Raw genomic sequence first — 142,900 nt, 5'->3', positions numbered from 1 at the left:
ATTTATTTCCTTTTTATATAAACCACACTGACCTGTACTCTCCTTCAATCTGACACCTACCTAACATGAACAAGCTCGTGCAGATCAGAGTAGAAACAACACAATGTTAATTACAGAGTCCTTCTGCCTTAGGTCTACAGTCGTAGCAAACTGAGTTAAGAATTTATTGCAAAATGACCATAAAAATACATATTGTATGTGAAGTTTTTTATTTGACCCTCTGGATTATTTAAGCAGCAGAATAATCAAGTTATGTAAAGACATGACAAATACTTAAGCCTGGTTCAATGAACAGTGGCACTGAGCCCCCTCCATTTTTTTTCCCCTCTCAATTCAAGTCTTAGAATTTGCCTTTATGGAAGCACTAATAATTTACAGCAAGCAGATCTGTTATGAAGCTATGACAGCCCCACAGGACTTCAAGTTTCTTACTTGATCCTAGCCAAACTGTGAATGGGAAAGGCAAGACTTGTAAGGGACAATGACGAGTTGTACCAGAGAAGAAGCACAGAAAGACAGTGACAAATTCTGTATGTTTTTACGCTGACTGATTGAAGCCAAAGTGCATAGCATACACTGAAAGCACCAGCTATTGAGTATGAAACATTTCACACTTGAGACATTTAGAAACCAAACATCAATTACTGAAGTAGAACCTTAAAAATGTTTTCTGACAGGTAAATGCTAGTCCCCAGGAAAAAAAATAAATATTTGATTACTCGAACTATCAATATCAATACGATGCCCTCAGGCATCATACTCGTTGCCTTTGTGAATCATACATACCTAAAGACGGTGCTGCACAATAGGCAGTTGTAAGATGCAGGCAGCCAAAAGCAGCAGCAAGCAGCGTATTGCCCGACCGTGCCACCTGGCACGGGTTAATGTCTCTATCAGGGACCCTTTTCACACTTCTGACAAGCTGTTACTTGGCCACACAACCAGATTGGTCAGTTGTCACCTGCTCTGATTTGTGATTTGTCTACCCAAGGGCTACCTGGCTTCCCTGGAGTTACATTATGACTCAAAGGAATGGTTATTTCAAAAAGCAATTTTAAATGTTTTAGACTTTAGACATTAAACAATGCAGCACTAAGATCCGACACAAAAGCATGTTTGAAATAGCAGATCATTACAGCAGTTGCTTATTAGAGACCTCAAACATAAAACTTTACTCTGAAATTCATATGACTCATTTCATGGACACCAGCAAGGACTTAGAAGCAAATCTCCTACAGACGTGTTAGGCAAACCCTGTATGTGCCAGTTCTTACCAGGTGCAGGAATCCTCTAACAGTAACTCTGTCACAAGACAACCTCTCCTCTCATACTCCCCATGCAAAGGTGGGGAAATGCTGATTTCAGTTTGACAACTACACACATTACAGCTTAACCATATCTATATTTCCATATATAACCATATTTTCATTCTCCATAGAAACTAGGCAAATGATTATATTTGAGGCTTACATCCATTGATGCAGATTTAATGTTCTGCTTTCCAATACAGATCAATAAAACTCCCACTGATGTAAGCAGCAGTCTGGCAAGCTGATGACTCACTGCACAGATGGATTAAAAGAATTAACAAATTGCTATTTGTGAACATTCACAGGAATCAGAAAGTAACTGCGAGATACAAAGACAGTAAAGGATATTCTGATCAATTTGCAGACAGTATGTCAACAAAGCAGGACAAAATAGTAATTTTTCTTCTTCACAAATTCTCTTATCTCTTCTTTATGGATTTTAATCCTTATCAATGAACCAATTAAACATGTTTATCAATGATCAAATGCCAGCCCTAAAAATCAAACAAGATCAGCATCCAACATCTCTTCACCTCTCTAAAAGGCTCAAGAGGTCTTCTGATAGCTACTTTCTTTGCAGCTTTTCACAAATTATACTGAACAACTAATGTTTGGGAAATTATAGAAACAAATAAAATGAAAGCTTTTAAAGAGTAGTTCATAGATCAAAATTCACTGAAGAAGGAATGGCTGCTGCCACACCTTTATTCTTCTACAACTAAGTAGTAGTTTACCAGGCCCAAATCTTCAGTAATTACTTCCACAACAGCAAGCAGTATTGACTTTTTCTAAAGCACACAGGAGACCAGGAATACTTTAGCATAATTTAAGAGAAAAGCAATGGCTGCTGAAGACCAATATTTACTTCATTTGCAACAAGAAGAATTGCCAGAACTATGAAGTTTGCAACTAAGTTTGCCTCTAGCTTTGGCACTCATTTTATCAAAGGGAATGAAAATCATTAATGATCTCTATTTCTTTGTTGTTATTAGTAATAAATACATCCTCACAATCCATTGAAGCAGATGAATCTCTTTTGGGTTCTTTAGGCATGCCAATAATACAAATAAATAACGGTTGTTTTAATGCAGTCCCATGAAGGCAGACTTTGACCTTTCCTTTTGATATTTGTTTACTTTCAATGATACAAAGCAGAAAAAAAAAAAGCACAAAAAAAGGAAAGAAAATTATTTCCTCATGTACAAAGTACAATTCTCTCCAAGTAGCACAGCAATAATTTTCAAGGCTTAATTAAGAATGCTACCACATCACTAGAGAAATGGTACTGCTCATTAACCATTGATTAACCTATATCCCAAACCAAAATTTGCTCATAAGAAAAGTTTATTGTCTGAATATACTAAACTTGGTGAGCTATAACCTTCTCCTCTTTGCAGAGAGGATAAGCATCCTCTTAACCATCAAGAAGGTAAATACTATTGACCAGACTGTAACACAGAGTCGGCTGCTTTGTTGTGCAAAGAATTTAATGAAAAACTTTTTGAAGATAGACAGATACACCACCAACTTGAAGACTCCCCTTAAATATATCAGTGTATGAAAGCTAAATGCAAACAATTTGGTTAATTATAAATTGAATCTTTAGCACAGTAACAGAAATTGCATATGTTTCATCCATTTTATCTATCTCATCGAAAAGCATTTTTGGTAGCAAAACAGGAAGAGGACAAAGTTGCTCCTATAAGGGAACTCAGGAACAAATTCAGTATTGACTGTTAGTAGGATTCAAACTTTAACTTACCCTTGTCAAGCATATTAACTAACTTAAATAATAGTCATGTATTCCTTCCCACTGATAACAGACTAGAGCAAAAAATAAAAATGAAATAACATTTTTTTTTCTTAAAAATACTGGGGGGAACCACCCAAAGGAAGAAAAGAGTGCTTTTTGATTACTGTACAAATTCATAATGCACCATCATGTCCTTTCTGAAATACACTAAAGCTCATATGTGGTCTGGTCATGTTCTCATTTAATTTCCTTAGGTAGCTAATAATTTGAAAGTGATGTTCAATAGTTCTTCCAGAAACCTCTTAACTCCTTTCCTGATTACAAGTTAATTATATGCTAACATATAGGCTTGAAAATTCAATAGTAAGACACTACTACAAGTCATTTTGTCTCCTTTTTCAGAATTAGACATAAGGTTCTTCCATTTCTTTAGGTTATGTTCAATATACCACAAGCTAACACTTTTTTTTTTTTTAAAGACTTGTAGTTCCTTTTTAAGACTTGCATCCCCTCCTGTTCTTGATAATCAGTAAGAACACTATCAACACCTGGTGCTTTATTGTATCTGGGTGTTCTGATAGCCTCCTTGTTCTTCTACAAACAGCTCAGCTGCCTGGAAAACTGCTGTTTATTTACCTTTATCCATTTCACCACTAAAGAACTCATGAAAATATTCCCTCCAAAGAGCCCATTAAAATACTCTCACCATCTTTCTGTAATTACATTCTTTGTAACTAAGACTTCCATTTTTGGCCATTATCTGGCTCACACAGTCCATATCCTTGTCTCAAATGCTGACACCTTAGCAAAATGTTCTGTAGTTATCTTATTACACTGCCACTTCAGTTGCATGGGGTCATTTCTATGCCATATTATTTGATATGTTCCTGCTCTATCTTTTGGCTGAATCATTTTCATTAACGCTGGCCTTACAGAAGTCACTAAATCCTTGCTACATATCAATGTTCAATTGCTCCCTGTCAAGAACTGATTCTTTTTTCTCTTGTAGTACTTCCCATTGTTTTTTCCTGCTCCTTTCTTTACTCTGAATGCTTCCCAGGTGGTATCAACCTGTTCCACGGTCTTCAAGCCTGTTTTTAATTGCCCCTTGGCACACCTGTACACAATCTGTGTTTTCTAAGGTTACCGCTGCACTTACAGCTTTGCTCCTCTTTGAAGCAGCTCAGTCAATATTTTCAAGTCAGGAACACCCAGCAGTCAGAAGCAACTGCTCTTAGCACATTTGTTCGCTGGAGGCTATGACACAATCAGATTACCAAAAATTTCCACACATTCATGAAGTTTCTTAGATATTTATTTGTTAAGTTCAGGGCATTTGTTTTTTCTACATCTTCTCTGGTAAGATTGTTCTCCTTCAAAGAACCTTTCAGGTAGCCCCTCACCCGTCTGCTCTAGAGGCTCAGTCTAGCCATGCAGTTTAGCAAAACCTTCCCAGCCATTCACTTTCTGAAAAAGCCTTCCCCTACTCCTCAATCTTTTTCTCCCACAACTTTGGTTCTCAGACCCACTTTCCCCCTTCTCTCACAGAGCCTTAAGCAGACACCACCTCTGGCCGCCTGCATCACTTTTCTGCAGTTAAGCCCCTCTGCTCCCTTGGAGCGCCACCAGCTCCACCATCTCCTCTGCCCAGCTCCGCACGGGTCAGTTCCTCCATTTCAGACCAGCTCTACCAGCGCCCCTTCCCCAGAGCCTGTGGGGCCACCCTCAAACGCGGGGACGGACAGGCTGGGAGTTCCCATGGCCTCATTGTTACTTCGCCACTGGCCCCAGAGGGCCCCGGGCGCTACCCCGCGCCTGAGCGAACATTTAACCGAGGGCAACGGCCGTGACGAGGCGCCATCGGCCCGGCCGCCCTCCCCCTCGCCATTAGCCTCCGTACACCCTAGCCTGCAGTTCAGCTCCCGCACTTTCCTCACTGCCGGCGCGACCCGTTCCCCTGCCTGCCTGCCAGATGGTCACTCACCACTCGCCCTTCTCTCCCGGCCCAGCAGCTGGACGTAGTAAAGGGTCCCTTTTCTCCGCCTTTTCATTTTATTTTAATGTTGTTTTCCTGAAGCGTTAGGCGAATCTGTTAATCGCCTGAAACTAAAGCACCATTTACTCTCTTAGCGGAAGCGGATATGTTGCCATTTTGTTTCGGGTGATGGCGACTGTGGTGCTCTGGTGCTGGGGCGCTCCGGGCAGGCCCGGCCTTTAGGGGGACTCGCTTTTCGGACACTCGTTGTTAACCGCGAGTTTCCTCCTCCTCGTGGCACCCTCTGGTGATGTACGGAGGGGCCGGGGGCTCTCGACGGACCGCAGAAGACTCAGGCCCGCCGCCCCTAATGTTGTTGTCAGGCGGGGGAGCGGTCCCGGGGCCCCCCGGAGCAGGTGCAGGAGGAGGAGGTGGAGGTGGGAGTAGCCGTGTGGAGCTGCTGGTGTTCGGCTATGCCTGCAAGCTGTTTCGAGATGATGAGAAGGCTCAGTACCAGGAGCAGGGGCGACACCTTATTCCTTGGATGGGAGACCCCAAGATCATGATCGATAGGTCGGTGCAACCCAACCCCCAGCCTCTGCTGCGAGATCTCCTGTTATAGCCTCTTTCTGTTCCCCCCCTTATGCTGTGGGCAGGTGAGGGGGGGTGTGAGCGGCGGAGGACTCGCTCCGGCAGGCGCGTGGGGAAGTTCCTCGCTGGCAGCGCTGGAGGGCTGCTCCTTCGGGTAGAATTTTTCAGATGTTGCTTTGGTAACGCTGCAGAGCTTTTCCCCATGGCAAGGGGAACTTGGGGGTTCCCCTGTCTGGCAGCTTCGGGAGTTTGGCCCGAATCTTTCTGATATTTGGTGTCTTTTGAGGTTTTCTGCTCCACGTGGATAGGGTAGGGTTCACTGGGCGGAGGGCGGGAAGGAGTTGCAGTTTTCAATGCAAACCCCAACATCATCTCTTCCCACTTGGAAATTAGGGAAGTCTTATTGCAAGGAAATGCTGTTAAACATCTAATGTTTGTGTCCCCAAAATGAATAGAGTGCACCGTGGGGAGTGGAAAGATGTTTATCCACCAAAGGGAAAATTGGGCCTTATGTAATCTGACTGCAAGCTATTGATGTGATCCCTCGTGAGCAATTCTGGGCCAGATAGCTTTCTGCCTGTGCTGCGAGTGACTGTATGAGGTAGAATGGCTCTGTATTTTGGAGTTGCTTTCTCTTCCAATTTTATCAGGCACAACTTTTTTTTTTTTTTTTTTTTTTCCTTTTTCTCTTGGATGGGTGTTGTTTTGTAGTAGGTGCTGGTTTATGGCATGAAAGATGGTTTTTTAGGGGTTGTTTCTGGTCTCTACAATAGCATCAGCAGTGCAGAGTTAGAATTTAGGAATAAATTTATTTAGAATAAAATTTTTGCATGTTTTTGTGGGCAGAGAAGATGAGCGGTCAGGTTGGGTGTCACTAGGAGGAGCACTGAGAGCTCAATTCAAGAGGAGTTGTGGCTGTCACTGAAAACCTCAGTGGGAAGGATGGAAGGATTTTGGTTTTGAAAGAATCACATGACATACAATAGAAATTTGTTCCCTCAATTTCAGTATTCAGTATTTTTGGTGCTAAACATAATTTTCCATGTTTCGGTGTTAACAGGGATATCTGGCTTGAAAAAAAATTAATAATAAGGGTTAGTCTTTTCATTGTCTTCCAGAAATCCAGAAAACTGGAGAAAATACCCTTGTATTATATTGGATTTTTCCCCATTAATGATTTTTATGATTGAAGTTTATTGACACATTGAAATAAATGCAAAAAGAGAAGAAAAAATAACGATGAACGTAGGTTAGATATGTTTTATGTCTTATATGAAATAGAAGTGTTACAGTGCTTGTCTTCTAATGGCAATTCGCTTCTATGACAGATTTCTTTAGTAAGTAGAGGCATTTTTATGATTCTGCATAGCTGTGACCCAAATTAGAGTAGCTACAGAAATTGCTGGGAACAAAAGCTAAGTATGAGCATGTATGCACATATAATACCAAAAAAAAAAAATGGAAATAACCTACATTTGTAAGCTAGGGAAGTTTGCATTCACTAATCTTATAAACTGCTTTGGAAGCTTAGATTTTTTTCTATCTCCAGCAGCAGGAAGTCTTCGTTTTCTTGTTTAGAAAAACACATTGCTATGAGAAGATATGGGTTGAAGTTTGCCTGTGGATAGAGCTTGATTAACCAGACCTCCGTGTTTCATTAACTTTTTGCTATTAGAATATTTACTTTCTTTGTTTTTGGTCTAGCAAGTTGGCACAAGTCAAGAGTTGTGTGTGGGAAGACACCTCAGCGGAGTCGAGCTTACTGTCACTTTACTTTCCAATCAGTTTCTTTTACTGATGCATAAACATTATCCCAATGCAATGCTTTTCCTGCAAATAAAATTATTTCTGCTAGTAGAAAGGAACTGTACGTCATTGATCTTTGCCGTTTTTACGGTGAACCTCCTTAAATTGCATGTATATGTTACTGTTCCTATGTATGTGTGTCTCTCTATCACATAACCCAGAACTTATTTCCTCAGCCAAATGGCTAGGGGCCGAGCCTAGCCATGATTTTACCTCCAATGGACGCAAGTTTCTATGGTGAAGATATCTCCTGAGAGTTCGGGACTAGCAGAAAGAAGCGAGGAAATTTCGACCGTTTGGTTCTTACGGATAGGTATTTATGTATTCGGGTTTGTGTGAATGTAAGCTATTTGACTTTCCAGAAAAACGTATTTTGCAAGTGACATTGATTGGTTGGTTGAACTACATACGGTAAGAGCTGTTAAGGAAATGGATCCCACTTAAACTATTAAAGGATACTTTTGCCTTTAATTGTAGTAATTTATTATTTTCTTTGAGAGGAATTTAGACAATTAAATTTTCGATAGTTGGTGACAAATGATTAGCAAAATTAAACGTAACTTCTAAAAGGAAATATGTTTTAACACATAAGTTTTTTTTTTCATTTTTAATGGGTAAGTATTTAAGTAGTCACATAAACCCAAGTCCTAAGTTTCTTGCATTGACCAGCTCTTTCATCTTGCAGGTATGATGGACGTGGTCACCTGCATGACCTTTCTGAATATGATGCTGAATACTCTACGTGGAACAGAGATTATCAATTGTCTGAAGAGGAAGCTAGAATAGATGCCCTCTGTGATGAAGAGAGGTATTTAGCCTTGCATACGGACTTGCTTGAGGAGGAGGCGAGGCAAGGTATTGCTCAAGGAAACTTCCTGAGTTAGCACATGTTTAAATAAATAATTACGAAATTATATTTACTCCAGTTTATTTTATACTCACTTTTTCTGATGTTATCTTGACAGTACCCAGTGGATTCGAAAAACAGGAGTCTTTGCGTATGTGAGAGGACCTCAGGATAGTTTAAATGTAGATCCACACAGAAATTGCCCAGATTCTGAGGGCAGACTGGGATTTCAGACCAAAAAAAGCCCCAAAATAAACACAGTCTTCTTCTTTTTCAGTCTTTTTTTTTTCCTTTTGTTTCTTTGTTTTTAACTGAAAGTGAGTGTTCTTGTATACATAATTTCAATAGAATATTTTGACTCTCAGCCTTTATTTCTTCAGGAAGAAAGAGTCAGCAAATACAAATGCTGCCTCTTTCTGTTCAATTTTTAATTAAAGTTAAGATGAACAGGTGAAAATTTCTTTATTTCTAAAAACTTAAGTTTTTTTTTTTTTTTTTTTTGAGAAGTTACCTTTTAATTATATTTTATTAATTGGTAATTGCATTTTTGTTCAAGAGGAGGAATATAAAAGATTGAGTGAAGCTTTGGCAGAGGACGGCACATACAATGCAGTGGGATTCCGTTATGGCAGTGATTATTATGATCCTTCAGAACCCACTGAGGAGGAGGAGAATCAGCCTGCAAAACAAAGAGGTGAGAACTAAATGTAGCAAGGATTCGCTTAGATGAACAACACACGCCTTTGTCCTGTAAATTTCTAGTTGGAAAATCTAGTGTTTCGTTAAGACACATATTCAAAAATCTTTAAGGATTTCGGCTAAATCTTTCTGAAAGTGTTTTACTAAATTCCAACAAACTTTGTTCCTGAAGTGTTCAAATATTTTTCTGATATGCCACAGTCAGTGCTGCAGTAGTTAGGAAATTTAGTTCAGCTGTCTTGCAGGTTGCCATTCATAGATAAAAATTCATCACGGTGCTCTGCACAACCAATATATTTCTTGTTTAAGAAGGAAAAGGTCATAACAAACATGAGGCAACATAATAATTAATTAGAATACCAATTTTGCTTTGTTTAAAAAAGCTTTATTTTGTCATCTTAGTTTTTAAAATCAATATCCCTTTGACGTAGGTTGTCTCTTTCCAGGATCTTATAAAATGCAGAGCTACAGTTCACGGTTCCGTGTGTTTAGTTGCAATAAAAGTGCATTTTTAACCTGAGATCTTAAGGAAGCTTTCACAATGCTATTGAACTATGTTTTAGTAAACTTAAGATCATTTAATAAACAATTGGGTTGTCTAGCTATATATTGGTGGGTTGCAATGGTATAAAATGTGTTTACTGAGTTGTGTGATATAAAAGGAAAATGTGGCATCTTTTTAGATTTTAAAGGTTGTTCAGTTTTTGTTTTTTTGCAGTTTGTGTGGGAAGTCATGTCAGGGCACTGTCACTACCACTTGTATTCTGCCAAAAGTTTCCCCTGTATTCTTTACTACTCATACTGAATTGGACCTTCTTTTCTGGCTTATCTTTTGATTTGTTTTATTCCCATTTGTTCAGTAGAATGCATAACCAAACAGTTTTAAAGTCTCTTTGCCTGCAGTCTTTGAATATTGCTTGTGAAAGGGATGTTCTGCATATTATGTAGAGCAGTAAATAGCTAGGGATAAGCCTATTGGAAAATTGAGGATAATGGAGAGGATGTTTGTCATTCAGCTCCTGCATCTCTCTCCTGCATAGAGATTAAAAAAATGAATGTTCCCTCCTTTTTAGTCCCTAAACAAGAAGCTATTGAAACTTACAGCGTGCCAGTGTGGTAGAAGATGTTTGCAAAACTTTGTATGAAAACATGCCATAATATTAGGGAATCTACCTATGATCATTTGGGGAATAAACAGAAATTGCACTTTGTAAGAGTGCCATTGTGAGTCCAAATTGTTTGTCTGGGTTGCTTCATGTTACTTTTCTCTGCTAAACTGATGATATATCTAGAATAATTCCAGTCCTTTTTTTTTCTAGTGTGTTTCACCCTAACTACTTAAGGGATATAGATTTTCTGTGAGGATGCTTATAGACACCTAATAAAATAAATCATAACATTTGATCGATAGGTCAAATTGATTTTAGCTTTTCTAATGCATTACTATACAACTTTCATTAGAGTTTGTAAGATGATGGAAGGGGTTGGCTTGTTTGCCTTGGAAGAAATGGTAGATTAATGAGCAATGACTTTTTATTGTGATTGTTTGTGTAGTTTACTGGGTTTCATCTTAACAGTGTTTTATTCTGTCATTTCTTGTAGAAACAGCTCAGACAGAAAATGCGGAAGAAAATGAGGAACCTTTTGTTGCACCTCCAGGACTGAATGTACCTTCTGATGTGGAATTGGTAAGTGTGTGTATTTAATTTAGCCTATTTTTATGTCAATTTCAAAAAAATTATGGTGCTTTACTTGCATTTTTCTACTAGCTTTATCTTGGTAGATTTTTAAACCATTCCAAAATAGCAGCTTCCATTAATAGCTCATACCAATTTAGACAACTGTATTGAATCTTACGCTTTACATAGAAAACTCACATAAAAATATTAAAATTTTTAGGCTAGGTGCTTTTAGCATCAATTGTGGTATTATTTTAGGTAATTAGGAAAAATGCCGTTGTTCTTCTTGCACGTTGTTAAGTAACCACTATGCATCATCCAGCACACAAGGTGAAATATGTATGAAATGACAGATTTCATTTTAAGAAAATCTTAAAGAAACTCCAGGGTTGGCCTTCCAAATGTAAGGGACCGTTAAACCAAAAGATTCTTTCTGTGTGTTTTTTTTTTGTTTGTTTCAGTTTCATTGTGAAGGGGAGAGAAAGTGACTACATTTAAAGCTGTGTTTAAGACAAGCCAATTTGAGGAGAAAAGTAATAGTTTATTTCTAGACTATTATAAAAAACAACGTAGAAGTTCTTTTTGCTTCATGTGATGTTTCAGAATTCAATACACCATAAGCTGTAAACTTTATGGTTTGCACATTTTCCCTGAAGGAACACTTCTGTCTAACTCTTTCTAACTATCTCCTGCCAAGGTACTTCAGCAAAGTGAAGCAATCCTAGGATCAGGGTACAGTTGTAAATAGGAAGAATTTCAATATGTTTCAAGTTTTATAAGAGATACTGATATGTCAAATAATAATCTATCTTGTATGATGTTGCTGTCAAAGTGTTGATTTACTTTGAGGCTGCCTTCTCAAGTTGTCTAAGTTTTGTCTGTGTTTTGCTTGGGGTTTTTCTTCATTCTCAGAAGGTTGTGCATAATCCAAGTAACCTGGAAAACCAGGAAAGCATCTAATCTTTAAAATTATGAGGAAAGATCGAAAATTGCTTTGTTTTTTTGTTTGTTTGTTTTTTCTAGATGAGAATTCTGAGAGGCAAAATATGAGTTAAATTATTTTTCAGACTTGATGGATGGAGGATATCTGCTTAACTTGTAGTAGCTCACCTAGGAAATATTTCTAACTGCAAAAAATAATTAAATATTGGTACAGAATGTCTGACTAGTTTATAGCATTGATGGAACTGGAGTATTTCTCAGAAGCATTTCTTCCCTATTGTGACAGCTACTGCTGTGTGCAGAATTTTTAACAAAAAGGACTTATCAGTTAAAATGCTTCAATTTTTTATTAAATATAATAGTTAACTGAAATATGCCTGCCACAGCTGCTTCTCTTATTTGACAGTCATTTAATTTTTTCACTCGGTGAACTTTAGAAGGTTTTGTCGGTGGTGTTGCTGATGATCTTGGCTACATATTAATATTCATAGCATATGTTTTCCAGGCTGAGGAAGTAGCACCAGGTGCTATGACACCAGACGGTAATTTCAGATACAGATACAGTCATTTTTGATCTTCTTTGCTTGAGGGTTTGTTACTTTTCATCTAGTTCATTCATGAATCTCTATGCCTTAAAGGGTTTTTTGTTGTTTTATTTATTTATTTATTTATTTTCTATATTCCTGTGTAAGAACTGCAGGAATAGGAAAATTCAACATACAATGAAGTTGTGAAACTGGCTATGCACAAAGTGCTGTCAGATTGAGAACTACATTGCCTCTAATTAAAAGAATCTTTCATACTGTTCTAGAGAGACAAATAAATTTTGAAACTATGAACTATTTCCCAGATTGAGTGTGTTTTTCTAACAAAGAATCTAAAAAGCTGAAATAATTTCTAAAAAAAAAAGTCTTCTTTGATCACATTCATGCTTTTTTCTTAAATAAAGCATCAATGTCTGGTATGCTTCTGATCTCTTAAAAAAGATTTTCTGAGCTCTGCAACGTACTTCTGCATCTAGAATAAAAGAAAAGTGAAAGCCAAGTCATTAATGTAACACTTCATTGTCCATAGGTGTACTGTATGCATTTCTGCAGGTTACTGAGCACAGGATAAAACAGACCTACCCAAGTATGAAATTAAAGACAATGAATGGTGAAGTTTATCCATTCTTCCTCTTTTCACTTCTTGGTATTGAGGTTGCAGTGCTCCTTACGTGGAATTTCAGAAGTGCAAATGGATTGGTGCTATTTAATTTATTCAAATTCTCTTCTTTTTTTTGCAATTCTTACACTGGTCTTCAGAATCAACATGTCTCTTTAAGAAAATGCACAGATACAAGCTTTTCTACCTAGGGAACATTATTCACATGTTTAGTGATAATAGCATAGAGAATAGCTGTTGGGAAGAAACAATTACATGATGAGTCTTCAGAGCACCTTGAGTTATTCTAAAATAGAGCCACTTAAAATTGGGACTGCTGTGTGAAGAAACACATCTGTCTCCTGTCTGATGAATGCAGAAGTGTTTTTGTTGCTATGGAATAGACCTGGTTTAAAACTTTCTTTTTTTTATTGCCCTGAACGTTTGCCATTTGAGTTTGGTGTGCAATGGCAAAAATACTTGTGCTGATAAAAAAGAGAGGATGCTGCAAAGAGGGGACGAATGACCAGCTGGGGAAGGATGAACTGTTTTTTTTCAGTAATGATTGGCTTCCACCAACTGAAAGTGATTATGAAACTATAGAGCTAAAGAAAGCTAGAAATGGGGCAGGGCACTGATGCTGTTTCTAATTCTCTCTAAATTCTGGCAAACTTTATAGGCTGCTTATGAAAATATGTTATTTTTCTCCCACAGCCACCAACAGCAAAAATGCATGCAATTATAGAACGAACTGCAAACTTTGTTTGTAAGCAGGGAGCACAGTTTGAGATTATGCTAAAAGCCAAGCAAGCACGCAACTCCCAGTTTGACTTCTTGCGATTTGATCACTACCTCAATCCTTACTACAAATTCATTCAGAAAGCTATGAAAGAGGGACGATATGCTGCTCCTTCTGAAAATAAAACAGAAGATAAAAAAAGTAAGTAATTGCTTGTCAAATAGCTGGTTTTAAGATGTGAGCCACTGAAATGCCTGCTGATGTATTTGGTAGAAAAGTCCTATCTTTTTCACATGTTGGAATGATGGTACTGCCATCCTGCAACTGAGATGGATGTGGTGATTTAAAGTAAGAGGATAATCTGCTTAAACAGAAAAAGATTTGTATTGGAAAAAGATCTTTTCGGGAGAATTTCAGATTCTTTTAAAGCTTCTGTGATCTTGGAGCTTTTAGAAACACCTTAGTTCAATGGAAATTTGGTCTGTGTACTTTGGTTTTATTGATGGTTAGTAATCTCTTGTACCTGTCACTTTTCGTGAATAAATAAATTTATGAAAATCACGTTTCCTTAAAGAAAGGAATGCATATGACCTGTGCATTTTTTCCTTCTCTATACAAATCCTTATAAAACTCAGCTAAAACTTCTGACATTGTTTTCATTTAGATTCAAAAGCCAAATCTGAGGAAGATGATGACGACGACGATGATGATGATGGAAACTATCTACATCCAAGTCTGTTTGCATCTAAAAAATGCAGTAGGCTTGAAGAGCTTATGAAGGTACTTAAATAAAATGACTTTCTACCTTATAATTTGTACCCTGTAATGAGACATTTTGCAATATGCAAGATGTTTTGTTAACAAATTTTTTTTTTCAGACTGTTACTTGGAAATGTAAATATATTTTAGTGAACTTCCAAGCTACCTTTTACCCAGTACATCAGTTTGTTATTTTTCTCTTCTTAAGCCATAATGTTCCTGTTTTTGATGCCCCCTGGTATGAGGGCAGCATATCAATCAAGAATTTACCCCACAAGCTGTACTAAAGCTAAAGATTTTAAGCAGTTTTTAGATATTTAAGATATGTAAATATCTTAAGATATTTAATGTTTTTCATATAATAACTGAGAAAGACTATTAGAAATCTGGAAAGATTTAGAATTAGAAATCTTAGAATGTTTTCTTTCTAGAATTCCAATTCTAAGTGACTAATTTCAGCAGAATTAGTAACACTCATTAGGTCTGAGTTTTAATGGATGTGTTAAAGACGTTTTTGTTTTCCGAGTTTGCTCAATAATGGAATAATAAGAATAACAGATGGTTGTACCATTTGAGGTACATCTGAAAGCCATTTGAGGCTTTCAGAGAAATGGCACTGATGCTTTTAATATTTAGACAAATCAAGTCCTTTATTTGATCATTACTTTGGTAAACTAATGAGAGTAATATACACTTCTCCATGTCATGGATTTACGTTCCCATCAAATGAGCTTTTTTCAGCAAATTTGCAATTTTTTTTAACAAAAATCAAGTTGATACTGACGTGAGGTAGAGAGTTACAGAGGCAAGAATTTTGGTAAATAGATGATATTATCAATGTTTATTAATTTAGATCTGCTTGCCTTCCAAAATTAGATTTATAGTGCTCTGTTTTCAGTATACACTTCAAATTCTCATCTCTTCTGTTTTCTTGATTTTTGCAGCCTCTGAAGGTAGTGGACCCTGATCATCCGCTTGCTGCGCTGGTCCGCAAAGCACAATCGGATAACAACTCATCTGCACCACAGTCAACAGATGGAGCAGCTGTACAGACATCACAAGTAGAATATTCTTCTGATTGTAAGTGCATTGTGATTAGGCAGCTGTTGGTTCATCTTATTGAATTGCATGTGGATGCTAATGGGAAGAAAATGTATTAACTACATATTTGCTCATTCATAACTGATATTTATTTTCTTTTAACTTCCTAATGTGTTAAAGTGTTTTAAGCCACTAAATATCTGTCACATTGTTGATTGTTTAGAAAAAATAAAAACTGGTGGTGGCACCCAAATCTTCAGTGTGTGAGTATGGTTAGAACAGGACCCTTAGTGGTTTTGATCAGCTTCAATCAGTTGCGGTAAATGAAGCCTAGTAGAGCAAAACTGTGTGAGAAAGGTGATGATCCTTCCAAATCAAGGGTCTGTTCCAATCCTCCCAACTGAAATTTACAGCTTTATCCTGAGAAGCCAGAAGCCCAGATTCAAAAGTCTATAGTAATTTTTTGAAGTTCATTGCCCTTTTCATAATCCTTTTATGAAGGAGGAAAAAAGTCATGACTTTTTTTTTTTTTTTTTTTTTTTTTAATCTGGGCTAGTATCTTATAAATCAAATGGCATTTTAAAACTGTACATTAAACTAAATACTATACAATAGTTTTCATTATCTGTTAGTAAGATGATTATGAAAGAGTACTATTTGCTTTGAAAATGTTTCCTTTTGCATTTATGTCCTGTAACTGATCTGATACGACTACTGTTTGTGTTCAGGTCATTACAATTGTAAAATCTTTTAAGGGGAAAAGTTGCAGAGCAAAATCTATGAGTTTAAAAGCTCACCTTTTGGTACAACTCAAAATAATATTTTGTGATCACATGAAATCGTGTGATTTCATGATCTAATACTATAATCTGTGATTCATACTAAAAGATCCTTTTCATCTCAAAGTGTAAGCACAGGCTTAGCCGTTTAAGAGAGCCATTTTCTTCATAATAGTAAAATCGTTGCTTTAGTGAGGTCTCATTACTGCTGTTTTCTGCAAGTAGTAATAAACAAGTGGGATAAACTAATTCAGTCATGCCATCGGAAGCAGTGTTCGAGATTGTAAAATATCTTCAGTGTTGAATATAAAACTGTCCCATAAGGTAATTGACGAGAGTCCCATCAAAAAAGCTTGCTGTATTAAGCAAAAAAGTATATAATAAATCTACTTTGAACAGTTTTGTGGACTGTGTGACGCTAGAAAAACTCTGCAGAGCTCTAATTATGTATATTGAAAGATCCCGATTAGGTGATAAATCCAGGTTTTAATATGATATTCTGTTCTAATGTTGGCAGTAGTTCTAAAGTGGAAAAATATTTTAAGTCATTTGCTCAATTCATGTAATTTCTCATCATTTCACCTTGCTTCTATTCTCTGCATTGGTACAGTGCTATTAATGGAAATCTGTCAGTAATGAACACACTTACTCCGAAGTACTTGATACACTACATTTTGAATAGTTTCAGTAGTGTTGTTGCAAGCACTATTACTTTGGAGATCCAAGTTGATTACGATGCATTATAAGTTTCCTTTCTCACCCCAAATGACGGGTTTTTCAGATGTTTTTCAAATATATTTCTTAATGCAAGTAAATGATTTCTATTTTAGACTGAACTTCAAGAGAATCTTATTAGAATTGAAATAAGAGTTCTATGTTGATATGGAAAACTACTAGATATTTTGAGAAAAGCTAAAACTAGAATTAGTATCTCTATAGAGTAATCAGAAAACTGAAACATATTACTCTCATGTCAGCCTTGGATCTGAATGCATCTTATGCATTGCTATAAATGTCCTCAAAGTTTGCAAATTAAGTTTGCATCTCCTCTTCTTGCCTTTATAAGTCAATAGATTTTTATTCTACTCCCTTTACAGTCATTTATTCTTTAAATAAAGTCAATACTGCCGTACAGAATTGCTTATGAAACTCATTTTAAGAAGATAACTCATTATAACATGATGCACTGGTTAAGCAGTGTTGATTCTGTTAAAAGGATTCGGTTTGAGACATGCAAACTGCTATTATTTCTCTGTCCTAAAATCATCTTGGAAATAATTAGTGATTTCCTTCCATTTTAACGTATTTTAAGGTATTTGGCTGAAAAATGCTGCTTATGAATGTATGCAAAGAAAGTTAATGTTCAGCCTCAAGCTTTTATGGAAGGAGAAACTCCTAGCCGTGTTTAAAAAGAAAAATTTCTTGTAGTATTTCTGTGATGTAATCTCAGGTAATAAAGCTGGTATAGTTAAATATAACTTGCACTTGGCATGCGTGTTTTGTAACACCTAACAATTTATCTAAACTAATGAAGCTTAAATAGAAGATTTTTTTTGTCCGTTTTTAAGGTGGACAGAAAATTAGCGGGTTTTAGTGGCAAATTTTTCTGGCACTATGTTGCTTTTCTTTTGACATAGCTTTTCTGTTACTACAGAATGGATTATCCATCATAGCATCGGGAAGTGATTAGGTTGTCTCTACTGGAAAGCCTTGGTAGAGTGAGATGTAAGAAGCAGTATTGGAGAGGGTAAAACCAATGACTAATCAGGAAGTGCATCGGTGAGGGGCAGCAGATAAAATTAAAAAGCATCAAAGTTTAATACAGTGCTTTGAAATACAAAGTTATGGTACTAACTGCAAGAGCACGTTACTGAAGCAATCAGTTTAATCTTAAAGCAAGTTTATATATAGGAAGCAGGTACATTATTGCACTAACTGGAATTGCAAAGAGTGTTAATCTCCATCTTTCTTTGCCTGAAAACTGCTCATTGTCCTGTCTTTGTCCTGACACTGTTGTCAGCCTCAGGTGATGAGATTTTACCAAATAACCTGGGTCCCTCATTTATTAGATGTGTTTAACTTTCCTGGGTTGTTTTCTTAAGGTGTGTTACCTGGTATCAGTCAGACATACCCTGAGGCTTTTTCCCTCCTTTGATAATAATTATCTGTAGAACATGATGCTGGATTTAATATTTTGGGGATGTTTGAGTGTATTAAAATAGGTGATGGGGGGAGCAATATACAGACTGAGAATTTTCTTTCATTATTTGTATATTAGTGTGGAGCCTGCTTTAGACAACAGTCCACAGATTTTTCTCAATTTCCCTATAATGTGTTTTTCCTCAGGTTATAGGCATATGTTTAATGTTTAAATTATTAAGCTGGGTTAATAGATGGAAACTAGAAACAACCAGTAATGGTGGATTGTTTTCTGGTTCCTTAGCTCAAACCTAAATCAAAGTATTCAGCTTTTGAGCATCTATTGATATGCGTATGATATGAATGATGATTTAATATCATTTGGTGCATTGAAGATGAGAAATAGTGCATCTAATATATGAAACACATTCTTTTTCTTCCTGTTCAGAAGCTGAATGAGTTAATACAAGGAAATACGTTAAATATATTTTAGTTATTTTGAGCTGGAAGTAGTTCTCTTGGTCAGGGATTGCGTAGTAAAAATTATCTGCCTGAGATAAATAGAGTTTATTTTTCTTGTTATTTTTAATGAGTTCTGAGTGGTCACTGTCGTTCACTCACTGAGTCACCCTTGACTCTGGGTCATTCGTTGGGAAAAAATGTGCCTTCTGACATGTGCTTGGACAAAACTTTAAAGTGAACTTAAATGACCCCAGAGCCAAAATTTGAAGTTCGAACTATCGAGTGCAGAGGATGAATTCACTGCCAATGAGGTAGATTTAAGACTACCTGATAAGATTATTTTGAAAGTAAATCTATTCTGCTCACAACAAATACTAGTGATATATTCAGCTATTTATTTATTGAAAAATTTGTACATAGTTCATGAGTGGAATGAAGTATTGGGCACTCTGTTGGTTTTTTGTTGTTGTTTGTTTTTTTTTTTTTTAAAGTATATGTTTGTGAAATATTCATAATTTTGTTGTGACCGTAGCGCATATAAATTACCTGTTTCCTAACTCAGGTCAGACAACTACTGCAGAGGTATTATAATCTAGAAGTTGAAACATAACAAAAGGGAATCATATCTAAGCTTTAAGTTTCTACGTTTGTGAATGTGAATGACTACACAGCTTCATAGTTAATAGACAATGTAGTCTAATTTCTGTTTATCAGGGTATGTTGTTTGTGTAGCTGGATATACAGTCAACACAACTCTGATCCCAAAGCTCGTAATGCAAATGTGTTTACCAGTTAAGACAAGAATTGCTTGAATGCTCAAAGCAGATTTTTACTAGCTTTATATAAAGCTGTTACTTTTATTTTGATGAGAGGTAGTAGTAAAGGCTATTAATAAAGCAGAACTTAAAACTAAGTATGTATTTATTCTAATTTTCTCATTTGAAAAGCAATTTTGTCCTAATTGTGATACAATTGCTTTAATTAAAGCATGAGTCATACTATTAACTACTAGTTTGATTTGTCAAAGTTAGTTTTGAATGTGTGTGCATTTCTTAATGCATACACAATTTTAATGGAGCTGAAATGCCTGAGGTGAATTGGTCTGCGAAGAAGGGTTTCATAAGAGATGATCGGTTTTTGTAGGCCCTCTTTGGTTCATTTTTTTTTTTTTTTTATTCATACCTATGTTGTTTCCAGCTGACCCTCAGTAAGTAGTGATTATGTCCTTTGATATATATTTTTCTTACTCATTCTTGGTGCATTAATTAGAATATTTTTCTTTTTAACACAGGAAAATATGGGTAGTCAATTTTAGTGTGTTATGTGAATCCGGATTCTAGATGTTTTGTACTGATGCAATTATGTCTTTGGGGAAGAGGGGGTTTCTAATCCAAATTTTGAAATTTTGACTTTTTTTTTTTAATAGCAACTGTGGCAGCCATGTATTACAGTTACTACATGCTACCTGACGGAACCTACTGCCTCGCACCTCCGCCTCCAGGAATAGATGTTACCACCTACTATAACGCATTGCCTGCAGGGGTGACTGTATCGGGCACTACGGGGGTAGCAACAGTGCCACCACCCCCGGGTACTACACCTCCACCTCCCCCAGAAACAACCGAGAGCAGCAGCGCGGTGACTTCCACCACCACTTCTACAAGGTACCACATGAAATATTTGTCAACAATTTTACTACTTCCTTAGTAATGTTCTTCAGTGTTTATGTTGCTTCAATCATCGGATTCCACTTTGGTCTTTTTGGTCTTAACTATTATAACGTTTTTGCTTGATGAAATATTAGGAGTTGCTTTAACTGCATAATGACCCAAAGAGCAAACTTCTATTTAGTGTTTACTTGTTAAAACAGGAGCTTGAAAGATATTTATGAGTTTTTGGTTTCTTTTTGTTGTGTTGTTTGTTTGCTGGTTTTCCTTGTAAAAACGATGTACTTCTGATGTTTTCAGCACAATTGCTCCAGTGGTTGCCATTATACCTCCACCACCAGACATCCAGCCTGTTATCGACAAGCTAGCTGAATATGTTGCTAGGAATGGAGTTAAATTTGAAACTAGTGTTCGTGCAAAGAATGATCTTAGGTAAGAGAAGACTTTTAACTTTCATCTTAATAGTTGGTAATAGATAATGGTTTCATTTTAAAATATATTACCAGGACATGCATATCTCCAGAAGAGTTGTATTACCTAACTATCTTCTCTGTATGTGTGTGAAATTCAGGGACCTACAATGTTAAGACATTGTTGCCCAAAACAGTCGATGAAACAATGTTTCTAGAACTGTGCTGTGAATGTATGATAGGCATAAGCTACATTACGTGCAGACATTAAATAGCATTCCCTCTGCAGGAGATGCTTAGATAGTAAATGATTGTACGTGTTATGTTCACGTGCATTTTCACAAACTCGATTTTCTTTCAACAGATTTGAATTTCTGCAGCCATGGCACCAGTATAATGCTTATTATGAATTTAAAAAACAGTTCTTCCTTCAAAAGGAGAGCAGTGACAACTCTCAGGTAGGTGAATATTTGCATATAGGTATACTAAAAATCTGTTTTGAATGGGGAAAAGGAATTGTTGTTTTCTGGCATGTTAATGTGAGACTTTTTTAGTATGGACATTTAAAAAAAAATGGAATTGCTACTTTAAATTTTTTTTTTTTGCATTTGTTTGGAGTATTTTAACTGTGTGGTTACAAATGGCAACCAGAGTCTCTTCTGACATTCTATGCAAGGGGAGGAAATCTAGAGCTTTCTAGATGTAGAGCTTTCTAGGATTAGGGTTCTGTTCTTGGAAATGCCACGTACAGCTTCTTGGCAGTCCCATCTTCTCATATGTTTTTTATAAAACAGTAGCTAAACTACTTTTCTGATATACTTCTGAGGGAGTTTTTGTTATGGAAGAGGCCATGGCTGACTAAAGCAATAGTGAAGCTTCAGAATATCTCTTCAGTTTCATGCTACCTTCACTCTTTAGTCCAAGATATTGGAAGATGGTATGATTTAACATGCAAAATTGTCCTTTTCTATTGTATTAGAATTTCTTATTTGTAAATCAGGGAGTTAGACTTCATAATAGTTACATAATTATTAAGGATTTGTTAGCATTTATTTTCTGAAGAAAAAAAGTACATAAATGAAAGTGTAATAATAAAGGATTTCTTTTGTGTGCTGAAATGAGTATAGCCAAAAAGCAAGCAGAAACTGAGTTAAGTCCCTACAGGTCTTGTGTAGCCATGCGTACTTTCCTACTGCATGTTTTTTTTGTAGATAATACTTATTTTAATAATGATTTCAATATTATTTTTTTTTACTTTAATAATGTAAGTATAATCAACTACTGCAATTGATTGCTCTCCATTTGGCCGTTAAAATTAATAGGAGATTGGACTTTTGGCTTCAGTAAATTTAGCCGAAGCCCTAGATTCCTTTGTGGTCTGTGTGTGTTTTCAGGCTTTCGGAAATTATTGCTGTTGATCAGGGAAAAGCTACAGGGAGTAGTGAAAGGATCTCTTCAACACCAACATTCAGTACTTAACAGAAGCTGGTTGGAAGCAACTAATTTATTGAGAAAGTCTCATTTAAATGTTACATTATTTCATATGATACTCTGATTCACGTTTTAAATATTCTTAATGTTCTACAATATATATCTCAATTTTTGTAGTACAAGTTTAGACCTCACGTAGAATGGTACAGTTATGTAATAGTAGAAGCAATAATTCTTTATGCTTCCAGTAAGCTGTTTGAAACTCTGAAAACATCTGTATTCTGTCAATTAATGCCACAAAAGCCATCAGTGGACCCAGTGTTTCTCCAGCAGAAGATAACAAATCAAACATTTCAACTTATGGTCATTCCAGTAATAACTTGAATTTGTAAAGAAAGCATAATGCAATTGTGGATTAGCAAAAATGTCATGAGCTTTCATTTTGGCACTGTGAATTATTTTTATTGGATCTTACTCTGAACCCAGAAGATCAAGACCTAGAAGAATAGACCTTAATTTTAAAAATATATCCAAGGCCAAAAGTATCATTTTTTAAATCAGCTGTTGGCAAAAGCAGAACAGCTGAAGAATTTATTTTCTTTAGAATCACAGCACATTCTTCTTGCAACATCGGGTTTACATAAAATAGTTCAGTACTTAAAAGAAGCAAACTTTAGCTTGTGACTGCATGGAATAAGATTGCTGATATACAATTAGCTGTTGGTAATGTGCTTTTTGTAAAGGCTAGAAGAATTGCAGCTCTACAAATACTGCAGCAATGCTGACCTGAATTCCTCAGTTGGTAACCTTGCACTTTTCTATTTGAGAAGGGACTATCTTCATCTGAAGATGTTCCAGCAGATACTGCCTGTGATACACCGAGTGAAACTCAGTTTGCAGAGGAACATACACCCGAGGATGCGTCTGAATCGAGTGCTAAGGGAGTTCCGGGGACTAAAAAGGATGTTCCTCCTTCTAAAGCTATTAGTGATGGTAAATTGGTGAAAGGTACGTTGGGATTTATTGGACTCCAAGATATTTGTTGGAATAAACTTTAAAAAAAGGTAGGAAAAGGCATTTGCAGTGTGTAGAAGAAATATTTTAAATAGAAGCATCAAAAGGGGACTGAAATAATTTGATTGCTTTCATGTTTCTTATTTTTGTATCACGTCCTATCAAGTGTTCACTGTCTGACAGATTAATTGCTTTATTTCAGTTTTGCACAAAGCTAAAGGCTGTCAACATTGATCTTAATAGAGTTTTATTTTTGTCATTAAGCCATTTAAAACCTGACTATTACAAATTGCCTATGCGAAAGAAAATTTTTTTTTCTGAATAAAAACTGTAATCTTACTGAGACTACCCATGAGGAGGAAGTAGGCTAGGCATATTTCTTATTTTCTCCATCTTCATGTGTTGGAAGATAGCCTAGAGAAAAAATCAGTCTTTAAGTAAAATGTTTTTCTTCTAATAGCCTTAGCAGCAACCCAGGATGCACTTTTATTTATTATTATTTAATTAAAAAATGCAACTCACATCGTATAGATTATGTAATGTAACCAAAGACTTGTTTCATGTCAGCCCTGTTCCTTTAAACTTATTTCAATTTCCTCTATACTGTGGTACAAATTGTTGTTTATTGCAGACAAAATACAGGAGTTGGCTATAAACCAGATGTACCAGATCTTTTTTTTTTTTTTTAAACTTCCTCCAAAGACTTAAAAATCTCATTTATGATTTGTTTGGCTATATGAGAAAGTTGGGAAACCACTGTTGTTATTTGTTATCTTGTAATCCTTGGGCTCTTCCTTATCTTCCTTATTTTTAAGCTGGTTTTCTAACCCCAGAATTACAGGATGCAAAGCTTATTTGTCATAAACCTTGGCATGTAAATCAATTTAACTTAAATTTCCTTAATTGAAAGCTTAGAGGATGCATATGCAAAAGGCATTCTGAGAAAGAAAAAAAATATTGCAGCAAACCATATGGCAGTAGATTACAAGATGTACAAGAAGTTCAATCCTTTGTTTTTTAAAGTTGCATTTGGATAAACAGCTAACAGATTAATTCTGTGTTTTCCCAAAACTACTTTTCAAAACTATTCCATGGGAATTTCTTTGAGGGGAGAAAGGATTAGTTCAGACTTACATGTGGTAATACATTAGCTATGCTTATTATTTTTGGAAGATCCACTAGTAAAACCTAGCTCGAAATGATCCACTAGCTTGAAATTTCCTTTCTACTGCAGCATTCTGTTCTCTATATGCAGGCAGTTTTCTTCCTTTGAATGTGATGGGGTTTTTTGTTCGGGAGGGAGCAGCAGCTGCTTGAAAGAAATAGTTGACCACCAATCTTGCCACAGCGAGATTAGCTAAGAAATACTTGTATTTAGTGAAAACTGCTTAGCTTTTGCATTTACTGCTCCTATAATGAAATGCAGTTAATTCCCAAAGTAATTAATTTTCATATAGATGGAAATAAGTCTTTAAGCACTGCTGTGTAAGCCTGACAAATGCTATCATTTTACAAGCTATCAGATTTAGTGTAAAGGAAACATAGGCCAGCATGTGCAATATAGATTCTCAGAAAGCAGCCTTGGCTGAATGCTTGGTGAGGAGAAACCAGGGAAATAGCTGGTGGAGAATATTAAATTGTTTATAGTTAACTTGAGGAAAATGTAATTCCTGAGATGGTTTAGAGTACCTTTTTTCCTCCTTCTACTGAAGTATTAAAAGAGGTTGTAAAGAGCATTTGCTGTCAAGAAAAATAAGGAGAAAAAAAAAACTCTTTTAGTCCTGTCCTTTTCCATTGAGTAATTTGCATTATGTTAAGATGACTCAAGTTTTCTTTTTTTCCCCACATCTTATCCTTTCATAGTGTAGCCTTCATTGAGTAATGGATAAAGTTTTTTTTTTAAAAAAAAAAAAAAGTCAACCTGCTTTCTGCTGTTGTCTAATGATGTGTAAAATATTATCCATTCATTCACAGCATCATTTGCTCCAATAAGCTTTGCAATCAAGGCCAAGGAAAATGACCTTCTTCCCTTGGAGAAAAACCGTGTTAAATTAGATGATGACAGTGATGAGGAGGAAGAAGAGGGCAAGGAAGGCCAAGAGAATGCTATTACTACTACAAACCATACGCCAGCTGTTACCACTCCTTGTACTGTTAGTGAAGAGAAAAAACCTCAACTTACACAGGAGGAGTTGGAAGCTAAACAAGGTATCCAGTGTTACATTGAAAGCAAATGAAAGATTGACTCCTTCAGGCAAAGAGCAGAATTGTTGCATGAAAAAGTACCAATTCTTGACCTTCTTCTAACAGGAATCCCCTGCAGGCTGCTCCCCACCAGCAACCTTTCCTCCTTATTTTTAACAATGCTGGTTTCATTGCTTGCTCAGCTAAAGTCAAGCTGGATTTGAGTGCTTTCCCATAACGTGTGGTCTCTCTTTGTTTTCTTGTTTTGATTACAGCCTCTGAGTAGACACTCGACTTCTAGTTTCCAGATTGCATCAACACAGTCCAGAAAAAGCATGTCCATTTCTTGTTTTCCTTCACAGAACAATGAAATGCTTCAAGCTATTTTTCAGCCATATAGCCTGCCTGTATGCACTAATATCAACCTTTTTTATGTTTTGTTCCTGTTATAATGCAGTGCTTTTAAGTCTTCGTATGTTTTTTTCAGTTACTGTGTTTATGCATGCAAGGGCAGAAGGGTATGTTGAATGAAGTTTTCTTTCAAAATGATGATGTTTCTCTCCCTTTGCCCCAAGACAGCTTCCTTTTTAAAATAGTGTAGTCTGTACTAATGCTTCAAGTTGGCTTCTGGAGCTGTGTGTAAATTACTATAGGATGAGATTGACAGCTGCGAGGATAAAAGATTTTATGTGGTGCCTGAAACAGTGGGAAGCTTTCTGATTCTCTCGGTACAATTCAGTGATGTTTGGCTAATAAAACATTACAACACAAATGCAGTAGCTAAGGCTTTCATGTCGGTTCCTTTAAACTTAAAAAATTCTGTTTAGTCTTTAACACTTATCATCAAACAAATGCCATGTCTATAAATTAAGATGCTTGAAATTTTGTAACTTCAAGCTACTCTGTCCTTGTTATGTCTTTGGATGTAATAGAAGAACTTGTGGGAATTTGGGGACAAGGGTGTTTTTAAAGAAACTTATGTTGCTCAGCTGGACCTCATTGTGAACTTTGTATTTGTATCTCAGCAAAACAGAAGCTAGAGGATAGACTAGCTGCTGCAGCGAGAGAGAAGCTTGCACAAGCCTCCAAAGAATCAAAAGAAAAGCAATTGCAAGCTGAACGCAAAAGGAAAGCTGCACTGTTCTTGCAGACCCTGAAAAATCCTCTTGCAGAAGCAGAAGTTGAGAAGATTGAGGAGAATTCCTTCAGTATTGAGGTAAGCAAGAAATAGGTTTCTCTTTACCATAAAGCTAGCAGTAAACTTATCTATAGAATGTGAATCTGAGAGTATTTTATGAAGTTCTCTGAAGAGAGAGAAGATTTTGCAAATGGAGAGAAATCTGAAGTTAGAAATCTGTTCATCTTTTTCAGTTATCTTGGGTAGTTCTCAAATCTATCAGTTATGGAATTGGTAGAGAAATAAGGTGCATGATACAGTGGTCAGTTACGGAACACAAAACAAGTAAATCAATTTTATGTTTAGTTCAAGATGGATAGTGGAACTGCTAATAATGTTTGACTGCTTGGACTTGTTTCCAAAGGAAATTAAGAGTTATGTTTTTACCATTGTATATTGGATTATTAGCACATATCACCAAGAAGAAAAAGTGGATTTATTATGCTAAAGTAACTTGTAATCAGTTAGCTGGATTGATCAATAGACTGACTGGTAATAGATCTGTAGTTATAAATACAATATCTCTTTGGCTAGAGCCTTTGGAAATCTGCATTAGAAGACTAAAAAATTTTGAGTAGGTAACCTAAAAGAAGGATCTTGGGTTAGGGTTAGTCCTGGTAAAAGTTTATTAAGAGTTCAGCTGGGATAGAAATAGTGAGCATTCACAAAAGCCAGGAGGTGGCAATGTGCGAGTTAAGCACCAAGTCAGAATATCTGTATTCATGCTATAATAAGGTGATGAATGATATCTATACAGAAAAATTCAGACTGCAAGTTTGTGTTCTACAGCAATGTAGACACAGCTACAGTCAAGTTCTCAGCTGCTTCTGTCATAAAGAATGAAGCGTTCAACTATGCCCTTAATCACTGTTAGAACAGACTCCAGAAGTAGTGAAATGCTTCTGCTGTCCTCTCGCTCCAGTGAATGGTTTATTTCGACAGTATGTTTGTGATTTTTATTGATGTTTTCAAGACCACTATAAACAGATGGAGAGATGATGTTTCTGGAAGTAATCACTTCCAGCTTGTTGAAAGCTGGAAGAGGTAGAAATCATACAAATAGTGAATTCTGTCCCCCATTTTTAATTGGTGAAGACATGTATTTCCTAGGAATTCCTAGGAATGCTCTTTTGCAATTTGTTGAAGTACAAACCTGAAAAACTTTTATTGATCAAAGCCATAGGTTTACTCTTTTGGTACACAGAGATAACTGTTTGAGATAGCTAGGAAATAATGTATTTCACACACGCAAATTTTGTTTTCAACAGAATAACTACAATCCTAAAAGCTTAAATGAAGGATTTGCATTTATTATGTATGCATGTAAAATCCTTCTAGTATTGATCCATTTATACATCATAGCTCAGTACTGGAGCTTTTCAGAAGATTTTGGCAGCAGAGCTACATTATCTGTCCAAGAGTCTCTTTCAATTTTATGTTGTATTATTTTCCATTAAGTTTCTAGTTACTTGACTTCTTCCCAGTCCATGGAGGAAAATAACTTAGTTTAATGGAGTTTGTTTGTTTGTTTTGTATTTTGTTGTTGTTTTTTGATTTTTGTTTTTCTTACCTCCCTTTCTCTTCTAGGTAGTCTCTCCCTTTCTGCCAGGATAGTGGATGCCCTAGGTTATGAAGGGATAGTTTAGCTTAAGAGTGTCACTTTTCTCTATTCTTAGCATCATTTTACCATAAATATATGCCCATCCAGAGTGATTTCATGTATTCTTGCGAAGAGGTTAGTGGTGGGAGTTTTCTGTATTTTCAGTACCTGTAGCAGCACCTCCAACAAGTCTAGACAGTCTCTATTCTTAGTGGAAGAAAAACTCTGTCAAAATCAATTTTCAACAAAGTCACCTTATACTTGCGTCTTCACTGCAATAGCTGTAAACAGCGCGTGGGCAAAGTAGGAATGGGATTTGGTGTGGATTGTGTACGGTTTTCTGAAACCTCGGCGTATTCTCAGGGCCTGAAATTCATAAACCACTGGGTTTTGTTGCTGGATCCTACACAAGCCATTAAATTTCCCGTGTGTGTTTTATACGTGCTGCAGTCAGGTCCACCTGTGCCTGCTGCAAACCCAAGCATCTTTGGGAAGTAGAATCAGTTTACTAGTTCTAGGAATACAGCACTCCCAGAGAAGCCAGCAGGTTGTTTCTTTTTCCACTGATCAAACTAACTTTCCTCTTTAGCCTCTGGCTGAAGATCAGAAATACTGGTGCTTGAAATAACTTTTCACTAACAGTTATCACTTTTTCAATGAGTTTAATGAGAATTTTGAAGCAACCACGTTTTACCACTAGAAATGCTGTGGAAATGCTGTCTTGATAAATGGTTTTATTTATAATTTCAAATATATATTCAAATGTCACTGATGTGACCTTTCTTTTTGAAATAAAACTGACATTTATATTGTGAATATGGGAATACTAGTACCGTGTGAATGCGCAGTGTGAAAGGCCATAGTATCTTGGGAAACAAAATATTTCTCCTACCGTTCTCTCTCATTTATGCTATCACTTTTGCTCTCTATATATACACATATATATTTGTTTTGTTTTTAGTTTAGTTTGAAATATGGGTGTATTTTAAGCTGATGTCTTTGTTTAGTGAGTCACCAGTATTGGTTTGCATTATTTTAAAGTTCTGCTATCTACATATGTTTTAATATGTGGCCTGTCTGCTGTAAAGCCCTTGTTCTGCTTACGTGGTCTTCATAAAGAAGAATTTTTTCATGGAAAAGATAAATGAAAGAATACTGTGGTTTTGTTACCCTCTGTCAAGTGCACAGTCAGATTCTTTGTCACGATACCTAACTCCAATTGTACATAAATGCAGAGCGTGGGTTTGGATTTTTGGTTGGTTGGTTTTTGTTGCTCTTGCTTGTGTTTTTATAACAGTGCTTGAGAACTTTCTTGTAGCAGGTCTGTTTATTCTGAAATTAGGTGGCTCAGTAGATCTGACATTTTGAAAAGTATTTATCTATTTTTATTACTCAGACTATAGGTCTCTGTGCAATCAGTTTGACAACAAGCTGGTAAATCATCAGAATGCTGGAATCAAGAACTACAGCCACTGATAGATGAAAAACTATTTAGGCAGTTTTGCCAGTGGAATTAATTAGGGATATTCCACAAAATGAGGAAAATATAAAAATAATTGTTTCTAAAGGTCCACCAAAAATGTCATCTAGGATATTTGGTTCCTGTTTTGGGGGAAGGGAGCAAGAGGACAAAGAGTCCAGGAAACTAAGATCAATATGTAATGCTCATAAAGGACCTGTAGTGGAATGATTTTTGTCATTTAAAATCTTAGAAATTGGAGTGGTAACTGAGATGTATAATAAAGCATGAAAAGGAGTTGAGCATTTCAATGAGATGTATAATTCCCCTGAGATTACTTTTGCCTAACTAGTAATGCTATTTATATGTGTATACACAGCCTGCATTTTGCTGAAGGCTTCCTTATCACACTCTGTAGAAATGCATTAGACGAGCAAGGCTTTTCTGACCTCTGTCAGATTTTCATGATACCAAATGTTTCTTAAAAGAAATGCTGTTACTGGCTGTACGTTTTACCTTTGAACAAAATTGATTCTATTAACTGCGTGTGGAGGACTGTTGATACCATAGGTTATATTGCTTTTATTCTTTTTGTCTTTGTCTGGATCATAAAAATATGCAAATCTGCTTTCTCTATAGCAGATTTTTTTTTAATATGGTTTCCTGTTTCTTGTTTGTTTGTTTTAAAGTAACATCAAGCAAGAGGAACAGTAGGCTGAAAGATCAGCTTGCGCAATGAAGCAACACAGCTTTTCAGAAAAGGCTTTTCATAGTACTGGCATGCGTTATAACAGTGCAGTTATCCATCAGACCAGTACTTGAAAAATGTTTGAGTTTGGTTGTAGTGACCAAGGACTCAGACCCCAAAAGGGAAATCAGCTTCTAGGAAGGTTGTAATCAGCTTTTGGTAACGTTGTGTCTAGTCAAGTCTCTCCCTTTTTGAAGTCTTGAAGAAAAGTGTAGCATTATCCGTTTGGTGTTTTCATATATAATTCACATAGGCACTTTTATAGCAAGCCAACCAACACATCTTTTAGTTGCAGTGGGTCAATCACCATCAAACAGTTGCGTCATTGACTTATGATAGGGAACAGCTTCTAGTTTTAAGGACTGCAAGGGTTAGGTATTCAGAACTGGAGTTCTGATTTGGAGTACTGGATTGAAGAATTTTTTTTAAACAAGCAAATTTCTTCTAAATTATTTCATAATCCGAAATTCAGAATTGATTCCAAAAGATTTGGAACCAAAATTTTAAGTAGGGGAGATCTCATGTTAAGATGGGACTGGGGGGCAGGGTTTGGTTGATTGTTTTTGTTTCTCATACAGTTTTTTTTTTCAGTTTAATAAATAATGCTGGCTCTTTGCATCCTGAGTACAGGCTTTACACTCGTTAGGGATACATACAGGCCATACTGACCACTTTTGTGGTTTTAAAATTATGTTTGACTAGTCAAATGCCAGCTAAAAGCAGTGAGGCTTCTCTGCTCGGTCAATGTGAACAAAATTGTTCTTAAATGCATCTGGGAGAAGGAACAGGACCTGGGGCCAGTGCTTCTCCAGCCCCTTGCAGCCAAGCCTCGTGGGAGGAGAATTGGCAAGGCTAGGTGTCTTGCTTGTGATCAACTGCGTAGTGTTCTTATTAACAGTGTTTGATAACTGTAGCACATTGTAGATATCTTCTGGGATGGAAAACCTAACCTGCTAAATCATTACTTAATACAAAAAGGTTTAGTAAATACATGTAGTTCCTTTTATCCCTGCCAAAGGAAGGCCTATGGAGGCCTATTCAAAGAAACTGGTATTAAGTGACCATTAAACTTAAGTGATGTAGTGTCTCTCAGAATTGACTGGGCAGGAAATACCTGGCAAAAATAGGAGAAGGGGCCAACAGTAGTGGTTGGCAAGACAAGGCTTCACATATTCCCTGGAGTACAGTTTGTTTGACTTCAAAGTAGTTGATGTAGTGACAACTGGATTGCGTTTGTAGTACAGTATATTTTTGTATGAGTCATGATTTACCTAATAATACCTTATCTGCGTTTGTAATACAGGCTGTTCTGCTAATCTCATATTGTATGCTGTGTCAGTGATGAGTACTTTGATCTGTATGTAAAAGATAGTTAGTTATACCCAAACTCATAACTATGTAACTCTTACCTTCCAAATGAAATAAGGAGAAAATCTGCAATAGTAATGCTTTAAAAATAGACAAGTGTTTAATTTGAAAGTAATTTTGTTTTGATGACATATCTCAAATGTCATCTATAATATAAAGATTCTATAGCACGAGGCAATACTTCTTTTGCCTCTTTCATCTTTTCGCTTCTGAAGATCTGTTTTTGTTCTTTTTGTCAGATGATTCATCCTTATATTTGTCCTGTGTATAACTATTCGTTTTTTCTGCAGAGGATAGAATGTTTACAAGTGAGATAGTTTTAAACCTGCACTATTAAATTTCTAAGATGCTATTCAAGTTTTGCCAACCATAAGAGGGTTATCAACTAGTGCAGATCACGTATATCTTTGATACTCAGTGCTGTAGTTAACCCTAATTTTTTTTAGCAATGGAACATTGTGCATCTACAGAAAATGATAAATGCGTGCAGGTTGCATAAAATATATAAAAGACCAATAGATGCCTTTTTTTCCTCTCTTCTCCTACATTCTCACCTTTGTTTCTGGTTCCCTCTATCGTACTTTGCCCAGTTCAGCTTTCCCTAGTGAAAGCACAAGCCGATAACAACTTCTTTCTGTTGTCAAACACTAAGACAGCAGATTCTTTTAAAGACTTTTGTTCAGCAGTGTTAATTACACACGCAGAAACTTTTCTGTGTGGCCTTGCAACGTGGTGGCATTAAGTTCTCCCACATAGTTCTGCAGCCTGCCCAGGCTGGGTTTAGCCCCTTTTGCTAGTGATGTTTCTGTCCGTGACAGCAAGTGGAGTAGGTGCAGAGGGATTCGCCGCTTTTCCTCACAGCGGATCCTGCGCTGTGGCCTGACAGCTGGAGTCTCGGCTCCCCGTCTCGGCTCCCCGTCTCGGCGGCGCGTCGTGCACATTCGGTTCAGGAGGCGATTGCTTTATCTGTGCTCGCTGTCATCTCACGCTCCAGGACCTACGTGTTCAGCGAGGGGGAGAGTCCCCTCTGCACGGCTCCGCTGCAGCTCTCGCAGCGTGACTCGGTAGTACCCTGCAGCAGCTGGGCTGAGCAGGAGAGAGCCCGTGGCTGCACTTGAGGGAGATGAGCAGAGCAGCTCTGTTCTTCGTCATGCAGAGCCCAGCACTTCCACCAAGCACCTTCCCTGTGCACAGGGATGCGGAACGTTTGGGGCTGTCCGCTGCTTGCTGGAAGCATCCCAGTATTTGTGCTGAAAGTAACATCATCTTCAGTTTATTAACTTCCTTTTTGGCACTGGTATCATAGGTTGTATTTCATGCAGCTAAATGAACTTGCGCGCTGAGAACTGTTGTTTCTTACTTGTGCCTCTTGTTTTCCCTCTTAACTCTACTTCGCCTACAGCTGTTTCCTTTCAAGCTAGGAGAGCTTGCTACTTCAAGGCAAGCCAATGTGTTACATATTCAGTAATGTTCAAAGGGAAGACTAAGGTACTGTATAAAGAGATGAATAACACTGTCAAGGAACAAAAGTAGGCTGCAGTAGTCTCTTAGGATACCTTGGAGTTGGGAGATGAAGTGTCTGGAATGATATATGGATTGTGAAGTTGGTGGAAGTGGAAATGGGCCTCTAGTAAAGCAGTTATCTTGAAATAGGAGCAGCCTTTACATTTAGCTCTGGTGATTGTGTCTATGAAATGTTTAAAATCCTTGAAGCAAACGAGTTTAGCATAGCTTTGTTGGTTGTTCTATAAATACTGTAATAGCCATTATCAGTTAAGGCTCAGAAAGAATCATGGCTCTCCAATACTGGAAGGAAAGCCCATTTCCAATTATTCAAATGTGGCCAACTCTATTGCCTTGACATATTCACAGTAGGGGATGAAAATGAGAGAAAGATCACCAATTTCTAATTTGGTTATTTCACATTTTAATGGATTAGTTTCTATTCTGATCACTGTAAGCATCCTTGTATCAAATGGTGAAGTGTCAGACCAGGCAGAGGGGAAATTATGACATAAAGAAACTGATCTCTCCAGTTGCCTTGAAATGACAGCTTGGAGAGTGACAGAATTTGAAATACGGAGCGTACCTATAGCGCCTGAGCTGAGTTGTTCTAAACAAGGCATTCAGCAAAATTCTCTCAAGTGCAAACTGATAATATGAGAATTTATTGGAGTATCGCTTTGCTTAATTATCTGTAGTCAGTTATTTACTGGATGAATTGAGCAATGACCTAATTTGTCTTTAATAATACTTAGTGATCTTTCCACCTCTTTACATACAAAATATTTATTTTACAGAGCTCAGAAGTACTTTGTATCAACATTGTTATATTTTACTGGATTTTTTTTTGTGTTATTATAATTGAAGTAGCACAATCAGGGAGTAAAGAGGCTTTAGAACTTTAGAATGTCAGTAGTTTCCGATTTTATTTTTAGCTTTATCCCGTTTTAAATATAAATGATACATAGATGAGCGGTTGTCTCGTAGTGCCCACTTTTTAGAATGGATTTCTTTACCGAAAGGAAAAAAAAAAAAAAAGAAAGAAAGCTTCAGAATTGTGTTCTAGCTAAGCTAACAGTTTTACCATGTGTATCTTGCATATGTACCACTGAGGGACCGTATAGGCCTCTTAAATGCATCCCAGGGACATGCTTTAAGATGTCAGCCTTATATACCAAATAATATTAAGGCAGCACTGTGAGGATTTAAGGATTTGTGGAAGGTTATTATTGATTTATCAAATGTTTTCTTAAGATAGACATATTTCTCTTGAGCTTTAGTGAGTCAAAAAAATGTAGGATGAGTATTTATATATTATTTTCCTTACTGTTTCACTTGTTATGCAGCATTTCTACCAAAGCAATACGTAGTACAGCTGGAAAGACTACTGAGCAAGGTATCTTAAGTTTTTTTGCCAGAAGCAGCATGCACTTATGTAGCATGCCTAGAAGTTTAGCCCTCCATTTAGTGTAAAGAACTAGAGATCTTCTTGTTGTTTGTACATATAAGACTTTCTCAGATTAAAAATTTGTATGTGTCTTTGAATATAGTTTTGTTTTTTATTTACCTTTAATTGCAGAGCGTCAGTAGTTTACCATGTCCTGTCACTGCGGTAAGAACGTTATCAACTTCGGAAGTTAAACAAGCAGAAAGACCTTCCAGCAGAAGCAAAGATCCTCCTAGAGATGAAGAAAAAGAAAAGAAAAGAAAGAAACACAAGAAAAGATCTCGGACAAGATCTCGATCACCTTCTAAATATCATTCATCATCTAAGTCCAGATCTAGATCACATTCAAAAGCAAAGCATTCACTTCCCACTGCCTATAGAACTGTCAGACATTCAAGGTGGGTTTGGAAATCAAATGTATTCTTTGGAGTTCTGTATGGGCTACTGCTTAGCATATTTCTGCACTTCTTTCATTATGTAAGCTTCCTCATAACCATTACAAAGGGTATTGTCACCTTTAGAATGGTGAATAAATAATGATCAGATGTAAAAGATCTTTTAAAATATCTTTAACAAAGCTATCATTGATTTCTAGTTAACAATGCAAAATTTGCACCAGAAAATGTTCTTTCAGCCTGGTCAGTCAAGTACCTCATGGTATAAATGTGGGAGTGTGATTATAATAGGAAGAGAACTTGCTAAGAAGTCTGTGGCTGTTGCTGCAATAAAGTAATCTGACAATATCAAGATGAGAGATGAGGAGCCAGGTGACTGAGCAGCAAAATTCAGAAAGGAGCAAAGAAGTTGGGTAGCATGTGAAAAGTTCAATGGTGGGAGAGAGATGACAGGAAAACAAGAAGGGTGAAAAATAAAGTGGAAGAGGAAGAGAGACCAAATAAGAATGTAGCCCAGTGCAGTTAAATATAGAGTTAATCATTAAGGAGATTAAATTCATTATATTAATTCTCTTGATTATAAGATTGTATAACCCATATTCTGTTGTTAATACTGTTAATAACATCTGAGATTTGTGTTTCAGTACCTTTAACATTTATTGTCAGTAAAACTTTCAATATCTTGAAGCCCAACCACAGTTGGCAGTGACTGTGGTCACTAGGGAGGACATTGGAGTAGCATTGCCTGAATCAGGCCACAGGATACCTGCACAGTGTTCAAGTACCTTGTGATTCAAATGCTTTGTGCATACACATGCTGCTACATTTATCTGATGCATTCAAAATTGGATATTCCTTTCCTTTAATGTTTGTGGAACAATCTATGACTTTAAATGCTTTTTCCTGAGAAAAACAGGCTCTCAGGTATGTTTCAGATTTTTGTACCTGTTTCAGCAATGTGCCAAAACTTCTGATCTCTCACCATGTTCATTTTTTTGTATATTTAGCAAACTATCTAAAACTGATACTAGTAAGTGTTAATGATTTAGAACTTGTTCTTTTAAACCGCATTTTTAAGTCAACTAAGTAAGATCTTTGCTGGAGATATTTCTGCTATTCAGAGCTGCAAGAAATTAAGCAAAATCTTGGTGCAGAGGGCTATCGATCATCCTGACACGTTGCTTGTTTGACAGTGTTTGACCTTGATGATGCTGATAATCCATATGTTTTAGGACACATTACAAAATACCACGTGTCATTCCTTCTCTGTGCATAGCAGTGTGTAAAGGGAATGATGCTGCATGAAGTTTTCTATGCTTAACAAATGAATACAAGTCTTTTTAGGACTAAGGAGATCTTGGAAAGGTCTCCTTGGGTGAATTGCTCATCAGTTCGCTGTCTCACCATATCTTCACTGAGAGCTGCCACATCAATCCATCTAAGCTGTGTTATGTATTTGTCCACTATTTTACTGATTTATGGTAAAATCAAGGAGGAACATCGTAGTAATGATGGCAGAATGAAATTGTAGTCCTTGGTACCTTCAAACGGGTAAAGAATCACTTGAGAAGATCCTTTCCAGTACTTGAGTATGCAGCAAAATGTGATAACAACAGTGCTGCATCTGCTGTGAGCTTGTGCATGGGGAGAACTTGCAAGACCTGTTTGGGGTGTACTAGGAAGTGCCTTCATTGACTTCAGGATGATCAGGAGATACCTGGGCCTTTATAGAAGTTTGAATTCCTGCAGCTGGTCTACATTCGGTTTTGCTGGTACCATGTTGAATGTGTCTACAGGCACAAACCAAGTAACAGATGTGTGCTAACCCTAGCATAATGAATCAACACCTGATTAAATCTGGTTGGGTATTTTCTTGATATCAGCTGTAGAATCCTACACCCTGATTGAGCTGTCAGAAGGCTTGATGCTGGCTAGGTGAAATTTACAGTTGTATGACAACTTCAGGATGTTTTGCATCAGGTCTTAAAACTTAACCAAACTTAGAGCTGAATGGAAGCTTTTCTACCAGTCTGAGCTATGGTTTCTTGAGGGTCTCTCTCCAGTTCAGAAACCTGTTCATTGTGGGACCTTGCAGCAGTGTCATTAATGCTCCTTGGCTGCCAATTCCCTTTGAACCTTTTTGCAGACCATCTAAAGCACTTGCAGTAGCCACTGCAACAGGTAGGAGACCTGTTAGAAATCCGAATTACTTTCCATCTACAGCATTTCAAAAGATCACGGCTACACCTAAACCTTCTGCACAATGTCCTTTTGCAGTTCAACATTAATAAATGCTCTTTCCCTGAATCTTTTACTTAATATAATGACAGTATTGGTTTACCTTAATAGAACTGTGTTACTCTTAACATGTTTTTTTGTTATTTGCAAGTATTCTGTTATGTACAAAAGGTGTGTTCCAACCTCCAAATTTCAGTATAGATCAATTATTGATGTTTTAACTTATCCTCTGAAATGGACTGAAAAACAAAAGTTATAATTTTCCCTTTCTTTAGTAATTACTGCTACAGAACGTTTTAATGAAGTAACTTAGAATAACAAGATCTTTTTTTTTTAATAAACAGATTTTCATAACTTTTCCATTAGGTTTGAAATACCTGCACAATGAAAACACTGTACTTCGGATTTTAAACTATTTCAACTATTATACTTAACAGGGACTAGCAGAAGAGGAGCTATATGTGTTTCAGAATTTCTCATTAGAATAGCTGCAGTTGTAAATTAATGGATAATAAAGTGTGTTGATGACTAGGTATCACATAGCCTGTATTCAGGCAATATTCTTAAAACATTAGATATTGTGGTGTCTCCATATGCGCATGTGTTGGACTTCTATTTAAAACACTTGGTAGTCAGTAGTTAATTGTGAAAGTCATTAAAGTAGTACTAGATTAAAAATAAATAGTAACCATATAACTTATTGTAACAAGTGTATAGGGATAGATGTGAGAAGCAAAGTTAAATGTAGAACTTTCCTGTAAGTTTCTGTGCTGTATTTGTACAAGTGACATTTATGGGTGTTTTTTTTTTTTTTAACAATCTCTTTGGCTTATGTATTTATTTTCAAAATAGATTTTGTGTTTAGAAATCCTACAAGTGGATGTTGCAATATACCTTTGTATGTTGTTTACATGAGTAGTTTATCATTTGCTTTTAAACTGTTAGAGGTTTAGAGGCTCTGTTTCATTTAAAAGTCTTTTTTTTGTATTTGTGCATTTAAAAAATACATTTTCTGTTGTTTTTTCAGTAGTATTTAACTTAAAATTGCTGTTCTGATGGCATCAAATTGATTGAAAGATTTTTTTGGATATTCTTCTTTTTAGATTGCAACCAAATCTACTCTACAGAAACAAATTAAAATAATGTGTAGTTCCTGAGTAAGGAACCCAGATGCATCAGTTTTATTGGAGCATATAGTCTGCCAAGAGCATTTCCCCTATGTAAATGCATGTTACTTTTTCTTCCAAAATTAATCTCATCAAATTCTTGACGTACTGTGATGTTAATTCTGAACCGTTATGACAGATGTAAACTTAAAAATCAAGGATAGTAGTAAGGCATGTCCAGCAGCACCATAAGGTGTTACAGCCTGGCTTGCTGTGGAAGTGTTAGTCCCAAAGAGATAATGAGCAATTACAACTTAGTAATTAATGCCAAGCATGAGGCAAACTTGTTAAATCTGTCTTGAAAAACAAAGAGCCTTTGGTACCTTTTCAATCACTTGTAGTTAGTACTTCATTGGTGCCTTTTTTCTAATTAACTTTTAAGCACTGAAGCAGATTTGTATCTGCTGAGTGCTTTTTACAAGTGTAGTCTGTCAGTCGCTGGTGTTGTAGCTGAGGGGTTTGGGATTTGGCAGTGGGTGGACAGGAAGTGTCAATAATGACCATGTTAATGTCCATCTTCATTTGTGTCAAATAGGAAGCACGTGGTGTGAGTTAATTCTGTACTGTACGTGTGTGTGTGTGTGCGAGGAGAGAGGAAGGGATGCAGAGGAGCTCATTATCTGTTATATGATTTAGGGATTTGGTCAGATGATGTTTGGGTGTTCAATTTTAAAATAGAATAGAGGGCCTATTATTAAATTCAGTTTGATCCTTCTTTATCCTGTCTGTCAATGGAGCAGTGCTAAGTCATGTGTATTGTTTATCTGGTTAATGAGTCACAGATGGTGGGATGCTTTATTAGTCGGCTACTTTTTGAGTGAGTTTGGATAAAACTTAAGCATATCTGTGTGTGTGCCTCAATTTCCTGAGTTTAAGACCCTTGAAAGTAGCTGTTGTTTGTAAAAGCAGGTATCTTGATTTTCTCCTTTCAAATCTGTTTTCTTACTGCTGAGGCAATGTCTATCCATGCAGTTTCTGTTCCTGTATTGTAATGAGACATGCCAAGCTTTGCAACACTCCAAGCTTTTGGGACCCTACTAAACACAAGTGATATTAACGTCATTTAAAGGAATAGAGTGTCTTATGAAATAACAATTAGTCTAATTAATGGTGGATGTGTCACAGTAAAACTGCTAAGTTGTTTTTAATTGTGTAAAGTTAATGGCCAAGTTTCTTAACATTAGTAATTGGAAGAATGTTGTAGAACCAAAAAAAAAAAAAAAAAATCATCTCCACTTCATAAAAAATGAAGCTAATGCGTTTTTCTTTCTGATTGTTTGGACTTTTTTAGGCTGGTCCATATAGGCATGTTTCACTAAGGTTCAGCTTTTGGTTAAGGGCCTGAGCCTTTACAGGATTCTAGCTAATTCCAAAACTAGCACATTTTATTCTGAATGTGAAGTGTGTGCCTCCGTATCACAGACTCACAGCATCCACAGGGACACTGAGCATGGAACCGAGTCTGAGCAGCTCATCAATGGCAGCAGCAACAGAGCGAGAAAATTATCAGTCAGCTTCGACAACGAAAAGATTTGACTGCTGGAGCTCTTTTGAGGGAAATCCTGGTAAAATGTCAAGGTGTCTGACTGACCTCCAACTTTATGATCTGTTTTTTGTTTTTGTTTTTTAATTTTTCTTCTTTTTTAATCCTTCTGAAGGGCCTGGTAAAGATCAGATTTCTAAGCGAAAAAGGAGTTAACTTGCAAAACTTACCTGCTGTTGTGATTTATTTTATTTTCAGTAGGTCTGTTCTATTATAAGTGTAAGAGAAATGGTGCAGGTGTGTGTGGTGTGTGTATGCATGTATAAACATATACTTATCTATGTGGTGTGAGTCTGCAGTGATTCACAAATGCTTCTCTTTAGTCGACACAAATTAGGTATTTTTAAGAAGGTGAATGCTTGATATATGTAAAGTGCCTGTAATACAAAAATTGGAAGGGCTTTGAAGTAAGTAAATTTCTAAAGCAAAATGATGAGAATTATGTATTTCAGTGGGGTCAAAACTATTGCTATCAAGAATTCGGGAGGGACTAGGGGTTTATTTTTTCTTTCGTTTTCTTTCAAGCAGGGTCCCTGTCTTGTTCCCTTCTCGCTCTTATCCCCTCCTTCCCTCTGACCTTCAGGATTTTTCCCGTTGCATTGATTTTGTTACTAAAAGTTACTCAGGTTTTACTTGTGCATCTACTTAATTTCAAATCACAGAGGAAAAAGCCTAAACTGTTTAAACTGATGTCTGATCTTAACTGGGCATCCATTCTCTCTCTCTCTCTCTCTGTCTCTGTCTCTCTCTCTGTCTCTCTCGATATATCCCTAGAAAATTTATTTCAAGTGAAACGCCTGGCAGAGCTGGTTATGGGTTGGTAGTCACTTGTACAGGTGACAATCTTGACTACATTACAATAATTCTGCAACATCGGAGACAAAACTTCCCAGACTTGTCAGTGTTAGAGATGCCATGAAAACAAAAATTTCTCTTTGATGGAGCAATTCTGAAAATGTACTGCTAATTTGGGACAACAAGGTCAGGCCTGGCAATAGGGCTTGAAACCAAATTGGAGTTGTGCATGCCAACACAGTAACAGCAAACGCTGTTGCTACAAAAGGTGACTGACTGCACTAAAGCAAAACCTTGTTGCCTACTAATTTACAAGTTGATGTTAGCACACAATGCCAACTGCTTCTTCCCTTGTTGGAAGTGAAAAGCAAGGGATAACTACCTCCTAAATGTATCGGATTGGAAATTCTTATGCAACTGACAAGTCTTGGACACTAAATCCCACACTGATGTCAAATAGGCATTTGGTACTATATTTGGGTTTGGTGACAGCAGAATTCCACTGAAATAGAAGTAATGAAATAAATAGCGTAAGTAACAAAAAGTTAACTATTTAATGTGTTCTTTCTCCCATTTAGGTCAAGGTCAAGGTCGCCTAGGAGAAGAGCTCACACGCCAGAAAGGCGGCGAGAGGAAAGGAGCGTTCCGACGGCGTATCGCATTAGCAATAGTCCTGGAATTAGCAGGAAACGCACACGCTCCAGGTGAGGGTACCCAGTCCTGGGGAGCCTTATCTGCCAGCCTGGGAAAGGGCTTGAAACATGCACACGTTTGCAGAAGTAAAGTATCTGCAAAGTGTGTGCCCCAAAGCCTTGTGTTTTGCACCTCTAATTGCAGTGTGGAAGCAAGTGCCAATCATTCCTGTGCACACGTACATGTGCGCATCCAGTGCGCGTGTAACTGAGCACGTGGAGGTTATTAAGGGAGGCATACAGAATTTTTCACATTGCATAAAGATTACTTAATGTGCTTCTCCATATCTCATGTGGAATAAGAAGCAAAGAGCTCGTTTTCATGATTTTTAAGAATACTCTTTTGTTTTTTAAAGCTAACTTGAAATCTCTGTCAGCCTCTAATTGATGCGTGGTATATAAACGACAGCTTCAATATACTTTGAGGAGCTTTTGTGTTCATCAACTTGAGATAATAGAAGCTTGTGTACAATTCACCTCGCAAATCTGTTTAAGCAGAAAATATTCAGAAGCTTAAAATGTTTTTTTTTCTCTATAAAGGCAAGAATTTTTCATATCCCTGTGTTATTTTTTGAGTTCAGAGATCTGTGTCAGTTGCTTGACCGTTCAGCAATTTGTTGTGAATTACTTTTTATGATTTATTGTGAAACAAACTAGATTCTTCTTTAAACAATGTTGTTTGTATAGACAGAAATTTAAAACTTCTGTTAGACATCCAACAGAAAACAGTGCTATTTCTTCCATCTACCTTTTTTGCATTTACTGCTGTATTTTATTGTGCATTGTTCTGGAGTTAAACATAGATGAGGATATATTGCATCTCTGATTGCAGAAAGCCAGCTGTTTTAGTACTCTTAGCACTGACTTATTAATTTTTCAAGTGAAATTGAGATGCTGTGATGGACCAGTTTTCACAGTCTTCAGTTGCAGAGTGCGTTTTCGACAGTGCTGTAATGGAAGGAAGCTTTGGGTGCAGGCTCTGTTTTAAGCTAGTTTACTTGGCCTTTCTGTGAGTGAGTAGCGTGTATTTGGCCTGAGAGCAGGTATGAATTTTGTTTGACAGCAGTCAGCTGAGCGGTTATACTAAGAAATAGGACACCTTAAAAATCCAGCAGTTTCAAAGGACTGGAAAGTACCCTAGAATTAATAAATAGTCCTGCGTTTGAATCTGACTAATCTCCAAAGCAAGTTATTGGTAATGCCCAACAGGTCAACCCACCTCTTTACTGTGAGGGTGGCTGAGTGGCCGAGCACTGGAATGGGTTGCCCAGAGAGGCTGTGGAGTCTCCGTCCTTGGAGATCCTCAACAGCCAAGCGGGCGCCGTCCTGGGCACCCAGCTCTAGGTGACCTTGCTTGAGCTTGAGCAGGTTTTGGCCCAGATGAGCCCCAGAGGTCTCTTCCAAACCCCCAACTATTCTGTGATTTTACAGTTTTAGATTTTGAATGTTAACTTCTATATAAAAAATCAGATTTTCACATGATAAATTCTGAGCGTCAGAGATGGTATTTATATGTAAATTCATTGTGTTGTAACATAGTTTTACATTGCACATATATTCCATAGTTTGTTCATTTGTGGGCTAGGAATATTATAGAGGACATAGGCTCATAATACATCAACTCTCTCACATTATTCAGGAAGGAACTTTCCTCTTTCACAGTTATTTTGCAAGTCTCCAATGACTTTTCTCTGTCTTCCTTTGAACTAAAAATATGAAAAAGTAATTTCTGTGTATCTATAAAGCAATATTCAGGTAAGGAGCTCAGGAACCTCAACTTAGCCCAGTATTAGGTTGCCAAACCTAATGTGACTTAAAAAGGGCTGCTGAGTATTTTATGTGAACATCAAAGTGCAGTTTGTGCTCAGTGCATGAGAAATATCATGTGGAAGAGGGTTACATTTAGAAACGTCAAGAGCTTCCACCCAGCTAGTTTAATTCTGCTTTATATCTCCTTCAATAAATTATTTCCTTCTCGCAGGAGTCCCCATGAAAAAAAGAAGAAGAGGCGATCTAGATCACGTACCAAGTCCAAAGCTAGGTCTCCTTCACCACCTGCGTCACCAGGCAAACCATCCACACACAAAAATTCTGTACATTCAACTAGTGTCTCTCCTGTGGAGAGTAGGGAATCCAGCCAGGAACGCTCCAGGTAATGCATTTTCTTTCTGTAATATGGCAGTGCTGACATCTCTTGGCCATGCTTGTATCTTTTGACCTAACCTGTATGGTGAGAAGGTTATCTATATGTAAATATATATGCGTGTGTATGTGTGTGTTTAGGGTATTTAGTTCTTTTTCTTTCGTTTTAAAAGTAGAAGACACTGGTAGGACAGGCACTGTGCATCAGAGTCTAATGAAGACGTTGCATCTGTTATCTGCTGAAGTTTTTATGCAATCCAGTGAAACTTCAGGATTACATTTCAAAAACTGGAAGACTTCTAACATTACGTATGCTATCCCTACTATTTTAACAGGAAAAATGGAGAAATTTTGTCAAAAATGTTTCCGTTACCTCTGAGATGAAACATGATTATTTAGTATGGAAGACAGGAGTTCAAGGAGTTCAAACATCTTGACATACTCATAAAGCAAAACTTGCACTGAACGTTCTACTGCTTAATTCTAAGTTAGCAATTGGTAACTAAATATGTTAACTGAAGTAGAATTTTAAGGGATTGCTTTAAATTGTAATGTGTTTGAGGGATTCAGAATTAATTATTTCCTTTAAATACAATACTTCTATTGAAAATCCCTAGCCTGCTATTCATATTTCTCTATGATACCAGTTGCATGAGTAATTCTTCTAAATATGACTTACAGTGGCTTCCAGTAGAATGAGGAGACTGTTGACTAATATAATGCGTCTTGTACCATAAAGCCCCAAATCACGATGCTCAGTGAAATGAATCTTGAAAGCATATACCGTGCATTTCTAATTTTGGTTTTATCTTTTTTTAGGGGAGTTTCTCAGGAAAAAGATGGCCAGATCTCTTCAGCGATTGTTTCTTCAGTGCAGAGTAAAATCACTCAGGTACAAGCAAATCCAGAACATCTTGCCTAATTAAGTCTTTCCGTCATGTAGTATTCTGCATTTGATATCTTGTACAATTGTGAGCTTTGCATAGGATGTAGAGATGTGCTCATTGTCATTCTTAATCCGTTTGTTTATCAAAAAAAATTCTCTAGCTGTTGTCTTTTCAAGTGTCACCAAACCTCTAAAGGTCAAGCTCTGTTTAATGCACTGTTAAGAAAGTTCACCTTCTGCAGGAACAATCCATCAGTTGCCAACAGCAGGTATTATTGAGAGCCGTTCTTGCCAGGTAGTATTCCTGACTTATTTCGTGGAAGGAAGAATGAAGGAGAATCACCTTTGCAGAGGTTAGGTTTGTAGGGCTGGCAACAGAGGAAAAATCTGTTGTCTTGTAAGCTAAAGCAAGTATGCTTTGCCTTGAGCAGTATCTTCAAGTCAGTGATTTTACCCTTGTTGCTGTTTACATATGTGAACTTTTGTTGCTATGATTGTGTTGATATATTCTGTACTTGCTGTGAATCACTGCATGACTACCTGTGAGTAATAGTATTAAGTGTAAGGCTCAGTGTGGTGTGCAGTGAACTACAGGCATTTGGGTTCCCTAACAAACATTACTGGTACGTATATTTCTTGTATTGGATGTTCTTTCTGGCACAACATCTGCAAGCTGGTAGTGGTCTGCTTGCTGAAAATGCAGATGTAAGAGAAGGAAAGATTAATATGCGACTGAATTGGAATTCAGCTTAAAATGTCCATGACCAGCATCTTCCAAAATGTGTTAAAACATTTTACTTAGCAAGATTGTTTTGCTGCCAGTTTCCTAGCTTCCTCTGGCCAACTTCTGTATGTTTTCTCATTCAAATTACCCCATCTATAACATGGGAGTGATGATGCTGAATTACCATGGAAGTGTTTTGAGAGCTTCAGGTGAAAATTGTTCAGTAAGAACCAGGTATTTTAATCAACCTATGTTGCATTTATAAAGAAATATTTTAAAGTAATTTGTAACTCATTACTGACAAATATTTTTGTGTTATTCTTTGCAGCCCAATTTTCTGATGCCATTTACATGAAATTTCATTTGTTATTATAATACTGTTGCCACTGAGTGCTCAGACATATTTGAGAGTTGCTATTTTGTTTCACCACAGTCTTGTGTTTCAGTCTCTCCGGCGTACATAGAAACCCCATAGCACTGTAAAATTTGTTTCAGCTTTAAATGCCTTTTGACCACAATATTTGTAACTTTTTTTTTTGAGATTTTTCAATTATGACACTGAGTATTCTATGTGACTAGAGCATAAGGTAGCAGTTTCATTCAGCTCTTGGCTATCACATGCTTCAGCTCTTTAAAGCCCATGCAAGTCTAATCGTTTTCCTCTTATTTTCTGCAGGATCTTATGGCCAAAGTGAGAGCAATGCTTGCAGCTTCCAAAAACATACAAACCAGTGCCTCCTGAGACCCATTGAACTGACCATGGAGAGATTGTGGGGGAAAAAATACATAAAAACTGCCTCATCTCAAATGTACAGCTGAGCTTAGCTCACTTGGTTCACAACTCCCTTGTGTAATATTATCAGAACTTAAGGAGCTAAAACCTACCTTTCTGTACAGAACTGTCTCCTGGGAATTTCATTGAATTTTTTTCAGACAGAATCTCTTTGGAAAGTTCTTGTTTTTTTGTAAATTGATTTTTTTGACTAATTCTTCAGTAACATTTTATGATCAGCAGTCTATATGTGTATATTTGTAAATATCATGTTTCTGTGATAAGGTATTACACAATAATAAAGAAGGAAACACCTTTCATTAGCTACAGAGTTCTTGTGGAGTCTTTAATTAATTAACTTCTGTTAAAATTTCCGTATGTTCTTTAATACCTTATTCTTTTAAAGTAGCAAATAGATGCCTGAGGGAGTAGTTTGAGCAGAGAAACACTACATCTTCCTTTGTGGACACAGTGATCTAAGGATGCAGGTTTGGGCATGTTAGTTGTGAACAGTTTTCTGCACAGGACCATAATTTTCTGTCCGTCATTTAGCATGGACTGTGAGCCTTCATTTGAGGTGTTGACCCTCTGAATTCAGCAACTAGTAGTCAGTAGCTTCTTTTTTATGTCTCTCTTCTCTCTAGCTATCTAGAGAAGCAAGTATATTTTGTGGTCATTCAGCAGACATACTTAAAAGAAATTTAGCATTCTTCTAAATAAGTATATTTCATACTTTGGAGGAAGATTGTAACTAGCTTATATGAATTTCTGACAGATACCAGTTAATGCTTTTCAGAAGGCTTGTGAACTCGGTATATTTCAGTGCATTTCAGTGCATTTATTATGCATTCTGTGAGTACAGTGAGATTTTAATTATTTTTTATGAAAATGATCTGAAAGGTAGCTTGAAAGCAAGTATATAAAAAAGCAATCTCTGAAAATAAGATTAAAATTAAAGAATCCTCCAGTGTTCTCGCAAGTAGGGCAAAATTTGTGATCTTTACTTACTGTTATGTAAATCTTCTAAAACTGGTGGTTGTGAATCTGGCTTACAGGGGTTAAGACTACAGAAAGGAAGAAAATCTTGAGGGATGTTCAGAGTAATGGATATTACAGTCAGCAAAAGGAGGCTGTTCTGCACAATATGTACGTTTAGGTGATAGGTTAATGATGCCATAGAACTCTGCCTTTTTATATTTTTTCCCCTTGATTTTTAATGAGGGCTGATGTTTTAGAAATGGCCAAGTTGAATTCGTAATCTTTGTTTTAAAGAAAAATCTCACTAAATACCATTGCAACACAAAAGGAGCATGGAAATGGTTCCCCAGGCTTGCTTGAACTGTGAGGTTTTATTGTAGTCTGTGTATTCAAAGACAGGCCTCATTGGCAGTTTTCTGGTTTCATAAAGAATGGAGTTTTAATGACCTTGGAAAAATCTCCATGGCCTGTATCTCCATGGATCGTGATGGCAGCGCCTCACCTTCGAATGTGAAGTCTGGTAGAGGTCAGGTGAAGAGATTCAGATTAGAGAACTGCATGTAGTCAATATTATTCACTAATTAGTACGTCAGCTTCATAGAACTGCACAGTTAACTCCAGTGCAGAAATCTTCTGTTTCAAATGAAGTGTAACAGCCCTCCCCACCACCACTGATATGATTCAAATATGGGGTAACATGGTCAGAACTGCAGTCGAAGTCACTTGCTGGTGCTTTGTGCCTGGAATGATAGAATGATACTTGAACTGTGTTTCGTTTTCATTTTTGGCTGGTAATAATTGTAAGGACTGGCAATCCCTAAAATAATGTACTGTGCAGTGTGTGGTGCAGAGAAATTTTATTGGCCCCACAAGCTGTGATGAGAGAGAGTCACCTAATCAGTAATATATATTGATATTATCCACCGTTTACCTAAAGCTTTTACTTGTAAAGACTTGTTGTATTAGCATTAAAATCCTTTTGGACCTGTGCAAAGGCAATAGCATTTTCTCTCTCATGGTGATGAAAATGCTAGTAAAAAAAGAGATAAACAAGGATGTAAAGTAAGTTTTGTGGACAACTGTTATAAATTGTTGTGCAGTGTTGAATTTATGAAAGTTTTATCTTTTGCCTCATAAATGGAGCCAGAAATCTCACCGTGGTTAAATAATTGGCAGCTACGTCCAGCTGTTCGTCACGAAATACAAGAAAAAGCCCAGCTCTGATATAACAGTCCGGGCAGCTTGTTATGCTGCTGCTTTACAGACTTGCTCCCTTTAAGAAGGTTATTGCTTTAATGACTTCTTAAAATATTTTCTTCCCTTTTCCCCTTTGTGGTATGAAGTGAGATGGAGTGTTTAGCTGCAGGAAAATTTAGATTAAATTGCATTTTTATACACTTTTTATTGTTTACTAAGGCTTGTTTGCATTTTAGCACACTCTCATGGGTGAGACTATTCTGCAGGATTTAAAAATTACTGGTGTTTTTGCTGTTGTTTTTTCTTCTTTTTTTCTCTCTATTCTTTCCCACCAGAATGGGTGTTTCCACTGTATTTAATACAAGACTTTGGGCCGCCTTGCCAGTATAATTCCTCTATATGTATTTCCATTTAGAAATCGATTCTCCTCATTTTGTCCGAGTCTTCGCAGACATTAGCTGTGCTGTAACTGCTGTAAATACAGCATGGACCTTTAGCTATAATAAGCAGTGTGGTTTCTGGTGTCTGATATATCAGGTGAATGTACAACTGAATATCAGGCAAGGGCTTTAAGAACTTTGAAGTGGAAAAATTTCCAATTTCTCTTTCCGGGGTGTGGAAATGTCAACAGAGTAACTTAAACTTGATCAACTTTGGGAATCCACCCATCTGAGTGTATTCTTGGTAGTTAAAAGTTGGATTCATAATGGCTTTCATTTCTTTTAAAAGTACACTTAAATGCATTAAACAGCCTCATAATTAGCTGTTCAGATGGCTGGTGAGTAATAATAAAACAAAGTATTTGGGGTTCTTTGTGTATATACAGATTGGTGCAGTCATCAAGCATTTGCTTGACAAGGGTTATTTTGGAGCACACACTTCCTCACTAATTAAACTTCTTACATTAGAGATAACTGAGAACAATTCTCCATTTATTCATGGGAGAACAAATGATAACATTTCAAATTCATGTTTTCTTGGGTGTAAGGCAATGCCTGTTATCCTATCTGAAGAATTTTGTTGCAAAATCTTATTTAATTGCCTTCTACTCAATTAAGTTTATCATATACTCTTCTTGTCCCATCCTTGCCCAAGAAATAACTATATGAAGCCAAAAATCATAGAATGCTCAAGGTTGGAGGGGACCTCTAGAGATCATCTAGTCCAGCCCCCTGCACACGCAGGGTCACCTAGAGCACGTGGCACAGGACTGCGTCCAAGCGGGTTTTGAAGATCTCCAGAGAAGGAGACTCCACAACCTCTCTGGGCAGCCTGTTCCAGTGCTCTGGCACCCTCACTGTTAAGAAATTTTCCTTAAGTTCCTGTGGAACTTTTAGTGCTTCAGTTTCTGGCCGTTTCCTCTAGTTCTATCAGTGGCCGCCACTGACAAGAGGCCGGCCCCATCCCCCTCACTCCCTCCCTTGAGGTACTTCTAGACACTGCTCAGGTCCCCTCTCAGCCTTCTCTTCTCCAGGCTGAACAGGCCCAGCTCCCTCAGCCTCTCCTCATAGGGCAGATGTTCCAGGCCCCTGATCATCCTTGTAGCCCTGCGCTGGACTCTCTCCAGCAGCTCCACATCCCTCTTGTACTGTGGAGCCCAGAACTGGACACAGTACTCCAGATGTGGCCTCACCAGGGCTGAGCAGAGGGGCAGGATCACCTCCCTCAACCTGCTGGAGACAGTTCTCAAACACTGTCTTAATCAAGATGGAATTAACTTTTTTTTTCCCTCTCCTACTCTGTAAATTCAAGGTGGTGTTCTGCATATCTTTGGAATAACTTCACAGAGACATGTAAAGTCCAGAAGCGAGTGCCTTTTGTCTTACCACAATAGGCAATAGAATTTCTCTGAAAGACTGGAAAAATCTAGTCTACTGAAATAACCTTTGTTATTCCTTTTCATAAAAGATACATCTAAAAATACAATGCTATGGTATGTAATTTGGGCGAGTTCTAGCTGGATACTGGCAGTTCCTTAGAACATAGTCCAATTAAAATGTCCCCTGCACTTACACATCCCATTGCCAAAAATTTCTTGTGCTTTAAATTTTTATGCATCATGTAAATGTTTGTGATCAGTGACATCTTCTAATTGTGCTTCTTGAGTGGATGTTAGCTTATCCAATGCTTGGAATCCAGAAATGGTAGAAATCAACAGTCTCAAGCTATCACTGCACGCACAGACATGATTAGCCACACATCTATTAATCCTGTGGAAAGAGAATGTTAAATTCCTGCTGTTCATAATCTCCCACTGGAACCAAGAGTGGCTAATGACTTTAATGGTATCACACATGGCAAAAATTAAACACATCTTTTATCATTTTCTAAAGCTTTCTATTTTAGGGCATTATAGATAAGGAGACAAAGTAGACCAAGAATGATATTTTATGTGGAATTTCAGAGAATGCAGTAAAAATGAGTGAGATATGCTGGAAAATCTAATGGCATTTGCCTGATGTTTCTTAACTGACAGAGGGACACTCAGTTCTGACAACCTAATAATTTTGATGACACTGTGATAGCTTCTTGAGCATGAAAAAACTGTTGTTCTCATACAGCGACAATGAAAAGGTGCTGGGTTTTAAGGCCACTGTAACTTTGTCAATGAACCAAGCCTCAAATCTTTACAGAAGCGATTTTGCATTTACTTCCCAGGAAAATGACTGCTTTGAGCATAGGTCCGACTTCACCCCGGCTCAGAAAGTCTTCATCTCATGCCGATAGAAATGGTTTTCCCTTCAGGCAGAAGGAAACAGCCGTGATCCAGTTAGCGAGCCCAGCAGATCAGTGACCCTAATGCGGTACCTCATGGGGAGTTTTTTTTGTTTCCAAGCATGAGCACCTCGGCCCTGCTCTAACCCTGGCCTTTGCAGTCCATTCAAAAACCAATTTTCCTGGGTTTCTCCTCATCTAAACTGCAGAAGGGTCAAATCCAAGGTTTTGCAGCTTTTAGCCCTTTGCTAGTAATGAGTTTCACACCTCCATAAAAGCTCCAGCCAAGTAGGATCTAGCTGCACTTTGAAGTCACTGCAGAGTCCCTCTCTCATTCAGGCATTGTCAGCAGCACAAAAGCGCGTTTCAACAGTTGTCTTCCAAATGAATCCTTACTTTAAGAAACAGCATTCCATTACATGTTTTAATACAGTTACTTTTTTCTCTATCTGTATCGAATAGCTTGAGTTCAACTGAAATCTTGTTCTCTGTTATAAAAAGCTTTCGATAGCATTTCTCTTTGCCTAGCCAGAAATTAGCAGTGGGGAGGGGAAGAGTTTTGCAGAGCCTCCCCTAAAACATGTGGTCGTACAGAATGGGCTGCTTGTAAAAAGCCTTCCAGATCCTTCTGGTTCTCACTCTGCACGTTCCTGGGCCGTGAATGATGTGTCACAAAATAAGTGTGACCTGTCACTTACACTTGCTTTTCCCTGTCTTCTTAGGGGTATTTCAGAGTTGAGTGTGTGGCTGAATTCCATGAAAAACCTGCGGCAGACACTGCGGGAGAGGTAAGTGTTAAACCTTACAATACGTGAGAACCCAATTCAAATGCGTGACTAGAACCATGGAGATCTGAAAATCCCCTTTTTTATGCAGAAAATGAAACACTGTCACTGTGATGTAAAAATGTTCCTTTCAAAAAAGGCAGCAGACTGTAAGTGGGGAGGAAGTCAGCCCTATTACCACAAATGAAATTAAATGATCTCTTTCATTCTGCCAACTGTTGATGTCATGAAATAACAAGGTAAAATGCTTAAGCAGTGCTTGTATTGAAACACTGAATCACCAAATCTAACTTTTTTTTTTTTTAATTGGACTGTCTGGAGGATGAGCTGTTGCAGTGTCTGAAAGTCTCCATGAAAAGTCAGAAGGGAGAACAGGAATGAAATGGCTAATTTGCTGACATAGTGCTGCGATGCCCTTTGCATTCTGCCTATCAACAGAAATCATAATGGACTAATTCCTTGCTGTAAAACGTTCCGGTTATTTGTGTGGTTGAAAGTAATGGAAACCTGTATCAAATGGAGATGGGCTGGTGCTTTCACAAAAAAAAAAAAAAAATCATTTCATTCTCTTGTTGTAATGCTGCAAGTTATTTTGCCAAAATGTTCACCCTGACCAAGCAAAGGGGGAAAGCTTTCTGCTACCACACAAATAACAGAGGAAATTTGCCCTTTTAATTTAATATTTTAAATAATATTGCTGTAAGTAAAATGCTTAAAAATAAGTATTAAAAATACTTCAAAATGGAAAATATTGAAAGCGTGGTAAGAAAGAGGACCTTTGAAATTCTCTGTTACTTTCATTGGCATCTGTCCAATAGAGTTTAAAAAAGTTAAAATGTCCTCCCATAACCAAGATATAACTTGACCCCAACAGCGTATCATTTTACACTGTTGCCAAATATTGTTTTTTGAAAGGACAAGAAAATGAGTGAAAAAAAGAAAAAGAAATGTGCTGAAGAGGCTGCATTATAGCTTCAGTTTTGATTTATATTCATTATAATTTTTACCTATGCACAGTTTATCAAAGCATCGTGAGTGATACTGGCTAGATTTAATTGTCAGGATTTGTGCAAACATTTTGCCATTTGACTAATTAAAGTCTGGCCAAGTGCACAATGTTGGGCCTCGGGTGCATCCACTAATTGCGCCGACCTTTCTACCTGTTACTTCACCGGGGGAAAAATATTCTCCAAAGGTTTTTATAATTAACAACTCTTCATGAATTCTGTTTGTCATCTGCTACCATTCGCTTAGATTGCGCGCACCTACAATGGGAGGCTGAGGCATTACCCACCGTAACAGCGAGTTAACAAGCCAAGCAGGACATGAAGAACTGGACACTTCAACCATCTCAAGAAGTAAGGCAGGTTAGTGTGGTGAAAGCACCAGCTCAATGGAGACGCCTTCAATCTTCTGGGCTCAGCACCTCATGGGAGGGCTGGAGGTAGCATGGTGCTTTGATCAGTGGTCTGTACCCTTAGCTTAAAGGCAACGCATGTGTTTGAGAGTTTTGACCACAGCTTAGAGGTGGCAAGAATGAAAGCTTAACCTGAGGAGGAAGCAACGAGTTGGATGTCGTCGTATTTCTTGGTTGAAGTTTGCTGCTCTAGACTGAGCCTTGTGCTGTTCAGTGTTTAGGTAGCAAAATTATAATGCCAGTAGGTTTGGTATTACTTTTCAACATATTAAATTCTTGACTATTAAAATCTTAATAATAAATGTACATAATATGGCATACCAGATTTTGTTTTGTGTCTTAAGAATTTCATGTAACTAAGGTACTAATTTGTACTTGTGCTTAAGAAAGCAAAGTGGTAGTGGTGGTTTGTGGAGAAAATTTCCTTGCCTGGTTTCTTCTACAGTGTGGGATATTAATCTGCTCCTCTTAGCAGCACGGAGATTGATGACTTCTCTGATAGGTTCCTTCAGAACATCTTGGTGATAGCTAGGGAAGTTAACTAGGTGCTTAACGGATGATGGTTGGTGATGAGAACCTAAAAGATTAGTACGGAGCTAAAAATGACACCTCAAAGCTTGAAACAAGAACTTCCTTTGGCTGTAAATATTTTCTGTGTAATACAAAGAAGTAAAGCTGAATCTTAGTAATAATAATTTTTCTTGAGAAACTATCGGTCTGTGCTGAGATATCTTTATGGAGCTAGGTATTGATCTTTGGAAGAGCTGTTGTGTTTGTAATTATTTCAGGGTAACATTGAGAAAAAGCAAGATCATCTTGGCACAAGGTTTTAAATTTTTTTATCACTTAAAAATACATTTGCTGAGGAAGTATCTCCTTCCAAAGAGGTGAAGATCATTTCGAGCAGCCAGGGCTGCTGTTTTCATACTCCAAATGTCTGAAGCTTTGCATCTGGCACAGTTCATTCATCCTGTTCGATCTATACTCTCTTAAACCAGCAAGGAATTTGATAATCGCTGTGCTGGGTTTTTAACATACATTTTTCTTTCTACTGTGGTAGAATGGCTTATTAATATGTAAAACAGAAGCTTTTCTCATGCTTTCTCCAGAGAGGCAGGGTGGGAACTGCAGTAAATGGACTGTGTGATGGCCTCTCCAGTATGAAAACTGGTTAGAATGGATGGAGAGAAGTGCTCTCTGGCTCTCTGCTTAGTGGCTATTACTGACATCCGTATGGAGTCTCCGCTCCTCGTCCAAGCTGCAAGAGCATCCAGCCAGTTGCAAGAGGACTGTAGGCCAGGAAGTTGTGAGAAGAGTGTGAGCATCCAGAAAGCCAGTTTTGGGAAGGATTACCCAAAGACCTGGGAGGGTGGGACACAAGCGTGATGCTCACCTGGAGATGGGTGCGTGGAGCCTCAGGCTGCCCATGAAGCAGTCTCACCACCACGGGCAGGATGGACTGTGTGCAAGTGAGAGAGACCTGGGAACTGCACGTTGCTTGCCTGGAAAGGCTGCGCTGCAAGCAAGGGGCACAAAGGGTTAAGGGAAGATCTCCCCTCCTCTGCCCCATCCAGGGAAGTGTGGATGGATACGCACAGGGAAATATTACAGGTGTTCGCAATTGTCTCTATAACATATTGTATCATTGTTACAACCTTCAAACACACACTGCCTCCCTCTTCTTATTCTCTGAAAATTATTTTATGACAAAGATCCATTCTTACTAAAACTCCTGATACATAATTTATGCTCCGAGAGAACCTGTGTGTATTTTTTTTCCTGCAGCTCTTCCTCGAGTACTCTGGGGAGATCCATTTATCAGGCCCAAAGCAAAGCTTTGCTTTCCCCTCCCCTCCTTGACAAAAAGCTGTCACTAGATGCCAGTGTCAGGAGCAGCGCTGCGGTCTGAATTTGTAAAACACCCTCTTGTACTGCTGCATTCCTGTCAGCTTTCAGATGAGTGACAAACTGTTGTTGCTTTCATCTGTACATGTGTGCAATATTAATAACTGATTTGTTGACCTTTGCATTTCCTCTCAATGCATCCCCGCGGAATTGAAGCAATGCACATAATTTTCCATTAAAAATTGCAAATGGGTGACTTAATGGAGAAATCCACCCACTCCTTTGACTAGACTGTGCAAATATTTCCATAGCTGCCGGTGAATTCACATACGCTAATGAATTGAGAGCAGCTTTCTGGGATAGGAGCCCATTCCTGAAATCTTAGGTAAATCAGGACTTCCCATGAGGGCCATGCATGTGGTTGTGTGATGAGGGCTACGGTGATGGACTTCTGCCAGTAACAGGTCATGCCGGGCACGGTTCTATGTTATGTTTCCACCCTCCTCTGCAGAGCCCTCTCTTAACCACTAAGCCTGATCCTTTCTGTGCCCTGTTCCCGGATAACTGATGGTCACATGGGGTGAGGTCTGGGGCTGGGACAAGTGTGATCTCCCGGAATGGCTCCAACACTGGAGCTCCCTGGAGCAGCATTTTTGAGCATGGTTGAAAGGAAGGAGTCTCCTTACCTCAAATCACTGCAGACACAATAGGCACTACTAATGATAAGTTTGCTGGCATCCATGCAACTCTTGCTGTCGATATAGTTAAAAAAAATAACCGCATGTGGGTTATTTCAAAAGCCAGTGCTGCTAGGCTCAGTTTGCAGTTGCTGGGTGCCATTTGGTTGCGTTCATCAGCATTTCGGCTACTCAGCAGCTACCAGCTAGACCCACCTCTGTAGATTACGGTCTTGCTGCTACAGAACTAGGTGGGATTCAGGAAATCTGAATTCCATTCAGAATCCAAATAAATCTTCCTAAGTGGCTTATAGCAAGGCAATCTCTTTGTTACAGTTCTTATTTGCAAATACCCGCGTGCACGCCTTCTTTCTTCCACCCTTGGCCGTGTCTATTTAGTCTGTAAGTAGCTGGGACAGGGATGTTCTTTGAGTATATCTGCACCAAGCTTGGCATGATGGAGTGGTCTGTGTTCCTATAACCATCACAGAACTGATGTTTAAAGATCAGTTGTGTTTCCAGAAGGCTAATCTCTGTGGTGTGAGATGAGTTTTCTCTTTCTTTTTGCATCCACAAAGATATGTTTATCAATTCTTCATTACGTAAATCCTTTCAATTAGGAGGAATTATCAACTGGGCAGGAGTCAGAGTGCATTCTTTTCATTGCTGGCTCTTAAGCGATGCATCGTATTTCCACTGGAAAATCCAATATAATTAGCTAAATGTACCTGGGGCCTAATTTACACAAGCTTGCTGAATAATTGTCACTTTCTCTTAAAATTAGTTGGATTGGAACATTTCATGTCCCTCCATTGCTGCTACCCTCTGAAAATGGTGAAGATTTAGCGATTTAGCTGTTTGCTTAAGAGAAAGAATTTTGAGGCAAGTAAAACATGACCTTTATGCTGCTGGGGAACGTCTGCTTGCCTGAACACACTGACAATTCCTGCATAGGAGGGAAGAAAAATTCGGAAAGAATATTGGGTACTTTTGATCATATAATTGACTTCCTCCTCCTCCATTCCTCTAAGATGCTGAAACACCTGTAAAATGTCTTGTCTTTTCTGCTAAAAATAAGCAAGAGAAACAGTCTCTAACACCCAATTATCTCAGATTGGGAGAAGCAGTTGTGATTAAAACTTTAAGGCAGCATTCAAAGAGGCCTCTGAAAATACGTCCAAATTGCGAATGATGGCAGATGTAGCATGGAAGGGAATGTGGATAGCACTCATTGACTTAAGAAGTGCATGGGATTATAAAGGAGGCTCTAACAGCTGGGAAATAAAAACCAAGGGGAATGTGGGAATAGCAAACCCTGTGAAGTAGCTGTTGACAGAAGAGGAGAAGTGGGAAATGGTGCTTGAATGGAGATGTTTTGAGAAACGGTGCAAGGCCACTGGCTCTTGAGGTAACAGAATTTGCAGGGCTTGCTCTGCAAGCAAGTTCCCCTTCCCTTGGGAAGAGGGAAAAGACAACAGAGAGAGGCTAAAAAGCTCTGCTTCATGGAAAAATGTTGAGTTTTACAGGTGTGTTTTTGTTTTTGCTATCAAGAAAAAACATTTTTTTCCTGACAGTTTTTGTAAGGTAATATGGCTGCAACCACTCACCACAGTCCTTTGCTGCCTGGGCCATACCAGCAGGCAGAGGAGCAGATGGGTTCTGCACAGGTAGCTGCTCCTTGGATCAGGAAAGGCTGATGGTGCCTCTCGCTGGTAGAGAGACATCGTCCTCTGATGGTCTGGAAACCTGCCCTAGAGCAGAGATATGGACCTAATCTCCACCTTGTCCCTCAGTGCCCAACACTCACCCCACGAGAAACCTTCCTGTGTGCAATCCGATGAGATTGGGCAGGTTGTTCTTGTCAGAAACATTTCAGGTGGCTGGAGCCGCGTGTGTCTCTGAGGACGCCGCCTCAGCGTGGTGGGAGCGCGCGACGCTGCCGCCCTGCGAGGCGGGAGCTGATGCCGCGGCTCGATGGCTGCAGTGAGCTTCTTCGCGATTTTCTTTCTCTCTCCGGAGTCCTTGCAGGCTTCAGGAAGAGGGGGCTGGAGCTGCTTGGGCGGTTTATATTGAGAAGGAGACCTCAGCAATTCCTCCGGCTGGGAACTGAACCAGTACTGCGTGGATCCTGAGGCCTGGCTGCATGTGGAAGCATCTCCAGGGTGTCTACACAGCATAGCAGGACTTGAAGCTAGGCCTGGGCCCTCTCTTAGCTTCTCCCCGTGCTGTTCTGAGCCGCAGAGCTCGAAGAGCTGTGAATGACGCTACCCTGAGACCATCTGCTGGGGCTAATGAGGCTTCTCCAAGAGCCTCAAAGCCCCTGGAGGGCTCGGCAGGCAGGAAGCCAACATCGGTGCTCTCTAGGCGCACGTTGTGACCTGACGTGCCCAATTCCTGCCTGCTTTAGGCAACTGACACAGCTAAAGTGTCTTTTAATGACACTTTCTTTCCTAGGGAAGGAAACGCCATCTGACTCTCTTCTCAGTAACAAAAACCCCTCAAGAACTTGAGGGACTTGCGGAAATTGCCGACATGCTTCAGCCAAGCTCCAAAGTGCACAGAGGTGGAAAGCGGTGGCAGAAGGGACGTGGCCCCAGCAGAGCTGGAACCAGCTTCTGCTGCCAGCAAACACTCATCGAGACGATCATCCAGCCTCGGGGACTGTGCGGAGCCAGGGCAGGGAGGGCAGCAGGGATCCGAATTAAGGAGCTCCGTGTAGGGAAGGGATGGTGAGAGTTGAGGGGTTTTCGTGACGCTTAATGGACTGTCCTTTGGAAACACAGCGCTTGCCCCTGGGAATGACGCATACAGTCGAGGCAAGAGTGCTCCCAGTGAATTGGGCTGCATAATTTCAGGTTGCCTTTGAGTCAACGAAAGTATTTTTTGGAGATTCATTGCTTATTTATCGATGCATTTGCTCTTGCTGCAGAGAAAGAAAAAAAGGAAAATTTCCTGCAAGATAAAAGACACTTGCTTGTTTTTTAAAAGAGAATTGCCTCAGGAATTTTATGAATTCTATGTTACAAGTAGCCAGCAAAGTTAATTGGAGGACTGGACAAAAACTCGAGCATTTTTGCTTTGCATGAATTCTTGCCTTTGCTTTGCCTAAGTGCACTCTGTGGTTTTGATACTGAATTGTCCACGTGCAGAATGAAAATGGATTGCAGCTGGAAAGCTTGGGGGGAAAAAACGCTAAAAAAACTAAATTATTCAAAGTAATCCTTGCATTATTTTTGTGAGCTCAAGGCTGGCAGGACCTCAGAGGCACAAGAACAACATGGGCGCCCTTCTTTCTCTTTGGAGCAACAGGAGCACTGAGCAAAGACAAGCTCTCCCTCTGCCTTCACCATGGGTCACCGTGTGGCACCGGCAGCTGCCAGAGTTTGTTTTTTTGGGGCTAATTAGCATGGCCCTTTCCAGGTGCCGGTGCTAGCACTGTGAAGCCTCTCAGAGCTCCTCTTGCCTTGCTTGTCCCTTGATCTCCTCACAGTTTGCTAAATTTATTAAAAACCTCTTCTGGGAGACGGCTTTTCTTGCTCTGCCCTGGCAGTGGTGGAGGAAGTAATGATCCATGTCAAGAACAAACAGGAAGTATCGGGGTCTGAACGCGCTTTGCCGTGCAGGAATCACAACGTCACGGCAGCCGTTATCATTCCTGGAGACGCAGGGACTGACTCCGCTGAAACACACCGTGAAGGTGAAATCCACTCCATTATTTTTAATAAGAGCTGTGGAGAGCATAAACAGGTCACCGTCTTCAACACCATCAGCAAAAGAAGCTCCTGTTTAACTGCTGTGCAATTCTGTGCTTTATTTATGGCAGCCTAGGAGCGTGCTCGGATAGTCAACGTCGCAGTAAGGAGCGGACACGGGACGAGCGTGGGCACGGGCCTCGGGTCGGGCACTGAACTGATGCTATTCCTGGGGCCCAGCTCTTGGCTCTGCTTGTGGTTTGTACAATTTATGTCATCCTTTGGCAAACACCTCCCACACCTATAAACTACAGTCGTAAAAAAACTTCTCTCTCCTTCCTGCTGCCTGATTAAGCATTTTAAGGATCCTCTCTTCGTAGACACGTGTCCTGCACCTGGTACACTTTGGTCCAACCTCAGGTAAGCCCTTGCAGGGCTGTGTTGGTGCTGATAAATACATGCAGGCTGACCTGTGGTGAGGAGTACTGCTATATCCCAGTAGCATTCCTGAATGACAGCCAAGGTTGATAAAGAAAATGTATAGCGACAAGTTTTATGATCTATGATGAAGAACACAAGGTGGAAAGACTTTCTCGGGACGTGTGCATTTGCGGCTTCCGTGTGAGTGCACAGCATTAGGAAGAAGATTGTGCACAGGACATGGTTTCCGTCACAAGGGATTCTTCTGCCGTGGCCTTCACCGGCTGGGCGGACGACGCGGGGGCCCAGGTTTGTGGCGTGCTGAGCAGACGTGGCGAGAGCTCAGCCACCAGCAAGACAGAAGAAACGTGTCTCCTGCTACTGGTCCGTAAGCCTTGTGCCCCATTTGCTGCAGCAGAAAAAGGAGGACCCAGGTGGGACCGGTACAGCATGCTGCATCATCTGGGTTCTAAAAACACAGTATTGTGACTGTCCGGCTCCCTGAAAGCCTCATGCTGACAGCAGGGAGTTGCCTGGACCGCTGGAGCATCCCAGGAAGGGGAGCTGTCTCCTCCCAAGATGGTAGCTTCCCTGGTCAGAGCTCACTCCCTGCACCACAGCTTAATATTGCTTGGCTGAAACAAAACCTTGCAGCACAAGCCTCCTTTTCTAAAGATTTGCCAGCTTTTGGAATTCATGTGCTGTTTGGCCTTGCAGGGAAAGAGAAATAGATCAACCAATGCATCTTCTCTTTGTCATCCTCTGGTTGGAGGACTCTCTCATGACTTGGGTTACTCATTGCGCCTGGAAGGGAAACAGTCCAACTTTCCCTCCTCACGTACCACATCGATGCACCCACCACTGCAGATGAACTTCTTTATTTGTGGCCAGGTATTTCTGAGATGGCTTGGCCTGAACTGGGCTACTGCATTAGCTGGAGGGATGCAGCTTTATTTCCTGGGAGCACCATCATTTCTGGTATAACTTCTGCCTGGACTTTATCATCTGTGTGTTGGTTACAGGTTTTCACCTCCTTTATATCCAAGGGAGGTACAAGAGCCATGTAACCCTTTTCTCTCATCACATTAGTGTATGGCCTCATGAATCTCTATTAAATTTGAGAGAAAACATGAAGATAGTTGCAGCTGCCTTGTTGATTTTATATTTCCTCTCCTTGTAGTGCCTTGCTGTGAAGCTGAGAATTAAATGGCTAATGAGGCATCTGCTCCAAGCAGGAACCTCAAGATTGTGACAAAAATAGGTTGCGTCAGCGCTTGGGTTACTGGGGATTTTTGGCACAATCTAATCATGTTGTTAAAATCTTTTGGGATCCCTGGCTAGAGGCTCTGATCGCAACCCAACCAAGACGATGCAGAGCATGGGCTTTGGCCCTGGTGGGTTCTCCCAGGCGGGTGTTGTGGCTGTGTCTGAGGGTGAGAAGCATCAGCAGAGCAGTCCGACCCGCGGTGCCTGCTGCGTTCCCCACAACGCGCCAATTGTAAACTGGAGCCTTGAAAGAAGCGGCCACGGAGTGGATCACAGGAGCACTTCATTCCTAGCTGACAGCTGGGAAAAAACACCAAAATGCTCCAACAGCCACGGGGAAAAGCAGCTTTTGCAGGGAAGGGAATCGTGGTTGGAGGCAGAACTAGATGAGCAGCCCCAGGCTGAACCTGTTCACCACCAGGCTGCGGGCGAGCAGTGGGCACGAGGCGAGGTGAGCTCCCTGGGGAGGACAGCGGGGGCCACGTGGGCCAAAAATGGGCAAAATAGAGATGCCAGGGATGCCCTGAGCCTGCGTGCTGGGATGCACGTGGCCAGACGCCAGCAGGAGCCTCAAGGTCTGTCCTGGCATGACAGCTGCTTGGAGAACAGCAGGAGGACCTTGTGTTTTGGCTCGTGTGCAGTTAACTAACACTATCTTTTTGATAAAAGGAAAAAAAATAGATCAAAAATACAGTGTCAGAGCTGTAGTTTCCATGTCAATTTGAACGCCAAGTTCATCTTAATTCAATTAATTAAAGCTATAGCTTGATGGAATGGGTCTTATCCATTGCGACTGTGGCCTTCATTGCTGTAATTAGTGATGCCTCAAAGATAAATTAATTTTTCAGATGTGCTGGGCATGGCTCCTGTTTTTACCAGTTAGAAGTGTTGCTTAGCACAGGGATCCCAAAGTCATTCTGGCTGTTACACTGATGTGCCTAGGAAAAATCAAATATTTTTCTTATTAATGAAATTGCATCCATTTTCATTAAAATAGCTGTGTCTCAATTTGTTAGGACATTTTCATAATGTATTTTTTGCTCTTTAATGGGAATTTGCTGTAGACCAGTAGCACACATTTTTAAACAGGATTTGTAGGTACTAATGCACCAAGCTCCCATTATAGCCAAAATGAAGCTTAGCTCATCACTTCTAGAAATGAGGCCACTTTGGCTTTCCAAGTTGAAAAACATCAGCAGCAGAACTGTGATCATTCCATGTGTGAGGCACAATCTAATTCCACTCTGCACTGGAGATGATTTTGTATAAAAATGTTACCTACTAGGGTCTTCTAAACGTCAGTATTCCTTGCAGGATTTAATTATTTCTTCTTAATGCCACTGTTGTGGTAGCTAGAAGAGAGATGCTGCTGCAGTTTATATAAATTGTTTAGGAAACCTCCTCAAATACTGCACAGCTCCATACTGTTAGTGGGGACATTCAAATCAAAATGCTTAATGGTAATTCTAGTAATTAAACCTTCATTAAAGTTTACCTAGTGTCTTTAGTCCCCTAAGTTTTGCAGTGTCCTTCTAATCAACTTTTAGATGAAGACTAACCTCTAATAAGCAATTGTTTGTTAGGTCTATATCAAACTGAAATGTACATGTGTTTGGTGGTTATTATTATTATTATTATTATCTTCCCACCTCTCAGGCTTAATGGGCATGCTCATCCCAGGCATGGTGTCACCTGTTTCAAGAGTTAGGTAGACCAACATTTTGCAACATGGACAAATACCATCCAACAAACTCTGCAGGAGATTTTCTTCTCTGCCCTAAACTACTAGTACTGTGTGGATGAGAAAGACCCATTGAGACCAGCAAAGCCAATTTTGACAGTTTCTGCTGGGTCAGTGTGATTTGATACTTCCTTCCATTTTGTGCTGCAGGTGAAATTTATCGTTAAAATTGGAATTTGCTGTGTTAAAAATCATTCCAATATGTAAGTTTAGCTGCTACTTATGAATCTCTCCCAGCACCATTAAATTTGGTAGGAGGCTACAATGGGCTGACTTTGGTGAGGAAGCTTGTGTGGTTCTGGGGTCCTGAGATGGGGCAATCCGTTCTGTTCTACAGCATCCTACTTTCCTCTCAAATAACTATTACGCATGTATTCCGACTGATTTAAGCCTGCCAGGCCTTGGGTGCAGTGCACAGATATATTTTACTACTATAAAACTCTCAGGATGGAAAGAACAGCACATTTCTTGTGTCTCAGGTAGTCAGACATTTCCACTTTTCATTCTGGTACCTGCTCAAGCTGGAAATAGATGCTCTCCCTAACACCGCTCTACCATTATTTCGGGATGATTGTGCTACCTGTGTAACAAAGATACTGTCCCCACGGATGTTCACCACCACCTTCAGCTCTTGTCTAGTTCTCTTCCCCACTTTTCCTTTGTGTTGATTGGAAGAAAAGCTTTGGGGTTGCTCTGAGCATATTTTAAGTTAGGAACCATTTCCTTTTTAATGAAATCAGCAAATGCCTCTATAGCCAAAGGAAAGCAAAATTTTGTTATTGTTTACTTATTCTCACCAGTGTTGTAACAAAGCACTCTGTAGCAAGCAACAAGCTGTGAAAATCTCCTTGTTCCACATGGAAACCGTGGGAGATTCTGTGCCATTGCCTGGTGCACATGTGACATCCTTCTGTGCAGGAGCAGATGATCAGGACTGTTATGCAGCAGCTGATGTACTTAAAGAGATATTGTGCCATTTCAAAGGTATGTCGAAAGCTGAAATGGTTCACAGAATTGTTGTGGACCCCAAATATTCCCATTGGGCTGGGGTTTGCTCTTGGGTTCTTCTACCCCACTGTGTCATGATGAGAAAACTCATCTTCCCCTTCCTGGGACAGACAGAGCTGTTAAAGCTTGCAGGTCATTTCTAGGTGCTTCAGAGAATGGGTTTCTGGTGAGATGGTTTTAGCAGGCATTAGGCCAGCAGAAAGCTGAGGACATGCCCACCAGCCTGAAATTTTTTGACTGCAGGCTGGTCCTTCCTTCATCTTCATGTGAGATGCTATCAACTGATGATCGTGTTCCGTAGTCTAGTTGGGTCTTGCAAATGATTTTGGTCTACTGGCAACTTACCATTTCTATAAGTAATTTCTATTTATGGATCCTAACTTGACTAAGTCATTGCTTATCAAAAATGCATTGGGTTCCCCACATCTTGAACTTAGATGAAGTCTAACTTAAAAGAAAATGAAGTTACATTTTTAGAAAAAGAGAGACTCTATCTGTTGTTTTGGGTCACTGTTCTCAAAGTGGCTGTAAAAATGTTTTCCTGGTGACCTGAACAGCAGTGTGCTCTGCAAACACTGTGCAAGCTGGTTTTGCTGGTTGCCTAACTATGGATTTCCCACAGTTTTATCCATGTGAACATGTGTCCTTGTTTCTTATGCTGCTGTTCACTCAGCGAGACCATCACTTACCTGAGTGCCCTCAGTCAAGAGTCTTTGTGCCGTGTCCCCAGAGACAGAGGTACTGCAAGTCCAGGACAGGTAGTCACTTCACTTGCTTACGTTGAATTCTGCCTTCAACAAGATTAGTCTTCACCCCTTCCCCTTTGCTCCCATCATGTTAGCATTAACCATCTTCCAGGTCTTGTCCCTTTTGGTTTTAACATGCTCAGATTAACAATGACTATATTCAGTGAGTAGGAAAGAATGTATATTCCACTTGACTTTGCTAGTGTTGTTCGGGTCAGTGGGAAGAAATTTTTGCACCGATAGAGGGAAAGGCCATTTAAAAATAAACCTGTGACAGTCTGTGCTGTTCGCACATGAACTGAAAGGATGAGCTCATTTTGGAAGTCTTAACTACCCTCTAAAATACTTAGCTATCTGTTCCCAGATGTAGCAGGTAAATTTCTGGTCCCAACAATTAAGAGCAGGCTGGGATTGATGATGAAAATGAGGAGCACAAGAGAGGCTGATGACTCCTCTGGCACTTTAGCTCAGAAGAACTCAATTTGAAATCTGCCACTGAACTCTGCTCTGATACCTTGATTTTGGTGCTTCTTTTCCCTTTGAATTATAGGCTGTTCCTAATGGAGCAAAATTGTGTTCTGATGTTGCCAATGCCTTATTTCAGCACCAAGACAAAAATATAATGATGATTAACATTTTCATTAGATTGTAAATATCAAAAAATAAATGGGAGAACAGTCTCACTCACACGTAAAACGTGGATGGTCCCATCCATCCACAGGGGTGGAATGATGGGCTAGTTAATCAACATGAGAAGGTTCTGAGAGAAGAGCCCTAACTGGAATGTGGTGTTTGAGAAAGACTAGACTGTAGTAAGTCACAGAATTAAGAATTCAGCCTTGTTACAGTATTATTAAAATGCAAAGCAAAGAAACAGCTGCAGTGTCCTCAGTAGATGCCCAAAAATAGGCCAAGGGTGGGTGAGATCCTAGGAGGCAGGAGTGACAGAGAAGAATAATGCGACTGCATGAGAGGTCTGAGCAGAGAAAGTCATTTCTAGAAAGAAATACTCATTTCTGGATGAGGAAGCAGAGAGAGAAATCTTGCCCGAAGGAAGGCAATCATCCTATGCAGGGGATTCCCAGAGCTAGAAGTCTTCTCCCTTTCTCCTGCAGAATTTGAAGCCAGAAACTTGATGACCCCAGTGTGGGCCAGCATGACTGTGCTGTTGGACATCTGAAAAGGATGAGTCCACCTTGGGCTGCTGCTGCCTCTGCCCGTGGATGTGACCTCCTGGGTCACATCCCTGCTTTGGTCTTGTCCCTTCACCTGACTTCAAACCGTGAATCCTGTTGGCTTCAAGGCTGATTTTTGAAGTGATGCCCAGCTCGGCTCCTAGGAACAGCCACGGGAGGCAGACACAAAGCCCAGCAAGTGAGAAGGGGAGATAAGGCAGCGCTATTCAAGGAATCCAGCTGCGGGTATAATCTGGGAGGCCGGTGACCTTTAGCTCATGCTGAGGAAATCCTTAAGCCCCCCTCTGTGGGGAAGTATCAGCCTCGCTTCTCAAACGGGAGCCTGGGAATAGCAGCCCCCTTGCCTGTTTTTGTTTTGTAATATCCTCTGTCTTTGTAGTGGGATAACTAAAGCTGAGCTCTTTTCAAATCAAAGGGAACATATGTTCTGCCTACTTATAGCTCTTGTTCAATTTTTCAACACTGTAGAATTTTTTTACAGCCTGTGAAAAACCTGTTGGAGCGGAAATAAATCCAGGATAACATCTACACCTCATGTACAAGCGGAAATAGGGGATCTCCTCCCAGAGCTGTGTTTGCCGTCCCTTCCCTGCTGCTTGATCTCCCTCTCAAGATATAATTTTATGACAGAAGATGTTTAGTTATATGGTGGGAAATCATAGGCTGGCTGGATCGGAGACAGAAGCTGCAGGGCAAAGGTCCTATAAAGGTCCTATAAAGGTCACGAGCCACCACACACACGGCCCGATGTGGACGTCCTGCAGCCATTTCATAGCAAGAGATAGTGTCTAACCTGCGGAAGGAAATAGGTTTTGGGCATGAAATCCAAAGTCAGGAGTGGCCAAGCACCAGGAATGACCTCTTACTTTAGACAGGACAAAATGCTCTGTGATCAAAGGTGGGTCACACCATGGGAGCCCTCTGCTCAGCACTGGACAGGGTAAATTTCCATGATGTGGCATCAGGAACTCTGGGAAAGGGAGGGGAGAAAAAAGCACGATTCAACTCCCCCTTTTTTTGCAGGAACATTTGTGAAATGCAAATGCTAGAGACCGTCCCTGTGATCTCAGGAGAGCAGTTTAATGCTGCAGTCTGCTGTTGTGTTCGGGTACTGGCCAACTTGCTATCTTTCCCATATGAAAAAAAAAAATCAGCATTTTGCTAAAGCTCTGCAGGATGGTGATTAGAGAAGCTGTCGGGGTGTTGCAGAAGCTAGGAAAGAGCAAAAAAATGTCCCTCCCATCGGTGTCCGGTTATTCCGACGGAGGCGAGCAGCGCTGCCCTGCGACGCGGCGGCTCCCTCGGCTTCTCCCGGTGGCTCCGTGGAGGGAGCAGTATCCCCTGGCACAGGGATGTGCTCAGCAGCTCTACCGAGAGCCGCAGCAAACACTGCGCAGGGCTCTCGGTTCTGCCTGCAGTTTGTGTGAGATTGAGATTCCTCAAATCCCACGTCCGAGGCAAACAGGGCAGCAAGGCTGGTGGCTGTTAAAGGATCCTGTATCAAAACGGATCAGAATAACTAAATTTCCACATACTCCACTTTACACCCCTCACACAGGGTTTGGATTTATTATAGTCATTTCTCCCAGCTTCACCCCCATTGCCCACATGGAGGTCGGAGAGGCTGCAGTTCATTCAGGATAACTGAGGAGCTGAGAAAAGACTTCAGTGTGTCCCCAGCTCTGAGCACTTCAGTGGCCATACAATTAAATGATACTTGTACCTAAGTAGCTGAAAGTCTCACCAAACAGAAGCTGCTCACACAGGATTTGTAATATGTGTTAAAGTCTTTGAATTTAGCCCTTAAACTTTTGGGTATCCAAGCGCCGTGCCCACTCTGAGGATGCCTCGGCGACAGATTACATATCAACGTGTCTCTTGCTGCTTTACAATAGCATTGAACAGGATTTAAATTAGGTTCAGCTCCAATCGTGTTGCTTTTCTAGCAGTACAGAGATAACTCCCAGGCATTGGTTATGTAGCCTCTGAGGGAAAGAGATTTCAGATGTGTTCAGCAGAAACGCGCTGTGTGAGCCGTGGTTATAATTTCATTAACGGGATGCTACTCAGCTCCTGCTGGGACTAGGAGCAAAGACACGTCGCACTCGATAGCAGATTAGCTTTGTAATGGGGATCAGGCACGTAGCGGGGTGGGTTTGCAGCCCTCTCCGGCCTGCGGGGAGACGGGCTCTGAGAAGATGCCATTTCCAGAGCTCTGCGTCGACGTCCGACCCCTGCCCGCGGCTCCCTGGAGGAGCCTGCGTGCTGGAAAGCCTCTTAGCAGATGGAGAGTCGTATCCAGCAGGTGGATGGCTTTTCCCTTGCGTGTCCTTGGCAGAACGGCATATAGGAAGCAAGGTGGGAATCGGGGCAGCCAGGCACTTGGGCGCCTGCAGATCCTTCCCCAGCACATGGGACTTGGACCGTTCTGACATTTCCAAGCCATTGAGTTATCCCCGGCCTGAAGTGAGTGCTCAGTGCTTCCATTCCATAGGGAACTCCAAGTTTTACATTAAAATCACTCAATACGTATAGGGGAAAGAAGCCAAGCGGTGCATGCTCAGCTGCTTGGCCGGAGCTGGGCCACCGATGCCAACTCTGCACCGCATCTCCAGCCCCTGGGAGGGATGCGGAGGAGAGCGGGAGGCCAATGGGCAGGAAGGAAAACTTTGCTTTTTGTTTTTTATCGGAATGTTTTTGGAAGAGATGACAGAGATGTGTCCTGGCTGGGGTTGTGCACACACACGTGTCTTCCAGCCTGCCCATGGCTCCAGCAGCAGCAGCGGGATGGACGCAGAGGAGATGGGCACGCGCGGCCGTCAGCAGCACCCGGCACTGCCGCTTCCCACACCAGCTTTCTCGCTGCTCTTGCAAACACGCCAAGCTCAAGCAGAAGCTCCGGGATTCCTATGGGAACTCTATTGTTTTTCCGGAGCCGGAGCACTATTTCAAGTTCTTTTATGTGCGGGAGGCCCCAAGGCGGTTGGTTTTATTGAGCAGATTTTTCACCTTATCATTTACTGCGATGATTCATTTTCTTCAGCTTGTTTTATGCATTTGAGTCTGAAATACAATATTTAACTACCCTTAGCGGGGCCAGGGACCGAGCCAGCAGGTTGCCCCAGCCCAGCAGCCCTTGGGATGGGAGAGGATGGGAGAGCAGAGCGGTGCCGGCTGCTGCGCCTGCCAGGGCCAAGCTCCCATGGGAGCAAAGCTGGGGCGGACGGGGCAGATGAAATGGCCTTTGGCCTCAGGATATCTGACTGTTTTTTCACAGCTTTCTTTGCCATTAGAGGCTCTGTGCCTTACGGAGGTGATGGCAGCGAGGCGGGCTGCTCAGCAGCTGACCTTTCCAGCCTTCTCCACTGCTCTTTGGGGACTTTTCTTTCCTTTTCTGGCACAAAAGCATCTGCAAAGCCAAACTCTTCTGGAAAGCTCTAAAGGTTGCCTTAACCTTCCGCATGGTAATTTCTTCAAAAGACTTTACAAAGTTACACGTGAATGTCCCCGACATCCCCAAGCCTTTCCCTCCTCTCCTTGCTCATCTCTAGCTGAGCACCCACCTCCAAAGCCAGGTGTTCCGAGGGGCTGAACATTTTCACTGGGAAACTCCCATGGGTTTAAAGCCTTTCTTGTTCTGAAGGGGTAGCTCAAGGGATGCTGAAAAGCTGAAGGAAAGAAATCAGCATCCATTTAGACCTGTGTGAATCCTTCAGGAATTTAGCACACAGCCTCAATCTCCAAACACTTCTGCTGGCTGCCTGTGTGACTCGGGGATGGCAGGTGAGCTCTGGCGAGGCTGCTGGGTTAATGGGATGAAGCTGCGGCCTGGGAGCGAGCGGTGAGTTACAGTGTGATGGGATGGAGCAATTTAAGGAGCCTGCCCTGCATGGGCATCTTTGCTGTGGCTGGGAGAGGAGCAGAGCAGGAGCAGCTTGGGGAGGTGATGGAAGCAGCACAGGTAGAAGAGCAGTCCCTGCTCTACATCCCTTGGGGTGCTGGAGGTGAAACAGGGAGGAGGTGAGGAAGAGGAAAGGGGAGAAGTGATGGGAGCTTGTAGGGCACCATGAAGAAAAGTACTTCTGCCTTTTTCTTTTCTATTTTTTTTTATTATTTTTTGTGGTGGGTGGGTAGGGGGAAGGTTTCATGTATTAGGGTAGTAAAACTTACAACTGGTGGGAAATGCTGTGTGGCTGGGGGAGCTCAGGTTAAATCTATTGACTGCAGGGCAGAGTCCTAGTGCAGTGGGGCCAAGTGTGAGGCCTCCTGAGGCTCTTCCCTGGGGGGCATCTGAACACAGGACAAGCACTTCCCTCCCTGTGTTCCTGTGCAGTATAGATATATTGTTCTTCTATTGAGTGTTCTTCTTCTCCCTTCTCTTGGTTATTGGTACCAATAAAAATGAGGTTTTTATCTTGCCACTCTGGGACAGAATTTCCAGTGCTTTTAAGATGTCAGAAACTTTCTGCCCATTTATTGCTCCCCTTAAGGTGCCCAGACATCCTCGCGGTGTGGAGAGAAGCAAAAGCAGGACCATCACCAGGGAGGTTGACTGAGAGTTGTGCTCCGATATATCCCAAAGTTGCTTTTTGGGAGAGACCATGGAGGATGCAGCATGATGAGCTGTAAATCTGTGAGCAGGGAACTACTGTTGTTGGGCTCCTGGCTCCCGTAACGCGTGCGGCTGACTTGGAGCGCTGCTTCAACAGAGCATTAAGCACTGCCAAGCTTGCCCGGCTCTGCAGTGAGCTCACGAGCTCGCGCAGTTTCCCTCATATTCTGACTTCTCCAAATCTTGCCTCCATCCTGCTCACGTAGATTTCCCAGGGCTGTGGATAGACACACTAAGGGGAATCCAGTGATTTGGCATAACCTGTCTTTATGCTAGTTCAGTGTGGATACCCCAACTCCAGAAACCATGGAGCATATGGCATAGCCCAGTGCCCCAAACATGCTTTCACTGGGGCTAAGCACAGGGCAGCTGGTCTGAAAACTGCCTAGGAGGGAGCCCGGGGCTCCAGCCTGGCTGAATAAAGCTCTGATTCCTAAGTGCTAAGATAGTGTTTTTAAGCCTGATTTCTAAGCTGTTACCTGACTCAAAGTGCAGGTTTTCAGTCTGTAGGATTTTGCTCTGATATGGAGCAGAAGACGGAGAAAACGGCTAGAGGGACCAAGCAGAAATGCCATTAAAGGTTCGCCCAGGAGGCAGATGTATTTTCTTTGTCCTTGTTCGCAGACCCTGCTCTCCTCCCTTGCTGGTGCTGTTCTCTCCCCCGCGTGGCCGTGGGGAACATGAGCAGATGCTGGAGCGAGCGGGTGCTCGCGGGCCTGGGCTGTGACAGCGAAGGGAAGAGCAAGACTGTGCTGCTCCTGCTGCCTTGCAGCGTGGTCAAAACAACCCATTGGGAAGGCCCTGGAAAGAGCGGGTGGATGGGGAGCTGGTGTGGGATGAACTGCACCAAACAGCCCAGGCAGCCTCTGAGCAGGACACAGCACATGGGCATCGCAGACCAGTCTTGGGGGGTGATGGCAGCCTCCAGCCCCGTGTCAGCTCGGGAGGCCCCAAGCCTTGAGCGACGCCTGCAGACACCCCCTCTGACTCCATGGTTTCCATCTCCACAGGCTGCCAGCCTTCCCAGGAGCTGCTTCCATGGCCACATTCCCTGTTGATTAAAACACAGCTGTGTCTTTGCTCCTCCAAGGGCCTCCCTTGGTGCCAGAGGGGTCTCCCACCTTGCAGCAGCTGCTGTACTGCTCTTCTGCAGCAGATATCAGAGCAGACATGCAGGACACGGCCCAGTCTGAACATGCTTTTATATACTCCTAAGTGTCTGTCCTTAGGCATGACTTTGGAGCAGGAGGTTTGATGGTGCAATGAATTTCAAATAGGATCTCCACGGGTCTCTTACTTTCCAAGCAGGTATATTTTCTGTCTTTTTAAGAAGGCCGAGGAAATAATTATATGAATTATTTTATAGAAAACTTGTCAGAAAGGTACAATAGCTCTCCCACATCTAGCATCTGTGTGCAAAGGACGTGAAAGATGAATGACTGGAAGAGATGAGATTATCTAGCCAGGAATCCTTATTTGCTGTGGTACCTGAGATGGTCCCGATCCCATGAGGAATATGGAAAGAGCAATGAAACAAAGGAGCCAGTGAATGTCATTTGTATGGATTGCATATACATATATACATGAATGTATATTTTTAACTGCTTCAAATCCTGTTCTTTTCCTTCCTTCACCTTGCTCTGCCCCAGCCTGAAGGGACATGGCCGCAGGAGTCCCCTACCAAGCCCATGCCCAAGGCCCCCTTGGAGCTGCCCGTGCGTGGGCTATAGGCTCATGGCTTTGCAAGCTACAGGTTTATCCTCAGTCCTGCTGCTTGGCTGCACCAGGGCCCTGCAGAGTGGTGTCAACAAGCAGCAACTGATGGTCCAGAGCCTCTTATGCATCTGTCCCCTGACAGTTCAGGTGTTCAGGTGTGATGAATTCAGATCAGAGCCACTTGGAGCTGAGGCTTTAGAAACCCCAGACTTAATAGACTGAGGATTTGCAAGAGCCAGACCCTAGGCTTCTCATTCAAGTTTTAATAAGGGAAGGAATTAGTGGTAAAGTACTGGATGATTTAAAAATAATAAAACACTTCTCCAGTGATGCTATTTTTTTAAAAAAAAAAAAAGGTAGCTGATTGTATTTTGATTAAGTACAGAGACAGGTTGGATATAAAACGTCCCTTTATGTAACAGCTTGCAATATGTGTAATACATTTTATTCTGCAGTATGGACATGGAGCTGAGCTGTGCTTTGATTGCCAGAAGCTGTGATAATCTGTTATTCTGAGGACACAAGGGGGTAAATAAGAGCTTTTCTGTAATGCAGGAAGACTTTTCAGTAAGGCCTTTAACAGAGCAGAGCTTTTTTTATTTTTAATGTGTGTACCTGGGCATCATTGCAAACGGGAAGATTTACTAGTAGCTTCAAGCCAGAGGGTTCATGAGCAATTTATTTCCAAAGCACTGTGCTGTTGCATATGTTTGTTCTTAGGAAAGAAAAACCATTCAGGGCCCTTTTTTCCTCCTTTTTTTTTTCTTTCCTCTCTCTTTTTTTGTCTTGGTCTGATACTGTTCAGTATCTGCTGCAACTTCAGCTTCTAACGTAACATGACATAACAAGCTGCTTAAGATCAAGGGAGTAGGAAGAAGTCATTAAAGTTAAATCCTGAGAAATAATTCAATTTCCAAAGTTGTTTCACAAATTATACTACTATTTATTTCAGATGCCTCTTGCATACAGAGGCCCAATCCTTCAAGGCTCAATGGGGCTGCTGTTCTTTGCCCTCAGTGACTCCAGGAGCTTGTGGCATAAGGAAAGAACGTTGCTCTTGGGGCTGCACCTGGTGTTCCAGCAATGAAATCTCCCTCTTCCACCAGCAGCTACTTTCTTTTGACCTTGATAGAATTCTTTTCACTTGTAAGAACAGTTACAAAGGCAAAATCCCCATGTGGGTTTGAAGAATGAGTTTCACCATCAAAAGTAGATTTCATAGTAAGCATTTGCTTTATTAAATGACACTCTCTTTCACTGCAGGCTTAAAGCGGGGAAAATTGATCAAGTGGCTTCAACGCTCCTTTGGCTGTAGTTTTGCTAAGAAGCTACAGAGGAGGCAGTGGGGAAAGAAGCCTTGTAAATACTGATTTGCCTGCTTTTGATGCACTGGAGTCACTCTGCTAGGGAAATCCAAGGTTTTCACACTAGGACATTAACAGGAAGACTGAGAAGCGCTGTCAGCTCTCCTTAGGTTGTGCTTAGCTCTGCTAAGTGCCACATTAGCACTCTGGGCAAGGTATTTCTGAAAGATGAATTGTTTACAACAAGGTAAAATCCTACATTTGCAACCCTGGCTCCAAATTCTCCTTGGGTTTTGCTGAGATTTCAAAAGTGGTTCCACATTTTCTGGTTCTGTAGTTGGGCCAAGGTGAACTGCAGGATGGGCAATTTGGTAAATGTTCAGCTCTGAATTCAAACGTGTGTCTTGATTGCATCTTATACGTCCACATTTGTAAATTTGTGCACATTATTTTTTTCAGAGCTATTCAAGGAAGATAAATCAAGGTCTGCAAAGATACTGAGGCTCCTAAATCCCATTACACAGAGTAAGCAGCTGTACATGTGAACATGGGAATACAGCAATGGGCTAAGAGATGATCTTTTAGCTCTTGGGCCTCAAGGTATTAAAGGAGAGAAATCCAAGTCAGAGGAAGTGAGCAGAAGATAGGCATAAGACACCAGAAAGCAGAAACGAAGGTTAGAAAGACCCTCAGGAGGCTTTCCCAGCCTTCTGCATGAAGGTGGGACTAGCCATGTCTAAACTGGTCTTGGAAGCTATTGGCACAGTGGTGAAGAGCCCACAGTCTTCCTGGGTTATATTTTTCATTATTCTTGCAGCTTTCTGATACCTGTATCACATCTCCTATTTTAACCTGCTTTCTGCTTGTCCTGTCTCCACAGTGTTTCTTTCCTGCTTGCTCTTGACCAGTAACCTTTCCTTTGCAAAAATGGGTTAGGTTCAGTCTCATGAGTCTGATTCCTGCAAGGCATCTGATTTATATTAGTTGTTAGTTTTCCTTTGGACTCTTAAGTAACCCTCCTCTCTCTTGAAATAAGGTTACTAGAACCAGAAGGTGAGGGAGACCTGGACTTTTCCAGAACCCAAATCCAGCACCACCAGCACCATAAGCTGCCCTTGCTCTTGGCATGTGGCTGAGGTCTGTCAACTTGTCACCCATGCATTGCATTAGATGTTTTACCGACCTTACAAGCAAAATCCTGGAGCTATCTGGGCCAGGTCTCTAAAACGCTTGCTAGTCAAGATGTTAAATGTTGAAAGAAGATATATAAGTAGATTTAATTGATGAGACATGTGTTGCCATGGCATACTAAAATGACTATTTGCCTCTGTACTGGTACAATGTGCATGTGCAGCTGTTACAATTTGCTGGTTTTATATGTATGACACACAATTTGCTGTTTTATTGACGGACAGAAAGCATAAACGCCTATTAAAGTATTATAATAAGCACAGCAGTTTTTTTGTTGCATGGGAAAACTCTATCAAATGTTGCCTTGTACTTTTTTTTTTTTTTTTTTTTGGAGTAGCATGACTATGTTCTACTTCTGATTAATTAACCTCTGGGCTTTTCATTGCTTAAAAGTGCGTGGAATGATGTTGATGTTATTAAAAGGCAAGAGGAGCAAAGAGAGGGATGCTGGTAGTGAAGAGACAATTTTGCCTTCCATTTGCTTTAATGCAGCAATCTGGCCCATCCGTCTGCCTAGTTTGTGATCACAACATCTTGATCGAGGCTTTGCTGTACTGAGGGAGTTAGCAGCAAAGCTAAGTCTGGAAAACACATGCTTCTGTTGTCCTGTTTCTTTTTCCTTCACGGATTTTAATACTTTAAACGCTATCATCTCATAAGAAACATATGATCTGGCTGGCAGTGTGTGCTGGATGCTGTGTGCTTGTGTCTGCTTGGTGGCAACCTGGCTGCGAGCTGAGTAACTGGATTTTGTAGCTCTCACTGATGTTTCTGCAGTGTCCAAGGGTTGTAGCTGTTGACAAAGCCCACCTTGTGCTAAGGGCATTCCCTGCTTGGAGCAAAGAGCCCTTTTGCTCTTGGCAAGACCCAAACTGATGCATGAAGGCAGCCGTGGGATGCAAAGGCAACACTGGTCAAGTCCCCAGCATGGAGCTGTTGGCCAACAGCGCAATGGCTCTTGCAGCCAGGTTCATTGCCAGAGGGGACCAAAGGATAGGAGCTTTGGGCTGGGCTTGGAGGCAAGATCCCCACGCGCTAGGGGCTGCGGGGAAGAGAATGTAGCTGCGGTTGTCTGAAAAAGCGAGCAAAGGAGGATAAAGGCTGGGTTTGTTGGCCAGCTGGAGGAGGGAGCTGATTCCTCACTGCTAAATAAGTGATAAAAGACAAAGCAAGGTTGTCTGCGTAAGGCTTTGAAAGAAAGACAAGCAGTTTATGTTTGATCTGATATAGAGAATTCAGTAAAGAGATACTTGGAGAGGAGTGCAGAGATGGTCAAAGCGATGAGCTCAGAAAAAGACCTCTGCAACAGCATTTGATAGAGATACTTGAAGCAGGATAGGCACGAAGAGATAAAAGGTCTCTACAACAGAAGTGATACAAGCTAGAGAGAACTTTAGCTGGAGGCATAATGCAGCCTTCCCTAGCTTTTCAGGTTATGTAGGAGAAATCTGCAAGATTTAGACCTAGGCTGTGTGAGAAAGGTCAAAGCTGTGCCTTAACAAACCCAAGTGACAGAGGGTGACACTGAAAGCGGAGAATGCAGAGGCTGGGAGAGCTCTGAGAGAGGCCACCAGCCCTGCCTGGGCCTGATGCTGGCAGATTGGTGGCCACAAGATACCAGAGTTGGGCCAAACCAGCGCTGCAGACGGCAGGATTGGAGTCCTCAAAACTGAGCTGGTTCGGGTAAGGTGGTGCAGAGGGGAGCTGGAAAGGGGGCTATCTAGGACGCTCACAGTAAACTGAAGGATGAGCAGAGCACTGCAAGCACCTCTTTGGTGTCCCTTGAGACGCTTGAACCCTGGTTTGCAGGAAAGTGCTGGGTTTTTTCCTATCCGTCTAAATTTTGCCTCCTCTCCCATGAGAAGAGCCACTGGACTGAAGGTATGGAGATCCTTTAATGTAAGTTATTGATAATAGGCTGGGCTTTCAGCTGGAGAGCAAGGAAGCAAAAAGAGCTGTATACTACCAAGCCATCTGAAAATGCCCATTTGGTTTCATTTTTACTCCCAGGAGGAAAGATTTTGAACTTTCCATGAGTTACAGTTAACATGTATGTTCCTGCGTGTCTATTATTGCTCTCAGAAACGCAATCATTTTTCCGCTATCGCTGGTCACCCATCAGTCCTAAATTTAGGAAGGCAAATACAGAGCCGCTGGGCGACATTAATTACACACGAGTAAATTAGATTGCAGTAACGAATTTTCCCGTGGTTACCAAAGCTTCGAGGGGAGCAGCAGGACGCTATCGCCAACGTCCCCGTTCTCACACTTCCTGCCTCAAACGGATTCACCGCTCGGCTCAGCGGCGCCTCCCGGGAGCTCCGCGCGCCGCCGGCCGCGGAGGCTCCGCATTAGCCTGGGCCACTGCTCTGCTGAAACGCTGCAGTTCCTGCCTTGCTGCTTGATAGGGCAGAAAATCATTATTTCTCACTTGCCAAAACCGGAGCATCCGCAGCGATATAACAGTGCGGGAGATGTTGTAGAGTATCTACTGATAAGGAGTGCTGCATACTTAATGCAAAGGATATTTTCAGTGTAACTGTGTAATTGGGAAATTAAATTGTCTGAATGTTGTCATACATGCTAATTATCCTGAATCCACAGAGAGGAAAATCTGCATCTTGCATGTAGCATATCCAGTGGGAAGATGATGACATTTTAAATTCATACTTGCAATCTTTGGTGCACAAAGGTGAAAATATTTTAAGTATGTGTATTTCAGTTGGAATGCATGTGGAAAGAAAACAGTGTAATTGTTTGTGTTCTTTTCCCTCCAAACTTGCAATGCCAGCCAGATCGGGCAAATGCTAACTTGTAAATCAGGTTTACTAGCATCTCTTTGCATAAAAGTTCTGTGCTAAAAAAGACTCTCTTCTATAGGTATCATAATAAACATCAATTTGCTGCGTCTGTCAGTTTGCCTGTTCTTACTTACAGTTGCTTGCAGTTATCTGTATTTTGCTGTTGTGCAAAGCAAATATTTTGGCTAAAATGTGTTGAAATGCTGTTTTAACTGAGCCATTCATTTGCAACAAATGAAGCATAAAGAATACATTTTGGATGCTCCATTTAAGAGGGGTGATCATCATTTCTTCCTTACATAAATCCTGTTCACTAACTTACCTGTGCAATGAATAGCATGGAAAATACATCTACCCATGTATTGTTCTTATGACACAAGTATGGTATTAAACCTGTACTTTTGATAGGCTTTTTTTATTTTTATTAACTGAAAAGTAAATGGAAGGAATATTCACAATTCAGTTTCTTCCAACAAGGATCTTCATATCTCCTGGCTTGACTTTTGTAGCTCTAAGGAGTTGATGGCATCTATACAATCTGCCTCATTATGTTGTGCACAGCTTCCAAACTTCCCTGGAAGAGATGTACTTTTATGACACCCATTTGGTTATTCTGATGTTGGCATGATTGCTCATACGCTCAAAGTTAAGTACATATCCTGTAAAAGCTTGAGGTATCAAGGTTTTAGATCATCTCTCTGACCTCTTTGGCACATCTTGATCGTCAACAGCATTTTCTTGGAAGAGATTTAATGTAACAAAATTAAATGATTCAAAAAGTTCTTCCAGCTGTGTGTACACGGCTGCATTTTTTGTATCATGATTTGTGCCATAGTTTCTGATTAACATATAAAAATCTGTAATCTTCTGATAACTGCTTACTAACTATGTTTATAAATATGCTGGGAATTATTCTGACTAGCTGTAGGGAATGGACACAGCACTTATTCGTACAGTGTGTTTAATTATTCAGGTTGCAGGCTTTTATGGGCTAAGACTTGCTCTGAGGTGCTGTCATAGCACAGATGATAACAATTAGTATCTGGGCAGATGGTGAAACAGAACCAGTATCACCAACTGCAGCAATCAGAGGCTGCAATATCTGCTGGGACGTGGCCACTGCAGCTCCTCGGCAGTGCAGGACTTTTTGTGTTTTGTTTTTTTGAAAATCCCAGCGATGGGGGCTAGCAGAGTGTAAGACCCTCCTGTAAAGGGGCCAAGGCAGCACTCAGATTGTTAGAATTAGAGACAAAATGTCCTGACTACTTGGGGATCCTCCTCTACCATTGAGGAGCTGGGGCTTAAGGAGGTTTAAATCTCAACTTGGGCAGTGCAGCCTGGGAGTTTTCCCTCTTTCCACAGCAATATCCAAAGCCACCCAAGAATTCCTCCTACCTGCCAAGGGTTATTAGCAGGAATAGCTACAGAGCACTATGATTTTTGATGTTTGTTGGGACCGTCCATCTATCCACTCTCTCAAAAATTGGTCCACGATGGCAAGGAGGAATTTGTCTGTGGTGCCATGAAGCAGGTGACAACATGAAGGACAAGCCCTTGGTGGCATCTTGATCCCTGCAGGACTTTGCTTCCTTGGTAGGATTGGCCTGTGCTGCTGACGCAGCTGTGCCTGGGTCTCTGCTGCAGCGAGAGGGTCTGCAAACCCAATAAACTGACTGCAATGTGCATGTTCCTGCAGCAAGCCCACAGGCAGGTGTGCTAAAGGATTCTCCTGCAATAGCCAAGTTTTAATATATTCTAGATTTGGTACAAATCTGTACACTCTTGCATTGAGCACAAAAGGAAAGACTCTAAAAGGATTAAACTGTGTTTGACATAGAGCAGTGTTCTCCATTTGCCCTGCTGTCAATCTGTTTAAAACACCACCCGCTCTGATGGAGACTGTGAAGATCATGTCCCTGATGTGCTGCTCTCAGAAGGGTTGAGCTGGGAGTTGAAGATAAAATGGCAGCAGGAGCTCTAAAACCTTGACCCCTTGAAGCGAAGACCAAAACTTTTAGATCAAGAGGGGTCAGTCTTTATCTTTGATCCAACAGTGCACAGGTGACCCATGAGGATCCTTCATCCTTCATTGCTTTCAGCTGCAAAAATGGAATTAATGGTGAAGAAAACAGCATCTCCTGGTAGTGCAATGGAGACACCCAAGGTAATCTCAGTGCTCAATGCACCTGGGGACAGAGTTTGTTCGTGTTGTTCTGTAGCAATGGAGCTTGAGTATCATCCCAAACCCCCAGACAGTGCACATTCAGGCTTGGGAACAGCTCAGTCTTCCACAACTCTAATCCGGTGCCCTAAACTTCTGTGTGCACTTGCTAGAGCATTTGGCAGCAATAACCCCAACCCAGGCTAGTGAAATTCTGCATTGGCCAAGAGTTTTCAGTTTAGCAAGCGATGCAGTCTTGCCCTAATCTGTAAGATTTTGAGTATTTTTTGCATGCTACTCTGAGCGCTGTACTTCTCTGCTGCCTTTGTATTCCTCCCAAGGATCACTCTGATCTGCCCATAGTCATGTCAACTGCCAAGTGAAATGACCCCTAATAAGAGATTTTGAAGCTACTTAGCAGGAAATTACTACATGTGATGTTGCTAAGCAATGTCAGACTATCAGTGAATGCCCAAGATAATGTTTCTCTACTGCAAAACCAGGAAGGTTGAGGGGGTTTTCAGTAGCTTCTTAATTTTGCACAGAGCTGAGCATTGTGGAAATAATGGGAAATAATGACACTTGTTCCACCAGGGCCAGTGCAGTAATTACTGAGTGGGAGAGGCAAAGCCCTCCCTGGAGAGGGGCAGCAGCTGCAGGAAGGACAAGAGGAGAGGGGACAGGGGAGGTAGGAGAAAGGAGACAGGCAAAAAAAGGTGGTGGGGGGGTCTGATCCAAAGGGAATGCCAATAGAGGGAAATGCACAGAAAAGGGAAACCCTCCCCCATCAAGAGCCCATGAGGCCACCGAACTGCTGAGCATTAAGGTGACAGGGGCACCTCTCCAAAATGAGATTAAATGGAGAAAACTAGAGCTGCTGGTGAGCCCATCACATAGCCCCCGTGCGAGCGAGGTCTTGTCCTTTGGAAATTACCCTCCCTTGCACCTGTTGAAGCAAATGATGGTTTCGCTGTGCTTTTTAAGAACTTGAACTTTGCTTTAGTAAGGAGAAAAGCTCTTGAGATACAAGAGCTCTTGGGCTATGAAGGTTACTGTGATGGGCTAGATGGAGCCCTGCAACACACTGCCTGGTACTGCAGGAAGCAACATCTTCATGTCTCTTTAAACAGTTTCTTCTGGACAGAGATTTCTTCTCTCCTCCTCTGCTGGGTTGCTCTAGTTCTGTCTGATATTTAATATCTCCAGAAGCAGCTATGCTTCAGTGCTGAATTAATTTATTTGTGCAGAAGGTGTCATATCAATGTCCATTATAATTTTGTCCCAGCAGCATCTAGAAGAAGCAATTTTTCATCTCTGCCAATTTTTCCATTTCCAAGAAATTTCTATTCTAATTTATCTTTTTTTCCCCTTAATTCTAGGAAGACAGTACCTTGCAGCCTGGTTTTCAAAACAACTTAGACATAATTTCCAAAGCTGTTGACCATGCTTATGTGCTGATAGGAAGTGGAGGATGCGGATGCTGATGTGAAGCACCTTTTCACCCTGGACTGGCAGGAGCTGGTGAGGCCGGGGTACCCCCCATTCGGTCTTTCGAAGCGAAAGCAGCTCTGCAGGCTCCTGAGCTGGGAGTTGAAGATAAAATGGCAGCAGGAGCTCTAAAACCTTGACTCCTTGAAGCGAAGACCAAAACTTTTAGATCAAGAGGGGTCAGTCTGCTGAGGCGCTGCAGAGGCTCGGGCTCCCGTCGTGCTGTTTGTGGCCACGAGCCACTGGCTGCCACACTGAAATGGGATGTCACTGGGTGTTTTGTTTCTACAGCACCTCTGTGAGCTTGGAGGATGGGCCTGGTATGTGCAGAAATTGAGAGGTTAATGCTTATAAAGGGGTACGATCAAACATGTTAGACTATGGCCAGGGACTCTGCGTATATGCACCAGAAAGGTGGTCCCAAGGCCAGGAACACGGTCCCCAAAGGACAAAAACGCTGCCTTTCAGCTCCAGGCCGTGCCAGGGCTGAGCCATGTCCTGCGCTGTGCTGTTGGTGATGGGGTTGTTTGCAACAGCTGCACTGCTCTGCCCACATCACGACACCTTCACACGGACACACTCCGAGCTCCTCTGGGAGCGCCCGTGCCCAGTAAGGGAAATCTCCTGCTTCATCCTCCTCTGGCGCTGGGAAGGGGCCCGGAGGGTGCCCGGGGGTGCGCAGGGCTCACGAGGGGCACCCGGGTGCAGGTCGGGGGATGCTCTGCCCCTTGCGCCCGGCGGCCCCGGCTGCGCCCTGCCTCGCCGTGCTGTTCAACACAGATCCACACGAGAGACGGGGCTCGTATCTAGGGCGAGCGCCCCGCCTTGCCGGGGCCCAGACACCGCCTCCCGCATTAGCATGCCTTCCTCCTCCTCCTCCTCCTCCTCCTCCCCCTGTGCCCGCCCGGCCGGGGCGGCTCGGCGCGGTGCGCGGCAGCAGCCGGGCGGGCAGCGAGCTCCGAGCGCCCGCGACAACTTCGCGGCTCCGCGGGGATGTGAACGCGCCCCGCGGCGCTCCGGCCCCGCAGACCCCGCCGGCAGCGCGGAGCAGCCACCCCCGGCCCCGGCAGCGCGGAGCCCCCCGTCGCCGGCGGCCGCAGCCCGGCGCGGGCAGCGCGGATGCGGCGCGGAGCCCGGCGGCCGTGCGGAGGGCAGCGCGGGGCCGTGGCCGGGCCGGGCCGGGGCCGGGGGCGGCGCGGGGCCGGCCGCGATGCTGAGCGCTGCCGCCGCCGGGCCCCGCGGCCGGGAGATGCTGCTCGTGCTCGCCCTGTGGCTGGCGTGGCAGGAGGCGGCGGCGGCGCCGACCCCCGCGGCCGAGGACATCACCCGCGGAGTTGTGAGTTACGGGCCCCCGCAGAGACCCCCGCGCGCGTCCCCGCAGAGACCCCCGCGCGCGTCCCCGCAGACACCCCGCGCGCGGCCGCCCGGGCCCCCCCGCTTCTTCCCCTTGCCCCCCCTTCCCTGCTGCGCGCCCCCGGGCCCGGCTTTGCCCCCGCCGGGCTCTGCGAGCCCCGAGCAAGGGCGCGGGGATGGGGAGTTCGGAGGCTCCGCACCGCGGGGCTGCCCTTGCCCGCGGGGGGCACCCAGCACCACTCCCCGCGCAGGTGCCCGTCCCCTCTGCAAGGTGATGGATGCGATCCAGGGGGGCTGGCATGGCCAGGGCAACCTCCCACCATCCTCTCTCAGAGAGGGGAGGCAGAGGCTTTTCTCCTGCAGCAGGAGAAGTTTATGGGGATCACGGCTCGCAGCGAAAAGCCGCCCGGCTGCGCCAAGCGCGGGCTTCCAGCGCCAGCGCGTGTCCGAGAGCCGGCGCGTGGCTGTGCCTCGGTCCTGGGGCTGCCGCCGCCGCCTTGGAGCAGCTCCAGGAGCTCCAGCGCTGGGCAGGCCGGCTCTGCCTCGCCAGGCGAGCAGCGCTTCCCTGGAGCGACGCGGAGCGCGGAGGCCGGGTGCCAGCGGGACCCGAGCCCCGGAGCAGAGAGGCTCCTTCACAAGCCCCTGTGCTCCGGCAAGGACAAATGACGCTTTTTGCACGCTGGTTTCGTAGAAAATGGGGAAAATCAGGTGCCTCTGCTTTATGGTTGTGGATTCGCTTTCCTCTGTAACCAAACGTTGGTGCTGAAATTAGTATTTAATACAAATGGCACATGAATTTGTATGTGCTTCCCCCATCAATTTGACTCCAACTTGAAGTCTCTGACCTTCCTTTGCTGTTGCGACTGCCTGTGCTGCACTCAGCTCTTACAGGTTAAATGCTGATGCTCGAGCGGGCTCGTTAGCTGCTGCTGACCTCTTCGGGTCATTAAGGCACCCGGCTCTGGGTTGGAGGGGGCTCAGGACGGTGCCGCAGGGCCGGGGGGTCCTCGCAGGAAGGGTGGCAGCTCCGGAGAAGTTCGATGCAGGTGACTGCAGAGAGAAGTTACCCTGGGACCAAACCTCGTTTATTCTGGGGAGGGTGGAGCAGGCGACCCGAAACGCGCGTCTCGGTGATCCCTGCCTTGCCGGGGTGCTCTTGCTACAGCCCATCTTCCCTTCGGCCTCCCCAGAGCTGCTGAATGAGGAAGGGGGATGATTATGAGGACACCTTGTGCTTATGCCCTGTAATGAGCAGCAGAAAGCAGAAAACGCCAGGTGTTTTTGGAGGTATTTATCAAGGGGGGGAAAAAAAATGTGCGAAGCGAGCATTTTAAGGAAGCTTGTTTGACATCCCCTTTACGAAAGAACTGAGAAATTGAAGATGTGCGATGCCTTTCCACCAAATATTTGGAAAAAAAAAAAGGGAGTATGAAACCATGGCAATAGAAAGCTCCGCTAACCTTTGAAAATCGCATCCAGCAATTCTCCGCAGGAAACGCAGCGCCGTCTCCCCACGGCTTTCCCATCCGAGGTGCCCCCCGGCCGCCGAGGCTGCGCGGGGCTCTGCGCCACGCGCTCCCGCGCTCGCTTTGCTTTGAACAAAACCGTGGTGCGGGGCCAAAGTAAAGTTCAGCAAGACGGGAGAGGGCAGTAATTCAAAGGCGGCTCTTGTTAGAGTGCTGCCCAAAGCAATATAATATTGAATGATACTCCAGCTTTCATTACCAGTGGAATATCTTGCCCAGTTTATAAATCTAGCTCCGTTATTAATGTTTTTATTATTCTCCATTAGCTGCTCCAACAAAGAGAGCATAAAATAGAGCAGATGGAATGAAGCTCGACCTGAGTGTTTTCCTTGAATTTTGGCACATTGGTTTTGAGATTTACTGCTTCCCATTTTGCACCGCTGCCTTTTCTACAATAAAACCCCCAAAGCGCCGCGCACGATGCTCAAGGCCGGGGTATGTGTATCGCTCACATATCGCATCTTCTTACGGCTGTTTGACTTAAGAGTCTCAGGGGTCCCGGCAGCGAAAACTTTATATACCTTGGTGGTAACCAAGTAATGAGAATTCTCACTTCACCAGGCTTTGAACCGGGGCCCGAGGGATATCTACCTTCAAACCTTGTTTTTCACAAGGGCTGGTGCGCTGGAATCTGTGCACTAAAGGTGCTGACCCAGAGAGCTGCTGTTTTAAGAGTGAGCTCGATGTTAAAAAGCATCTCTTGGCAGCAGGGTTGTGTTATTCTTTGCTACGGATACAGTGCTGCCTGTTGGGAAACGCTGGGTGTTGAGCGAAACCTGTGGCTGGTGGGTGGGTGAATGTCCAAAGGCTCCTGCGGCTGGAGAAGCCCCTCCATCACGTGGGGGTGGCCAGCAGTGGGGCAGTTGTGAGGCCGTAGCCGAGAATAGCCCTGTGGCTGGGGGACAAGGGACATGGCAGTGCCAGGAAAGTTTTAGTTGCTTTGCAAGACCGTTTGTACCAAAAACAAGCGTGTTCTTCTTACTGAGAGTACGATGGGAGGTGCTGGGAAAGTCTGGTGCTCTGCTCTTCCCTCCGCTTCCCAGGGGTTCCCAGCTGGGCGCTCGGGGCATTCCTGGTGCCTTGCGTGTTGCACAGACGCCTCTCTCCGCTCACAATGCCCGTCTCTGTTGTTCGCAGCCCTGTGGCTCCGAGGAGATGTGGGCATTTGCATTGGTTGCCCGGGGCCGTGGGCCGCCGTCCCCCCTCGCCCGCCATCCCAAGCGGCTCTTTGTGCGCGGGCAGGACCCTCGCCTTTGTAGCCGCTTCTCATTTGAATGAGAAGGATGCGCTGGCGGGGAGGGTGCTCCGCAGAGCCCTGCCAGATCGCACAGAGGTTCCTCTGTGCCCACGCTGAGGAGCGCAGGGCAAGGAGGAGCAGCAGCAGCTCCGCGTGTGCATGAGGGTTAAGGAACGGCCTGTGCCGGGGGCTGCTCAGGTGCCGCTGCCTTCCCGGGGGATCCCACAAGAGGCCCTAGCGCAGCCTCCTTTGCGCTCAGGATGCTCCTAGAGCAGCCCGGGGCTTCCCTCAATGGATGCACTTAAGTGTCTGGGACAGGGGATGGTGTCTCTAAGGCCTGTCTTATTTTCTGATCCGAAGCTTGTGACGATTAGTCCTTTTAAAGTGAAATCCTTGTATGGAGATAGGCTGCCTGATCTGGAAGAGCTAACAGGCTTGTAATCTTCTGTTGCCGCTAATGGGAAAATTAAAAAATCATAATCCCTGTTAGAGCTTCCCTTGGCCTTCTAAAATGGAAAGACTTTCGGGACAAAATGCTTGACAGATTCCCTAAACAACAGTATATTCAGGCTAAGTGTGCAGGCGAGAAGGGCTTTGCTTGGCCCCCCTGCCATGAAAACACTTCCTGCCCTGTTAATAAGGAGTCCTGGCCTTCCCAGCCTCATGAATCCCCTCCAAGACTGTTCAGCCACCATGCAGAAAAATATGCTGCTGGTTACATTTTAAGACACCTCTTAAAGCCAAAGTACAATGCAAACTAAATTGGCTTGACAAGAGGGTGGTTGGAAGCTTTTAAACATACAGGCTCCTGTGAAAGCATTTAATCTGGTATTAAAGCCCTGGCTGGTTTGAGCTGCTACTTCCCTTTCAGATTGGAGAGCCCCAGACCTCCAGATACAGTAGAGCAGTTTTGTCCTGTGCTTGGCTGCTTTGTAGGCCTAGCTGCGTGAGTTACTGCATGGTAGTTAAGCTAAATTACCCACTTTAATGAGCCTCTGCCTTTAGTAATGGTTGTGAGCCTGTGTGTGAAACCGCGTCGCCGGAGACTTTCCCATGTTCCAGGGGAAGGAATCCTGGGGGAATGGATGGCGTGAGCCCCCTCCTCAGCTTTGCTCTTTATCCTTGGAGCTGAGCTCCAGGGTTGCACTTGGCAGGCAGGGCTAATGTCACCAGTGACCCTAAAGACTGGTGGGATTTGCTGTAATGAAAATTGCTCTGCCTGCGTGCGTCTTTCCCTGATTTAGACAGCCTCCCTCCTGCGGTGCTTGGTTATTCTCTGTCAAATTGCACTTGCCAGTGGCTCTGCTTAAGATGCTGTGTTGTGTCCCCAGCCTTTGGCCAGACGCTGCTGTCCTGGTCCGGGCTCCAAGGGCCGTGCGTGACGCGGCAGCGGGACCGGGTGTTCTGCCCCGGTGGCTGCACCTCTCCCTGCCCAGCCCATGGCTCGAGGGACAGTGCTCTGAAACCAGGGGACTTCACAGACACCTCGGATACCCGCCGTGGCCTGCAAGTTCATTAGTTCTAGCGAGCGCTTGCTGTGACTCATCGCTATGACCGCTCACTAATTTCTAATTATTTACTCATTGGCAAAACTGCTGCCGGAATGGATTGCACGGCTCGGAGAAAGGTCACGCTCTCACTGAGGAAACCTTTATTCCTGCAGCGCCGCAAGAGCGGGCAGATACCCAGCTCGCATCTCGGGTTCCTAATTGGCTTCATGGAGGTGACGATGTGGGAGGGAAAAGACTTTCTCTTAAGCTGGGCCTATCTAGGATGTGTGCTGCTGATTAACAGTAAACCTGGGTCACCGTGTTGCCGCTCTTAAAAAACAGTATCCTATTTTAGAGCAGAGCTGAACTTGAAAGCCAAGGATTTGCGTTCAAAATAACCCAAGATCTGACAACAACAGTACTTCTTGAAATGCTTTCTTTAATCAAAATCGCTATAAATGGGTAGATTTGGGAGTTTCAGAAGCTCTTCCTGATGTGCGCGTGCATCTGTGTGTGCGTTCTTTGTCCCAGATTTTTATGAGGATTGTCTCTGATTTCTGGGTCAGAGAATTAAGAGATTGGATGCTACATTTAAAAAAAAATACATATATATGCAAAGTTAAATCCAGTGAAAAACAAAACAGACGTGCGGGGGCGAGGGGAAGAAACTGCGGATGTCAAACAGGACTGGGGAATTTTAGATGAACGCGATGAGAAACTGCCTTTGACAACAGGTTTGTTCAGAGAAAAGGCTGACATGGAGTAAATGCCAAAGTTCACTGAGAAATGTGGCCTTCAAATGAGACTCTGACAGTTTGATTAGCTTTGATGATTTGATAGAAAAGAACTTGATTAAATTTGAGGAATTTCCTGCATCAGAATAAACCATATGCACAGAAAATCATTCTTCCAAGAAATCTGGTGATGATCTACAGTTCCTGGCAAGAACAGTCCAAATAAGGTGATTTGGAAGGTATATTAGTATATTAGGATTTTTTTTTTTTGGTTTGTTTTGATTTGTTTTTTTTTAATATTTTTTTCAAGAAGGAGTTTCCTGATCGCTGACTGTCTGCAGACGGAGTTCTTCATATCAGGTGGCATATAATTTCATCCTGACAATATTGATCTTTTGAGTGAACAAAAGCAATTTTACTGGTGTCACAGGGTCCTTGCTTGAAGGTGATGGACACGTTTGGATTATATAGTCTTGACGTTTGACAGACCCCAGATGGCATCTCCTTGTGTTTAACTCCCAGCTGCTGAAGAATGCCCGACAGCCTGGGCTCTCCACTGTTACGTCCTCAGTTTACTTTACAGTTCAAGCGTGGCTTACACGACCACCTACCCTGGAGCCCAGGTGGGCTGCTTTGAGCCTGTCGTGAGCCCGGGAGCTGCTTGGGTCTGGTGGCTGCTGTTGGTGACTTCTTTCTGCTGGTGTTGGTGACTTCTTTCTGCAGGAGGCACCTGGGAAGGGAGCAGCTGATGGTGTCTGCACCACCATTGGGAGTCATCGATGCACGAAGCCGGTGGAATGGACTTCTGGAATGTGAGGATAGCTGGCTGTTTGGGGGCTGGAAAGCCTGTGCCTTCCATGTGCAATGGACTTGCTGACCAAAACGGGGAAGTGAAGAGATGGCTCGTCTTTCCTTAAGGATGCAGTGCAAAAGCTTCTCTCAACCAAAGCAAAAGTGGGAGATTAGAGATCTGGACAGGTTCATCCAAAGGTCTGAAATCCTCAGTGCAGTTTCTCTTCTGATTTGAGGAGCTTGCCTGCTCCATAGTGGAGATGTTTAATCTCTGTACAGCTACCAGAGTGACCCCTCCTCAAACTGCCCAACTCTGCATTTTTCACCTTTCTTCCCACCAAATTCCCCTTGCTGGAGATGGCAGATTATCAAGAGAGCAAAATGAATCATCGTAGGCTATTGCCAGCCTTTTGAGATCTCAATATCTGATGCTTTTTTGATGTTCACAGCAGAGATGAGAGCAGTATGGGTACTGAATGGGCAAATGAACCCTGGATGGGACCTCAGTGGGATAGAAACAGTAAAGACTAGTGTGTGAGGAAGGTGGTCTGCATGGGATCCTTTTTGAGAAGAGGCCTGGAAACACTAATGTGAAGAGGTGCACTTGATAAGCTGCTATAGTCACAGTACTCCAAGTTCAGGGCTATACTGATGGTTCTTGGACTTTATTTTTATGGATATTGGTAAACCGTCATAAATACTTGCTTTTCTCACTGAGATCTTGTCAAATGCAGAAGTAAAACTACCAGCATTCTGGCTGAAGTGCAGTTTGGGAAATTGCTTTTTGCATTTCCCTTGAAGTTTAAGCGAAGTTTGTGACTCTGTCCTAAACTGCTGGGCAGCTCTGCTGAGCTCGTTTGCAGCCACCCTGTGGGCAGAGCCTTCCTGAAGGTGTGTGATAAGCAAAATAACTTGGATGCCTGTTTGTCTGAAGTGTATAAGGGAAGAAAGTGCTTCTGTTGTTCTACAGTGGCTCCCAGAAAGTCAGTTGTAGACTCAGATACCAAAAAATGCATGAGGAGCAAAAAGATATTTTAACCACTACAGAAGTTCCAACCAAGGCTCCAGATCTAATTACCTGCAAACTCTGGAGCTGATGAATTCAGCCTCTGAGAAAGCTTGTCAGCTGCCATTTATCACTCTGTAAAAGAGAAACTAAACATTCTTCCCAGCTTTTCTTGACCTCACCATGTGCAGTCTCCTTTGGAGATATAGCAGCCACTGAATGTTTTTATGCCTTAGCCGGTGCTCAGCCCTAAACCGTGGGTGTCCCTTGCTGGAGGGAGAGCTCGTGCTGCTCTGAGAGCTGAAGTGAGCTGCAACGTGCTCGGCAAGGTCTTTTGTAAGGAGGCAGAAGCTGAGCACGGGGGGCTCCCGCTGCCGAGCCATGGGATTGTTACCACCCCGCTACGTGCGTTCGCTTTGTTCTTGTTCCCTCCTTAAGCTCTTAGTCCCTTTCCAGCACATTAGGTTCCAGAATGGCAGTCAACAAGGCCACTTGAGAAGCGTCTTTGCTGCTTTGATAAATTTTCTGCATTAAATTGGCTTTTATTTTTCTTGTTTGTTCTCCATTTTGCTGTTACTCTGCAAATTCCCCACTGCTCTGTAGCAAACCATGCTGTCTCTGCCTTTGCGTCCTTCATGTCAGAGATGCGTTTTTGTTCAAAAGCAAGAGGAAATTGGGTTCACAAAAGGAAAATCCCTTATGGACACGCTTGTGAAATGGCAACATGTTTTTATGTAAAAACACCGCTAAAGACAGTTAGGTGGTTTGGGATTTTTTTTTTTTTTGCCAAATTTTGTTTATGCTACAGAAACATATCCTCTAGGCCTGATCAATGTGAAATGAGGAATAATCTTTATTGCCTTAGCCAGCGCTAAAATGTACAGCAATCCAGTTCTTCCTCCGGGGCTGGATGCATGTCATTTTCCATGACAGAATGACAGTGCTGTCACACAATCTGTTGCTATTCTGGCGATCCGAGGACACCTCGTACGTTGGTATGATGTAGGCAGTTGGTGTCCAGAAAAATCAGGATAATCTGGAGGAAAACAGCCACCCTCTGCCAGGTCCCATATAGGCTATGAAAGGGACAGCACTGATTTGAATAGTCTTCTAAAAGACCACTTAGATTAAAAAACTTCCCCGAAAAAGATATTAAATTTGTTTTATGTGCTTGAAAGCCCGAGGATGATGTTTCTGAACAGCCTGGCCCCGAGAGGCTGCAAGTAGTTGCTGAGCAAGCAGCTGCATTGCTCTCTGCAGGGTAGCATGGCCTCAAGAGACCAAGTCTCTAGTCTTTAAAGACTTCTCCTCACAAAGCCTCCAGCTGGATCTGAGTTTGGACCTCCAAGCCAGTGTCCTGTGAGTCCATGACAGTGCCAGCACAGCTGTACCCGTCCAGTGCCCCCAGCTTGGTGGTGGCCCTCGTGGTGACCCCTCCTTTGACCATCGTTGCAGCATCTTGGAGTTAGGCACCCTTAAAGGTGCCTAAAATAAGACCCCAAATAAGACTCTGTTTCTAGGTCAGTACCTTTCAGCGTTACATGTTTTGGCTCTTAAGGGCTTCTTTGCTCCCCACTTCGCTGCGTAGGGTCACCTAATGGATTAAGAAGTGATTTATGTGCTGGGAGTTGCCGTGCGCACGTGAACACTGCCGTGTGTGGCAGGTGGCTGTAGGCCCGCAGCGCGTCCCAGGCCCTGCCACACCACGTCCTGCTCATGGTGCCTGAAGCCTCCAGTGTTGGGGCAGCTCTGAGGGAAAACCGTGGCACCCGCTGAGCTCGCATGTAAGAAGGAGCGCGTCCCTGCGTCTGGGAGCAAGATTTGCTCAAAGTGCTGCCTAGAGATGTGGTGCAGGAGCACGAGGCTGAACCGCGTCCTGGCGGGGCACTGGGCCCTTCCTGGCAATGGCGGCGTGTGGTCAAGGCCCAGGCGTGTGGAGGCTGCGTGGCCTGGTGGGCACTAGCCCGCCTTCGCCATCAGCGTTGTGCTGGTGCCCTCCTGTGGAAACCAGGAAAACAGAAGTTGTATCCAAACCCCGGCAATATTGGTGGAGGCCAAAGATTACAGGGGCGCAAAGAATGATCCCAGGAGCAGGAAGGGCACTTGGCGCAGCAGCAACGTTATGTTGAATTCATCTGGAGTACTTGGCGTGACTCGGTTTGTGTCTCTGCTGCATCATTCCTGTCTGTACGACCCCAGAGAATCAATTTTGCTTGTCTGTTTAAGGTCATCTGCTTTTTTTATTGCCCTAGGGATCATCTGGCATCATCTTAGACCCTTGGGTTATCCACTCCCTGCTGTATCTGAACCCTCCAAGTCTTGAAATCATTTCCTTCTGGTGAGATGGTGTTGTATTCCTCATGTTACATGCAGGAAATTTGGTCTTGAGCCCTGTTTGAACAAGTGTGAGGAACTGAGCCCTTCCTTGTGAACTCAGAGAGGCCTGGGTTTTATATAGAGCCAACAGATACAACTGCAGAAATTTAATTAAGTTGCAAAACCTTTTAAATAGAATTTCTGGAAAAATTGCCCGTTTTGCTGTTCAAGTGGGTAGGATGCCTGGGCAGCCTCCTTCAGGACTGTCAGAAAATAACAGATGTTTCTTTGCCCAGACTGTTGCTAGCACCATGGAGGAAATCAGTCTGGCACTCTGTCCTCCTCCAAGATAGCCTTGAACCCTAAAGAGAAAACTAATTGTCAGCCAACTTGCCCAAAAGTCTAGGAATACTCCAAGGAGCTGGAAGTTGCTTGAATTGCATCTGGGAGAGCAGCACATCGTGATGAACCATAAGGGCCATCATCATCATAATCTGCAGGTGAGAGGCCAGGCCCAGGGCTGTGGGAGCCCTCAGCAGAGTGAGGTGCACAGGAGGTCTCCTCCACTTGCAAAATGTGGCCAGCAGTGTGACCTTGCATAGAGGAGTGACCATCTGCAGCTGTGGCAGCCTGGAAAAATAATAGTAAAGTGGCAGGTGAACTAAAATATGCACCCAGTTGTTTCCTCCATAAGGATGAAAGGCAAAATGAAAAGGCAGATGAATTGCTCTGTTGAGATCATTAAGATACCTGCATTTTTCAAGGTCTCCACTTCATCCTAGAAGAGGAACCTCATTTGTGACAGGCCAGCACACCGCAGGAACAAAATTGGTTTCTTCTGAGATTGTATCATCGAAATCCGGATGGGATGTTCTCAAGCTATCCAAAAAGTGGGTTAACAAAAATGGACCTTCTCTTGGAATTGCACAGAAATAGGGTAGTTATATTAATAGATCATTGTCAGATGCCAGACAACGTTTTTGTCTCCCTTGGGCCAATATAATAGAGCAGCAATTTCTACTTGCTTATGGAGCCCTTTTTCACCATTTCATTCTAGATACGATTTCTTAAAAAGACTTCACTGAAAGGCACAAGTCTTACAGCAAACATAAAAGAAAACAAGGTGCATTTTAGTGATGGATTAGTTTATTCCCAAAGAGTATTATTATTATTAATGTCTGAGATCCTGGTGTTTATTAGCAGGTGAATTTTGCTTTACCTATGCCAAAGTGTGTTGGGGGTGAGAGCTGAATCCAGCCCCTGGTTCTGCCACAGGACTAATAGTGCTGGAAAAGGAGCAAAACTTCCACTCTGAACATCACCCAGGCAGTGAAAGAAGTTTCAGCCTGGTAATGGGCTGAGCACCTCTTATCTGCATGTTGGGAGCCAATGAACAGGGAGTGCCACAAAGCCCCTTGGGCCTAATCTTTATAGGTCTGGGCAAAAAAAACCCCTCCAAACAGTTGTCTGCAGCCAGCTGGGGTGGAAATGCATCAGTCCTGAGACCAAAAGCTGGCATGGAGAGAAATCACACTCATAGATTTCCTTACCTTAAAGGGGCATAAGGGCTCATTAGAGCAAATAAGGGAGATTCTGTTCTTCATTAGAAAGCATAAAAGAAATTAGTTGTTTCCACAGCATCAAAACAGCTGAATCAAACTCAGTGTTCTTCATCTCTTTGGGCATGACTTGCTGGCGTCCAGTGCTGCAGAGAGGCAGTGGGAGCAAGAACTAACCTTTGGAAGAGCAGAGACTGAAGCAGCTGCAAACAAATCCTTTAAGGACTCTCCTGACATAAATAAACATGGAAAATAAATGATGTCCCCGGCACTCTGCCCTCAACTGATGGGAAACAAGCTGCATTAACATAGTAGTTCAATAACCTGGAAGAGCTTCAAAAGAGAACTGCTTGCAAGTCCCATGAGCTAATGGGAGCAGGGGAAGGGAAAGAGTTGTTTGTAACCATACAAAACAAGATTATAAAATGTGACAGAGCACTTAACAATGGAGTGAGAAAGTACTTGAAAATCGAATTATGAGTGATGGAATTTTTCATATGAAGATGAGCAGGAAGAAGTGTCTGTGTTGGTGATGGTGGATGTGCAGGGCTCGTGTGCTGCTGAAGGCCAGGGAAGGACCCCGGGATTCCAGCTGTGACCTCGAAGAGTTGGTTATATCCGTCACAGAGGTAGCAAGTGCTTTCTGCAGGGGAATACACTAATGATTAACATGAAGGTACATACAATCTCTTGGGAGTCTTCAAGATGTAAATTCCGTCCCTAAAGGTGCAGAAATAGGTGCCCAGCATATTAAGCAGGCTGTCTTTTTTTGTCTTTATTGTATTCAAGGTTTTTAGGAGTCATCTCTGCCTTCTGGGCGCAGGGAACTGATACAGATGCAAGATTCATTATAACCTGATGGAGATCACTGTGCTAAACTGGCTGGGGGAGCTCCGGGCTGGGAAACGTGTCTGGGAGACCCGCTGCTTCCCTGGCACGGTCTGTGTTTCACAGGGTAACGCTCGCCTTGCGCAGCGGTGGCTCAGCAGCAGAGAGGGGTGACGACATCGTGTCCTGTCCCCAGAGGTGCCCGGGTGGCTCTGGCTGCCTTCATCCCAGCAGAGAAATTCTGGCAGGTAGTTAGCAACTGGCAATATCCACAACTGCCCGTTAAACGCAGCTCTTCAACTAATCGCCAGGTTAACACGCAGATCATGGAGTTCAGAGGTTCCATGATTCCGTAGCCAGTCCTGGGGTAGAGACAGGAGGAGATGGGGAAGCAGCAGTGAATGTTTTGGCTCCATAAAGTGTTCATTTTCAGCCACGGTGCTGCAGTGTCCAGGCACCAAATAACACCAGTGTGGGGTGGTTGGGTTCAGAGGTGCTTGAGTGAATGTTTAACGCCTGGGGAAGGAAGCCCTTTTCCACGTGGGAAGGTTCAAGCTGTGTCAGGCACACCCCTGAAATGACTTCTGCCCTTCCACAAATGCAGGCACCTTTCCTCTCGCAGTGAAAACAGCGAGAATTTTATTTTTCTGAGTGGGAATTTGTCGTGTTGTGGAGCAGAGATCCATGAGAATGAGAAGCTCGTTTTCATTATAGGAACCTCCCCGGGCTTTCACGGGTTTTGTCTCACTCCCACAGTCTGCTGGAGCCGTTTAGAAGTGACAAACCGCTTCTCATCTGGCAGAGGCAGAACCTGGCACTCGCTGGGGTGAGAGGGGAGTTTTTGCCTGTAGGTTTTTCCCTCGTTCTCTGCCTGTGCTGGAGATGGTGTCGGGGAAGTGCTGCGCATCAGCGCGCCGGGCGCCGCTGCCAGTGCCGGGAGATGTGTCTTGCTCCTGCAGCCTCCCCTCCGTGACCTTATGCAGTCAATCTCCCGCCCACGTTGTCCTATTTTACAGATGGGAAAATGTTGCTTCCTTCCTTCTGTGAAGTCCTTTGACAGTGACAAATGGGAAGTGCTGTGCCAGTGTGATTTGTAACGCAAACTCCCAAAGCCCCCGGCGCAACGGGTGGCCGCGGTGCCGTTCGTCATGCAGGCTGGGGCAAGATGTGTTCCTCACCCTGCGTTGCTGTTCTCCACTCTCCTCCCAAGCAGGCAGGACATACGTCTGCGCTGCCGCAGCGCGCGCTCCGAGCGGCTGCACTGTGTCCCCAGCAGACACGGCTGTGTGTTGTGTGCCAGGCTCCTGCTTTCCTCCAGTGCTGAGCGCTCCGGGCTGCAGGCAGGACTGTACGGTGGGACAAACCTGCGTGGTGACCTGCCAAGGGGATGCAGAGCCACGTATCACCCAGGTGCCTTGCAGAAAGCCTTGGAAGGTGGTAGGAAGCCATTGGAAGGTAGTGTTGGAGCTGGAGGCAGCTGTGTCACTGGGCAAGCGCTATGGGGTGCAATGGAAGGGAGCGGATGGCCGCGGCGTGTGCGTAATGCATGAGATGTGGCAGCGTCCCCGGGCTCCTGCTGCAGACCCCGGCTCCCCTAAGCTGGTCAAACAGGAACGGTGATTCCTCCTTGGACAGTGAAAGTGGAAGGAGGGGAACGGGGGCTGCTTCTCCACCAGCTGTCGTGATCGGCTGCCCTGGCTCCTCGTGGCATCGAATGCCCCAGACTTCACTACCAGCCCATCCTGCCCTTAATCCTGTCTCCTTCCTGCTTCCCGCTGCTTTAGCCTGTCTCTTGCTCTGGCCTTTAATTAGCCAGGACAGGGTGTTACCGCGGGTATTCAGCACTCCCTGAGAGCTAGTCTGCGCTGAACGGCCGTGATGGATCGGAGGGCTTACCACCGCCTTTGTTTAAACGCTGCCATTCTCCGGATTCTCCAGAAAATTCCCCGTGTTCATTAAATGACCTGTCTGTTAAGGCCCAGATGGCTGTTTTCCCCTCAGCTTTAGAACGTGCCTGCCTCGTTTTCTTGGTGCACTGCCAGCACGGGGCAGCCGGGGCACAGCAGTGGGCACAGGAGCAGCGTGGAAGGTGAGAGCTGGCAGCTCCCGACAGGCTCCCTGTTTTGGAGCAGCTTCCATGAGATTTAGGCTGCCTCGTGACGTTGCTGTGTCAGGATATTCTTCCTTGCTACCAGATGGGCCAAGGCACTTTAGCAGCAGCTTTCTGTTTCTGTACTGGGTCACAATAATTCCCCCTGCAATTGCGAGAGTGGGGAGAGAAGGGGGAGACTCTCCAGAGCCCCGCGGCTGCCTGGTGTTGAGCTGAGCTATTCAAAGGGAAAAGAGCCAGATTCAAAATTGCCACAGCACTCAAGAATGGCATTTTATTATCAATGTAGGCCTAAGTAATTGTATGTGGTGGCTTTTAACATTCAGCTCTATTTGGGAGAAACTGCTCTTTGGAAGAAGGGACGGTCAGTTAAGGCACCGCTCGGTCAGGCCGGCTGACAGCAATTCACTGCTGCAAAGGTTGTGCAGGCAAAGCAGGGTGGATTTGCTCAATTGTGCATTTTGCAGCTCTTTCTTCTCTCCACCCAAAGCTGCTTTTACAGGAGAGATTCCTGCAGAAAAGCAAAGCTCCAAAAGTTTATTTGGTGACTCAACCGATCTGTGTCTGTTTTGATATCTTAACTGTAGAAGGAAGCTCAGGACACTGCAAGAAATCACATTTAACTTAATTCCTTTACTGATAGCATCACAAAAAAGATAAGTGGCCTCTTCATTGAGGGGGTGGGAGTCTTTTATGGAATTAGCTTCTTGCTAATTTTTACTGCGTGAGAGGACAGCGCTGTTAATGGCATCGCGGGGCTGAGCCTCCTGGTTCTGTGTTTTCTGAGGGAGTCCTGGTGTGTGTCCTGGGTGTGTGTTGCCATTTTCCATAGGTGGACAAGTCTGGAGCTTGAGGAGCGAGGGACATCTGTACTGCAATGCCAGCTCCTGGTCCTGGTGGGATCAGCCATCGAGGTGCTGGACACCATCTCCCAAAAGCCACCAAAATTAATGGTTCCCTTCTATCCACAGCTCCTTTCCTTGCATAGGGCACCATTAACACACACACACACATCCCAAGGAAGGTTTGCATACCATGCATATACTCCAGTGTTTGTCTGAGCCAGTGCAAACTGTTATACTTGTAATTTTTTTGTAAGAAAGGAGGAATCTTCAGGCTTATTTATGTGCCTAATGATTTGCATTAATCACAATTCCTCCCCCACGACCACCAGCTCCATGGGGCCAGAAATGCAAATATCTCTAAGTCAAGAAATAATTAATTACCTTTTCCCCTCTCTGTCCCATGGGTCTTCACAGTCAGACTTTCTCCCATCTCACTGCCAGTCGTGTTTCTTCCACAGATGCTTAAGCTTCATCCCTGAAGATGAACTTCTGTGCTCGGAAGCTTATCATGATTTGTTTTGTTTTGGAGGTTGTTTTATGTTTTCTTTCTGCTTCTGGATATTGATAAGTCAAGCATTACCTGCTGAGGAATTCCAGCACAGGAAGGTACAGATCTGTTCAGGGGTACTCGAGGTGCTTAGGGACGTGGCTTAGCAGGCATGGTGCTGAAGGGCTTATGGCTGGACTCAATGATCCTGAAGTATTTCCAACCATCAGTACCATCAGTATGAGTATGAGATCATACCATCAGTATGATCCTGATGGTATTTCCAACCATAATGGTTCTATGACCGCTGCTGCATGAGGGTCTGCAGAGCCGGGCTGCTATAGGTACAGTTGGGGAAGGTGTTTCTGGAGGCTGCATTTTTGGATGTTGGTCTCACCTTGTGCCCTTTCGTCCCAGTCTCCAGAGCATTTCTGCTTTGCCTTCTTCATGATGTCCTCACTGACTTCCCGGAAAGGGCTCTTGACTGTAACTTTTTATCGCTAGCTGATGGGTGCACTTAATTTAATTCCGTGCCCATGATTCCAAGGCAATTGCGAGGCAAAAGGCTCTCATTAGAGCGCTTGGCCGCAGCATGGGCCAGGCTTGGCCACGCCGCGTTGTCCGTCTCCCTGCTGAGGTAGCTGCTTATTCAGGAGCTTGTCAGAGCTCCGGGGGCGCCTGGTCTCATGACAGCGCTGAAAAATAATTGCCAGGCTTTTTACTATCGACCTGTTAATGAGGCGGACTCCAAATACAAGTACGTTCATCCCCGACAGTCCCGATTCTGCACTTGCTGCCTGCCGGGATCAGATCTTTAAGATATTAGTTTTGGCCTATAAATCCCTAAGGGGTTTGCGAGCTGCAGGCTGCTGCCCCGGGCTGTAGCTTTGCAGCTGGAGGCAGCAGAGGTGCATGCAGGCAGGTTGGTTTGGGCTCACTGTGAGTCAGCTACAATGCTGCTGCGGTTGAGTTATGGGGGATATTAATTGTGAAGTACTAAATTATGTTAAAAGTGTCTGAGTGCATGCTCCTGTGCAACTATTTGTATAAATCCACCTAAAGGCCCCCAGGGCAAACTCGTATATATTCCACCTATGCTCCTGTGAAGGCTGCAGAATACTTTTCTCTTGGTAAGCGACCTCTTGGGTTTTTTTTCCCTTGAACTGGGCACATTTTTGCCCTTATAAAAGCAAGTAGTTTGGCTTGGTTGTGCCTGTGATGTGGGCAGCCCGCAGCTACTTTCTGCAGGATCTCGGCAGCTGGGCGATTTTGCTGTTATGCAAAATTTACCACTGCCCAAACAAAATCTGGTTTCCTTCCTGTAGCCATAAGGCTGGTGACTGATAGCTTTCTCCTCTTCTGCTGTATGTAGGAGGCAAATTGATTTCCTGGGAGGATATTTCTATCCAGGGTTTGCCTGTGGCTCAGCATCGTACTCCCCAAACCCATCCAGAAGAGTCTGTCGTTGGGTTTGGTGTGTTTTGCATTGGGTGGCTTTCAAGATAGTCCTTTAAGTGCTCAGACCATTGCCTTTCTATCTGTTACAACAGCAGTCAATTCCTCAGATGAAATGCTTTATAGAAAAACTGGTGACTGCTTTCTAAAAATGGACATTTTGGGGTGACATGAGCCAGGGGAGCGGGCATGCACTGCCATGCTTCCCAGGCAGCCTCACCAGCCCGTAGCAGAGGGCTTGGGGCAGAGTTTTAGCTGCAGACGTGTCCGTGCGTTGCCTCCTCGATGCTCAGACGTGCTGGGGCTGCCGTCGGGCCAGGGGCCGTCGCTCAGCTCCACTGCAGCAGCAGCAGTGTCAGCTCTGCGTTACCCAACCAGCAGCGGGGACCTGCCGTTCCGATAGGTGAGCAGGGAAACAGCTAACGACCGCTGCCGTTTGACAAATGTTTCCTGACACCGCCTGGGAGGTCATCTCATTTCCCCCGGAGCAATTTGTCTTCCCTTCCGCAGAGCTTTTGCATTCAGGCTGCATCTCGGCTCCGGTGGAGCCGCGGGCTCCCGGGAGCTGCTGCCTCCAGCTGGCGGTCCCCGTTGCGGGGTCTGGAGGGAAAGGCAAGGCTGAACTCAGCTCCTCTCTGTCCCCTGTGCTCTGAACGCGGGCAGCTGGGACAGGCTGGCATTGGGACCGGTGTCCTCCTGCTGAGAGGGTGCAAACAAGCTGAGGGCTTTGGAGAAGCACCTAAGGGCTGATGGGGCTCAAGAGGAAACCACTGACCCACGGAGGCAGCAGGGCAGTGCTCCTGGGTCTGTGCAGGGCCGTGCTGGTGGAACCAGCCTCTTGGTCACTGCCAGGAGCCTTCATCCCTCTTTCTCCTTCTCTTGCCTCCTCACTGGCCACACTTTATTGGTGGCCGATCCTGCAGCCCCTGGAGCTGACGAGGGCTTCCCACGTGCTCTCCTTTCCCAACGCCGCAGCGTGGCCCAGGAGCAGCTGAAGTGCAAGGCCAGGCCGAGCCGGCACCTCGCCAGTTCCTCGAGCCCTGCGAGGGAGCCACAGCAGCACCATGCGGTGCCCGACAGCCGTCCCCAAGGCTGGGCTCCCCGTCAGGGACCCCCGGCCCAGCCCGGCACGCAGCAAAATCCCCCCTCTGATTTGATTAGAGCAGCCCAGGCACTGCACAGCGGCGCTTCGATGGAGAATTAGCTTTCTGAGCACTGCTGTCGAGAATAACTGGTCTGTCACTACGCGTTTGCCAATGCTTTGAGTCGAATTGAATGTGACAGCTGAGGAATTTGCATAGACGCAAAATCCTGACCCAGAGAGCAGCTCCCTCCCTAGAAACACCCCAGTGAAACTTTGTTTGTGCTGTTGATCCCTTCCTCCCTGAAAATGATCCCGCTGGAGCCCGGACGGATGGACGCGTGCAACATTCCAGGCGACCTGGAAAAGGCATTTGCTCAGCAGAGCCGTGTTTTTCAGTCTCCCCTTAATATTGGATGCGTGTTGAGCACAGGATTGAAATTACTGCGAGCTCCAGGCAGTTTTGTCTGGGAATCAATATTTTTTTTGGCTGGTGCTAACTCAAATACTAACTTGAGCCATTTAAGACAGAAGAAAACAACCAAAAACAAAATAGTCTCCATGCAACCAAATAAACAAGACCTCTAGAGCAAGATCAAGTAAGACAGAGAGTCTTGCATCTTAATGTGGGAAGAAATGCTGTTTCTTGGCTATGTTTCCCCTGCAGGAGAGCTAAGCCACAACACCAGTGAAGGTGGGCTTGGTTCCGAGGCCATGTTGTGTTAGCAGGTGTTGACACAAGTGGAAAGGAGCAGCAGGAATCCTTGGAGCAGAGCAAAGAGGCCTGAGTGTCCTTGAAAAGGCAACACGAGGAGCTGGGTGGCTGCGTTAGACATTTCAGCAAAGGGATGCAGCAGCAATGGGAAGGCTGGAAGCAGCCGGAGGATTTGGGATGTAGGAAGAGGGGGCGAAGGGCTGGATCAGTCACTGCTGGCACAGGAGATGCTGTAGGCAGCAAGGATGGCCCAAGGGTGGTCGATGGGTGCAGAGCCCTCAAGAGTCACTCGCGCTGTCTCTGGGCCCCACGGCTGAAGGATGAGTGCGGCAATGCCCAAGTCTTCAGGAAAAAATAGGAATTGAGAACTAAGTCTTGGAAAAGCTTAGCACTGTTCTGGAAAGAGTGCTGCCATTCAGGAAGCTGTTGTGTTTTGGAAACAGTTCATTTCATTATTTTCTTTCTCCTTGTTGTGCTATGAGATGGTTGGGTCTTGTCCAAATAGCTCCCATGCGGATGAGAGATGGGGGTCTGCATTTCAGGTTTCATAATCCGTGCGACTTGATTAATTCAGTCGTATGCTAGAACCTCATGAAATTGGCCAATTTTGCCGAGGTTTAAAATAGATTATATCCATCTCCTAATGTCAGTTTTGCAAATAACCACTTGGCGGCTTTTTAAAATGTTAAAGATAGGGATAGGCTTCATAGTGCCAAGGAGAAGGCATATTAAAAGAGATAATATGTCTTCTGTGTGAGCTCAAATGGGGAAATAGATGTTTGTAAAGCTCTTTAAAGCATGGTTATGTCAAGAGCGAGAGGATCACATTTGCTTTTCATTTGCATGCAAGGTGAAGAAAGGACACTTTTTTTTTTTTTTTTTCATTCTCCTCTGCTTACAATCTGCCACCATGCAAGGTGGTGATAATTGCTGCGAAACGTCCCCACTGGCTCCAGGTGTAATTTTGAGCCCCGAGTAGCTTTCGCTCTGAGAGAAATTCAAATAACTTGGCTTTGACACCTTGGCAACTCATCGTTGGAGCAAATAGCAAAGTGGAGAGTGGGTGCCAGCTGCAAAGCGCCATCGATCCCGGCTCCACGTGGCCCTGCAGAAGAGCAGCCCTTGCCCTTGCAGACACCTCGCTCGTTAGCTCACCTTTCTTTTGGTCATCAGTGGTAATTGGCTTTTGCACCTCTGGCTGAGAAGTGCTAGAGACATTTACGAGTTTTTTTATATTTATTTTGTTGTTTTCTTTCCTTGCTGGAACATTTTCTTTTGAACAAGAATACGCGTGGAGCTGTAGGATGAACTTGTGGTTCAGAGCAGGGCTGTGGTCCACGGCGCCTTGTCTCGTGGCTCGCAGCCTCTTCACACCTAGCAGCCTCGTGCACTGCTGGGGCCGTGGAGCAACCGCTTGTCAGCTGCCTTGGAGGAAAGTGGTGGTTTTGCAAGTGTCCCAGGTGGTGATTTTGAGGCAGGGTGGTGGGTACGGAGTGTGCAGGCAGGAGAGCGTGGTGGGACGTGTCCCTGGGACATGGTGGGCGTCCCATTCGCTGCTCGTCCCTTCGCAGCTCCTGGTTTCCCAGCTTATCTTGTTAAGCTTATCTAAGCTCTTGCTTAGAGCCTCTTGCAGGCTGTGACATTAACTTGGAATACACCTTTGCTCCTGATCTTAGTCAGAGCACCATGCCAGGGCCACGCTGCCTTCAGTGCAACGCGCAAAAAGGAACAGGGAGCCGTGTTATTCCACAACACCAGGGTGCACTGGCTTCCCTTTTACAGGGAGAGTATTCACCTCCGGTCACAGGTTTATCCGGAGCAGGTATTCACCCGCCTCACACTTGCCGTTTCCGTGACGTGGGGGGTTCCCTGCAGGGAAGCTCCCCGGGAGCTGAGCATCCGTTTGCTGCCGCTGCCCTCAGTGCACATCTGCGGTCAGAGCGCGGGGTCTCGGGAATTCCCTGCATCTCTCCCCTTTCAGAGTGATGCAAAAATAATCAGCTTAAGCAGGTCTTGCCTCAGTCATGGGGAAGCTAAAGGGTACTCTCTGATGGCCATCGCACTGATCCCATTTGATAGCTTAAAAGCACTGATTCAGCAATCAGCAAAATAAGCGCTTGTGTGTGCTCTGCTCAATAATGATTAATTTATTCACATGCCTAAGACTAAGCACCTGCTTAAATCCCCTTGACCTCAATGGGTCTTAGACAGAACGCTCGCTGTACCGGAATCAGAATAGAGATAGTGCTTCCACCTCTAGGCATCTTTTGTTGTGACCTATACATTTTTAATACAGCCCTGCTGTGGGGATAAATGCCACGAAGGAATGAAAAGTAAAAGCCTGGCTGTGCAAACGCCTGTGGTGAAAGCTGTGTTAGTTGCATTAGGATAAGGATTTCATCTGTAGATTTGTCTTAATTTTACTCTATTGGAAGCAAAAAGGGAGGCAATGGCATGAAAAATTAAGGCGTAGTGCTGTTATGTTGTATAACAAGAAGAACTAATAAACATCATTACAGAAATCTGCTTATTAATTAAGCAAACGGTGGCTGTGGGCTAGCAGCACTAGCAGCATTTCCTCCTGGAAGGAGGATCTCGCCTGCTCTTTTCGGTGGTTATTTAGCTGTTATTAGGCTGTGGTGCTCAGGAGCTGTACCCACATTCGAGACCACCCCTAGCAGTGATTTTCCTCCTTGCTCGACACAGTCTGACGCAGTTTAGTGACGCATCTCCGTCCCGAACTTGGCGTCTCGGTCCCGGAGGAGGCCGAGCGGGGAGTGTTCTCCGTGTCGCTGCCCATGGGTCTCCAGGGCAGGGAGGAACCATCTGCCCAGAGGTTTATTTTCCTTCTCGCCGTGCAGTTCCCAGGCTGGTGTTGCAAACTCCCTAGCAGGCTCTCCTGTCCTTGGTGTGTGCCAGAGACCTCTCTTGGATATTGATGGCCTCTTCTCGCGCAGGCTCCTCTAAAAGAGCATGTGTGACCTGAAGGAGCTGTATACTGTTACCTTCTGGGTGTGCTGGCACAATGTTGAAATGCCAGATGCTGAGAGAGATTCCAGTGTCCCGGTTTTAAAACTGCTGCTCTTGGAGGAATTGTTGCCTCTTAATGTATTGAATTATTTATAAATATTTTTATTCGTGACTCAATTTAAGGATTAAAATGCACATGTGAAATAAAGGTTTTCAATAATGAAATAAGGTAACAAAAAGATAAAGCCATTATATGCATAATTAAAATGATGAATAGCTATTGGATTTTACATAGCTGCTTCAGCATCTCAACTAGTTTATTAGACTGGCTAATTAGCCCCTGAAAGCTGTGCCAGGTCGGGTCTGTGTGCGGCTTCCTGCTCTGAGGATGCTGCAGAGCCATGGGAGCAGCAGTCTGCTCTGTCCCTCGAGGACACTAACTCCCGCTTTCCCGCGTCGGCCCTGCCTTTCCCTTATTCCCAGGGCTCGGATGGTGGGAAGAAACAGAAAGACAGAAGACTAAATATTAAAACCGTTTAATGATCTTTCCTGTTGCACGCCTTCCTTAAAGTCTTCCTGGCTCCAGGCTTCAAGGAGCTTGCAGCCTTCTGAGGGCACATTGGTAGAGTTTTGTTATGAGGAACATTAAGTATTTCCTGCTTGTGCATTCCCTGCTCCGTTTCCGTACACACGGATCTGCGCGTCACCGGCCGCTGCAGCGGGATCCAAACACATCCCACGGGATCCCGCAGCAACAACCTCAAACGCAGCATCCTGCCCCATCCCGTGTTTACTACACGCGTCAGGACGGAGCAAGCAAGTGGAGCGCGGCCCTGCGCCCGCAGCACCCCGGCTCCGTGGGAAGCAGCATCTCCCATTCCCAAGGGGACCACATGGCATCCAGGATTGCTGGAAAGCCTCTGCCCACAGCCTCCTCCAGAGAAATAACTGGCCCTGCCGAGAGCAAAGCGACCGTGTTAATTAACCACCCCGGCTAATTAACCAAGGTGGCGGGGAAGGGCAAGGTCTGAGGCTCTGCTCTGTTTTTTTCAAGCAGCTCCTGGAGATCCTAGGTCAGAAATGCCACAAAATGAGCTTGAATGATTGCCTCCTCAGTCCATTCTCTAATTAACGGAAAATATGTTTATCGCCCATTCTGTAGCGAGGTGCAGCTGGAGCCTGCGGCGTGGTGGCTGGGGAAATGAAAGGAGACACAATCTCCTGCAAATGTTTTCTTCTCCCTTGAAGCCCAAAGTCGCTGCAGGAGCGAGACCCCGTGCTCGGCCGTGCTTCCAGTTCCCATTACCTTAAGCAACATGAAAGACGTCACTTCTAAGCCTCCCAAGCTCTGAGAGAATAATTTAAGCTTCCTTAACCTTTCCACGTAAGATCAGTTTCAAAGGAAGCCTGGCTGCAAAGTCCACTGTTACGTAACGTCAAAATGCTCTTACGAGCTCCGGGATACGGCTGAGCTAACGGGAAGCCACCTCCAGCCTCCTGCTCCGGCCTCCCAGCTGCTCCAGGCCTTGCTGCTTCCCACTGTATCCCGTGTCCTGCTGGCCAGGCCTGTCCAGGTGCTGGGAAGTGCTGGCTTCGCCTCTGCAGCCCCAATCCGGGCAAAAGAGACACCAAGCAGCTTGCTGAGATGGTTTTCCTTGCTGCCCAAGTCAGGCACGTTGGATTTACCGTGTTTGTGTTTGTTCCCTTGGAGCGTCCCTATCCGAAGCGCTCGCTTGCCCTCTCCCCGTAGGAAGGGCACCTGCGTCTCCCCATGTTGATGTGTTTATTGTGGGAAAACCTTTGGTGTCAGGTTGCTCGGGATGGCAAAAGCTCATGTGGGATGTTCTGGGTGCCACCAGGACAGGCTCCGCTGGGGAAGGTGGCGGTGGCACCACGCGGAGGCGGCGTCCTGGGGCCTTTGCCTCCATGGAGGCACGGCGGGGAGGACACGGCTCGCCGTGGTGCACAGGCCCGTCGGACGCTCCTCGGGGCGCGCTGGCTCCCTCAGCCCTTTCACCAATTCCCCTTTCTCCCTGCGCTCGCTTTGGGAATCTCTGCAGGGCCGCCCCCTCTTGCAGTTTGCTATTTAGCCCCATCAGGATTTCTCTGACGACGTCTGTCTGCTGTTATCGGGCAGTCTGTCTTATTTGTCACTCGTGCGGCGAGAGCCTTGCAGCTACGTAAAAGCTCTCCGCAGCGAAACACGGCTGCTCGCGGGATAGGAACTTACACACGGAGCGAACAAAAAGTCCATTAAAACAGGCCCCGCTGAGCTGGTGGGCTGCTGTTCCTATAGGCATCTGGTTGCTGCTTGCTTTGTGGTCACGGCTTTTAGTCAGATTAAATTGTGTCAGAGCAATCTGAATATATTTTCTTCTGTTCCTCCCTCTCCATCCATTTATCAGCGGATGTCTTTAGATGACATGTTTATACTCCCTCCCTGTGCAAGCGCTGGCTGGGTTTTAGGCTCGGTCTTGCTGGAGGGCAGCAGAATAGAGGAAGGAAAAGGAAATTCTGGGACCTCTGTCACTTGAGGCCGAGTGGAGATGAGGCTGTTCAGGTCTGGGAGGGAAAGCCTGGCTCCTTCCGAACCGTGGAAGTTTTGCCCCTGGTTTTGGAGGCGCTGCGATTTCACGCTCGCTTCACATGCCGTGTTTCTCCCAGGATCTCTCCTACCATAAAATGACGAATTACAAACCGAGGCGTCTCTGAAAGGAGCACACGGCAGTTGCCAGGATCGGCGGGTATCGGCGAGCCGGGGGTGCTCACCACCTTGAAGCAAGGACACACACTGCACCCTCCGGGCATCTCCTGCTTAACTACACTTAAGAATGAAGCCGTGGGACTAGCAGTGACCCATTCCTGGCCAGGAGTGCTAATGGCAGATGTATTTACTCAGGCAACTCGAGAGAATGAACAGAAACTCGGGGACAACATCCTAACTTCCCCATCCAGGAGCTGGGCTAAACCTGGGACTGAGTGACATCAGTCTGAAGAATGGGCAGCAAGAAATATAACGTGTTAGTGGCTGGTGCTCTGTCTGTAGGTCGATAAATCCTGCCTGACGTTTGTCCCACCTCCTCGATTCCCCTTGCTCGAGAAGAGGCAGGGTCCTACAAGAAAAGCCTTTGCCATAATTGCTGTAATCAGGATCCAGCAGGACAGTGTTGCTGCTGCTTGACTGCTAGGAAAGCCTTCAAACACAGGAGCAAACTTGTTATTTTTGACAGTGCTGCTAGATTTGTTTGGGAAGGGCAAAATTAGGTAAGATTTTGCTGTAGTGGAAGTGCCAGATTGCATTCTGTGCTGGTCCCACAGAGGAAGTCCACTTATAGCCGTGTAATTGAGAGAAAAATACAAATCTTTTGACTTCTGCTCTCCTCCCTGCTCCAGGAGCTTCCTCTTTATCTGCACTTCTGCGGTGATGAACAAGAGGTGCTTCCAGCAAGGGGTCCTTAAACACAGCTCTCCGAGTGCTCTTGTGGGCTCTGCCACCAGGTCTTCAGCCCTCCTGGGCTATACATCATGGGGATACAGTGTTCCAGGAATGCGATGAGAGGGAGCTAATCCCAACCTTTTCAGGAGCTAATCCCAACCTTTTCGGGAAGACCAATTAATCTACTAGATTTTGGCTCCTGTTTGCTTCTTGAGCCTCTCCACTGTATGAATTAGTGATTTATTTTGTTTCAGTGATAGCTGCAGCTTTTCCCTGCATAGTTTTGAGTCGTGTTCTCTGCCTCCTTCCTGGGAGCAGGGAGATGTTCAGGAGCAAGGTCCTTTTTGACGGGGATGGTTTCAGAAAGGAACAGAGTGTGTCTCCCATGTCCTCCAGTGTCCAAGAGAAACCTAAATAAAAACCTAAGTATGCTAATATTTGAAGACAACTATTACAGAGGAAGCAAAGGCTGGAAGAATGTAACAATCTGGAGATGAGTGGTCCCAGGTGTGTTTTGGAGTCCCCAGGTTTGTTGTGTCCTAAAACCGCCACATTTGTGGGAGAATGAGAGCTCCTAGGGCAGGTGGGGCCAGTGCCGGCCCTGCTTGCTTTCCTGGTAGACTTCTCCCTCTTGCGCAGCCTGAAGAGTGAAACTTTCCTTTCTTCATGGTGCAGCTGGACCCGCACGATTTCTGGCTCCAACAGGGGCTGCCCAGCGCTCATAGCATCAGACCGGCCTGGCACGAGAGCCCTCCAGGGTCTGCGTGGAGTCCATTAGCAATGTTTCTCCTAATTAAGACAGGAATTAAAGGAATAGCTGGCAAGCAGAGCGTGCCCTTAGCTATCTTGTCCACCACCTGCTTCACCAGGCACCAATAAAATCAATGGAGGTTTGCAGGACCAGGCAGGGTCCAGAGATACTTCAGCAGAGCACAGGTCTCTCCTTGGCTCGGCTGCCTCCAGGGTAGGGCAATCGTGCTCCCTTATCTGCCAGCTGCATCGCTAACAGTTTATGAAATGCTGCTTCTGAAAGAAAAAAAAAATCCTTCCTGGCTCTTGTCAGTCAGTAATTAAGGCCTGATATATGTGAACTGATTTGATTTCTTTCTTTTTTCCTCATGCCATTATCTGGGTTTGCCTAGCTTGAAATATTCCTGATGGTCATAAAATTATCCTGGCCTTTTTAAAAGTCAATACTTGCTACTTAGTAAAACCATGAGCCTACAGGCTGGAAAAGGTTCAAGCCTTGCAAAGCTTAGTGAAAAGGCATTAATTCGCAGCATATATGCATGACAATGCTGTCCTAGCTTGCACGGAGACCTGCCTGCAGGAGCTCTTCCTTTGCCTACAAGGTAGACTAGGTGAACTTTTATTGTTTCGAAAACTTGGTTTGATGGATGAATTGTCCAAAGCCAAGTCAGGTGTTTTTTAAAGCAAGAAGAGAGATATATCAAAATTAAGTACCCAGATGACTAAGACTGGTCAAGGTTGCAAAAGCTTCTCCTTTCTAGCTTGTCTGCTTAAAACCAGACTCTTATGGCTAATTTTGGCCAATGGAGAGTAATTTTAGTCTTGCTGCAGATCCCAGAGGGTGATGCAAAGGGTGAAAGTCAGATCCCCCCTGTCTAAAGCGCTGCCTTTGAGGCCATGTGGCTCCCTGAAGGCGCTGGGTGACGCGCGGGCTGTGACACTGACGGTCCCTCCTGCCCCGGCTGCAGAGCAGGGATGGGGAATTCTGCGGGGTTTGTATTGCTGCCACAAGCAGTCACCTAATTAGAGGCTTTAATTCTGTAGGCTCGTCCAGCTGGCCACGTTTGCGAGCCGTAAGCCCTCACATATGCTGTGCTTGGCAATGCAGTTTGTAGGGACAAGATGAGCACGCGTGGACACCTGCTTTCCCCATGCTGTTTGGTGTGCCTCAGTTTCCCTGCTGGAGGCAGTGGTCCCTGAGCCACTCCAGAGCATCTTTGCAAAGCAGGGTGGAGAAGGTTTCAAATGCACTCATTAAAAAAAAGAGAGAAGAAGAAAGGGAAAAGCAAGCCTTTTTGCTAAATCCTTCCCCTCTCTGTGCAGCCAGCTCTGACATAACCCAATTAAACCCGGCCGCTCGCATGCCTCCCTGCTCACAGCTTACCCATGCAAACCTGGTTTCCTTCTAAAAATTTACAGGACAGTGTCTCCCAAGCAAGCCCATTGCTTCTCCAGAGGGACTTATAAATGATGACATTAGATACGAAAAGGCGAGCAAAACAACGGCTGTCAGGGGTTCGTTAACCGCCACGGCCCTGCGCGCGCTGGCGCCGATCCAGCTGACGGCATCGCTGCTCCCGCGTCTCGGCGGCGATGTTCCTTCCATTGAAAATCTGGCTCTGTTTTTATCTTTGGGGATGTGTCTGCAACATAAACACTGTTTTATTATTAACCCGAGGTTTTAATGGGGAGAGCCGGCTAGACTACAATGCATAATGTATAGCGTTGCGATGAATAATTCCTGAGAGGCAGCGAGGGGCGGCGGCGAGGGCGTCTGCCCGGGGCTCTGGGGACAGGAGTGCTCCTTGATGTGACCTCGAGGCTGCCCTTTCTCCCTACCATGTCCCCTCCCGTGTCCCATGTGTCTGCTCAGCACCGAGTAACGTCCCTGGGGAAGGGCCGGCTCCATCTGCGGGCAGCTTGGGGACCACAGTGGGGTGACGGTCTCGCTGAGGAGCAAAGATGCTCCCACCTATTGAAATGCATTGGGGATTATGATTTGTATGCGGTTGCCGTACGAACATTATTTTTCACTCCTCTAGATTAAGCAATTAGAGAAATATGTGTTGGGCAATCAATGGGAAAGCTTAAATTTGCATTAATTTAGGATTTTACATTCTGATGTCTTTGGTTATTTCACAAAGAGTAAAACTGACTCAGTTTAATGGCTTGATCGTTGAAATTGTCCTAATTATGCTTTGAAAGCCACATCCCTCTGAGGAAGGGACCGTGTCCTACCTTTGCTGCCACTGTGGTTGTTTTGCTTGGGGACAGCTAAAGTGGGTTAATTGCACAACTGCAGATCAGCTTGCACTGAGATGTCTGCATCTTCGCGATGGAAGAAAATACAGGATAAAGTCTACGCAGATGGCTATGGCACCATGTAGGAAAAAAAAAAGAACAAAATAAAGCTAATTCGCTCTTAGGGTAGATGGTTCTAAATTTCTCACTGCTATATTTACAGTCCATAGGCCGTATGTACCCCCAAACATCTTTTAAAAGGGCAAGCTTTGGATTCGTAGAGGTTGTGGGTATCCAGAGAGGTCAGTTTGTGCTACCGCCTTTACTCAGGAGGGAATAACGCTTATTTACTAATATTTTTATAGCTCTCCCGTGCCAGCTGCAGTTGGAGCACAGCGGTGTTTTTCCTTTCCCAAGCAAAGCAGGAGGAATTTAATGACGATAAGGAGCAGCAAGGCTCCACGGGGCTCGTTATTGAAAAGAAAGTCTTCACCTGCAATTCTGAGCAAGCTCATTGCATGGTCAAGGCAACATCCAAGCAAAGCAGTCAGCAGTGCCGGTGCCTGGAGCTCTTCTTTATTTGCTTATCCTGCATTTAATCTCCAGCTTTTCCAGTAGGTTTTGTTGGCCGTTCTGTGTAACCGTGTAACCGCACAGGTCTCAGCACTGCTGCTCGGAGGTCTTGACCACTGTGGTGCTGTAGATCGGCCATACACAACTTGTGCTCCAGGGAAATGCACGCAGGGAGTGACCAAGGTGCTCAACAGCGTGGGCTTTGGAAGTGGACATGTCGGCAAGTCACGGGAAGTTCCTCTGGTCCAACCAGCAGCACCGATGGCCTCGCTCGGCAGTTGCAGGATGACTCTGCTTACCTGGCTCCACGCGGTGCGTCGGGACAGGAGGTCATTCCATGGCGTTTAGGGCAGGGGACAGCAGCCCTGGACACTTGGCTCCCATGTAGGTAACAAATGGTGCTTGGTAGAGGTGGCTGAAGAGCGCGGCAGCCTGTTGGGCCTGCTGGGACCCGCTGCCGCGTGTGGTGCAGAGCCATCCCGGTGCTGCAAGGGAAGGGACCGCGCTCGCGACGTCATGCACATGGTCACATTGACATTTTCAATCAAATGTGTTGACAGAGCTTGTGTCCTGAAGCTGAAGCAGTGAAAATATATGGGCTTAAAAAAAGAAAAAGAAAGAAGGAGAGGAAAACAAACCTGGTGTGATTAAGTGTATCCAATTTACCAGATGGATTTTCTGCTCCGCTGTGCAGGGTGGTCCGTTCCAAGAGTTTCTCCGCATTTCACATTCTGTTTCTGTAGGAATGCGAAAGACCTCTCCGCTTAATGAGTTTGATTTGTATCAAAAGTTAGCTCGTGTGTTTCCCGGCATAACAGGTCTCAGGCAAGAGACTCTGGGGTAAATTTCCACATAAATCTCTGGCATTGCAATAAGCATCCAGGGTGAGCATGGAAAACCACGTGCCTATAGTGCCATAGCCACTGCCATCCACGGGCCTTGTGGAGGGGAAGCTTTAGGCAGATGTTTGGATGAAATACGAACATCATTCTCCTTTTATTGCCTCTGCTGTAGGGGTTGGAGGTGTGAGAGAAAGAACAGGCCAAGAGTGAAAGGAATTGTGGCCAAGGGTTGAAAAAAAAATGTGCTTGCGGAAACGATTAGATTAGATCTTTTTAGCACTGTCTCAGTATGGGGTGCTTGGCTGGGAAGCTGAAACCCCTTAATCTCAATATCCATCTGCTACTGCAAATATATCTAATAGATATATAAAGAGTGACTGTTTACGTGGAGGAAGGTGAAAGGATGCCTCCAGCTGTGTCAGCCAGTATCAACACCACGAAAAGGCCGCCGCACACTGGGGATATTTTCCCATTAGAGCTTTTTCAAATATGTAAGTTTCAAAACCTTTTTTATTTCATCATTTGCGGCGCAGCGGGGGAGAGCCGCTCTTTGTGCACAAGCGCTCCTGCCGCGAGCCGGGCTGCGAAGGGGACGCGCGGGGACACGGGCAGCAACGGGAGCGCCGCTCGCTATCGCCAGCCCCGAGCACCTCGTGGTGGGCAGAATCACAGGCCCTGCCTTTAGTTTGCACGTTGGTGTGACGAGGATGGCAGTGACGGGGATCTGTGCAGGGTACCGAGATCAGAGCCTGGCAGCAAGTTGCAGCCACAAGAGGTTGTGCAGGAACTGGGGACTTTTCCAGCTCGGGAAGCCCCAGGGCTGGGGTCTCCCAAGAAGAGCGGTTCTTGGCCTCAAAAAGCAGCTCCTGGAAGCTGCATACGGGCACCTAAGGACAGGTAGTCCTTCAGTGCCCAGATGCAATTCCCTTACCCATCCAAATAGACATGAGTCACAACAACAATATTTTGTACCTGTGTTCTGCAAGGGAACATTAGAAGACACCTAAATATTATTTATTATGTGCAGCCTAAGGCAAACTGTGCATAAACCATCTCCTTTTACCAAATGACTGACTCTCTGCCTCGGCTTGTGCCATTCGTCACCAGCAGCAGCTCCTGGATTCCTGGCTGGTTCCGCAGGAATGGGGAGCCCTACAAAGGGACGCAGTTGTGGGGGCCTCCCTGCGGAGTCGGGATCACTGTTCCCTGGGCACCCAGGGCTCTCAGACCCCATAGTTGCCCAGAGAAAGAGGGACACCTGCCCCAACACACCTCACACCCAGCACGTGTGTTTCTAGCTATTGGTACTGGCTAAAATCATGCAAAAACCCTGCTAGCAGCAGGGCTGCAGGTGCAGTGAGGCTGCAGGTGTGAGGGGAGGATGCAGAGCAGGGAGGATGGGGCCGTTTGCAGGAGATGGGGATCAGCTGGGCACGGCTGGGAAGCACCCCTGGGTCCTCAGGGAAAGGGCAGGGGCTGGTGAGGAGCTCCCTGCTCTGCTCTGTGTGATCTGGGTGCTGCTTCTTGCCTAGCTGCAGTGGTCTGGTACATCTGGAACTGATGCTGCATAATCTGATGCAGTCTGTGGAGATAACAGTGAGTGTATGGGCATGGATTTATTATTATTTAAATTAGCAATTGGGGGAAAATGAAAGAAGTGCTGGTAAAAGCATATTCTGCCTTGCATGGTTCAGCTTGTTTCCCCAAGTCAAGAACTGCAGGATTTTAATCACTCAGGGGAAAAGTATAATCTTTGGGTTTGTTCTGTTTTTGCTTTGTTCCGGTTGCTTTCTGCAAAATGGCTTTAGTCACCGGTTTGATTAAAACAAGTTCCTGTTGAGAGCAGAGCCTTCCTGGTAGCCACAGGAAAGCGCCTTGGACTGGGGAGAGCAAGTTAAATTATTCATTGCCATAAGTTTGTTTTAATAATTCAAAAACTTTTTTTGTCACGTCTTGTAAATTGTCCAACACTTCATCGCAATTCAAGGCTTTTTTTGTCTGTGGTTGTTCAGTGGGTAGTTATTTTTCCAGCTCATACAGCATGTAGGTTGCTGGTAAAGTACTTCCGAAGGGTTCCTGCTGCTTATTTTTCCACCTTAGGGTTGGTCACCCGATAATTGTGATATTATTTCTTCCTTGTGATTTAATAGCCTTGCTCGTAAACAGAAGACTCTTTTTTTTCTGTTTGCCGGTCGCCCACAGTGTCAATAATTGTTCGAGACACTTGTACAGCTAATAGAAAAAGCCTGTCAGGAAAAATAGCTCATTGTAATATTTCTGCTTTGAAGAATCTGTGGGAAGCAGCAAAGCCAACCAGGTAGCAAATGTATTTTTACCGCAGTTGCGTGGGTCCAGGGACAAGAGGCGTAAGTGGGCTTAATTGTCCCGCAAATGGATGCTCTGTTTCACACCTCAACAAAGCTTCTGATTTATTGATTCTTTAGTGTTACAATAATTCACCATCACTTAAAACTAAGTGGGGACATGCAACTAAGGCCAGCTGCAGTAAACACAAGGACCATGGCTGTTGACAGTCCTTGGATTGGACCCAAGCAGAGAACGTGCTCTAGGAGCTCTGGCTTTCCAGTCTGCAGCAGGTTACGGGATTTCTGCCGTCTTTTGAAAGGAAAATTGAGCCATTTTGTGTAGCCTTTAAACAAGCAGACCATGTTCCTGAAGTTGTCTTCAAGCCTAAGGCACCTAGCCGGAGGGAAGCTGGATGCTAGCAGGGGCAGGAGGGAAGCTGCTGGCCTGGAAACTCATGGGTGGAGGAAGGACGTACAGCTGAGCTGATTTATCAAGCTCAAACTCTGCCAGGAGCCCTAAGTCATCCTGGAAGAGCTCGTAAGCCTGGGGTGAAGGCTGAGCAGGGAGTGAGCGCGCGCAGGCCGAGGGGAACTCTCCCGTGACCGGCTTTGCTGAGGGGAGTCAAGCCTGGGCTCCATCCTGGAGGAGACGCTGTCCTAATAGAAGATCCAATAAGTGGAGTTTAGCAAGAGATTTGTTTTGATGTGTAACAGTCTGTTCAGTTAGCTACCAGACGTGGTTTGTTTAATGACTGAAACGGAAAGACGAGGAGCTCATCTCGGCGAGATCGGGAGAGAATATAGATTAACGCCAGCGGGTTCTCAATGCATCATTGACTTTCCCTATGTGTTGTGAGCGAACGTGCTGTTCAGGGCCCATGAGATGGGCAGACTCATTAAGAGAAACAGGACCTCCAAAGTTCCCCTGTACGAGAGCCTTGCCGTGTATCCTCGGTTTGGTAAAGGGCAATCGGTGTTTCTTTAAAAATTTTCTATCATTCTGTGCTCTTGGTCCCGAACCAGCTGGAAGACACAAAGTATTTGAAAGGTCTTTGGTGATGTCTGCAGCCTGCCGAATACTCGGGAGGCTTGGGGATTTTAATTAAATGCCCAAACATCTGTTTGCGGAGACAAACCGACCCTGCGGAGAGCGGCTGTGCCGGAGCGTGGAGCGGGGCCGTCCCGCGCGCCCGGCGGGACCGGGAACGGCGGCTCCCAGCACAAGATGTTCCTGCTGGAGGGGATTCCTGCGGGGCTGGGGAGCATCTGCCCTCCCGCCAGCGCTCCGCAGGCGGTGCTATCCGAGGAGGAGCCGCGCGGGAGGGGAGGGATGGAAGCGCTCCCTGTTCCTGCTGTGCTGCTTTAGCAGATGTTTCCCGAGGAGTGCGTTCCAGCTGGCTCCATCACGACGCTCCCCAGGCTACTTCAGACTCCACCAAGTCTGGTGCAAAATCATCTCAAGGACCAGGGAACCATGGATGTGCCCATAAGACCCTGCCTTTGCCAAGTCTCAGCCTCTTTCTTCCCATGGAAATGATGTGACCACAGGGAAAATGAGGCAACCTTGCTTCTGAATTCAGCAGGGAAAGCTCTTCCCTCAATTGCACATGGAAGGAAACTTCTCTCGATTTACAAATGCAGGAGAACTGCACCCAGTGTCACTTAACGTAGCCCTCGTGCGCTGGGCTGAGGTGAGAGAGCTGGAGAGGGGGCATCCAAGGGAGGCCTCTTTCCCGGGGTGTTATATGACCAAGTGGCAGCTCAGCACCTGCAGCCGCTGCCAGACCAGCGTGGGATAGGTCCCATCATCTCCCCATGCATCCGCTGCTGAGACTGGGTGTTCTCCTCTCCCTGCTCAGCTCCCTGCTTTCTTACGTGGCGTTCGTTGTTTGGGGTGCCCTGGTTGGTCTCCTTGGTGGGGCTCAAGTGATTCCATCAACTAATATAAAAATGACTGTGCTCCACTGCAACCGTGATGCCAGGGCTCAGTCTTGGGACCAGTGGCACAGGCGCTCGCAGGTCCAAGCTCTGGTGCTGGTACTAGATGTTGCAGTGATTGCACGACTCAATCAGCTGCCCTATTGGTGGCAGTTGCATCCCCCCAGCTACCTGCACCTTCCCTTGCCGTGGCATCTTGGGCAGGTCATTGCTCCCCAACCCTGTGTTGGCTGCAGCAGGGACACCGCGGCCCTTGGGCTCTGCCCGGCTGCTGCAGGAGCGAAACCACAACTCGTCTTTCGTAGCCTCCTTTAGGCGAGAAGGCAGAAGAGCAGAAGGCACCTGGGTGGTGGGATCTGTCACCAAACGGCTGCTGTTGGGGATGGAGGGCACCTACACCGGGGCAGACACGGGTCCCGCTGCATCCGCAACGAGAGATGTGAGGCTGTTTCCTAAATCAGGAGCAGCAACCGCTTATCTGCTTTCGAACTGTTGTTTTAGCAAGGTGAAAGGGTGCTAATTTGGGCATTTTCCTAAAATCCCACTGGAGTGCAACAGACCGCCCTGTGGCAGAACTTCCTTCTTTTCATTTTTTAAATACCTAATTGGTGACAAAGGATACTTCGCCATGACATGCAGCATTATGCAAAACTGAGCATGATTAAAAATATAAATATACTATTCCCATTGAAACTCCCTTGTGATGGTCACATGGAGCTTGAGTTAAAGAAGGATTTTTGCATCATTCATTGCGCTTGCATGGAAAGTTTTGAGGTGTGATGAAAACCCCCTAGTGTATTAAATCCCCATCCAGAAAAATACACTTTCATACTGAAAATACAAAAGAAACCGTACTTTTTTTGTCAGTTTTTCTTATTCAGAAGAGAAACATAAGCGAGCCCCAGCAAACATTGTTTTGCGCTGCGCCATTCTGCCTGCCTATCGATGGGAATTGGTTCTTTGATCCTCAGTTCAAAGAGGTGGAAAATGCTGTTTTGGTCCACAGAGAATTTCTGCTTCAACAGCATTCCCTGATTAATTCTGCATCTCCGGAAAGGTTCTCAGTATCCATCTAACCAAAGAGACAATTTTACCTTGTGGTAACGTCTACTGCTGGAATTTGCCCCCCAGTGAAGATAATGTTATTTTGTTCGTATCTGGCACTTTGGAGTATATCACCTGGGCAGCATAACACAAGCAGGATGAGTGAGCAAACAAGTGTTTCGGGTTACTGGCAAGACCCGATCCCATCCGACAAGCTCGCGGGCGCTGGCTGACAAGTGAGGGACGTGGGAGCTGCTGCTGCTGCTGCTTTCCTGACCTGGATGTGCCAGGAGCCGTGGCCTCAAGCTATGCGATTTCTTTACCGCCGGCCTCGCCAAGGGATCTGCTGTCTTTTGAAGTCGGAGGTTGTGCCCTTTTGCATCGCCGCTGCTGTTAGCCTAATCGAACATTTAGAGCAGGGGGAGAGAGCAGAAATCATTAGCCGTTGCATTAACTTCTCCCCTGAATCCTGTTCGCGGTGTTAGCTGGAATTAAAGAGCTGTTTGGATTCAAGTGAGCTCCTCCAGCGCGAGCTAATGAAACTGCTCCTGCAGTTCAGCTGAGGAGGTGACCAAAATCCTGGTTGCTATCCAAGCTGCAGTTTTTCTCCTAATGAATTAATCGGCTGATTACGTGTGTGCAATAGCTCATTAGAGAGGTGCATGTCAACCTTTGGAAGAAAACTGTTGGCTTTGTCCATCCTGCTGCTGTTGCATGGCAAGAACATGGTCCTGGGAGGGCTGCAGCACCATATGTGTTGCTCTAATTAATGGGCATTGTTCCTAGGGTCATTTCATCTCCTGAAAAGCACTGTAAAAACTGGAAACCTTCTGAAACTTGGAAGAAAAACTCAGACGGCCAAAAGCAATTTCCCTTCAATCTAGCTTTTGGTGGTGATGGCTTTTTTTTTTCCAAAGCTTCCGCCCTACTTAATGGTTTCAGTGCAGATAAAGTGAAGCCTTATTTAGAAATTAGTTCCGCTGTTTGAGTTGTAGCTTTATTTTACTAATCTGGGTTGTTAATTTTGTTGGATGCTGTGTTTGGACTTTCTTCCTGCGTGTGTTTAAGGGGAGTTGCTGCTGCTGCTGAAGACCTCGCTGCGGTCTGTGCAAGCTGCTCCCACCAAGGACAGTGGAGAGGGGCAGAGTTAAGGAGGCTGTTGGGCTGGCTGCTGTTCCTTGGAAGGCAGCAAAGTAAGAAAAGGTATTTTTAATGTTACTGAACTTTGTGTATTCATGCGAGTACCATAAATGCGGCTTCCAAGGGGAATGCTGCAGTTTTTGGAGGCTGAGCAGCTCTGCCGGGCGCTCTGGGATCTCCTGTTGCTGCTGGATGTGCTGTCACTCTTGGTGTCCTATTGATTCCAGCTAAGCCTCAGTTAATGCCTCTGTGTCCACAGAGCCATCATGCAGGGTAAGCTCCCTCTCCGAGGCATTCACATCTGCAGAGGATCAGAAGCTCTTGCATCTCCTGGGCTTCTAGGATCACTGTCAAGGTAAAAATACTGCGGTGCTGGGAATTTTAGGAAGGCGAGGACTTAACAAATCAAAGGAAGCGATAGAAGGGAGGCTAGTACAGAGCAGATCCTGCTTGTGTTGCTGTGCAGCTGCCTTCGGCATTGCGGTGTGAGATGGCTGAAGCGATGGCACCTCTTCCACGCGTTCTCCCAGCAAGCAAGACTGCCTTATCCGTAAAGCGAGCATGCAACCCTAGTAAGGGTGTAGTGGCTCTTCCAGCAAGAAAGGAAGTTTTAAAATTCTCATTCTTCCAGGTGACCCTGCAAAAACAAAGCTCGTTTCCTTGGGGATGGTGTCTTTGCTACAGGTGCCCAGCGCTGGCACTTTAAGCTCTTGTGTCCCCAGGGACAGCAGGTCGACATCGCGCAGAGGAAGGGAACTCAGGGTCTCGTTTACCTGGGACCTGGAAGCCCCATTCAATCCAGGTTACAGATTTAAGCTCCCGGCAACCTTGTGAAGTTAATGCAAACACCTGGTAGCAGGAGGAGTCGCTGGAAGCTGAGCTGGGATTGCTGTGTGAAACCCACGGCAGAGCCGGGGCCGAACCAGCCATGCTCCTGCAACGCTGGCTTTGCTCAGCGCGGAAATTTCCTGTGTATTTATGCAACACTCAAGGGAAATACTTTTCTCTGTTTTTTTTCCTTCCTTCCTTTCTTTTTTTCTTTCTTTCTTTCTTTTTTTTTTTTTAATTGACTAAGCTTCAGAAATGCGGTTATTGTAAAAGGCGGCAGAAGCATGGAACAGGCTCAGGTGGAATTTTTCTGTTTCTCCTGATTTCTGTTGTGCTGTTTATGCCCTCCTTGTTAGGCTGAACTACTTTGTATACTTGTAAATGGGAACCTGCAGCCCTTATAAAGAAATCAGCAAGAAGACTTGCTGACTGAGTCTTTTTTTGCCTGTGGCTGTTGAATGAGTCCATCAGCTTATATAATATTAATATTTGTAAAAGCAAAGCTACAGAGCTCATAAATCTTCCATAAAAGAGGGACAATATCTACATCTATTTTAAAATGAGGCAGGTAGCTAGGTGCTAGGACAAAAGGTCATTGATACAAAGGAAGTGGGTATATAAAAGAAATGAAATTGCCATTTTAATCTGAAGATTGGCTCTGCATAAGTGATAGCTGGAGGTTTCGTTGTTGCTAGAACCAGCGTTTTGCTCTGGGTTTGGACATCACTTGGCCCAGTAGAGCCCCAGTCCCTGGTTGCCACCACAGTAATAGGGAGTCTGGCCCTGGCGTTCAGTTCAAGTTGACTGAGCAGTAAAAAGAAGTCTGAAATTGGAGCAGGATTTGCTCACAGTGGAGAGGAGAACTTTGTAAGCGTTGTTTCTAGCTCCATGTCTAGCCCAAAAGAAATTACATAAAAAATTCTGCTGTTGCAGATTCTGTTAACAATTTTTTTAGGGCATTAAGCAGGCTCTTTGCCCATAACTCTCTGCCACAGCAATATGGAAACCCAGATGAGAAAAAAAATCATACAGCTTGTTTTTAGTCAACAGAGTGAGCTGTCAGTCTGCAAACATGCTCCCGGAGCAGCTCCGTGGAGGGATGATGCTGTTGGATCAGAGTTAGCGCAGTCACTTTTTCAAAGGAAAACTGTGCTTTAAAGCAGTGGCTTTAAAGCATCTTTTATTGGATACCACCTGCAGTGGGGCTGGAAAGGAAAAATGGGGCAAAGGGGAGGAAAAAGCTTCTTTTTTTCTTTTTTTACAAAAAGTGCGCCATGTGTCCCTACCCCTTGGTGGTGCCATGCCATCCCCGTGGGTGCTCGTGCGGTGCCGGGGGGCTCGGGACACCCAGGGTGCTCGGTCGTGGTGTGATGCCCAGCGGGATGCCCACCCCCGCGTGGGTGCTGGTGATCAGAAGATCCTTTTTGCACTAGGGCTCGGTCACTCCTCCTTCCACCCGTCTTTGTCTTGGCAAATTCTTGGAGAAAAAGGAAAAATCTGTTGCACGGATCCTCTTCCGGGGGTGGAAGTTGTTGGCAGTGTTGCTGGGCAGTGTGAGGGCTTGGGTGAAACCCAGTGGGACCTGAAGAGCTTGCAGTGTGACCAGACAAGACCAGAGAGAGCTGCAAGGCCCGGAGATGCTGTCGCATGGGTTTTCCAGAGATGAGAAATCGGGGCTGGAGGAGAAACTGGGGTTGGAAGCACAACGAGGTGGCTCTCATAGACCCCAGCATGAGCCCCAGACCAAGCTACATATCCCAGGCTCAGACATGAGGTGTGACGAGTTGCTCTGTCTATTCCCAGCTTGTCTTGCAGATGGAAACAAAGGCAGATATTGTTTCAGTCTAAAATTTTTGATGAAGCAATATTTTTCTTTTGAAAACAGGGATTTGGTGAAGCTGAACCTTTCCATAGAATTAAGTCAATTTGTCTAATGCAGCATGTGTCCAAGCAAAATCTTTTTATCTTGTTAATTCAATGATTTGGGCAAGAAATATGTTTAAGGAATTGTAATATTTCAGCTCAAATCTGATGAAAATATTTAATTTAAACTGGTGAAGGCTGAAAAAATCATTTTATTTAAAAAAAAAAAGTGGAAATAAGGGAACACTTTGTAGTGATCTTGCTGAGAATGTTTTCAAATTTTTTATTCATGAAAGTTTGTGTTTAGCTTTTGTCCTAATTATGAACAAGAAAAATAGCAGAAAAACTTTCAAAGGACACACAGATAATTATAGCCAGATGTTTCCAGCTGATCTTTCTCATCTCCAAATCCAGCATTTTCCCTAATCAAATTTTCTGCCACGTAGGAGGTATAATGTAAAATTTCAATATTGTGGGTCAGCTAGATTATGAGAAGAGAATAAACTGCCCAGAAATCTTACAATGGGAAAGAGATGAATGAGAGTGATAAAACAGAAGTCTATAACATTATGAATATTATGGATAACTCGAATAAGGAATGATAAACATGACGGTCTGGGGGAAAAATTACGTGCAGGAGAATCAGTGCTTGGTGAAGGGCTCCTTGATATTTGCCCCTTCCTTATATATTTCCTTTAGGAGACTCCCTGTTCCTGTGTGTTACTATTCCAACCCTCCCTTTGGATGCAGGCAGAGTACAGCTCTGCTCTTGCTGCAGCGAGGTCAGCAGGGCTGTTGGCCGGACCTCATCCCTCTCCTCTACCTTTGCCTCTCGCAACCCACAGCGATGTCTTCACTGTCCTTAACCTTTCATTGCTACCTCGTTCTTCAGATGGTTCTGAGCTCAGTGGAATTATTTAAAACTCCAGTTTATAAAAGGCTTTGCTATCATTAGAGGACAAATTACACTATCTCCGTGGCTGGAGAAGAAACCAAATTAAACCCTACTATTCTTCGCAATTGATGGGCTGACTGTAGAACTCCATGTCATAGCCAATTTCTCACGAACAATCGGGAGAAAATTGTATGCAGCAAAATGTCTAATTTCTGTCACAAATGTTTTTGCTGTGCAAAGGGACAAATAACAGCAGTGAGAGGAGACAGAGAAGAGAGCGCTTGGCTTGGCCTTCAGGTTAACGGTGAGAAGGGACGAGGGGAGAGCTGCGGAGTTGCTCATGTGTTCCTGGTCGCTCGTGGAGCTCTGCCATTGCATTGACCAAGAAGAAATGGCAACATAAGTGACTTTCTCTGGCTGTAATAATGCATCACCAGCCAACTATGGCAGAGAGCGAGGGAAGAAATAAACGGCCAGTGCAGGAGACCATGTTCCCCAATGGAGAGCTCTTAAAGCTGCTCCCATAGCAAGCTTAGGAAGACCTGTAATAAAGCTTTGTAAGTGTGAAATCATTTAACTGGACTTGGCAGAGAGAGGCTGAGGATGCTGTGGCATTCAGGGTGGCTGTGGTGACTGATAGTGAGATGAGAGACATTCAAATTTTAGTGATAAGTGAGTAGCGACTTTCGGCGTTAATCCGACTAAATACATTTGTGATATATTGACTGAGGTGAAAGTCTAGATCAATAGTAGCTTTGAAGAAGCTCAATAGATCAATGTTTCTTTCATGTGATAAAGAAAATAGAAGGAAGGTATTTACGGTATTCTTTACGTGCGGTATTATTCTTTGCTGATCCTTATTTTTTCTACCTTCTGACTCAAAAGAACAAAAGGTTTAGAAAGGGCTTCTAAACCCTTTCCAAACAATGGTTTAGAAAGACAATTCACAGGCCAGTTAAAAAGCTGTTGTAAGAAGGAGAGTTAGGGTATTATTTGCCTCAATTCTAGATTATCAAGAGGAAGTCAATTCTAGATTATCAAGAGGAAGAGACGTTCCCTACAAAAGCGCATTGCCCATTGAAGATGCATTGCTGTCAAATGACAGTCTTGGTTCTGCTGAGGTGCTGGTGGCCATGCTGGTGCGTGCACGTGGCTGTCTTCTGCTCACCTTGTGGACCTTGCTTGGGTTTTGGCAAAGATGGAGCAGCAGGTGTTTTGCAGGCCCCCTTTGCTTTTGATCATAGAAATATAGGTGCCTGGCTGTAAATACAGCTGGCAAAGAGGTGGTTAATGGCATGTTGAAACGCTAGAGAGGACAGCACAGAGAGAAAAGCCATTTATCCTCTTAAATAAATCAGCCAGTCCTGTTGGGGGTTGTGGGTGATTCAAATTTCAGCTTCCTCCATTAAACAAATCCTGGCATTCCTGGTGCTGCTCGGGTGAGCGTGACTGTGTCCCATTTATCCAGTTGAACAAATAATCTAAATTTGAGAACCCCCATGTCCATTATCAGTGGAATATTTTTACAGCGCTTTCTGTAAAGATTTCGTTTATGCCTTTATTCTGTAACAAGGCTTATCAATCATCAAGAATGACTTTTTAATGTAGGTCAAACTTTAGCCTAAAGCTGTTGAACAGTATTTCTTCGTGCGTCCATGGACGCTGCCGTGTAGGAGCTCCCTGCCCCCAGATCTCCCTTGCTGATGCAGTTGGAGGGGAGCAGCATGGCGTGGAGACAACGTGGGGCAGAGCTGCTGTTGGTGGCCCTTCAGCTCCTGGAAGCTGAGATCTTCACATCTGAAGGGTGCACGTTGCCTGCGAACTCAGGGGAAGACACAAAGCGAAGGGCCTGCAGCACATGTGGTGTGGTGGCCCCCAAGGAAACATCTTGTTTTTACATTTCCATGGCATTTTCTCTGTAGGGCTCAGTTGTGTGTAAGCGTTGAGGCCATCTCTTCTGGGCCTCGGATGGCCCAGGTCTAGCTGGCAACCAAATTGCTTCTGGCTCCTTCTTGAGTAGCCTGAGAATGGGAGCGTTCTGCTGGACTTCAGCAGGGATTTGGCTCCCACCTGTGGCTAAGGGGAGTTGTGAACTTTATCCCACCAGCGTTGGTTTGGTTTGGTGTCTGTGAATCTCCATGCCCAGTTTGCTTTCCCCACTTTTAAGAGCTTCATGATTGGACTTTGTGTCAGATCGAAATTCTGCAATGAAATGTGAGGTGGAAGAGTCCAACCCCAGCCATTAGGATGCATTTGGGGGATTTTTAGCATCTGATGTCTGTTTGGGTCCTGCCCAGGTTGCTTCTGTTAGGCGAAGGGAGTCTTTGCTCTTGGTGTCCAGGCCAAGTCTCTTTTCTTCATTAATTTACCTTCAAACCTCAGCCATTCCACAAACTAACTCCACAGTGAGAGTGGACTCCAGGTCCCTCTATGCCCTGAGCCCCTGGGGCCAGAAAACAGGAGGAGGAAAGGACCTGAAAGTCACCGAGATGATTAATCTCACAGCAAAATGACTAACGCAGGAAGCATTAATCTGTCCACCAGAGAAGGTCCCTAAAGGTGCCCTGGGAGAGGGATGAACCAACTAAGTCATTGGCCTAGGTTGAAAGTTGGGGAGGTTCCTCTGTTGAACCCAGAAACCCTTCCTCGAAACCACCTCAAATTTCAAATGAGGCCTCAAGTGAGGTGGGATTTGCCTGGGTCTGGTCCTCCATTATGGGCACTTTGTTGCACTCTCTGTGCTCAGCCTTGCAACAAGTTTCCACTAAGAACTGCCAGCATCGAAGAGAGGAATAAAAGATGACTGTATAACCCCCCGGGTTAGGACTCTGCTGTTGCTATTATCAAAGATAGTTTGCAGCCGGATGGGAAAATTAAATGTCAACATTGGAATGCATGAAGGTCATCGGATCCCATTACTTAAGTAATGTATACAGATCTGTTGTGACACATTCATTTGTTAACAGAGACCACACAGTTCAATAGGGAAGTTGGGTATAAACATGTAAATGGAAAAGGTATTTCCATGCGGAACGGACAGGACCTTCAGCGCCTCTTTCTCTCTATCTCTATATATTTTTTTTTCCCTTTTCTCATCACTTGCTCTACATGTTTCACAGGACTGGCTGACAAAATTTGGTTATCTGCCTCCTCCGGATCCCGTCACAGGACAACTGCAGACGCAGGAGGAGCTCACGAAAGCCATCACGGCCATGCAGCAGTTTGGAGGCCTCGAAGCAACAGGCATCCTAGGTCAGTTCAAAATGAGCCCTTTTGTCTTGGTGGACGGGGACAGACAGGGGCTGAGAGGGCCTTTTGGGGACGAGGAGGACCGCGTGCTCCGCAGCAGTGCGCTGTGCAGTGGCGCCATTCGCAGGAAGGTCTGACACGTGTGTGATGTGCGGCTCCGTTTGCACTTACAAGAGTAATTACATGGCTCAGGTGCTTTGTTGCCTTGTGCTTCCAACAACCTGAGGCAAGCAATTATTTCACCGGGCCCACAAACCCTCAGGGTTCCTATCATGCTTAAAATAGCTCTTGATGTGTTCAAAAAATAAAAGGAAAAATAAAAGCAGAAAAAAAACCTAAGGCTGATAGATGACTTTGTTCAAAGCCTTAATTGCAGCATCAAACTGAGTGGAACAGAAATCCTGATTTTAACCCTCCACGTTTGTGTAGGTAGATCTTTCTGTATTCTTCGTGAGGAAGAGAAGTAGAGAGCAGGATTCCTGCAGCGATACCCTACCACGGCTCCTTGTGCCCAAGGAGTCCCCATCATGAGTTCCCATCACGTTCTCAGGCCCTTCCTGGGACCACTCTAGCCAGTGGCTGCACTCAGAGCCCCCATGGGGTTTGTCCAGCCTTGGTGTAGCCCCAGATTGGCCCAAAGCCCTTGGCCTTGGGCAGCCCGGGCGGCTGGCGAGGGCTCGGCGGTGGGTGACTCTTCTCTGGGCTGGTGACCACGTCTCACTGTTACAAAGTGCCTGCAAGCATGGACCAGATGAATCAAAGCTAGGCCGGAGTGATGCAAGTCGCCTTCCTTGGCCCTGGTTTTCCTCAATATTCTCATTGAAAGGAGTGAAGAGGGAGGGAGAAAGCGGCCTTTATCCGTGCCCCCTCGCAGGGGCCGTTGGCTCCCTTCCCCTCAGGCTGGCTAGCAATGGGCCCCTTTGTGCTGTGAGGCCGGCGGCCCCCCACAGTGTCCTCAGTCTGCTCTCCATGCTGCTATTTAGGGAGGAATTAGAGAGAAGCTGCTAATTAACAGTGCAACAGTGGCTCCCTGGCAACGCCGGGACCAGGGCTGGGCTGCCATGGCCCAGTCTTTCCCTCTCTGTGCTTCATTAAGCAGCTACAATTATAGTTTTCCTTCCACTTTTCTGCAAGCTCCAGGAGGCCCCAGCACAGGCACTGACTTTCCTTCCAGCACTACCTGCAGCTTCTGCCTTGGAAGTGATGTTTAAAGCGGGACTTACACGAGTCCCTGGTTAGATGGAGGGCTTGGGTTTGAGCTAGGAAATGAAGTGCTTAACAAAAGATAGGAAAACAGTGCTGAAAAGAGGTGAATGAGCACCATGCTGGGGCAGCATTGCCACCGCCCGACGGATGCGTGCACTGCCTCGCTGCCTGTCCCAGGGGCTTTCTTAACCCGCGCTTCCCAGTCCTGCAGCATAATTATTTCCAGCACGTTGTTTCCATGGTTTGTTTCTCCCCTAGATGAAGCCACGCTGGAATTGATGAAGACCCCTCGCTGCTCGCTCCCTGATTTCGCCTCCTCGGAGAGCAGGGAAAAGCGGCACACTCAGGCCGCGACCAAGTGGAACAAAAGGAACTTGTCCTGGAGGTAAGAATCAGTCTCACTGTTTAAGTGACAAGCATGGGACACTCTGAACGTGGGGAAACATGGGAGTTTAGAGCTGGCTGCCCAAGCCTACAGCACCCCATGGGGGAGTGTTTGGAAACAAGTGTCCTCTCCACCTGCCACCGACCACGATTGCGCTTTCCAAGGCTCATTTTTCTGCCTGCAGAGACCGTGGGCAACAGTGGTGGTTCTTCAAAGAGCTGCTGCAGGAAGCTGAGAGCATCACAAGAGCACTTGGAGCGAGGCCACAGCTGGGGCTGGAGCGTGTGGTCCCAGCCATGCTGAGCTCTGGTTGCAGTTACACCACTGTCAATTCGTAGGGTAGCTGCCTAACTCTGAGCTGGGTAAGGCATGATAGAGATATCATGGCAGGACTAAAGAGTGGTGACATTCACATGAGGACTCAAACCGTGCTGATATATTTCACTCATCCCAGGCTCAAGTGCAACGTAAGAAGGGGAATAAGGTCAGTAGCTTTGGTCCCAGGATACAAACCCGCTTCACGTTCCCTCTGCAGCTGAGTGGTGCTGCTGCAAAGGTTGCCATAAAAAAGGGTTTTAGGTCCAAGACAGTTTTATATGCATGATATAAAAATTCCATCTCCCGACAAACTCACGGCTGCTTTTTATTCTTTCTTCCTTTCCAAGATCGTGGCTGTTGTTCAGGAAGGGGCTGTATTTTATAACTGGAAGCTCTATAAGCCAGCAGGAGGCTCCAGTATGGTATTTACATCCAGCACTTGAGATTAGAATAGCTTTTTTGGAAACTGTCATGAAAATCTGTCAATAGAGGCATAAAGTTTTACATGCCTACCTCTTATTCATTGATTGGAGATTTAAAAAAGAGCAAACAAAACCCAGAATTGGATTGAGCTGTGCATATAAAAAGGAAAGATGCCCTCTGCCAGAGCCGCAAACCCACAGGCTCCTTGCAAGGGGTTTTGCTCTGGTTTTGCAGCCTGCTTGTATTAATCTTTCATTAAGGACAAGTCCCACATGCCACTTCATCCATGCTGCAGTCTTGCAAGCTGTGAAATTTAAGGGCTTGGGATGTTGGAGCCGGAGCAAAGCCTCGTGGTGGCAGCTCTGCAATCTCCATGAGCGGTGCCCAGCCACGTGCAGCAGGTTTGTGTTGCTAGCTGAGCTGGGATGTGGATCCACTGCGGTGAGGGGGTAACAGTGGGAGCAGGGGATGCTGCCAGGAAGGTGCCTATAAATGTGGAAAGAGTATCCTGAGCTCTCATTCCCAATGCAAGAGCATTGGGCTGCTGAGGTTCCTGACTGCTGGGATGTGCCACCTGCAGCCCCATGGAGCCCGTGCAACCCTCCAATCCCTGGTCGAGGAACAAGGCACAAAGCTGGCTTGCTCAGCCTCATCCAGCACAGCTGCTCCTGTCCCAGCCCGAGGAACTGGGTGTGAAACTTGGTTTTGCCCTCATCTTCTCCCTGGGATCAATCATCTCTTGTGCTGGCACACAGGTTGTGCTGTAGGTGCTGCCTGATGGTGCGTGTGTATTAAAGGGCAGAATAAGGATTATTGCACAGAAAGAGTGGAGGGCCAATCTCGCTTGTCTTTGCATAATGCTGGGAGAGCCTTCGTGGAAGGGGCTCAGAGAGCACAAACTGCGGGGCTGCTTTCCCAGCTGGGGCTGTTCCTGGGGTAGCGCAGCAGCACACCTGGTTTCGAGCCAAGCGACTCTGGGTGCTTTGGACAGTGTCTACACTTTGCTGTCCCCTCTTCTCCCCTTCAGAAAAACCAATCTGGGCTTATCAAGCAATCTGTGGTCTGTTGTGTTGGGTAGTTATCAGCATTTATTTTCTTTCTCTCCGGTTTCAGGGTTGCACTGTGTGATGGAGTGCTTTCATTAAGCAGGAATTGATTTCCACACATCAGCAATGTAGCTTCTCCTTTGTCATCGTGGGGGGAAACGGGAAAGGGACCTAGAATCTCAAGTGCTCAGTGGCACTGCTGCTGGTCCATGGTGGGCAGAAACCTCTGTCCTCACCGTGTTCTGCTTATTAACTGAGTTGGGCCCAAAACTATTTGGGGATGGGACTAGCAAAGGCCCTGGCAGTACCTGCAGGAACCACTTTAAAGCTGCCTTTTATCTATCTACAAGATACTCTTTGGGCTCCAGCTGTGCTGCTCAGAGGCTGGTGGAGCTCATGGTCAGGCTGCTGCAGCAATGAGGTGGCATCACCTCGTCTGTAGGCCACGGCCACAACTGCGACCACAGGTGCCTCTCTCAGCAAGGAAAGGAGCTGCCTGAGATGGAGAAGCCGCATGGATGGTGCCCCTGGAGCAGAGCCCTGGGAACAGGGAGCAGAACATGACCCTGGGATAAGCACTTCTTCTAGGCAGAGTGTGGAGCTGCTCAAGGCTACGTAGGGCAGATGTTGCCTTAGCATGTCCCTGACTGCACTGCATTAGATCTGTTTTCTCCTGCCCAATTTTCACCCTGCTTACATGGGAGTTTATTTCCTTTAGTGTCTCAATCCATAGCACCTGCGGGAATTTCTGGAAGGGGCAGGTTTCCCTCCTGTTACTCAACTCGGGCTTTTACCAGAGACTGGAGCTCCTTAAGGGGAGTCTCAGGAGGGATTAAAGTCCAGGAACAAGGGGTGCGGGTTTCCACTGACTACCTGAGCACTGTTTTACTGTGAATAATAGCAATAATCAAGGTGGGAGGAAGCCTCTTTAGCCTTGTGTGCATGTGCGTTATGTTAGAAATGTGTTGCTTTTTTTGATGGGACTTGATAAAGCAATGTTGCTGAATGTCCTGTTGATATAATAGTCTCCTCTTAATCTCATTGAAATCAATTAGCAGAGCTCCTGCAATCAAATCAGATTCTGAATTGGAAATCCTGATGGGAATCTGTTGAAAACTAATGGTTGTAATGAATAAAGGATCAGGGATTTTTCACTTACGTCTGCTGCCTGCTAATAAAATGTGGGTCAGCTCAGAGGTGCAGGACCTTTAATAAGAAGCAAAATAAGTATTGATATTGCTTCTGCCTTAATCTAATGTGTCTAGCATTAGGGACTGGAATGAATATTAATAATATTTGTCTCTTCAAACAGAGATTTTCATCCACCAGCCTTTTCAAGTGAGATCAGATTTATTATTCTCATTTTTACAGCAGTGGAAAGTCAGGTCAAAGGGAAAGAAAATGGCTCATGCAGGAGAGCAGAGCTTGAGGCAGGAAGAGCAGATAATAGTCCTGAATCTGAGTCCCATGCTCTGGGCACTCAGACCTTGGAGATGAGGTCTTACCTCCTGACATAAGCACAAGTGTGCTTTACGTATATAATTATTTAGTTGACATTAAAGCCACCAAGGTTTTACCTAAATTTGGTGGGATACCCTGGAAAATGAAGATACTTCCTCACTTAGTTAATGAATATCTGAAAGCCAGTGTCTTCTTTAAACACTGTCTGCAAGTTGTCTGTTCTGATCTCATGCTCATACTGTTTGTATCACCAGGTACTACTACTCCTTAGATGTATATGAGCAGTCAAGGCTCTCTCTAGAGTAGTTTAGGTATAACAAAGGTGTAGATATGGCTAATTTTTCCTATTGTGGCTGTGATCTTTTGCCTGGTCTTCCCAGTTCATTTACAGTGTCTCCAGTATAGACTTCCCAAGGTCTTCAGAGAAGCTGTTGGAGAGGTTTCTTGCTGTCTTCTTTTTCTCATGAGTCCAGTATTTTTTGTGTCCTGAATTTAAACCTCAGTGACTTTGCCCAGGTCAGGACGTGGTGTGCTTTGGGCTCTATGTCCACGAGGGAATGGGATGCAAAGCAAGTATTTGTGAAAGCAGCAGTTGCAGCAATTTGCTCGTATTCCTCTTTGCTGATCCGTAAAGTCTCCCAAATGTTACACAATCGTACACAATTTTTCACTAGTAGGAAAAGCTTGAGTGACATGGCATCCCTTCCTGCCACCTGTAATTGCCTCTGGACATTTAGTCCTTGCTTTGCACTGGTGCTGGGGAATGGTGTAATACTGAGTGATGTTCTCTGAGCTATATCGTACGGGAGGGCAAGTGAGGTGATCGTAATTGTTGCTTCGGCCTTTAAAAATCTGTCAAGCCATGAATATTTCTTGAATGCTTTGGTTGGTGTGCTGGTACACTAGAAATAAAGTGTACATTATTACTAGGGTAGAGCTGGCCAGAAATTTTCCAGTAGAATTGTTTTCTGTCAATAATTACTCAGTCAACAGTACATTTTCCTGGAACGTATTTATTTTTTGTCAAAATGGTCAATGAAAGATTATCTAAACATACTCTTTCAGAAGTCAGGAGGCCTTATTGCGTCTTTGTCTTTTCACCTTTTATATTAAATCAGTAGCATTAGGGGCTCTTTCTCGAGGTTTGGTTACACAGAAAACATTGACTTTTTTCATTCCAGCTCCGAGCGAAAGGGAGGTTTGAATTATGCTGCTGCACGGCAAACCTGGCTCACCGTTACTCCCATCTGACTTTCCTTCAGGACAAGGCAGTGTTGAGGACTGAATGGTGATATCCCAATGCAGAGAAAACATATTGTACCCTTCATATGTACAATGGTGTAATAAGCCCCAGCTAGTCAGTACTTTATCTACCAAGGAGCAGGATGAGATCTTTGCTGTGGTGCTCCATCAGATACCCTGTCTTCCCCAAGTAATAGTTTGGAGGACTTTGAACAAGATTTACATAAAATGCATCTTTTCCTCTTCCTCCTTTTTATATACTGCAGTTCTAAAGATTGCTGGCAGTGTGCAGGTTTCAGAGTTTGTTTTATGTCTTCAGCAGACATGCCGGGGAATATATGGAAGCAGAAAATGTGTCATGGATTTACATGCCAGTGTAGCGAGAATGAGCAATGACCTGCTGGTTGTTGTGGGAAAACTTATGGGCCTGTGTGTGGTGTGAAGGCTTCAGAAGTAAATAATCTTTATATTTGGGTTGCACTTGGAACAAAAAAATAGTGAGAACATAATTAACAGTAGATCTGAAAGGGAACTTGCCAAATAAAATGTTTGGGTATTCTCTAGAAAGGCAATCAAGCTTTGTGATGTCTGGGGTTGGGCAAGGTGGGGGATAAGTGGCAGGGTTTGTCTGTGGAAACATTGCTAGTAGCTCTGAAATGTGATTTTGAGTCTCTCAGACACGCATATATCAAGCGTGTTGAGGCACTTCTCAGGTGAGCTAAGAGCTCTATAGCCTCCTTGCAGGTACTGTGCTTCGCAGCTGAGCCAGGCATCTGCAGAGCCCATTCTGCTGCTGAGCACAGAAGACCCAAGCCATGGAGGAGCTCCTTCTGAGAGGTCCCTGTCGTAAAACAATCAGCAGAATGAGGAAGATGCTCATTCTCTGTGTTCCTGTCTCATCATTTTTTATATAGTTTTCTTTTCTTGTCTCTCAGGGTCCGCACCTTCCCAAAAGAATCCCACCTTGGTCACGACACAGTCCGTGCCCTGATGTACTATGCCCTGAAGGTCTGGAGCGACATTACCCCGTTGAATTTCCATGAAGTGGCCGGTAACAATGCTGACATCCAGATCGACTTCTCCAAGGCAGATCACAATGACGGTTATCCCTTCGACGGGCCTGGTGGCACCGTCGCTCATGCTTTCTTCCCTGGAGACCACCACACAGCAGGAGACACTCATTTTGATGATGACGAATATTGGACCTTTCGATCATCAGGTATGGAGGCTCCTGTTTGGATCCTCATGCTAAGCTTCTTTTCTATCCGTTTTACAGAGGAGCAGAGTGGAGGTGAGCGCTGAAGTTCAGTAGCTTGTCTTGGCAGATGTGTTACTAGAGATTAAGCCAACAAAGTTGCCCTCTTTGAACTTGGCGGGCCTGATTGCTGTCTGTTCAAGCATAGTGGAAGGAGTTTCCACGTTTCCCTTGTGGGCTCGGATGTGAGGAGAGGACCATAGACTGATGACCTCGAGGAGGGGATTCCCTCCAAACACAGCCAACAGGCAAGGGCAGGAGGCTGATGACAGGAAAGCTGCCCTCTACTGCCAAGGTCTGGAGCTATCTAAGCTTCATCTTTTATTTATTTTGTTCTCTTCCTAGTGATTCAAAAATAACAACTTGGTAGGTGATATAAAAATATCTCCAAGGTTGTCAGTTTGGCTTTAAAATGTCAGGAAGTGCACATCTTGTTCTCTCCTGGTGCTGGGGAAAACAGTACAGGTTATAGAAAAAAAACACCTATTTACAGGTACTGTAAATAATGGTGATCAAGAAAGAAGGAAAATTCTGCAAAAATTCCCCCAGCGCCATAGGCCCAGTGGGGAATGCAAAGCGCTAGGCAGGATCAGCCCGTGACAGCTTCTTTGGGGGCCCTTGCCGTGGGTTGGAGACTGGACTCCATGGAGGTGTCGGCCTTCCAGCCTCACTACCTCCTTCTTTGAGGACTTATGATCTTCCAGCCTCACTACCTCCCTATTTGAGGGCTTGTGATCATGAACTTTGCCACAACCATACTTAAAATTGATCGGAGCTGACAATTGCATACATGCTCAGTCCAGGCTGGACAAGGAGCCCATGCTGTCCAGAGTCACAAAATGCAATCAACAGGTAGTGATTTACGTTTTTATGATGTTTTTATTTCCAGATGCCCATGGGATGGACCTGTTTGCTGTAGCTGTCCATGAATTTGGCCATGCCATTGGCTTGACGCACATCTCTGCCATAGAGTCTATTATGAGACCCTATTATCAAGGTCCAGTGGGAGATCCTTTGAAGTATGACCTGCCTTACGAGGATAAAGTCCGAATCTGGCAACTCTATGGTAAGTTTGTGTCCCTTACCCACCTGTGGCCCATTTCTGCCACAGAATGCACTGGACTAGCTCTTCTCTGTGTGGAGCATGTGGGGAGGATGGTGTTCCCTTCTACTGCTTCTTTGTCTTTGCACATAGGAGTCAGGGAATCGGTGTCCCCCACAGCGAAGCCTGAAGTAAGCAAAGCCGACGACCATCCTGTTCTGCCAGAGTTGCCAGAAAACCGCTCCACTGTCCCGTAAGTCAAGCCCATTTTTGTTTTGCTGTTGTTCATATTTTTGCAAAGGCCATGTAGAAGTAAAAGACCACTTAAGCATTGGGATCTTATCTGCCCACTCCAGCTGTGGTATTTCCCTCTGGACTTCTTAACTGCCTGTAAATACACACACCGAGTACACCTTCCTCCTCCTTATGTCTCCTGAACATCCCGGGGTATATGGAGACTGGCCTGCTGACTCCAAACTGAAGTGGTTAATAGCACCAGTGAGTGACAGTAGCTATTGGTCTGTTAGCTGTTTTTTATCATTCAAGGCATATTCAGAAATTCTGTGTCACTGTGGAATGCTTTGCATTTCCCCAAGGCTCCAAATTTTACCCCTGTGAGTAGAAATTTGTCCCCATCGCCCTTAGGTGAACTCATCCTTGCTGAAATTTTAATCAAACTTCTTCTGCAGTGTCCTGATTTGTGCAAGCATAACTTACCTAAATCTTTCTACCGTGAGCAACTCCCTCATGTACCTGCGGGGGTGAATATTGGAGCAAGTGGACTGAGAGGCTGCCTCCAGCACAGCTTGGGGTTGGCAAAGAACTGCTTGTACTGAGCGCGCTATCAAGCAACCAGAGCACCCTCATTTAGGAAAGCTCTGGATCTAGGTCATTAATAAACGTAGGAGTTACCAATTTGCTTTGCTTCTAGGACAGCAGAAGGGCTAGGAGGGGAAGCGTCCTTTTGACACTGAGTAAATAGGTAGAAGTTAATGGTTGTGCACTTTTTTTTTTTTTTCCTGGTCCCAAGAGTGTCCCAGGTGAGAGCATCAGAGACAGAGCAGGTCACCCAGGGAGGTGCTGGTTTTGTCTCCTCTCTGCCCCTCTGCTGGGCTTGACCTCCCTGGGCCTCAATTCCCGCCCTGCAAAGAGGGGTGAACAACAGCATCCTTCTTTGCAATGTGAAAACATGAAAGCCGGATTGCTGCCACAGCAGTGGGGCCAAAGGAGAATGTAATCTTGAGAAAAACACTGTGCTGTGGTCGCTTCTTCCCATCGGGGCACCTTCTTCTCCCCGCTTTGCCCACCTTGGTGATACACGCGTCTCATTAGTAATGACTAGTGCAGAGACCGTGTCCCAGACGCTGCCCGCTGCCGCAGTGAGAGCTGGTTCTTGCTCTGTGCTGATCCGTGTGGTTGTGATGCCACCTAGGGCTGGCCGAGTTACTGCTGCCAGCCAGGATGGGCTCTGCTAGGTCAGCGACACAGCTCCTAACCTGGAGGCTCTGTATCTGGAGGTCCCTTCCAACCCTAAGCATTCTATGATTCTATGATTCTATGATCTGCCCGACCAGCATGTGCCCAGCCTAAGGGGCCATGTGAATTCGCGCTGTCCTCTAATCTTTCTTGCTGTGCAGCTTCTAAAGGAGCTTGTGCCTATAGCTCTGTATGACCATCGTGTTGGCTGGTGCATGTTGTGAAGGCACCTAGAGAAAAGAGAGAAAAAAATATATGTATTTTTGCCGCTATGGTAGCAGATTGTCATCCCACAATGGCAATGGGGGAGCAGGAAACTCACTCACCTCCAACCCCTTCTTTCTGCCCTGCGTGTGACTGGGAGGCTGCAATGGCTTCAACTGCATATCTGTCACTTTGCTCCTGAAGAGGGTTGTGAAGCTGATCCTACCAACCTCACACAAATCTTCTATCACCAAATTAGATTTATTCTTGCCTGTCATCTGGAGCAGCTTTATTTGTGTAGATTTCCAGCATCCGCTCCTCGTTCTCTATCAATCATCATTTTTCATATGGGTTTCATAGCTCTTTAGGCCCTTCATACTCTATGCTTTTCCCACCCACCTTGTTAAAAGCAACTCAGTATCTCAGCCAGTGACTTGCCAGGTGGCTTCCACTATATACCATGTGGCATCATCTCACCTCCAAGTCTCTCTGCTTAGTGTTTGCTGCTGCCTCACTCTCCAGCTTTGTCACCTCTAGCTGGCTTTTCTGGTCTTAGCGATGTTCCCAACCTCTGGAGCCTGCTGCCTCTTGCTTTTTTATTCACCCAGCATCCTGCTGCTTCAGGGCACCTGGCCAGACCCCAGTGTCCTGCCCCACTGGGGAGCTGGAAGCCAGCACTGCCCTTTGCTATCTCAGCTGGGATGTGTGTGCCCTGTGTCCCTCAGCTCTTCTCCGCAGTGGTCTTGGGTAGCCCAGGTGCTGGCGCAGGCCCCTTCTCACCTGGCTCGTCTCTCCGCAGGCTCTGGAGGGATGTGCCCAACAGATGCAACACTCACTTCGATGCCGTGGCCCAGATCAGAGGAGAGGCTTTCTTCTTCAAAGGTAAGTGACTTCTTTCACCGCTGCTGGTGTCCGTGGTCTTGGTGTGCACGGAGCCCTGCAGTAATGTCCACGTGACACTGGTTTGTAACGCCGCAAGGGCAGTATCGGACCATCTGGAACGTGCGATTAGGATAAATAGGCTCCGGGATCACAGACCCCAGAAAACTACTGGGTCTTGCAGAGCCTGCAGCCCCAGTGATACTTCTCACGGACTGTCAGCACCTTTTGGCCCAAATAAAGGGTGTGAGACCTTTGATCAGTCCCCAAGACTGAGGCCAGGTGCTAAGGAGGTTTTAATGTGCAGAGGGAAATGCCAGGCTCAGCCCTGCCAGGCACCGGGTGATGATGGAGGTGCCAGGGATGTGCGTGAGCACTGACGAGCAACGGGCAGAGACTGTGAGCTGAGGGATGGAGCTGAGCATGGGCTGCTAGGGAGGAGGAGAAAGGACCTGGTGGAGGCATCCAGGTGACTGAACAGTAAATCCCATGCTTCTCTCCATCCAAAGGAAAAAAAAAAAGGAGAAATCCAGTGAAGCTAAAACACAATTTATCTAAAAATGATTAAAAAATATATTCTTTAACACAGAACATAATTAAGCTAAGGAGTCTTCAGCCAGGAGAAATTAAGGGTTTGCCAAGGTTGAGGGGAGTCTAGCGGCTCGCTGGCAGGGTGAGAGCAGAGGAGCTTCTGCGGCTCCGCGGATGAAGGCAGCGCTCGCGCTCCCGCTAACTGCCCAGCGCGCCGTGCTCGGCGCTTTGCCACTTGGAAGTGGCCGTTCTGCTGCAGATCCAGCTCGGCACTTTCCGCTGTGCTGCTCGTTGACCCTTTGCACCCCCCTGCCCAGGAGTTCAAAGCAAAGAACTGAAGTCTGGTACTTGCAATGTGATGTCAAAATCCGGGTTGAGCGGAGGATTGGCAGAACAGCAGCTCTGATGCTTTTTTCCCTGGATGCCTTCGCCTTCCCTCGCCTCCTGCGCGTCCCCGTCTCTGCTGCCGCGTGCTGGGCATCGCTTGCAGACAGCACGCGTGCAGGTACGGAGCCATCTGCTTCTGTGTTAGCAAACAGTTGCTGTCGGGTTCCTCCGGGGTGCCCGGCTGTCTGCAAGGATCCCCCGGTGCTTCCCTGCCGGACGCCACAGGCTTCTCTTCCATCCTTGCAGGATGGAAAAGTGCCCGGCGGGCACTGCTTTACGTTCTTGGCCAAAGTTCAGCTATCCCAAACTGATCCAGCGCAGAAACAGGGAGGAACCAAAAAAAATCAAAGCTAAGAAGAATTCCATCGCAGTGCCTATTTTCTGTATGCAGTTATTTTTACACCCGCTTTCTGCGGGCCAGGATGCCCGGGGTGCCCAGCTGCAGGGGCCCTGGGTCACCCTGCAAGGCTGCGCTAGGGCACGGAGCGCGCGGGGCTGCCCTGGCCCTTGGGAGGCTCCCAAAGCTTCTCCCAGTGCGATGAGACGCGGTGGCTGCTGTTCCCCAGGCTCCCCACTTGCCTTTTGTTCAATGCCACGGCGAGTTCTCCACACTTCCGAATTAGTGTTAAGGAATATAGCGTTAAAGAAAGCCTCAATGCGTCACCCATATAAATGAGATGCGTGAGACAGCAGGACTTTACACTTAGTTTTCATCCTTCTCAGTCTGCTAGCTTGGAGGGTGGTTTGAAATCACACTCTTTAACTTGAAATGAACATGGGTTGGGGTTTTTATTTTTTAATTTGTTGTATTTTTGCATGCTCATAGCAGCACTTCCCTGATGTGTCTGGCTTTGCGTGATGAGTGTCCAAGTTAAGTGCAGCACTTGGGCAAGCAGGCTTGGCCTTAGCAAAACATGAGCGTGGGTAAAGTGGAGTGAAGTGTTAAGAATTCATTGCTACCTCAATTGCTTTTTTTTTTTTTTTTTTTGGCTTAATAGCCTATCAAAAAAAAACCCAACCACCACCAAACTTAACCACCAATCCAGACCATGCCTGACTTTGTAGATTTAGATCTCGCTTGCTCTAGTTGTGCATCCCCTGAGCCCAGTGCTAGAAAATGGCTAAAATATCTAGAGCTCTGGGGCTTTGCTTGTTTTGTCAAACAGCACAGAGCACTTAGAAGTTTAGGTAGGTATCTACTAGAAAGGAAATTATGGCAAACTGTGCTTTGTATTAGAAAACAAGCTGTGCTTTGTATTAGTCTAGTGCGCCTCTAATTAGAAATGCAGAGATCATCTTTATGTAATTACATGTGTTTCCATAGACATACAATGGCCTTCAAGTTTGAATACTATTTTTTTTCATGTCCTTAAAAAGAATCTATAATTATGACAGTCCCTGCCATATTTGAATGCATTATTCAGCTATAGGTTTCAGTCAGATAGAGCAAATATGCAAACTGGAGCAGAAGAACAAGAAAATTATATAAATCCTTATAATTATAATAAAAAACCCTTCCTGCAGATGTTTAAGTGTTGGATTTTTGCCTCCTGCATTATTAGGCTAAGATCCAATTTCCATAAAATTTCGAAAGACCGTCTCACAATCTGCCCGCTCTGGAGAAGGAGCATCTTGAATACAAATTGAAGACTCATCTTTGGTTTCTGTTGCTTATTTCCCTTTGGGAGTTGATACAAACGCAGCTGTAAATAACATGCAATAATTTCTACCAGGCAAAAACTAATACGAGGCCAAGCTGAGAGTGAGACATCTTGCTCTGACCCAGCTCTTGCTGTGGGGGGCTCTCCAGGGAAGACGCAGCATGAAACACACTGCGACAGCTCAGCCTGAGGAGGCTAGAAATAGTAAAGATTGTTGGTTTTCGAGTCACCACTAAAATCATTAAGAAATCCAGCATGAGGTGTCCTTTCCCCACCAGGCCAACCTCTTTCCTTTTCCATACCCCAAACTATGTAAAAATGCCCCCTGCCAAACTCTGCTGTGACAGAGGCCGCAGCAGGGACTGGTGTCTGCCCGTGGCACCAGGAATCGTGTCCCTTTGCAGTCCCTCCAGAGCCCTGTCCCTGCCGTGTCCCTTTGCAGTCCCTCCAGAGCCCTGTCCCTGCACTCACCACACGTCTTTGGATTGCACCCAGGCACCTTGGCTGTGCCTCCTTTTCTGCTTTTCCCCAGTCTTGCTCCGGGAGGGCAGAAGTAGGCATGTTTCTTCCAAGTCTCTCCAAAGGCTGGGCCAAGCTGGTTTAATTTTAGACTCTCCAGTGATTTTTAGACTGTTCTTCCCAATTCCTAGGAAGTTCCCATGCAAAAGCAGCAAGGCAGGAGAGGAGAGACCTCCTCTTGCCATGGGTGATTTGTGGTTCAACACAGGGTGCTCCAGTAATGCCCAGTCTGTCCCTCTAGGCAAGTACTTCTGGAGACTGACTCGCAATAAGCACTTGGTCTCCCTCCAGCCGGCCCAGATCCACCGATTTTGGCGGGGTTTGCCCTTGAATTTGGACAGCGTGGATGCAGTCTATGAGAGAACCAGCGACCACAAGATTGTGTTCTTCAAAGGTGAGAGCAAACACAGGGAAGGGATATTCCCTAGCCCTACTGATGGGTCTGCCCAATTTATAGCTCCGTGCTAAAGTTTGACTTAATGTCATTTCTGGATGATGCACGAGCCAGAAACTGAACAAAACACGGCTGCTGGGAAGGGTGGTCAGAAAAGAGCAGCCAGGGTCCATGAGAAATGGGGCAGACTTCCTGAAAATTTTCTTAAATGAAAAGCTTACTGAAATCTTTGCTTTTCAAGAACAAAATGCAAGCAGAAACCACCCTGCCTCTCCCCTTTCAGAGTTTTGTTTTCTTCCCTCCTTGACTTTTCTCTCGTTTTAATATTTGTGGCCAAGGAGAAAAGAAGGCACAGAGGAGACAAAAATGTAAACCTCGAGAGCAATGGTTTGCTTATTGCATCTCTGTTGTAATTTTCTACTTAAAATAAATGCTATAATCCCCTTATTTAAAAAAAATCCCTTAAATTTCCTTCTGAAAAGCTGGGAAAGAAAGATTAGCTCTTAGCTCCTAAAGAAGTGTCCTGCTAGCATCTTTCGCATGCCCTGAAATCATTCGGGTCTCCCTTTCCCAGGGGTGCAGCTCCCTGGCTATGGACAGACAGACAGACGGGCCTCGTGCCGCTCCGGTCCAGCAGCGCCTGCGTGTGCCACGATTGCCACAGGTGCCACAATTACAGCTGTGCCACAGCTGAGTGGCCACCTGCCCTAAATACAGCCCTCTATAGCCCTGTGTGATGTGTTAGTTAGTGCTGCCTAACTTGTAAAATTAAATTAGAGATTTTCTTTCCAGCCATCAGATACCATCTCGTTCTCTCCTTCCACTTCTATTTCATTGATCCCTGGACAGAAAGTGGAGCCACAGCAATTCCCTGCTGCTGCTGTGTGGGCAGCCTCTTGTAGCTGAAGTGCCTCTTCAAATTTTCAAGAAAATTGAGGGAGGAAAAGCCTGATCCTTAAAGTAGTTTGTGTGATACCCAACAGGGCCCCACAGAGCTGCTGCCTTGTCTCCAGCTCCGCAAGAGGGGTCTGAGAGATGGAAATACTGAACCCGCAGCTAGAGATTTAAGCTGGAATGGAGAGACTGGGGTTCATTTTCCTGTGCAGCCACAGACTGTGGGCTGTGTGACTCTGGGCAAGTCACTCGGTGCTTCATTTTTAGTTGAAAAATATGAATGTATCGGCAGTGCTGTCCTGCCCAGGTGCAGCGCAGCCAGGAACCGCGATGCCAGTTCAATGTGGGGCTGTGCCCTGGGGAGAGGCTGACCCAAAAAAGCAGCTATTGGAGAGATTCCCCACCGGGCTGCTGCCCGTGCTCCGGTGCCAGCAGCTCAGCCCCGAGCGCGGCCGCAGAGGGCCAGACACGGGCCGGGCTGGGCTCAGCTGTGAAACAAACGGGATTTTTGCCACGTGCCTCTTTCCTTTCCTCAGGAGACAGATACTGGGTGTTCAAAGACAACAACGTGGAGGAAGGATATCCCCGGCCCATCTCGGACTTCGGGCTGCCCCTGGGAGGAATCGACGCTGCTTTCTCCTGGGCCCACAATGACAAGACTTATTTCTTTAAGGACAATCTCTACTGGCGCTACGATGACCACGAGCGGCGGATGGATCCCGGGTATCCTTCAGAGACCGCTTTGTGGAAGGGAATTCCCACCCCTCTGGATGATGCCATGAGATGGTCAGATGGTGAGTCCTTATGCTGATTTTTGGGATTTTTTTTAAGAAATTATAAAACAGCACCATTTCCACTTAGAACATAGATCCTTCTGGTCCTTCCTGCATTTATAAACTGCTAAATCCCAGGTGTGCAGACACCTTTAGTTGTCTTACATAGAGTTGAAAAAGAGAGCTAAACTTTGAGTCAAAGCTCCCTGTGCTGCACTCTGCTCACTAAGAGACACTGTAAGTTCAGGTAGACAATAAAAGTATTTTGGGGCCCTAATAATTGGGTTTTATTAAAAGAACACAGTTCATCTTTTTTTTTCTTCCATTTTTTTTTATCCTGATGTATGCTCTTTTGATCTTCACTGTATTTGTTGTAGTTAGATTTTCTGCTAGAGAAATCAGAATGTGGACAAAAATATTTTTAAAGGAAATGTTTTTCCTAGAATTAGGACTGCTGGGACTTTTTTTTTTTTTTTTTTTTCCAGTGGTTAGATTTCTTAGTGGTTTCTGCTCCCTGAAAGACCATGGAAGTTTTACTATAGGAGATGTTTAAAGCTAGAGAGATCCCAGAGAGGAGGTTATCATCATCTTCTAGAGCATCCTACCACCACCACCGTGCTAACAGACGCAAGAAGCGGTGGTCCTGCGCACACCTCTGCTCCCTGAGTTCTGGCTGGGGGTGCACGTGCTCCTGCACTGCCGCACTGGAAGGCTGCCCATCCCGCTAACTTTGCCTTGGCCTTTCGTTTCTTTTCCAGGTGCGAGCTACTTCTTCAGGGGCAAGGAATACTGGAAGGTGCTGGACAGCGGGGCCGAGGCCGAGGCCGGCTACCCGCAGTCCATCGCGCGGGACTGGCTGGTGTGCAGCGACATGCAGGCGGACGCCCCGGAAGCCGCGGGGAGCAGCAGGACCGGGGCGCGCTCCGAACCGGGGCATCACGACGAGAGCCGCTCCGAAAACGGCTACGAGGTCTGTTCCTGCACCTCGTCCTCCGCCTCCCTCCGGGCTCGCCCCGTGCTCAGACTCTCTGCCGGCCTCGTGCTGACGAGCGTGTGGACAGCAGCACTGGTGTGTGCGGCCCTATGACGTCCCCTCACGCGGGCAGGGCGACGTCGCGGTGCTTCGGGGACCACAGGTGGATAAAGTCCCACGATGCTGCACTGTTGCAAGCAGACAGAAACATTCCTAGGAACATACCAGAAAAGGTTTTGAATTCTCCATGAGAAGTGAACAGTGATTGTTTCTTTTCTTTTTAATTTTAGTTTAAAGGTCTAATAACAGATTTTGAGTTCTGCACCTTTTTATTCCCCCATCCAGTTAAAGATGAGAGCAGCCTATAATGTTGAATTTAGAAATGTTCCATGCAGATGTGTTGCTTTGAATGTTTTAAAACTGCAAACAGAGGAGGGAAAAGCTACTGAGAACAGAGCAGCTCCCAGTGAGACGGGGGACGAAAGGCAGCAGGGCTAGGGCAGAGGTGCAGGAGCTGCGCTGACATCCGATGACACGGTGTACGCATCCTATTGGATGTACTAGGTAGAAGGAAACTTGGGCTTCACTAAGATGAACTGCCAGGTGATCATTTTACTATCAAATCTGCTGTGGTAACTGATGTCGAGATAACCTGTATCAGTTCCTATGGGTCAGAAACACCTTTGCCTTTCAGAAGGCGGTGCAGCTTATCTTTGTATCCAGGTCATTTGAATTTAAGAGTTTATCAAATAAACCTTGGCTGCCTACACACAGATGTCACAGTCATCTGCCCCGCCACGTCCGCCGCCTTCTGCAGGTGCTGACAGCCCGGGCCCAGGAGCCGCCGGCCCTCTCCGCAAGCGGCAAACCCGCTGGGTGCAGCCATGCAAATGAGATGCAAATACAGCCGGTCTCATCCGTGCGCGTGAACTTCTCGGCTCTTGGCGTTTCCGTTTCAGGTTGTCTTATGTTTTAGATCAAGATGAATGTCATCCATTCATGACTCTGTTGTGCCTGACTGCACTGTGGAGGATGGGATGGAGTAAGTGAGGGATGCTGCATAGTTAGCCTGAAACTCTTCTTGAAACACAGCCACAATGTAGAGTGACAGAACACCTCTATAGGAACACTCCTGGCCATCCTCTCACTGCTAATCCATTTCCTGAGATATAATTTGGGTGTCTGACAGTCTTTGAGAGGAGTGAGATCCTGTGGAAGGGTCCATGATAGAGCTGTTCCAA

At 44.4% G+C, this 142,900-nt stretch overlaps 2 protein-coding genes across 7 annotated transcripts; both read left to right on the top strand.

The window, feature by feature from the left end:
- Positions 1 to 5,220: 5,220 nt before the first annotated feature.
- On the top strand, positions 5,221 to 46,354 carry SFSWAP (splicing factor SWAP). Of its 6 annotated transcripts, none has more exons than XM_010221553.2 (19): positions 5,221 to 5,611; positions 8,121 to 8,290; positions 8,839 to 8,976; positions 10,584 to 10,669; positions 13,460 to 13,685; positions 14,149 to 14,264; positions 15,188 to 15,323; positions 20,091 to 20,328; positions 20,632 to 20,763; positions 21,106 to 21,199; positions 23,003 to 23,180; positions 25,161 to 25,394; positions 26,396 to 26,586; positions 34,805 to 35,070; positions 39,894 to 40,049; positions 41,388 to 41,513; positions 43,483 to 43,653; positions 44,463 to 44,535; positions 45,930 to 46,354. In XM_010221553.2, the coding sequence occupies exons 1-19, from the start codon at positions 5,349 to 5,351 to the stop codon at positions 45,993 to 45,995; spliced, it is 3,060 nt and encodes a 1,019-aa protein (XP_010219855.2). In that variant the 5' UTR covers positions 5,221 to 5,348; the 3' UTR covers positions 45,996 to 46,354. The 6 variants fall into 6 exon arrangements, with proteins under 6 accessions (XP_010219855.2, XP_010219859.2, XP_088388563.1 ...); XM_088532437.1 differs by having other exon boundaries at positions 5,476 to 5,611; positions 8,121 to 8,243; XM_010221559.2 differs by having other exon boundaries at positions 5,476 to 5,611; positions 7,612 to 8,243.
- A 35,837-nt stretch (positions 46,355 to 82,191) lies between these two features.
- On the top strand, positions 82,192 to 142,432 carry MMP17 (matrix metallopeptidase 17). Its single transcript, XM_088532486.1, has 10 exons — positions 82,192 to 82,317; positions 124,461 to 124,593; positions 126,055 to 126,181; positions 131,607 to 131,890; positions 132,816 to 132,992; positions 133,122 to 133,221; positions 135,448 to 135,530; positions 138,867 to 139,019; positions 140,450 to 140,707; positions 141,445 to 142,432. Exons 1-10 carry the CDS (start codon positions 82,192 to 82,194, stop codon positions 141,771 to 141,773), a joined length of 1,770 nt encoding a protein of 589 aa, XP_088388612.1. The 3' UTR covers positions 141,774 to 142,432.
- The last annotated feature ends 468 nt before the right edge of the window (positions 142,433 to 142,900 follow it).

Source organism: Tinamus guttatus, unplaced genomic scaffold, assembly GCF_059628265.1.
Source record: "Tinamus guttatus ecotype Peru unplaced genomic scaffold, ASM5962826v1 Tinamus_guttatus_pri_ptg000459l, whole genome shotgun sequence".
In the NCBI taxonomy this organism is placed as follows: domain Eukaryota; kingdom Metazoa; phylum Chordata; class Aves; order Tinamiformes; family Tinamidae; genus Tinamus; species Tinamus guttatus.
Note: the sequence above shows the minus strand (reverse complement) of the source record. Positions and strands in the feature narration are given on the sequence as shown.

What these genes read in the sequence shown, in the direction of transcription:
- SFSWAP (XM_010221553.2), top strand. Translation starts at nt 5,349, where the DNA reads ATGTACGGAGGGGCCGGGGGCTCTCGACGGACCGCAGAAGACTCAGGC. An exon ending in CGTGCAAAGAATGATCTTAG is followed by an intron (nt 20,764 to 21,105) that starts GTAAGAGAAGAC and finishes TTCTTTCAACAG; the next exon opens with ATTTGAATTTCTGCAGCCAT. An exon ending in AGGAAACGCACACGCTCCAG is followed by an intron (nt 41,514 to 43,482) that starts GTGAGGGTACCC and finishes TCCTTCTCGCAG; the next exon opens with GAGTCCCCATGAAAAAAAGA.
- MMP17 (XM_088532486.1), top strand. Translation starts at nt 82,192, where the DNA reads ATGCTGAGCGCTGCCGCCGCCGGGCCCCGCGGCCGGGAGATGCTGCTC. An exon ending in CGAAGCAACAGGCATCCTAG is followed by an intron (nt 124,594 to 126,054) that starts GTCAGTTCAAAA and finishes TTTCTCCCCTAG; the next exon opens with ATGAAGCCACGCTGGAATTG. An exon ending in GAAAACCGCTCCACTGTCCC is followed by an intron (nt 133,222 to 135,447) that starts GTAAGTCAAGCC and finishes GTCTCTCCGCAG; the next exon opens with GCTCTGGAGGGATGTGCCCA.